The sequence below is a fragment of the Catharus ustulatus genome, chromosome 26 (assembly GCF_009819885.2).
Source record: "Catharus ustulatus isolate bCatUst1 chromosome 26, bCatUst1.pri.v2, whole genome shotgun sequence".
In the NCBI taxonomy this organism is placed as follows: Eukaryota; Metazoa; Chordata; class Aves; order Passeriformes; family Turdidae; genus Catharus; species Catharus ustulatus.
This window is the reverse complement of record NC_046246.1, coordinates 2,240,437-2,382,571: the sequence shown is the minus strand read 5'-3', so window position 1 is coordinate 2,382,571 and position 142,135 is coordinate 2,240,437. Positions and strand designations below refer to the sequence as shown.

At 50.1% G+C, this 142,135-nt stretch overlaps 2 protein-coding genes across 5 annotated transcripts; one reads left to right on the top strand and one right to left on the bottom strand.

Moving 5' to 3' along the window:
- The first annotated feature begins 45,219 nt into the window (after positions 1 to 45,219).
- Positions 45,220 to 62,611, top strand: CTPS1 (CTP synthase 1). Its single transcript, XM_033080890.1, has 19 exons — positions 45,220 to 45,259; positions 45,507 to 45,683; positions 46,000 to 46,170; positions 46,796 to 46,896; positions 48,400 to 48,516; positions 49,122 to 49,205; positions 49,459 to 49,539; positions 51,177 to 51,328; positions 52,847 to 52,979; positions 54,383 to 54,471; positions 55,270 to 55,364; positions 55,855 to 55,917; positions 56,688 to 56,731; positions 57,456 to 57,552; positions 57,776 to 57,831; positions 57,912 to 58,008; positions 58,278 to 58,422; positions 59,706 to 59,796; positions 61,040 to 62,611. Exons 2-18 carry the CDS (start codon positions 45,518 to 45,520, stop codon positions 59,788 to 59,790), a joined length of 1,776 nt encoding a protein of 591 aa, XP_032936781.1. The 5' UTR covers positions 45,220 to 45,259; positions 45,507 to 45,517; the 3' UTR covers positions 59,791 to 59,796; positions 61,040 to 62,611.
- A 1,880-nt stretch (positions 62,612 to 64,491) lies between these two features.
- On the bottom strand, positions 64,492 to 133,877 carry SCMH1 (Scm polycomb group protein homolog 1). 4 transcript variants are annotated; one of them, XM_033080565.2, is made up of 16 exons: positions 133,796 to 133,877; positions 118,202 to 118,308; positions 114,401 to 114,485; positions 111,781 to 111,849; positions 107,582 to 107,652; positions 106,129 to 106,363; positions 102,535 to 102,623; positions 101,740 to 101,983; positions 83,618 to 83,850; positions 82,934 to 83,060; positions 81,748 to 81,948; positions 80,940 to 81,125; positions 75,253 to 75,384; positions 69,419 to 69,622; positions 68,282 to 68,424; positions 64,492 to 66,423 (listed from the first exon to the last, which is right to left on the bottom strand). In XM_033080565.2, exons 3-16 carry the CDS (start codon positions 114,423 to 114,425, stop codon positions 66,298 to 66,300), a joined length of 2,085 nt encoding a protein of 694 aa, XP_032936456.1. In that variant the 5' UTR covers positions 114,426 to 114,485; positions 118,202 to 118,308; positions 133,796 to 133,877; the 3' UTR covers positions 64,492 to 66,297. The 4 variants fall into 4 exon arrangements, with proteins under 4 accessions (XP_032936456.1, XP_032936457.1, XP_032936458.1 ...); XM_033080566.2 differs by lacking the exon at positions 75,253 to 75,384; XM_033080567.2 differs by lacking the exons at positions 69,419 to 69,622; positions 75,253 to 75,384.
- Between the last annotated feature and the right edge of the window lie 8,258 nt (positions 133,878 to 142,135).

Here is a 142,135-nt window from a genome sequence, read left to right as displayed (position 1 = left end):
TCCCCACAGTCCCCCTCTCCAGGCACACTCTCGCAGCTGCAAACAGAATAGAATATCCTGAGCTGGAAGGGCCACTGAAGCCCAGCTCCTGCAAGGTGCAGGTACCTCCCTTGTGCTGTGTCCCCTGCAGCAGCCCCTCCTCAGCTCCCTTCCTCATGGTGCAGGGTTTGTAAAAAATTGACTCAGTACTGACACCTTCTGCACTCGGCTGCAGGGGCAGCTTCTCTCCTCCCTGGGCTAAGAAATTCAGAGGTACGTCCTGTTCATGAGGATGCTTTGCTCACATTCCCTTTGTCCATGGTGACTGGCACAGAATACAGAAGTTCATGGGAAGAGGGCTCCTGCCTTTTCTGCTGATGGGAACACTGGAGGTGCTGTGGTGTGTGCTGATGCTGGATGTGGTCCTTGCTGTGCTCCCAGGAGATGGAGCTGGGACCTGTGGGACTCTCCCTGTGGGACAGGGATACCCACAGCCCCCCAGTCCACAACCCTGGCAGGACAAGGGGCAAGGGCTTCAAACTGAAAGGGGGGAAATTTAGGTGACATATACAGAAGGAATTGTTCCCTGTGGGGGTTGTGGGGTCCTAGTACAGGGTTCCCAGAGAAGCTGTGGCTGCCCCTGGATCCCTGGCAGTGCCCAAGGCCAGGCTGGATGGGGCTCAGAGCAGCCTGGGACAGTGGAAGGTGTCCCTGCCCACAGTAGGGGATGGAATGGGATGGACTTTTAGGTCCCTTCCAGCCCAAATCATTCTGTGATTCTGTGGTTCCACATTTTTACAATTCATCATTCTGTGATTCACCTCCTGTAGCTTGATCTGTGCCACAGTGTGATTAATGATTAACCCTTTGAGGAGCATGTGCTGTCCCTTCGTTGCACACCACCAGCCCTTTCTTCAGCCCCAGGCTCTGCTGCCATGAGAGGCTCCTCTGCAGGTCTCAGCAGCTTTTCTGAAGTGTGACTGTCACCTCTCTGAGCACATGGCACTTCACCTCCTGGTCAATGACAAGTGCTCCTCTGCTTTTATGGCAAGGACAACCCAAAGAGACATTGCACTGCAACAGGCAGAGGAATTTTCTTATCCCTGCAGGCCCTCCTCCCACTGACTGGGAATCAGAGTGTTGGACATTCATCTTCAGTGGACAGAAACACAGCCAGGGTGACTGAGCAGTGCTGGAGATGGTCCTGCTCTGAGTGGGAGGTGGCCTGGAGGCTTCTAGAGGTCCCTTCCCATGAAGTAGAAGGAAAGAAACACTGGTGAGAAGGACCACAGTGCACAGGCCCATTTTCCATTGCTTCAGAGAAAGAGAGCATAGAACCAGAACAGAAATCCATGCAGGACAAGGAATGGACACACTCAGCACACAGATATCCCCCCCAGCTGATAGATGTGATTGATGTGCATTCACTTCCTTCAGACAGCACCTGGCACTGTGAGGGCTGGAAGGTTCAGAGCTGGAAAGGTTCTCACTCACCAGCTCAGGTGAGCAGAAATAGCTCCTGTGGCATCATTGCTGCAAGACTTTATTTTTCCCCTGTGTGTAAATGATTAATGAAGGGTATTGTGGGAGCAGATGTACAAGCAGTAACTTGGATGAGTGGCGGGCAAGGCTTGTGCACACGGTGAGTGCTGGAGTGAGGAGCTTTGTGCATGCTGTGGTTATTTTAGAATTCATAAGGCTCTGGTTAATTATTAACACCATAAGTCCTAACCTGGGGGAATATTTATAAGTGAGGATAAGTTCATAATGAATCTGTTTCAATTTTCTGTCCCTATTGCCCTCCCTCCCTGGATACCATTATAACTTTATCTTCCTAAAATCTCCCCATTATCTCACTTTCCACTACAGTAACCTATTAACATCTTTAATTTTTAAAAAGGATAATAACACAGAAGAAAATGTGAGCTTGGGGATTATTCACAGTCACTCACCTTCAGTGGCATTTCCTCACTCTTTTACCTGCTGTTTTCTTTTACTGAAACTGTACAGGAGTTTTACAGAAGCTGTGTCCCAGGAGAGGGAATCTGGATTTTGCTTTTGCCTCCCTGAAGTGACTTTGCACATTCTGGGAGAGAAGCAGAGGGGTAGGATTCATCTGAAAGACATAAAGAAAAAAAATATAAATAAAAAAAGAGCTGCCTCTGCCTCACAGCTCTGTGCAGGGCCCTGGTGCTGCCACAAGCACGGGGCAGAGCCTGATCTCACTGCTCCCCTTGGTGAGCCTGCAGATCCCAGGGATTTGGGACATTCCCACATCTCAGTGACAAACCCAGGTCTCACCTTCTTCCAATAAGGAGGGATCTTCCATGCAGCATCCTTGTCTCCTTTACTGTCCCCAGGCAGCTCTGAGGGATGGGCTGGGCTGCAGCTCCTCTGGGCAGGGCTGGAGAAGCTCTGGCTGGAACCTTGGGCTGGGATCACCCTGGTGCTTGTCCCAGCCCTGGAGCTGGCAGGGAATGCTGTGCTGGGGAGGGTCAGTGCAGGCTCTGTTTATAGGATGGGCTTCTGAGGCAGGGACAAGCAGTGTCCCCAGGGCTGGAACTTTTCCTTCCCATTGCAGTCAGCAGGGCTGGAAATCCAGTGCCAGTGAGAGAGCAGATCCCTGGGATCAGCAGGAGCCTTCCTCTGCTCCCACAGCTCCTCACCCATCACTGACCCTGGCACATCCCAGCTCCCACTGGCCCTTCCCAGCCTCAGCCCCTCCACCTCCTCCCTGGGACTCCTGTCACCCCACACTGCTCCAGGGTCCTGCTCCTCACCAAGCCCTCTCAGAGCCTGCTAGGCACAGCTGGACAGAGGGCAGGGCCTCTGTGCCCCTCCTCTTCCTCACCAGGCTCCCCCAGCCTTGCCCACACCATCCCCACTGATGGTGCTGTTGGTTTCTGCCTGTGAAGGTTGGGTCCTCTCTAAGGGCACCTTCTGCTCCTCATGTACTTACAAATCCCACTGATGCCTCCAGCTGATGCTTTTATCTGGAGCAGATGTTTTATCTGGAAGCTGTGCTCAGATTGGACTCCCAAAGCCATCAAATGAAGGTTGAGAGGGAAAAGTGAAGGGCATGGTCACAAATGGAGGGATCTGGGAGCGCTGCCAGCAGCAGAGGGGCTGGCAGGAGGGCTGGGCTCTGCCTTGCACGGTGGGCAGGGTGGGACAGATGGCTCAGGAGCTCCAGCTCCTGCTTTATCTCACTTACAAACCCCAGTGCTGCCCACCTTTCTCCCCAGAACACAGACTCAAGGGGAGGGCAGGACTGTGGGAGACCAAGGCTGGGCTGGAGGGAGGTTTGTGGGACTAAGGGCAGAAGTGGTTCACACTACACCGTGCCTGCCCTGTTTAAATCACTCTGTGATGAAAAAAAAAACAACTTTCAAGAGGTGCTGCTAACCCTGTACCCACCTGGGGACTCAGCCCTGCATTTGCTTTTTACCCATGGACTCCCTGAGCTGAGAACAGCAGCAATCTGTGTTTTACACCCGTGGTCCTGGCCAACAAGCACCTGCCTGTGCAGGAAATGGAGTCCTGCTGTCCCCAGCCTTCCCCTGAGGGCTGGGACAACACTGGAGCTCCTCAGAGCAAGTGCCACATGCACAGCCTGGCTCTGGTGACAGTGGCCACAAAGTGCCAGAGCCCCAGAGCAGCATGTGCAGGACACCTCCTATGCCAAGCACAGTCCAGCCTCTGAAGATCAGCCTAAACCAGGCTGGTTTAAGCCCTGAACATCCCTGCTGTGTTTCTCTTTGCTGTCTATTACCAGGGTACTCCCATGTGCAGAAAAAATTTCACTTCCTTTTATGAATCTTCCTAAATTCTTGTTCTCAGGGATAAGCAAGATTTAAAAGGAGATGGGAGTTTTAATGGCTTGCAGAAAACTGAAGAGCAGAATTAAGAACAAAACTTCTCAGGATGGGACCTTTAAGGTGATGCAAGATGTGCCTCCTTTGTGAACAATGTTAAAAATGTGGTGGGAAAAGCCACTTGAAAAGACACACCAAGGGTGCATCAGAGGAGATATTTTAAACCCTTCACCACTTGTTCCTCACTGCCAAGCTGGGCAGTGCCTCTGCAGGCAGGGGAATCAGCTGGGAGCTGTGCCTGGCCTTTGCTGCTGCAGCTGCATTTCCAGGCTCTGGGATGGATGGATGGACCCCATGGACCCCTGGCTTGTCCCAGCTCAGCAGGCTCCAACCTGCCTGTGTGTCTGAGAGGAACGATGGATTTGTCTTTACAAAGCTCTGGGTCTGCTGGAGCACTGAGAGATAAAAGAAACAATGGGAAGGATTCCACTATTGATGATTGGAAAAAGATACTTCCTTTACAAACTTTAGGTTTGCTAATAAATGAAATTGGATATTGGAAGATGAAAGAAGCAATGGGGAAAGCTGTGAATTCCATAAGAATTAAAAATGAAAAGGGAGGGTTGTGCATTAGAGAGGAATCTCAGGTATCATGTTTGGGAAGTCTGTGCCTCTCAAGTACCTCAGCAATGGGGACAGAGAGAGGGAAATGTGGCCAGGAAATTGGGATAAAGGAGGCTGTGTCCTCCAAAATCTGAGAGACCCCAGGGGATGCCCCATGGCCTCTCCCTTTATTCAAATAAAGCAAAAGGGACTCCTCTGTCTCCTTTTTAGACATAAACCTCTGGTGTTTGTGGATTAATTTTCCTGCCACACCTGAGCAGCCTCACCTGGAGGAAGGACAGACTGCACTGCAGGGTGTGGGGTCCTGCAGGTTCCTGTTCTGACCCAGAGAGCTGGGTGCCAACCAGGATGGGAGCTGAGGGGGGCACAGGAGCAGCTCCCTTCCCACACTTCAGCCCTGACAACATTTATATAAAAACAGAAAAAGGCCCATCTCTAGCCAGCAGGCAGAACCAGGAGCAGGCTGTCGAGATGTCTTTCCAAAGACCTTTTTTTTTGCTATGGAAAATAGGATTTAATCAGAAAAGTCTTTTCAGAAAAAGCCTCTTTCCTAGAGCTGTGCAAGAATGCTGGGGAACTTTGCACAAAGATTCTGTGCTTTAAACCTAGACAAAAAAAAATTGGCAACTTGTTAATCTTATCTTGTCTCTCACATAGTTTTTTATTTTTCCAAAACTGTCCTGTTTTTTCTCACTAGAAAAATGTGTCTCTGGGGTGTATTGAAGGCAAAAAACAAGGAGCAGGGAAAGTGAAAAGAGTAAAAAAAAAATAGCAAAAGCAGTATTTCAAATATCTGACGCTTCCTGAGGAAGTAGCACTTTCAATTTTCAAAAACCATTTTAGCTACCTGTGTCTTTAAATGAGTAAAAGACAAAGTATTTTCCTGGTTAAATAATTAAAATGTGGTGAGAGACAGTGTTTGTCTTTTAAATGTCTCAGTTCAAGCTGCTCTTCCAGTGGGAACAGAATATGATCTGAAAACAAGGAAAACCAGGAGTTTTCATAAAAAGCCCAAAACAAAGAAATCCACCTCAGGAGTGCAGCCAAAAGGGGCTCTGAAATGCTCAGAGAAATTGGGGTGAGCCCCCAAAGCCTCTGGCCACCCTGTCCTGGGCTGTCCCCAGGGAATGGGCAGGGGAACATCTCCTGTTCCCTGAGCAGGGTCTGTCTCTGCTCTGCCCCTCCTCGAGCAGGTTTTCAGTCTGAACACCCTGGAGGAGCTCGGGCTCTGCTGAGGGGCTGAAACCTTTCAGAGACATCCAGGAGCCCCCTTGGGTGGCAGCTGATCCCAGGCTGGAATCCGAAATGCTCCTTGGAGCCCCACGAGCAGCCCCGTGGGCTTTGCTGCTGCTCCTCAGGATTCCAGATCCTGCCTCAGTGACCCCCACTCCTGATGTGCTCCCAGAGCAGAGCTGGGGTCCTGTCCTGGTTTGGAGGAGAGGTGTCTGCTAAGAAAGGCAGGAGCCTCTCTTTGAAATGGAAAATGCAAACCCCCTCCCTCCAAATTATTAGAATTTTGAAATCAAGGAGCTCTCAGGCAAAGATATGGGAATTAGGAATAACAGTTCTTTACTAGGGAAATTAAAATAGAAATACAGCACTACAAAGAACAAACCCCAAACCCTGGCACAGTCAGAGTACAACCTGACACCCGTCAGTCAGGCAGGGTGTTGGCAGCAGTCCCATCCCATGGTGGCTGCATCCTCCTGCAGTGACAGATGTGGCTCAGTTGGAGCAGTGCTCCTGTACAAGGTGCAGTTTCCTCCCAAGCTCCAGTGGTGATGTGGAGCAATCCCGTTTCCCTCTGGAGTCCAGTGGAGAAAGGGCTCCCTTAGTGTCCCAAAACCTCTGTTTTTATCTTGGTAAGAAATGTTGGGCTCTTCCCCCTGGCTGGAGCAGCTCCCAATGGGATGCAGTAATTTTATCAGTCCCACAGTGGGACTCAATGGCCATGAGCAGAAAATGACTTCAGGAGGAAGGATGGGTTGTGAAAAGATAAAGAACACTGCCCCAGCTGGTTTCAATGGATGCCCATTAGCAGAATATCTCCCACAGAGATCAGGATCACTGCCCCACCCTCAACAGATGGTGATAGAACAGATACCTTTGATCACACCCCTGTATTGTAACCCCTCCTCCCCACCCCTGCTGCTCCCATGCTGACAGAAGGGCCCAGAGGAGCAGGGGGGGCAGCAGGTACAGAACATTCTGGAAGTGCCTCTTTGGGCCAGAGGAGCTGCAGAATCCCAGCCCAGGGAGGGCTGGAGATGGGGTGTGGAGAAATTGCACCTGGGATGGAAATCCTCTGCTTCTGCATTGCTGGCTCTCACATCCCTGTCACCTTTCTGGCTGGGAAGGCACTGCAGGACACACAGCTCTGGGAAGAAATCCCTTGGGTGATGCCATCAGTCCCTGCAGTTGAAGGTTCGTGTCTAGCCCATGCTGATCCATAATTCCCCATGGGATCCACAGGTGGGATGGGTCTTGCCAACATCAGCTGCCATTCTTGGGGCTGGAAATACCTTCCTGTGCTCATTGCTTGGGTGTCAGACTGGCCACAGCTTTCTGTTTCTGCTGTCAACATCTGCCCTCAACTAACTGTGGGATTAAAAAGAACAGAATTTGTCCCTTGAGTCTCAAATTGCCAAGTTTAATGTGTCCTGGGTTCTGCTTTCAGTGCTGGCTGTGGCTGAGGGAAGGCACAGGAGGGATGGATCTGGCTGACTGTGAGCTCCAAGCAATGTTATCAAATATTTGCCAAGACAATCCTTCCAGTGGCTTAAGGGTTTCATGCCTGATTTATGCCATTAGGAGGAGGAATTAGAAAGTTACCACTGTGTGGGGTGATGGTATTACAGTGGCTATGCCAGAATTTGGCCTCAGAGCAATCTTTTGTACACACTTTCTCACCAGACCAGCAGCTCTGATTCAGCTCTTCCCAGCTGCTGCTTTTAGGAAAAGAGGCCAAAATCCATGCCCTTCCCTGTCAGAATACTGCAGCACCAAAAGGCTGAGGGATAACAGTGCATCTGGAAATTAGAAGAGGGAAAGGAAGAAAAAGGAAGAAGGAAAGAGTTGGAGAGTTATCAGTACCCCAGCCTGGCTGGAGAAAAAGCAGAGAGACTCTGAGAATGCCATGAATCTGCCCTTGTCCCCTTTTCCTGGTGCTTCAGGGCTGGAATTTGAGGCACTGGTATGTTAGCACTGCAGATACTGGAATGAAAACAGGAAATGTGGAGAGGATACAGGCGCTCAGCAGGCTGGAGATAGCCCCTGCAGAGCTCTGTGAGAGAAGGAAAAGAGTCATTTGTGCAGCAAACTGCTCTTCTGAGGGGTTTCTGCCTGTGGTGTGTGTTTTGTCAGTGCAAAGCTCTGACAGCTCCCAGGGTACTGACACCCAAGGGCTGGATGTCAGATAGAGAACACAGCCATGGCTCCTGCAGCTCACAGGCAGGTGAGGAACAGGCAGAAAGCTCTTCCATGTCATCCAGACAAGGAGCTAGGAGATATTCTCCTCTTGGGGAGCAGGGAATTGATCCTGGAGCTCTTAGCACATGTCCCCAAGGCTGGGCTCTCCCATTCCCTCTGGGGATGGTGTTTCCACCACTACTGGTGCCAGTTGTGGTGGTGGTCTGGTCAAAGGTGCTCATTTGGGAAAGCAGCAGGAGAGGGAGGATGTACAGGATTACTGCAATAACCCAGACACTGTAGAAAGGACTTCATAAACTTCCCAGGTGGAATTATAACATCAGTCAGTTCTTCTCTGTATCTCCAAGAGGAAAAAGTCTCTCTTCACAGCACCAAAGACAGGATTGTGACAAACCCAGTGCAGCCCAGAGAAAATCCCCCTTGCCCACACCCAGTGCTGGTGAGGGTTGGTTTGAGCCAGGACCACACAGCCCTGCTCCCATCTGTGCTCTGGAGCTGAGGCTGTGGGTTAGAAAAGCACAAACACATGGGATGGAGACTCCTGAAGTTCCAGGTGTGCTCTGACGTGTGGAATTCAAAATGTAACTGCTGGGAGATGTCACAAGCTCTACCTTGTCCCCTGTCCCATGGAAAGGTGGGTGTAACAGCCTCAGGGGTGGCTCAGCAGCCTGGCAGGGTGACATGGATCTGATATCCCCCCCCAATTCCACCTGCAGGGGTGGCCTCTGCTTGAGGGGTTTCTGGGCTGAGGTACCTGTAGCAAGTAGAGCCACACACAGCCCTGGCAGGCTGGGCAGGGAGTGCTGAGCCACCTAAACTTCCCATTTCTGCAGAGATCTTGGGTTCAAGCAGTGAGGCAGCTGCCACTGCCCTGCCACCATGTGCAGCACAGAGCTCTGGGTGGGCTGGGGAGCTGTGCTGAACAAGGGGCAGCAATGAGACAGCTGAGCACGAGCTTGCCAAGGCTCAGCAGGAGCCAGGTGAGCTGTGCAGGTAAAAGGGTGAACCCAAGGCATTCTGTCATGAAGAGGATGTTGTTGTGTTTGTCCTGACAGCTCCATGTCATGGCCAGTCCCCTCCCAGCCTTTCTCCTTTCTCCTGTCTCACAAGAGCTGTGATGTGTTCATGTGTTCCTGTGCTGCCTCTGCTCCCACCCTGTGCACTCTGCTCCACAAACACAACAATGGCAGAGGAGGATCCTGCAAACACTGAGGCCAAGTGGCAGGAATTGAGAAACTGAGACATCTACCCAAGAGAACATGGAGAAAAGGCAAAACACGGGGATCCAGAGCCAAAACTCAAGTGGGTGTTCCAAGCATTCCTTGGATTGCTCAACCTCTGCCACAGCTTCCTCTTGCACAGAGCAGCGGGTGCTGAGGCCATTTGTTGCTTTCTCAACAAGGAAATTGTAGGGAGATAAACTCACCAGCATGCTGAGATCTCCAGGAATGCCAAGCAGTTATTGACATCTGATTCAGGGTTCATTCATCTGGGTGAAAAGAGATAATGAAGGGCTACGTGTTTGCCTTGCTTCGCGGCACTGAAGGTTTGAGTCACAAGCTGCCAGGTGGGTCAGAGGGAGCTGTCCCTGCAGATCTGTGCCATCCACAGCCAGGGACAGATGGGGAAGGAAGCCCTCGTGATGTTAATGAAGCCTTGTGATGGTTGATGAAACCAAGGCATCCCATAATTACATCTGTGGAGGTGCAATCAAAATCTGCCAGGCGAGAAGCTCTTTGTTGGATCTTCCAGAGCACACCTTGCCAGGTGTGATTACACACTTGTTTACAGACCAGGGTAACTGATTGCCAAGGCTGATGCACTGCCTGGTGCTGAGAATATCAGATCATGTCACTCCACCTCCAGATGAAGGGTTTATAGAATTACTTCTCCATAACTGGCCTATTTTCAATGACCAGTTCGTGAGAACCACTGCCCTGGTCCCAGTCTGGGGTGTGCTTCAACTGAATGTGGTGGGGCTGACCCCTGGAGAAACTTCCTGCTTGATTCACAAAAGTGAATGCTCTGTCCATAAATCTGCTTTAAAAGGAAACTCCATTTTTACTCCTGATGGAAGTTTCTTTGTCCCCACAGATGAAACCTCCAGGAACTGTGTGTGTGAAGTCATTCCTGCTGGCCCCAAAGCAACCTCAGCACAGGGAGATGTGGAGCAGCTCCTCACCTGGACTGTGCCCAGTGTTTTCATGGGCAGCATTTGGGAAGCCACATCCACAGTCCATGCTGTTATTAGTGAGTGTTTCTTGGGAAGAGCTTCCCAGTTGTGGCACACTTGGAATGGTCTGTGGTGACCTTGGCCTCATTGCTAACAAGTGTTGCAAGAACCCCTGCTCTTCATCACCTGTTTGAGACTCCTGCACTGCTGTGGTGGCTGACAAGTGACACCTCTGAGGAGCACCTGGACACAGGGAAAATCTGTTTGTTTGACCTGGCTCCAGTTTGTTGTGCTATCCTCAAAGAAATCAGCAGGCTGAATGAATGAGAGATGACTGTGCCTTAGAGAGAGTGACCATGAGGTGCTCCCTGGGATGGTGGCCAGGTCCTTCATCCCATCAGCTCACTGCTCCTTCTGAACCGCTCATGGGCTGAACCTGAGAACCCAGCTCTGACACTGGGGCTGTCTCTGATCCCAGCCCAGCTCAGCAAGGACAGCAGCACTTCTGCCTCCCTGGAAGTCTCATCAGGAAGCCTCCAGTGATGCCTGTTCTGCATGAAACAAGGGAACCATGAGAAGTCCTGGGGTGTTCACACCGTGGATTTTCCCATGCAGGAGGTGTTGGGATGTGTGGCTGGATTTCTCAGGGCACAGTCCCTATCCTGCACAGGAAGAGTCTAAGGATGTCACACCCAGCTCTTCCCTCTCCACTCCTGCTTCAGTGAGGCAGACACTGCTCTTCATGTTGCTGCTGCTGAAATCGTGGAGCTCTTCTGCCTCCTCCTGTGCTTTAGGGCTGTCTGTTTTACCCCACAAACACAATGAGGGCACTTGCTTTGTAGGATAAGCGTGCTTGGACCTGCAAATGGAAGAGGTGGGAGAGAATATGGAAAAGGAAATTTCATTTTGGATATCTTGGCAGCCTGATCTGGAGAAGCCCTTAGAAGACAGAGTGGATGTTCAGCACTGACTGGGGCCATGGCTGGAGACAAACACCACAACCCTGTGTGATCCATGTGACAAAAGCAGCCCACAAGACCCTGGGCTGATGGCTGGTTATGCAAGTGTGGTATTGCTCCCTATGACTTTTCCATTTTTTTGCAATATCATCTCCTCAAAGAGCCCTTGGGTGCTGTTTTTGAAGCACAGGTGAATAGGACATGCTGGGGGTCATTTCAGGATGTGAGACCCATCAAATGTAGGGTAATTGGTACTTGGATAAGGAAAGAATATTTTCTGGACATTTGGAGCACTGAGCTGCTGTCCTGCAGCTTTTCCCAGCCTTAGTGCTTCTAGAGTCAGCACCTTTTGATACCTGCACAAGGTTCTTCTTGAGGGTCACAACCTTTTCCTGATGCATCCCTGCACCTATCCAGCCACCATAAAGCAGCCATGGAACAATGCCATCCCCTCTGCATTTTAATTCCTGCAAAACCTGATCCCTTCCTGCAAAGGGTGGAGCACAACCAGCTGCCTCATTGACTAAACAAATGCCTGAGAGTTGCCTGGCCTTAAATCTCCCCAATCCCCAAAGTGACCCCGCAGCCAAGTGGGCCCACCCCACTCAAACACACATTTTGCAAACTATGTCCCTGTCACTGGGAACTTCTCTGTTTTCCCTTTGGCTTGGTATTTCAGTGTTTTGTTTTACTCTGTGACTCACATTGTCACACTCCTGGCTTTCCTGACTCTGCCCACACATCACCTGAGAGCCTTGGTTGAGCTTGATTTGAGTTTGTGCATGTTCCTTTTTATTTCTTCCATTATTTTCTCTCCTTTCTTTAGGACATCATTACAGTGAAGATTTTTTCTGTGATTACATAGCCTTGATAACTTTGCATATATTTGCTTAGTGTTCCTTTCTGTGGCAGTTGCAGAATTCCCTGTTTTAAGGACACATTTCAGGGACATTCAGCTCCACAGCTAATATAGTGCAGGTCTGGTTTGAGTTTTCTGCCAAACTGTTGCCAGTTTTTTCTTGTTTTGTTTTGTGATCTGCTCTCAAGTGCACTCTTGAACAGTGCACTGCCCAGGCTCCCCAGGGAATGGGCACGGCCCCGAGGCTGCCAGAGCTCCAGGGATGGACAGGGGGGATTGCTGGGGGGGCTGGGCAGGGACAGGGGCTGGGCTGGATGATCCTGGGGGTCCCTTCCAAATTAGATTCTTTAATTTGTAATTTGTCTCCAAATGAGACTCTATGATTTGTCCCTACTCATTCTGAAATCTTTCCTAGAATTACAGAGTCACCCAGGCTGGCCTCACAGATTGCATGGTGGGGTTTTGGGAAGAATTGGTAAGAATTTGCTGAAGTGTGTGTCACCCACTGATGAAGCAGATCCAGGTCAGAGCTGCTCTGGCTCTCTGGGGGGAAGGACAAGGTCTCTGCTCTGCTGAGCTCCCAGCACAGGGATGGTTGGGCTGTGAGGAGTCACTGCCTCATACATTCTGTGTTGTACAGTACAGCAAAGTGAAATACACTGATAGATGTGCAGCAGATGAGAGAACACTCAGGGAGCAGCGACTTTGTCATCAATCCTGCTGGCAGGTGGCCTGGCTGGTTCATGGGTCTGACACCTCTGGTCCAGGGTGTCTCTAAACAGGATGTTTACCATTTTACTGAATGGAGGAAGGTATTGGGATAAGTCACCTGACAGAACATATCCTCACTCCAAAAAACTGAAAAACTCCACTCACGGCATGGAGGATACACAGCTGCAGTTGTGCACCTTAATTCACAACAACAAATCACAAAACTCTTGCACAACCAGGAGATGAAACCACCATCAATAGGTGGAGGAAAGCAGTGGGTGGAAGCTGCAAATGGCACCATCAACCACATCTGTGAAGGACAACTTGCAGCATCAGCACCTCTGTAACCACCATCAGCTGCCTCGCCAATTTGCCAGGGATCACTCTGGGACAAGTGTTTCCTATTCCAGGGAAAAGGAGTAGAAACACTTCTAATTGCATCAAAATATTCTAATGAAACCAGAGTGTAAGCATCCAGGAGTTTGGGGAACCTGTGCTACATAATTAATGAGAGCCATTCATACATCATTGACAGGATGGGGGGAAACGACCTCAGGTCTTGCCAGGGGAGGTTCAGGTTGGACATCAGTAGGAATTTCTTCACTGAAATTTTCTTCTTTATTAAAGGGTGTTTAAGCATTGGGATGGCTGCCCAGGGAGGTGGTGCAGTCCCCATCCCTGGAGGTGTTAGAGGAATATCTGGACATGGCACTCTGTGCTCTGGTCTGGTTGACAAGGTGGGGATTGGTCACAGGTTGAACTTGATGATCTTGGAGGTCTTTTCCAACCTTGATGATTCAATGATTCCATTGCAACAAGAGAAAGGAAATGCATTTCTAAATGTTAAATCTGACACCAAGACTGTCCATCTCTCAATAAAGTAATTTTCAAGTGATTTACATACTTCTTGTTAAACTGGTGCTTGGAAGTCCCCTAATCTCCAGGTGAATATCCCAGGCTTTCACACTGGAAGCCATCCCAGCTGGCCAGAAGAGCCTGTGTGGCTGTGCCTCAGGGGGCAGCAGGGAAGGTGTCTCAGGGTGTTGGTTAAGGGGATCTCACCTCTCTTTACACTCAGAAATGTTTTGCACCTTTGGAAGGCACTCGAGTGAAAGTCACCTTGGCAGATGCTTTGGTGGGGGTGGATGCACAGCTTTGCTCCCTCAAGCAGGAGGGACAGAGTTCTGAAGTCAGGTTCTTTTCAGGGCACCCCAAACCCTTCCAGCAGCTGCCCCAGATGTGACACTCGGCCACCCGGGCTGACCTCCAGGCAATGCTGCACTCACAGGGACTCCCCACCTCAGGACACACGAGAAAGGACTCAGCAAAGCCAGGACAGACAATTCCTCACTCCCAGACAAGGAGAAGCTTCCAAATGCTCTGTCACAACCACTGTACAACATCCTCTGTTCTAAGGAAAACATGAACCATCCTAATTGTCTGCACTGCCTTCCAATTAAAAGGCTGTTGCTCCATCTGCCTCACTTCCTGCCCTTCCTCCTGCTCAGACCCTCAGCAGGGTCAGACCCTGACAGGCTGCTCTGTCCTGCCAGCAGGGAAAGGGTGGCTGGTTATTTACTTTGCTGATAGCTCTGCCTAATGTCACTTGGTCTGACTTAGGTCATGTGGTGAACAAAAACGGTGACTGGAGAGTGTGGGAGGATCCAAGGAACTGAGGCCCAGTTTAACTGGAATTTTATCCTTAAAATAGAAGGAGGTGGAGGAGGATATCCTCCTGCTCCATGACTTAGGGAAAATCTCCCAGGGCATCTTACTCATCGTGGGTACAGAGAGCACGATGAAGAGATAACGTGAGACAAAGTCACTGAAGACGTGCATCTCAGAAAATCATCCACCTCACAAAATCCGTGTTTCCTCACGTCTGTTCCTGAGCTCAGTTTCCCAGAGTGAGTGCAAATCCTTCCCAGTCCCTTTGGGATCCTTCACTTTACATCTGCAACACCCAGTACATCCCAGACTGGAGAGGTGAGCTGCAGCAAAGGTACAGCCCAGGTAACATGGAAAAAACCAGGAACAAGTCACTATTTCATCGGAAGTTCTTTATTTCCTAATAAAGAATATTTCTAAGAGTAATCATTCAAGCCATGAGAGCTGGCTGTTTGCTTGCTGTTCACTTCCCACAGCTGGAGGCTGTTGGACCTGGCCGGTCCTCGCTGCCCAAGCTGGCTCCGCAGGGATGCTCAGGCTGCTGAGCCGGGTAATGCTGGTGAGCACCTGGCCAAGGTCTCCTCCAGCTAATCACATCCCCCCGATTAAGGGGAGAGAGACAATTACCCTTATTTGTCTTGTCAGAGCGTGGATGTGATGTGTGGCTGATAGTAATCGGCAGCCACTTTGCCTCAGGGCTGCTCCGGGTACTAATTTACATAACCTGAAAATCCCACTAACATTCTCTTCTAATGAAGCTCCAGGTATCTTCCTCAAAGCCGCAGCAAGGCAGTATCCAGGCAACAAAGACGGCTGTCCCTCCATGAGGAAGTGCTTAGCTGAACACCTCCAAAGGCTAATTAACCCTTGGGGCAGGCTGAGCTCTCTGCTCCATCACAAGGGCTTTGCATCCCTCGCATCTCGTCGGGCTCTCCTCAAAGCTGCGCTCCGGATTCTGCTTTGCTCTTTGAGTGGGTATTTGCTGACACGTGGAAGGAGTTCACCCGAGCCTGCTTTGCTGCTCCCTGTGCTTCCAGCTCCTGAGCAGCTCCAGTGACTGAGGGAATGTGAAGGAGTTAATGCAGGATAAGGCAGAGTGTCCTGTCAGCAGGCAGGGAGCACCAACAGCCCTGCCCCTCACTCCTGCTGTCCCACTTGGCTCCCTCGGAGCTCCATGGCACAGCTGAGACACAAACCTGTGAAACAGAGGAGCACCAGACCCCACATGGTCTGACCTGGACAGCAGCTCTGTGGAGCTTGAGTTTAGGATTGGAGCCTGGAGAGGCTCCAAGAGGTCACCAAGCAATAACCAGTCAGGATGGGGGTCCCAGATTCCCAGAGAGCAGCAGGAATTGGTGTCTCTTCATTGGAAAAGCCTCCCAGAGCACATAAGAGAAGAAGCTGCTGAGCCTCAGTGATAAATAACCCAGAGGATCTGGTCTTAGCGATTTGGGCCTAGAGAGAGGAAATGTGAGCAATTAGCTCTGGAGCTGAGAATAGAACCTGCAGATCCTTGTGGCTTAAGGCCCTCCACAAAGAGATCCTCAGTGAAACCATCAGGCAGCAGCACAGGCTGGAAGAGGCAGCATGAACAGCCCAGAGGGAGACCCACACACTGAAGGGAACATTGCTCACAGACAAAGGGCCTAAACCCCAGGACAGTGATGTGCAAATGCAGTAGAGGAACAGGGAAGGAAGGAGTGGCAGCTATCAAATGGGTCCTAGAATGGCAAAAAGAATCACATCTTTATACCATAAAGTGTAGAAACTATTTAAAGGCCAGATCTCATCTTCTAGCTCTGGCTTTGAACTATTTTCCATTGTAGCTCCAAATGATCTTGATAGATGTGATAGATCTCAACATGAATAAGGAGACCACTACTCAGTCATACACTGTATTCACAGTCTCAGAGGAGTCTGCACAAGAACACAGCCACACTCAAACCCAGTAAGATTTCAGAAAACGAAAGAAATTGTCAAACAAATTGACGAACAGTGTGTGAGGTGCATCAAAGGAGGCAATTGCATCTTACACCTGCCCATGAACTTGCCCAGCTTGGGAATTTCTTTCATGATTCTCTTCTGCATGAAGGCAAGGATGGGTCACCTGAACACCCACCTGTGGTGCCAAGTCCTGCCAAGTCTTCAGAGCTGGATTTCAGTTACAGGCACATATTTAGACCTAAGATATTGAAAGTTTTTCCCTGCAATCAGATAATGCCCAGGTGAATGACAGATGGAGGCAGAGATGATGTGATGTGCAGTGATGATGTGATTAGGCTGTGCATATGTAGTGTAGAAGCCAAAAGGGCAAATAAAGCTTGAACAACTTTTCAGTCAGCATCTCTACACTTTGCCTGCTTGACTTGTTCTCAGCACAAACTTGATTTCTTAATTTGGACTCAACAGTGTAGACATAAGGTACGTAGGCCCCAAGGAAAGATTCAGCATGTGATGGTGAGAATTTGTAGAGGTGCTCTCAAGAACAATCCTGCCATGAGAGGTGTTCCTGTTACCGTGTCCCCAGATTTCTCTTGGTGAGTGCTCCTTGGAAATGCTGCCACTGAAGTGACTCCTGACTTGCAAGGTGACTTATTAAAGGCATCAGTAAACTCCTTAGAGAGCCTTGGGGGAGATCACAAGCAGCAGTTCACTTTCTCACACCTGGAAATTCCTCCAGAGCTCAGCAGACCAGCAGTTCAGCAGGACTGGATTTGATGCTGGTTTTGGGAGGGGCAGCCTGGGGGCACCTCTGCACCATGGAAGCTTGTAGCTCTCTCTTTAATTGGAGGTGAATTTAATTTCGGTAATGAGCCTGGCACATTCCAGTTCCTGATTAGATTTGCACAGTGATTAACCCAGCAGATATTCACTTGGCAAACTGCCCAGTCCATTCCAGTTGCAGTGGACTGAAACCACTTCTGCTGCTACTCTCACACTGGGAAGCAAGGTCATCTGAAGGTCATTGTGGCAAAAGAGATCTGACAGGACTCAAACCTGTGGTTTTCTAATATTCTTCTGGGAGAGGGCCTGTCCAGCTCCTCCTGTTGGATCCCACTTAGACTGATCTGCAGTGTGCAATTTCTGGTGCTCCATGGGACAGGAGCAGCTCCTTGGAGAAGGTTCCCAAAGAGATAGTTGGGTTTGCCCAAGCTCCTGGGGATGCTGAGCAACTCTCAGGAAGTGCTGCCAAGCTATTCCAGTGTCCTGAGGGTATGCAAGGAGATTCCTGTTGTTTTCTTTCCTCAAATAACTGTCCTTGCCTGAGAAGAGATGGAGCTGAGGGTACCTCCAAGGACATTCACACCCCTGGGCTGACCTGGCCTCCTGGCTTTGCAGCAGAGCTGGATGGAGAAAAGGGGTGAATTATCCAGCAAGTTCTGCATGCAAAGAATCCCATCCCCAGGACTTCCAGGAAAATGCTCTTTACCTTCACCAATTGATTCTCAGAAGAATAAACCAGAAGATACTTTAAGATGTAAAAGTCACCTATTAGCTGATCAGAGCTTCCAAGTGATTTCCACATTCTCCTAAAGAGCTCCCAGCACTGCAGGACAAGTGCTCTCTCTGTGGTCACTCTTGGACAGCAGGTCCAGCTCTGGGCAGGTGGAACCATGTCATAGAGCAAACTGAGAAGCACACACAAAACATCAAAGGGTTTCCTCTGTTGTAATTCCATTTACTGGTTATTGGGTGTTTTTGCTATGATTATTACCAGGCCAGAGTGAAAATGGCCAAACCCACTAAAGTTATTGCAAAAATCCATAGTTGGCTCAGGAGAGACACAGGGTGATGGCTCCACCCTCCCTCACACGTGGTTTATAATTCTATTATGCTGACAAAAGACATTTTTTTTCTTCTTCCATGGACTGTCTGAAAGGGAAATAAGCCAGAATCAAGAGATTAGCACGTGTGGTTCATGTTTATGATTTGGCACTGATGGGATATTATAATATAGTCCAGATGCCTGGGAAGATGTTTAATGTAAGCCAGAATGATTGACATCTCTCCATACAGGATCTGAAGGCTGTCAGATCTGAGGTTATTGAGTGCCCCACTTACTGGCAAATATATACACCAGCTAAGTAGGGCACAGATCACCAGCTCACCCTGCTGAGCTCAGGCTGCTCTCCTGGAGCTGCTTTCAGATGAGCTGTGAGGTGCTGATGGCATTAGCAGAGGATATTGGCAATTCCTAAAACCATTAACAGCCCCAAACCTACAACTTCCTGTTGTGCAAAGGAGGTTTGCTTTGGAAAGGGCACTGAGTCAAGTAAACTTCAGTGGCTCCCATGAATCTGTGGCCTTGGGCTGCAGGAGCAGCATCAGGACTTTGCCTCTCTGGCAGAGGTTTTGGCACAGCAGCCAAGCTCCTTGGGAAGGGGCACAGGTCGTGCCAGGCTGCCTCAGCTCCCCTGACCCTCAGGAGTGTCGTGTTGGGGCTTTGCTCTCATTTGGAGTGGATTGCCTGTGATTTCTGCTGCGGGGAGCTGCTGCAGGTGGCTCAGGAGGGCAGTGGAGAGGGGACAGGCACAGAGGGAGGGGAGTGCAGCACCCACTGACCCTGGAATGGCAGGAGCAAGGGGTACCAGGAGAGAACAGGGACACCTCTGCCACCCAGGAGCTTCTCCAGGTGCACCAAGACTGCTTTGGGAATATTTCTGCACCAGGAGAATGTATCACACCTGGGCATTAAAACATCTGTTAGCTTTCACTCACTTTTCTTTGCACAATAAAGGCCAGACTCTGGGAGTTACATTGCCATAGGGATGCTTTTGCCTGCATCAGCAAAGCTTTTCCAGTCCTATCTAAGCAGCTGCATAGCAGGAGCAGTGAGTCCAAAGAGCCAGGCTGGATCCTGCTCCCTTTGAATCCAACCAGATATTTTGGCAAGAGACACCAAAACAGATTGAGAGCCATGTCCTGAGGTCAAGTCAGGCATGATGAATTGACCAGGGCTTGGTGGCTTTAACAATTATTTCCAGGTTGACTTTGCCTTGCTGCAGCTCCCACTCAGTGGGTCTGGTTATGATTCTACCACTGGTTAGCAGCCCAGTAGAAAGCAATTTATAATTTATTCACCTACATTTCCTATGAGTTGTATCTCTTTAGTTTCTTTGATTTGGTTGAGCAGCTGAAGTCCCACTGTAAGTGAGCTTTCCTGGGCTTTGGATCACTCTAGAAAACTTTATCTGGACACTTTCCATTTGGAGTCAGTGCCTGATAAGGCTCCTGTGGATATCATCAGGGTCAAAAATAACTGATATTTCCCTTCTTGAAATGCCAGCATGGGGATGGTCTTTCACAGTAACCCCAGAGACCCTAGCTTCGATCTCTCCCTCAGAGCCTCTTCCTCAGCCCTCATCCAAACCACTTGCTGAAATACCTCTGGACCAGATTAGTCCTCAGGTTCTCCTCAGGTCAGGGTCTCCCATTCCTTCTCAGCTTCTAGTTACATGACCCATGCTGAACCTTCCAGGACCTCCCATCACTGCTAAGAGCTCTGCATGCTCAGGAGCTCCTGCACTGACTGGAAGGCAGCGATGGGAGCTGGATGTGGCTCTTGAGAGGAAGAGCAGCAGGATGTCAGTGATGGAATCACACTGGCCTAAGAGGTGAAACCCACTGCACCTACTGTATCTGGTAATTCTGATATCATTTTGGGGTTTTAAAGGCTCCAGAGGACTGAGGAACAGCTTCCACAGACACCTGGACAGAGTCTGCTTTGATCTGCTCTGGAAAGCCAACCTACGTGACTCAGAAAGCCACAGCAGCAGAGGGCTTGTGGGATTGTTAAATCCTGAATAAAGGCCCTTTCATGCTTCTCCTGGTCACACTGACAGAGGAAGGAAATATGTGTGGAAAGGACCTCATCTGGAAGAGGGGGAACCATCACAGCAGAATCCAGCTGATTCCCTGACACTGCATTCCAGCCCTCAGAAGGGAAGGTGAGAACATGACCATGCTGGAACTGATGCCTTAAGATTTCAGCTTTTATATTTTTTGTACTGCATTAGTGTGGAACTCTGAACTCCACACAGAGTGTTAGTTAACTCTTCACGCTGAGGTCAAACAAAACAATCCTTCAAGGCCTGAGAACCAAGGACACCCTCTGTCTCAGGCTCTGAAAAGTGTAAACAAAAGTGAATTGGGGAGGGGAGAGCAAACTGGGGGTAAATGACTTCATTACCTGAAACTATAATTGGAGAATAAACCTAATATGCAGAGAGACCAAACTTATATCTTTGGACTGTCATCCATTTTAGGTGTAGCCCCTTGGGGAGGCTTCATCTGCCCTAAATGTTCCTGAAAGCCTTTCATTAAATATATCCACTCTTATCTTTTTTTCTGGCCTCTGCTTGTAGGTAAGCCCGATTCAAGGATCAGGACTGGTCCCATGGGTTTCATCAGCACAGGGCTGTGCCACAGGGGTCAGCTGTGCTCCCATAGGGAGTGGGAGAAGCATGTCAGGAAGGTCTGGAATCAAGGCAGGCTCTTACATGGAACAAAAGCCTTGAGCAGCATCTTTGCTGTCGGTCTCCTGGGTTTGTAAGACACAGAACAGTGCCCTGTCCTTTGGATCCAACTTAATGGGCTCAGGCAGCATTAACTGGGAACAGCATCCAGGGGATAATGAACAGGTGTCAGCCCAGACTCAGGGTCTTGTGCTGAGGGAGGATTATTTTATTATAATTAATATTCTTATTTCTTATATTGTTAATTACTGGCAGAAGCTCAGTGCTTTGGGGAACCTGCAGTAATGCCTCCAGCCGTGCTCCAGATGATCCTGCAGACTTGGAGAGGCCTTGTCAGAGCTCATCAGGGTTTGCAGATGACTGGCTACTACATAGCAACCAGAGGTGAGTGGAAATATTACAGACATATTACAGGGAAATCTTCTTTCAGACTAATCCCCATGAATCATTTTGTTTGCATTCATGACCTCTTTTATATATGAGTATTTGGTAGAAAAACACTTCCTTCTAAATAAGCACTTGTGAAAAACAAACATGTCCTAATTACTCGTGCAAATATTCTTATTTGAGTGTTTATGAAAATATACTTGCCCATGTGAGCTGGTAAATCAAACTACTGTAAATATGTATTTTCTTGAGAAAACACATAAGCTAAAAAAACCTTTTGTCCAACTTCCCTAAAATTCACTTCTTCAATATGACAACACTTTTGTTGTTAGCATTCAACAATGACTGAATTTCGTATTGATAAACCACAGGGTAAATTTTGATTATGTAAGTATTTCCCTATTTAAATGATTGTGCAACTGCAAAGGGTTAACAGGGACATGCCAGGGAAAGATCATAGTATCTTTTAGCCAGAATTTGGTCTGGATTGTACAGCTGGAAACCTCTTCTGAAGAAATTCTTTTTCTTGTCCAGGCCTGTTGGCATAGCTGAAGTACACTGTACCGTGCTGATCCCAGTCAAATGGCCCTGTCTGCCCTGGAAATGAGATTTTTGCCCTGGCTTGGCTTTAACAGTTTCCTGACCCACTTCACACGAAACCTGTCCAGACCCTGCGGACTTCTTTGAATCATTTAGGCTGGAAAAGACCATTAAGTTCACCAAGTTCAACCCTGAACTTAAGACTGCTGCTCCTGGGTTACACATCTGCACAACTTTTCCATCCCTCCAGGGATGGTGGCTCCACCACTGCCCTGGGCAGCCTGTGGCACCCTTTCCATGAAGAAATTCTCATTAACATAAAATCTAAACATCCCCTGGTGCAACTTTGGTCGTTTCTTCTTATTCTGTCCCTTTTCATCTGTGAGAAGAGACCAACCCCGACCTGGGTACGACCTCTTTTTAGGGAACTGCAGAGAGAGAGAACGTTCCTCCTTCCATCTCTCTCTGTAGATGGGTGCCACATTTGGAAATCTGAAGTCAAGTGGGACCTGCACAATGAGTCAGGAGTGCTGATACATGATGGGCAGTGGTCCAGTGAGCACCTCTGCCAGCTCCCTCAGGGGCCTGGGCTGGGTCCCAGCTGTCCCCACACACCTGTGTGTGTCCAAGTGGAGCAGCAGGTCACTCACCACTTCCCATAACTTGGGTTATGGGGGATTTGTTCTGCTCCCCAGCCCTGGGTACCCTCAGAACAACTGTTCTTACATAAAGCTAGGAGAGTGAACTTCCATAGAAGACATCTTTTCCTATTCTCTTTCAGGTTTGGGTGGACCTGTAGTATTTCCTGACCTCAATAGAATCTGCTGTCATTTTTTAATCTCCTCCTCAGTGTTTTCTCATCTCTTCTTAGTACTGAGGGGTGTCCACTACACAACACTTCCTCACAAAATGAACATGTTCCCATGAAAAATGGCCATTTTTCAACTTCTGGATGAAATTTCTGACTGGAAAACAGTAAAAAATGGTCAACTAATTGTTGTTGCAGTAATTTAAAGTGTTAATGAATGTCTGTTTGATCTGTAGCCTTTACTGGAGGAACACTGGTGGATACTCTCCTCCTGCAGATGCAAATTTTCATCTAGGAATTTCATGTTTTGGACTTTGACTTCTCTGTGTAATCTGATCCATGTTAGCCAGATCTGTTTTACCTGTTTTGAAGAGCTGAGTCAATGCAGCTGAGACATCACCAGCACTGCTCTCTCCCCTCTTTTCCCCTCCCCTCTGTGGCAGATGGGGGAGGAGAATTGGAGTCAACAAATTTAAAGATCACAGGTTGAGATAAGAACAATTTACATAAACAGCAATGACATAACAAAAAGAATAGTGACAGCAACAACAGTGATGACAGAGGGTACAAGAAAAGAAATAATTCACATGAAAATACTCCCTGGATTATAAACAATACCCATGTCTCCCCCTGCATTTTCTTGCCTGGAAGGAGCCCATTCTCCTTGGCAGAGCCTCCCTGCCCCTGGCAATGAGCTGAGGTGGTACAGAATAGCCTCAGGGTCCTCCTCCCAGCTACTGCAAAAATTAATCCTGTCCTGGACAGAACCAGCCCAGTGCCAGAGGACCAAGATCCTCTGGAAGAGCTGGAAGTGTTTAATGAGTCATTGAGCATGATGAGCTTATTCAGCACGACCTCTTCTCAGGGTACACAGTTCTGCCATTTCTTTCATTGCTTCTGGCCCAGGAGAAAGATTCTGGTCCATTAACAAAGGGCCCTTTGATCCCTACAAAGACCATTAAGGGACAGTGTCAGTTTTGCCAGCAGCTTTTCAGTGCTTTGACAGGAATTTCTGCAGGTGTTGTGCAGAGACTCCCTCTGCCATAAAACAATGCAGTGGAAATAAAATCCAGTGTTTTCTTGGATAAACTCTAGTGCTGAGCAGGGCAGGAAGGAGTAACTATAAGCCAGGTATACTTCAATGTCTCTGTTCCTCTGCAAATGATGTCTGGGCAAGAATCTCCTTCTGGAGCAGTCCTGACATCTCTCTGAAGCAGAGCTGGCATTTATAAACAAGCCTTGAGCTCTTCAGACATGACAGTTTCTCTGCTTGGTGAGGAACATATCAGAAGTAAAATCTTTGCTGAAAAATCAAGGTATCTTTCAGTGACCCTTAGAAATAAGTGACAATTTCAGGGAGGGTAAGTGCTGCCTCTTCTTCCACAGGAGCAGAAGAGTGGCAATCCCTCATGAAGCACATGATTCCCTCAACTATGTATTGCCATTGGACTAAAATACAATTAAATTGTGTCAGGCTTCGATGTATTCCTGTAAATGTATCCTAATGTCAGTTTGTTACTATTTTTCAGCTAATTCATAAAACTCCAAGCTGCAGTGGGTTTGTGTCTGATTCCTATCTTGGTGTTAGTTAAATCACCCTGAGCAGGTTTGAGTTCCTAACAAGGGAGAGTAATTTCCACCCCTCGTTGAGATAAGAACAAACACAAGAAGGTCCCTGTGTAAAAAGAAAGGGGAAGGCCAGAGGTTTGAAGAGAAAATACACAAAGAAATCTAAATTGCTCCCTGCATACCAAACTCCATCATCCTCATCTTTGTTACCCCTTAAAAGAGCAAAACAACGACTGGGCAAGACTTGGTGAATATAAAACAGTGCTGTAATAGTGAAAAACTTATTTTAAAGTTTTTCAGCATCATAGTCTGGAAAAAGCTGATGGCTGTGGTCATTTGGACAGTGTTGGACAAATCTCTCAGGCACAGGGTGGGATTGTTGGGGTGTCCTGCACAGGGACAGGAGTTGGACTCCGTGATCCTGATGGTCCCGTCCAACTCAGCCTATTCTATGATTCTGTGATTTCCATGTGCTAAAGCCTGAAAAATTAAAATCTGTAAAATTAAATGTAAATCTGTAAAAATGTAAATCTGTAACAGTAAATTCTGGAAGCTTGAAGAAATTGGGAAAATAAGAAAAGTAGATGGAAAATTGGCATTACAAAATATTGGAAATCAAATGGTAACGTTTTGCAGTGCCTATGCATTGTGTGAGCTAAAGCCAATATTCATTCCCATTTTCCAATAATTACTGGATAGAGCTTCTCCAATGGCAATGTTCATATCCCCAGTTGCAAATATCACATTTTCTAAGCTGAAGACATTTTCCTGCAATTCACATCCTAAATTTTCCAAGCTTATGCTCCTTCATTGCTATCTTGAAAATAAGCAGCAAATGATGGATCACCTTTTCTTTTAACTATGCAGTAACCATTTCAAATATTTTGATATTTCTGTGGTTTGAGGAATCATTGGCTACAAGTAAAATCATAGCCTTTAAAATTAAATCATAATTTTTTCAATGGAAATATCATCAATACATTGCTGAGCACAAGGTTCTGCTGCCTCTGTCAGACACACAGACTTTTAGCTCCATAAACCTGCTGAAAATTCCTGAACTGCAGGAAGTCTTGTTGGGAGCAATGCCAGCACTTCCCCACCTCCATCTCTTCCTCCTTGGTGCCAAAACCTACATGAGGAAAACAAGCTGCAGATGCTTCTTAAGGAAACATCCAAGGTGTCTTCCTGACTGCCCTGGAGCCTTTCCAACAAAACCCAAGTGACAAATAATGTCCCCTGTGGTGGAACCTGCCTGGCTGGTGACTGACCAGGGACAGTGAAGCCACATTCCTTGGTACAGTTTGTCCTGTACTGATGGATCTGTGTGTTCATGGCATAGCTGTGCACAGGACTCAAAGTGAAAACTGGAATAGAAAGTGGAAAAAAAATTCTTAAAGGGACATCACATGAGGGGGTGAATTTCTCATTCAAGGATTTTTTACAGCCCAGGTATTTGGCACAGAATTCAAGAAAATCTTACAATAGATGGGGAAAACCAGCATTGTGATGTCCCCAGTTTCCAGCAGCACAGTTGTCACTCATTTCCCACCTTGCATGCAGGTCTGGGAAAAATGAGCAGAAGGCAAAGACATCTTTTCTTCAGTGACAGGAGTGCCTTGTCTCCAGCACCTTCACAGGGACCCCAGGGAGCTTCTTATCCTTGCCTTGAAACACATTGGCTGGCACATAACTGCACTTGGGTAAGGTGGCACCTTATGGCTTCCCTCACTCCCAAACAGATTTCACAATGAAGATGTCCTTCCTGACAATCCCCTACTGTCCCTCTGTTCCCCACTCAAAGGGACTGGCTTTTCTCTTCCTCTGTCTTGCTTTTAACTTACTGAAGCTGACATTAATTTCACTCACACCAGCTCAATACAAATACAGTTCCACCAGCTGTGAAGGTTTTGATTTAGATACACAGCAAAGCAAAGGGTATCAGGATCTGGATGTCTCCTTAATTGCTGGTTTTTTCTTACTCCATTTTTAATTGTCTCTCACTGATTAAGAAAGAACAGGAAAATCTTGTCATTCCATCTGGCCAAAATTAATCCAAACTCCAGCTCCCTCCAGTTTCCTCATTTTCAGCCAGTGCTGGAGGAATGGACCTCTGCCCATGCTCCAATAACACAGCAGCTCTGCTGTGGAGCACAGGGCAGCTGGAAATTGGAAGCACATTGGGTGCCTTTGCTGGGTGTGCATTCCCGGAGTGAACACCTTGCCTTTTCCTGGCAGCACAATGTGGCAGCAGCGGTGCCCAGACCACTGCCCTGTGCAGAACAGGGCCCAGGGAGCCTGGCACGAGGTCTGCCATGGCCAGTGTGAGCCCTGCCTTGTCTGCCTGCAGGAGTCAGTCCAAGGGGAATTTGGAGCTGAGGGAAGATGGTTTATCAGTCTTGGAGGTTCAGGTTATCCTGCACAGCACATCCTTGCCTTGGATGCAGCTGAGGAACAGCAAGCCCCCTGACCACACAGGCTCTGTGGTGATGTGAGAATACACACCAGGTCCTGAGGTGATGTGAGAATACACACCAGGCCCTGAGGTGATGTGGGAGCCCACACCAGGCTCTATGGTGATGAAGGAGCCCACACCAGGCTCTGTGGTGATGAAGGAACCCACACCAGGCCCTAGGGGGATGAAGGAGCCCACACCAGGCCCTGAGGTGATGAAGGAGCCCACACCAGGCCCTAGGGGGATGAAGGAGCCCACACCAGGCTCTATGGGGATGAAGGAGCCCACACCAGGCCCTAGGGGGATGAAGGAGCCCACACCAGCCCCTGTGGGGATGAAGGAGCCCACACCAGGCTCTGTGGTGATGAAGGAGCCCACACCAGCCCCTGTGGGGATGAAGGAGCCCACACCAGGCTCTGTGGGGATGAAGGAGCCCACACCAGCCCCTGTGGTGATGAAGGAGCCCACACCAGCCCCTGTGGGGATGAAGGAGCTCACACCAGCCCCTGGGGGAATGAAGGAGCCCACACCAGCCTCTTGGGCAGCAAAGCTCGCTCTGTAGACCCCGCACACGACACTTTGTCTCCTGTGCACCCCTGTGCCACGCCTGGCACTGACCCATGGGCACACATGGCACTGTGCTAGGGGGAGAGCCCGGTACAAGCTCAGACACGAGCCTTGCTAAGCTCAGCTCAGCCCCTCAGTTTGCTCCCTCCCCCACGAGTCTCCGAGCAGTCTCCCCGCTCTCCCCGCTCCGAGGAGCGCGTTCCTGCAGATTGCTTTGTGGTAATTAGCACATCGGTGGGGCTGGAGTGCAGAGCGGGGAAGTGGAACAGGAGGAGAAGCTAACGAGGTCAGAAGACAGCATGTGGCATCCCCGTGAGGAGAGGGAAGAGGATTCAAAACCTGCTGCAATCAAAGACGCACCTGCCTGGGATGAATCCCCGGGGCCAGGAGAGCAAAAGGAGAGGGAGAGGATTTCATTCTGCAACATACGGCAGCAAGTCTTTCTCTCCCGTTTGTTTCAGAGACTAATTAGGTCAATGTTGCCCTTGTAGATTGAGCCTGGAAACCTGAGGTCTGCCTGCACTGCAGATTGCAGGTCCTGGCAGGCAGGAAGGGATGGGCTGGACTGCAGGATGGGGACAGCTGCTTCTGAGTGTGTAGGGGGCTCTAGACCCCTTGTACTTGCTTGATTTAAGATGCTTTCTACCCCAAATAACATCCCTGCTTCCTCAGCCCCACTTGGGCGGATTCACTGAGAGGTGAAACGGATCTGGCTTCAAACCCACACTGCAGCCATTCACAAGGGTACCTAAGGCTGCTGTTCCACCTCCATGCCAGCCTGAGGAGCACACAGCCTGCTTTAGCCTCGTTCACCTGCTCCGTGTTTCTTTCATACCACAGGTATTCTGGGAAAGTTCTCAGGGATCATCTCCAGAAACCTGAATCTTGGGAGCATTTTGCTTCTATGTTTGCTCTTAGTGGTGGAATGCTGAGCTGCACAGTACAACAGTGGGTCAAGGAAGGCAGAAAAACCAGGACAGGCCAGAAAGCATCAGCATGGAAGAGAGAGCAAAAAGATCCATCACCTCTCACCGCACTGATCCCAGAAAGAAAAAGATAAAACCAAGATGTTACATATCCTGAACATGTTTCATAATTTCATTTGACAACAATATACAAATATAAACCCTAAGTCCCTGGGTATGAAGGTATGAAGCAGCTGCAGAGGGAAGAAAAGAGGAAATTCTTCCTTACAGAGGTTATCATTGCCCAGAGAAGTTGCTGACGCCCCTTCCCTGGAAGTGTCCAAGGCCAGGTTGGATGGGGCTTGGAACAACTTTGTCTAGTGGAAGGTGTCCCTGGCCATGGCAGGGAAGTGTAACAGAATGAGCTTTAAGGTCCCTTCCCACCCAAACCATTCTGTGATTCTATGACTTCACCACCCACCCCAATTAAATTCTTCCTGGCTCCTCTGGAGCACAGTGAAGAGCAGAACTGGTCCATCACTGGACACAGATTTGGTAAAACATGTTGGTTCCTAGGTCCATAATAACATCATAACAACCTGTTGGGATGGCAGCAGCTCCCAGATCTGTGCTGGTGAGGGTCAGGTTAGCCCAGGCAGCTCCCAGCAGTCACATTCAACCAGGAGGTGACAACCCCTCGGGCAAGTGCAGCACAGCCACACTTGGTGGGGGAAAAGGAACTGAATGCTGATACCAGACAGCTAAATCACCACAGGGATTGAATCCTGGTCACCTCTCTGTGCCCCTTCTGCACACACATGTGCACAGACCCCCAGCCTCTCCTCCTATCTCAGCAGGTGCTGGCAGAGCCTTGTGGCACCTGCCAGGCCCTGTGTGGCACCTGCCCTGTGCCCTTCAGCACCTCCCATGCTCCGTTTGGGCTGTGCTGTCCTTACCTCCTGTGTTACCAGCTCAGCCTCTGTGGTGTCCCAGCTGGGCACTGAGGGAGTTGGTTCCTGCAAGAAGCTCACCCCAGGCCTGCTGTCACAGTGGTGCCATGGAAATGACTTCCTGGGAAGCTGGCAGCATCCCTTTGGCTTTTCAGTCAAAGGTGCTTGCTCTGGAAGCCAGAAGCAAGTTTTCTTCCCAGCCAGCTTGGCTGGTTGGCTGTTGGTGAGAAACACAGCCCAGGTGCTGGCAAACCCTGCCGGGTCCTGCCCAGCCAGGTGACAGCTCTGTCTTTGGGCAGCTGTGCGTGTCCCCTGGTCACTACTTGTCACCATGAAGTGGTGGCAGGTGGCATCATAATGCAAGGCCTTCTCTGCCATCACTCTCCTCCAGGGCAATTTCCTGCACACTTCTGCTGCTCTCGTTCTGCCACACCACACATCACCCCAGGGCTGATGGCAACAGCAACTCTCTACTGCCAGGTAAGGGCAATGAGGGAAGGCAGGACTTCCCCATCACTGGAGAACCTTTATTCACCAGGCTCTAAATTTTAACTCCCTTTCTCTCTGGACTTTTGAATCCTGAATCCTTCCCCTCTGGCTGACAGTGGGGACTGGTGAAGGGAAGGCAGATTCCTCCCTTGCCACCTTCCTGCCCTGCCCTGACATGCAGGACAGCCCTGAGACTCAGCTCCTGCAGGAGGAGTGTCCCTGCTTGGAGCAGGATGCCTGTGGGAAAGGTTTGCTCATATGGTTCTTCAGAACAGACTTTGCTGGTGTCTCATGTTTCCAGGAGCTTTAAGAAGAAATCTTACACACTCCTGGCCCAGGCTGTGCCCTTGATCTTGTGTTCCAGGTGCCAGTCACAGCTGGGTTACTCCATCCCAGGAGGTGTCACACTCTGCAGAGCTCAGTGACTTCTGTGCCAGACTCACTCCTGCATTTAGCTGTGCCATGGCCTAGGACAGGGATGGGAGGGAAACACAAATTTCACACTCTGCAGCTGCAGGCTGGGAGCCCAGGTCTCCTCTGTACTGCTGCAGTGTGGAGTTTACTCCTCCACAACTGCTCCCTCTGCCAGGGCAGCTGAGCTGGGATTTCCAGGGATAGCTCATCTCTCCAGGTAAAGCTGGGTTTTCCAGGGATAGTTCATATCTCCAGGTAAACAGACACACATGGCAGAGGCTTACCAGAGTAGCTATTAAGATGAAGCTATCACCAAGCTCCCTGGAGCATTGCCTGGCACAGTGAGCCTGAGGGAGGGGGAGACTCCCATCCCTGGTTCAAGCTCATGTGCTCACATGGGGCCCATTTCATGTACACCCTGCTGCCCAGTCCAGGACTCAGGCTGAGATCCAAGCCTCCCATCTAACCACCTCTCCATTTCACAAGCCCTGAAACTCCTCCAGGGCACAGACTCAGGACTCCAATACAGTTGTTTCAAATCTCATCCACTCAGCCATGCTGCTTTTCTTCTGGTGATGGTTTGTTTAGCCTGTCCCTAGCAAGTGACCCATGAGGAGCCTGGCAGTGTTTATGCTACCACTGATTGGCAAATAGCCGTGTGACCTGCTGGGAAAATCCCAGTCAAGTCCTTGTCTGGCTGCTGACCCATGTAAACATAAGAATGTTGCGGCTGCAGTGATGCAGGTCTGGGGTCAGGGGATTAAGCTACAGGGAGTGAGTGCTGCTCTGCTGCTCAGTGACAGCATCTGCACAGAGGTTTCGTGCCTCACACTGACAGGCACCACCTTCCCTGCTCTGCCTAACTCAGCTCTCCCAGCCCAGAGCACCCATCTGCTTGATCTGCTCTCCTCATGGGTCTGGGAAACCAGCAAGGGGTGCAAAGGAAACAAAAAGAGGTCAGAGAAGAAGCAGAGAGAGAAAACACACACAAAGGAACAAGGGTCTCCAGATGCCAGGTGTGGGACCTCACTGCTTTTCATAGATGCCACTTTGAAAGCAATCCAAAGGGAAGAGGGCATTTCCCAGTGCCTGTCCTGCAGCAGCTCCAGTCACTGGATCAAAGGTGAGCATGGTGGGGTCACTGGGGCAGAGAGACAATGCAAAAGCAGCACAAGCTGGTGTGATGGACTCTGTGTGGCAATCCTGCCCTCCCTGCACAGCTGAGGCCACAAATACTGACTCCACTCAGGGTTTCTGCTCAAGTCTCTTGAACACTTACTTCCAACAAGTTTTCAGCCATGCCTCTGGCTGTGCCTTCCGTCCTTTGCATGCTTGGAAGCAATTATTCCAGCCAAGTGGCATTTGTGGTTATTCACAGAGCCCAGGCAAAAACTGGAGCTGCACATGTGAACTGACAGCTCTCAGAGGGGATGCTGCACCAGGGACACAAAAAGAAACAGCATCTGCTCCTCCTGTGCCTGCTCCAGTTATTCCACATGAGAGGCACAGGGGGAAGGAGAGCAGTTCCTCTGATGTTTGCCAGCAGAAGGGTGAACGGGGCACATGAAGGGCCAGGGTGACCCAAATTCCACAGATACAGACCAGGAGGAAAGGGACAGCAGGTAAAGGCCTGGGCCATGCCTGGACTGATGGCAAGGGTACACTCTTCAGGATCCATTGGATCTTTGTTGGATCCAGTGAGGCTGTGGTGTCCCTGCTGGGCTCCATCCCTTTGTCCAGAGGTGATGGTGTCTGGTGGCACACCCAGAGACAGTTTGGTAACACTGAACTTCCACCTACCCAAGAGACACAGCATGGTTTATGCTCATCTGTATTTCTGCAGTTACATCAAATGGGAGAAAGGAACACAAAACATGGCCTTATCAGCTGAAACTCATGTTTGCTTCAGAAATTTCCTCACTTGCACATGATGGTACCAGGAATTGCAGGGGGAGCCAGCTGCTGTGACACAGCTGCTCCTGGCATGGTGCCACGGACAAAGAGGATGGATTACTGGGACCTGGGTGACATTAATAAAAGATAGTTGTCCTGAAAGGGTTTTGTCTCTATCTCCAGGCTCCATACAAAGAGAACTCTCCCTTCCCAGGCAGTGTGTAACCACTTGTGTCCTTACCAGGGCTGGGAACAGCACACACTGTCCTGTGCCACACACACATTGTGCTGTCCTGGGTGCTTTGCCTTCTCACTTGAACTCCCAACCCCTCCCCACATCCAGGGGATAATTAATAACACATGTTTTCCTTCATTGTAAACTGATAACCCACCAGTGTCTCTTACAGTGGAAACCATCCTTCATCTGCCCCAAGGGCTTATCTGATACCTGCTGCTCACCTTGGCTCAGCACAGGACCTGCCAGCAGGACTGCTCAAGGAGATGGTTTCCTGGTTTTTGCTGATCTGGGTCACTCATAAATTTAAATTCGAGTTAAAAGCTGTCAGCTGTTTTGCCTGATAAATACATACACATGGGATTTGCCTCAGTTCAAGAGAAAGTAGCAATTTCTTTGACTAAAACTTGCTTAGAAAAACTGTGGCTTACAGAAATTAGTTTTGCAACACTCCCAGCTTGGAGACCTGCTTTCTGCCCTGCTATCTCGTGGCTTTGTTATTCACCTCAGCACTCCGGAGTTAATTGCAGAGCTCACACTTTCTCTTGGCTCGTTCGCTTCCTGCTGTTTCATGATTCATTACTTGTAAATGAGTCCCTGCGGTTCGCACAAAGCTGATTCCCAGCCTCACAAAACCCTCAGATCTGTCCTTAGGCTGAGCTTTCAGTGTTCACTCCTGTGCCTGCTACTGGGGAAACTGTCACCGAGCTACAGGTACTAGGTGCCATTTGAAGAATAGTTTAATCTTCTTGAAAAAAAGAGCTTTTTTTTTTTTTTTTTTTTGAGGTCCCAAAGTTTCTGTTGACTTCGGGGCAGTGAAGTGAGCTCCCTGCTGGGCAACAGCTCCAGGGCAGAGCCTTGAGCCAGCTCCAGACAGGGAGATAGGAGTCAGAAATAAAGAGTGCAAATTGCACTTCACTGATTCCTGTATCAGGCCACTCGTGTCCAGTGTGGATCCTGGACCACAACTGTTCCCCCTAAACTCCACCAGTGCCCAGGGACAGCTGGATCCTGTCTCTGGGAAGAGGAATTTAAGCATCACCTCTGAACTAGAGCAGTGATTGCTGTCACCTGGGGTGGACAAACAATAACCACAGCAGAAAAATGGATTTTATTGCAGATTGCAACAAACCCCCTAAATTTCAGAGTGTTTCTCCTGGAACAGATGAAGCACCTGCTCCAGTGCACAAGGGGAGTTCTGTGACCCAGGGCAGCAGAGCAGACTGGGATGGGCAGGCCACTTAGAACTGGCTTTTTCTGACCAGTCACCACATATACAGCAGGGCAGGCACAGCCTCTTCCCTGTGCCCCAAACTGAATTCCTGTCTTGGAGACCCCTGTGGGTGTGGCAGGTCCCTGAACAGTGCAGCTCCTGCTCTCCAGGGCTCACTCAGTCCCTTGATCCAGGCCAGGACCTGACTCCCCTCTTGCTGTTCCCTGACAGCTCTCTTGCTACAGCAAGGGCTGCAGTCAGGGAGAGCCCTTCCATTTGTCACATGGCTGGTGCACTCTTCCCCTCAGAACACCAGAGTTTAAATTTCTAGAGAATCACAGAATCACCAACTGGTTTGGGTTGGAAGGGATCTTAAAGCTCATCTCATTCCAACCCCATGGGCAGGGACACCTCCCACTGTCCCAGGCTGCTCCAAGCCCCATCCAGACCCTCATCCAGCCTGGCCTTGGACACTTCCAGGGATCCAGGGGCAGCCACAGCTGTTCTGGGCAACCTGTGCCAGGGCCCCACAGAGAAGAATTTCTCTCCAATACCCCTCTGTAACTGTGAGGCCATTCCCCCATGTCCTGTCACTCCATGCCCATGTCCAAAGCTCCTCTCTGAAGAATGAGGCAGTCATAGTGAGGAGCACACAGTTTTTAACACTTCTGAGAGATGATGTACAAGACACAAAGCAGGACTCCTTGGATTATCTTCCCAGGCCCATCTCAGACTTCACAGAGGTGAAGTTTGAGGCACAAATGAGAAAATCACTTTGTGAAAGGTTCTCACAAGTAAATATACTCCACAAAGAGCATAAGCATGAGACAAGTCCAGCACTGGGAGGGCACCAGCCAGGCCAGCCAGGAACTGGGATATGAACACAGGATGGTACCTGCCCAAGGAAGATGAGAACTGAGCCATGGAAGCATTCAGGAAACAACCAAGTCCTTCCAGAAGAGTGGTTTCCATTTCAGGGCAGGTATTCAGCAGGGATTTTGGGTATCTACAGCCCTCAGGACAGCCCTCAGGGGTGGTGTTAGCTCACCCATCACTCCCAGCCTGGAGTCACTCAGCACATGTAGTCACTCACATGTTCCAGCCTCAGGACCTACATGTTTGCTAAAACTTAACTACTTTGACTGTTCTCTGAGTCCAGGCAGAGGCTCTGAGCTGCACAGCATGAGGGCTGTAAGTGCTGGTTGGGAGGAGAACACCCATCCTGCCAGGATTCCACCAGCCTCCCCTGTGTACCACCAGGGCTGCCTGCCATGGATGTGACTGCAGGGATAGCAACGGGACCACAGGCTCCTCTGACACCTCCTGGAAATAAAAGCAGGAGGAATTTGTGTTTTCAACACACAACAGTGTGAGGTGGGAGTGACCTTTCCCAGCTGATGGGTTAGGATTGCTCCCAACTAATCAGCAATGAGTGGAGATTAAGGATCGGTGGGAAGCTTCCAATGCAACCTGACAGGCATTTGGGGCATTTTCCCTCCTCCTGGGGGGACATTTTTAAACAACTGCCTAACAGAGGGGTATGCACAGCTTTGGTAGTGAGAACCATGGAATGGATCATTGAATCCCTTCTACACTGGGTGGGTGATGCAGCCCTTTGTGCCCACAGCCATGTCCTGTTCCTGGACAAGCTGTTCCCCCCTCTGGAATGAGTCCCAGGGAACAGGCTGGCATGGCAGGAATCTTCATCTCTGGACCCCTTCTCCTTTGTAGTCAGACAATGACAATGATTTCATTTTTGTTTCACTTTCTTCCTTGTCACCAACATTTCTTTTGTGCCTTTCTTTCTTTACAAATGTTAATTTCTGTCTTTGTCTCAGCTGTAGCTGTTTAAGTGCATTGTCTTTTGCCAACTGAAATGAAATCCTCCTCGATAGACAGATCTGAGAAAATTAAGATCATGCTGCAATTTGGAAGAAGCACAGCTGCAGCAGCTGCTCAGCTGAAGAGAAAGAGGCACAAGAACAACAGGAGTGAAAATCACCTTGGACCCAGAAGAGCTTTGGGGCCATACTCTGCCTGTGTTCATCCTTTATGATTTGAAGCCAGTTAAAATGCCTAGGGACAGAGTTGGGTAGGGATTTATATTCCTGCTGAATTTGCATCAGCTGGGGCAAGAAGAGGAGTGGGAACACTGGGCCTGTCTATGCCAAGGTAGGTCATGGAGCAGGTCCTCTTGGAGTCCTTATCCAGATGTGTGCAGGATGGGGAAGTGACCACAAAGAGCTAAAACAGGTTTACTGAGGGCAAATTGGGGCTTACAAAAAGGCTGGAGAGAGATTTTGGACAAGAGCCTGGAGGGACAGGACAAGGGGAAGTGGGAAGCCCAACAGAGGGCAGGGTTAGATGGGATATTGGGAAGGAATTGTTCCCTGTGTGAGTTGTGAGGCCCTGGCACAGGGTGCCCAGAGCAGCTGTGGCTGCCCCTGGATCCCTGGCAGTGTCCAAGACCAGGCTGGAGGGGCTCAGAGCAGCCTGGGATGGTGGAAGGTGTCCATGGAATGAGAGAAGCTTTAAGGTCCATTTCAACCCAAGCTGCTCTGTGATTCTGTGACTCTATGAAAACACAGAGCTGTCTCCTTGTCCCATGACTTTCCCATTGCCTTATTCCCATTCACACCAACTTGAATAAGACCAGAATGGGTCCCAAAGGGTTAGAGATAATCACCTCAAGTTTTTGGTTTAAAATGTTGTAGTTCAGGAACTCAAATTTAACGGAAGTGCTGTTATTACCTTCCAGCTGCATTGTATCTTACATCTCCAATGTGCACAAACGAACTGAACAGAGGTGGAAATCTCTCTGGGTATTGTAAGATTTTGAGAACAAAAGCTGAACATCTTCCTAGATCACCAAGACAAATGCCAGAATCAGAGCTAATGAACAGCACAACCAGCTGCAGCTGCAGAACCAGGACATGAAGGAAAAAAGACTTTTCAGCACTTCTGCTTCCAAAGTGAACTTTCTTACTTGAGCTGAGCAAAACAGCACTCAAAGAAAGGCTGGCAAAAAGGATACTGATCCCTCAAGTTTGCAGCAGGCACCACTCCAGGGATTTTGGAGAAGGTTAATGGTATTTAGTTATTCACAGGACTGAGTCCAAACGAACTGGAAAGCTCCAACTCTGGGAAGCTGACTGATAATGTTGTGGTAACCAGCAGAATGCCTCAATTAATTCCTCAATTAAATCCTCAATCAACTTATCAGATGCAGGCCTGGCTGAGCTGGACAAGGCAGTTGATGCCTCAGCAGAATCCTTTGCCAGGCTGGAAGGAATGTGGAAATCATTCAGGATTAAAATTCCTCTGCCCCATCCAGTTACCCCTGTGCAAGCACAGCAGGACCACAGCCCCAGGGCGATGGCAGGGACAAAAGCTTCCCTGATCTGCCCTCATGGCACATCCCCTCCTCACTGCTGGACTCTTGAGGACATGCTCAGCCTCATGCTAGAGAGATCAAGAGGGAGAGAACAAATAGAAGTGGCAAATGCTGAGTTACTGCCAGGGCTCCCAGGGCTGTTCACTGCTCCCTCTCTCCTGAAACACAGCCATGGATGGCATCCCTTTACACCTGCAAACAAGCCAGGTGTGCTGGTGCAGAGCTTCCCTCCCTTCCTGAGCTCCTGACTGAAAGAACCAAATCCTGTTCCCCCCACACTCAGCTCTGTCACAGCTGTGACTTGCACTGTCCCTGCCTGCTGTGGGAGTCCAGCACGCAGGGACTGCCTCTCTCTTCACACCTTCAGCCCCTTTGAGCTCTTCGTGCTTTTGTGCCTTTCACAATCTTGGCCTCTTTTCAGCAAGGATTTGGGTTTACAACCTGCTCACACCTCTCAAGGTCCCGTCTTTGTGTGCAGGAATGTTCAAAAAAAGCTGGAAGCTTTAGTTTGGCTGCAGCACAGCAGGAGAGAGCACTCAACTCTTTTGACTTAAGGGTTTCTTCTGTACTTGAGGGTTTCCTCTGTAATGACTCACTTTGTGCAAAGAAATGTTATAAATTGAGGCAGGAATTTGTAGCACAAATGTGAGTACTTCTTTATTGTCAGTTAAGCAAAAACAGCATAAAAAAATTAGCTGTGAAGTGGCCTCTAAGTGAAAAACTCATCACATCTCCATCAGCCAGGAGAAGTAGAGTCCAAATGGGTTTGTATCAAGAATACAAATGGTTTTATTTCAGGAGTTTTGATTGAATTAGATAGAAGTTCAAATTATCCTGCAATTGAATTAACTGAATGTCACTGTATTTCTCACACATTTCATAAAAATTTTAAAGAGCACTTACAGCAGGGTTTGGTGTATTAGGGCTGCATGAACAATGAGTGATTTGTCCTTTTCCATGAGCTGCCTTTTGAGACATCTCACACTGGCTGTGTGACACTCACTCCCAACCAACAAAACATGTATGCACTCAGAAAAGGATTGAAATCCCTCAAGGTTTTGTCCCTTCAAAATTAGAAACTGAATGATATGGCAGGAGGAAGAGGCCACCTGCAGAATCACAGAGTGTAGGAGTCCAAGAAAATCAGTGGAAGGGAGTAAAAGACCTTTTGGATTTATGAATCTCAGTGCCCATCCCTGCACTGTGGAGCTGTTGTGTCCCTTTGGGGGGGACACAGGGATGTCACTGGTGGTGACAGGCTGCTTTCAGGGGATGTGCTGCTCACTCATACCATGTGTTGTGCTACACCTGCAGTGCACAGGTGTAAAACACATCCAGATGTTTCACTCAGGGTTTTATGTGTTTGATCTGGTGGCTGAAAACCCATCCAGCTCCTGAAACAAGCTCCCCAGTTCTGCTGATACCCTGCTCCTGTTACCTGCTGCAGCCAGAGCTGCTTGTAAGAGGCAAAGCCTTTTTTTTGGATTTCTTTGACTGTGCACACTGACAAAACACCCCCCTGGATGCTGGCCCATGGTGTGCCCGTGGAGCTGCCACCCCTCCTGTGGCACAGCACACCTGCACATGGCTGGGGCAGAGCAGGAGCTCAGCTGCCCCAAGAGCTTTCCTTGCCAGCTTAGCTTCACCTCTGTAGGAGCCCATCCAGGAGCTCCCCAGGGCATTCCTCCTCTCTCAGGGCTTTGTGTCAACCTGCATTTCCTTCATCCTCTCTCTGGAGCCTTTGTGTCTTTCCTCCTCTCACCCAGCTTGCCAGGAAGAGACTCACAGGAGTGACACTGTGGTACCTTGTCTTTCTCAGCCAGCAATGCTGGCCTTGAAACTCTTCTGCCTGCATGTTTGCTCCATACTTCTCCAACCCTCTGCCCATGCTGCTTTCCTCACACCAGTTCCTCTGTTTGCTCAGCACTTTGCCAATGGAGCTCCTTCTGCTGTGCTAAGCTCTGCTCTGCTGCTCTGAGGCCAAGGCCAGCTCCCAGGGCTCCCACATGTCACTGTGCTGGTGGCACACTCTCACATATGCTCTGCTCCCAAAATGGAAGGATTCCATCTTTTTGCAGGAATAAAAAACCCTGAGGGAAGGGGACACTTGGGTGAGAGTCTGTGTCAGCTGTTCTGAGCACAAGAGTGATCTGTCAGGTTTGTGCTGTGCAGTGAAACATGGAGATCTGTTCTCACCCCTCAACTCTGCCACAAATCCTATGGGACCTCCAGCAAAACACTGAGTGCCTTCATCCCTGCATCACAGAATTACAGAAACATGGAAGAGTTTGGATAGAAAGGGGCCTTAAAGCTCATCCTGCTCCACCCTCCACCATGAGCAGGGACATCTTTCACTACCCCAAGTTGCTCCAAGCCCCATCCAGCCTGGCCTTGGATGCTTCCAGAGATGGAGTAGCCACAGCTTCTCTGGGCAGCCTGTGTCAGCACCTCCCCACCCTCACAGAGAAGAACTTATTCCTGATATCTCATCTAATCCTTCCCTCTGTCAGTTTAAAACCCTTTTCCTGTCACTACCTGCCTGTATAAAAAGTCCTCCTCCCTTGTTTTTCAAAGAGGCATCTGAAAACTTATGGGAGAATCTAACATTTTCCCAGAGCTTCCTGGCTGATCCTAATCCCTAAAATCTATTGCACCCTGGTACCTGTTTGCAGCTCCAAACCTTCCTATGCAGTACTGGGAAAAAGCAGCTCCCTTATGCCTTGATTAGAGCTGAGTCCCACACTGAGGTGAGACTGGGAAGGGAAGACTTCCCAGGGAAGACTCAGATGTTCTCTGGTTATGCAGAAATCACCTTTGCTACCAGGCAAATGTTGAGGTGAAAGCAGAGTTCAATCATTACAATGCAAATATTGTCAGTACAGGTCTAAAGACAGGAAAATGAAGCATTTCAGCAGAGCTTTAAACTAACTCCAGTTGGGCTGTTTTGTGTGGTGAGCTGATGGGATACTCACAGTTCTGGCAGAGAAACAGTATTTTAAAAAAATTCCAGTCTTTGACACATCCACAAAAGCGTCCTGGACTAGGGGCAGGTATCATTTCACATCCCCAAAGCTCCTCTGGGATTCTGGTGCTCCCTTATAGTGGTTTGTTGTGACACAGTGGTCTCCTATGGATGGTCCCACCTGATTTTCTAGCTGTGGTGGGCTCTGTGTGTGATAACCTGCACTTGACCAGGTGGTTCACAGTCCCTGTGTGGGGAGAGGGCTCAGATCTGTCCTGGACTTTGTCAAACAGTACCTGAAAATGTCCCTCTTGGATCAAGGTTGAGATGTGCTGAGAGCCATAAAAATGCTGGGGGAACAGTGACCCTGGTGTGTATTTTAATTCAAGGAAAAATGTTACAGAGAATCACGTTTACTCTTTTCCCTGCCTTTCCTGTTGAGGATATGAACTCTGGAAGAGATGAGAGCCCTCCCTGTGTGTCTGTGCAGTGCTTCACCTCCTGCCCTGGGCCTGGCACCCCTGGCTGGTGTTAAAGTAAACCTTGGCCATACTTTGTTTATGTATTGTACGTGGCAAATAGTGAGGCCAAAACCTGTTCTGCCTCTTGGCACCTCAGTGCTTTGCTGAGTGTTCCTGCCCTGCAGAGCTCTTCAGGTTTGCTGAACCTGACCCTCCCTGGGTCAGTGCATTATTTTTCTAAACACTTAGACCCTTTCTTTGCCTGGCAGTGACATTCTTGCCCCCATGCAGATCTCACCACAGCAATTCTGCCCATTTACCAAATGCCCAGGAAACCTGTCCTGCACTCTGTCACAACAGCAAAACTTGTGTTTGTTTGTAGAACCTAAAGGCACACCCTGGCATCCCAGGCTGCAGTCATCTCAACAAAAGCTTCTGCAGATCTCTCACCTTGTCCTTTCAGCTCTCTGGACCAAGCCTTTTCTTGAACACTTGGTTCATTACCACAGCCATGACTGAAGAGCAGCTCAGTGAGATAATTTTATGATGGCTCCTTGTTGCTGATAGAAAGAAAGGGAACAATTAGTCACCTTGGCCAATAAGAACAGAAGGTGTTACTTGACAGCAGATAAAAGATAAGACTTGAAAATACAAACACAACAGTCAGTGAATGAAGATTTGGAAATCCCACAGACGGTCAAGCTCACAGCATCAAAGAGGCAGGTGAAGATGGACCTATGGAAATATGACAGGCTAAAAACATTAAAGGCAGATGATTGAATGGAAAAGCCAAGCAGCATGCTTCCTGTGGGTAGCAGGTCTTAGCAGGTCTCTTTTCTCTGCACCATTCTTTTTCTTGGATGATTCACTACAGTCCTTGGCACAGCGTTCCCTGGTCTCTGCTAGAGGCACCTCACAGGCTGGAGGGCTCACAGACCTGTCACAGCACTGCAAATTGTTAGAAACCTAAATCTCATGGTTCATGTACAAGGGCCAGGCAGCTCTCCTGGGAGCAGAGGTAATTAAATTTTGCTCAGTCGTGCAGGTAGAGAAGCAGTGCTGGATAATCCTGCCTCTTGTCCTTGCATGTCTTCATAACACACTCTGTGGCAGCTGGCTTGGCCTCTCCAGAATGCCTGAGCTGGAAATGCACTCCCACAGAGCACTGGAGGAGCTCAGGGCACTCCTTAGGCTTCAGATGGTCTGTGTGGTTTCTCTCCTCAGAAAAAAAGTCAGAATCACAGGATGGTTTGGGTTGGAAGGAACGTTAAAGTCATCTCGTTCCAACCCTTCTGGGCAGGGACACTTCCCCCTAGACCAGCTTATCTCCTGGCAAAGCTGCCACCAGCACAGTCCCCTCAGAGAAGGAAACTTCACTTGTTAAAGGAAAACATCTCATTCTGTTTCTGCAGCTTCTCCACTCATCAAATCTGCAGGAGTATTTCTGCAGCCATGAAGGGCTGAAGCCTGCACCCTCACCAAGCTGGCCAAAGAGCAGCACCCATCACCCTGCAGCAGCAGCTGGCTCTGGCAGATCTGCCTTTGCTGTGTGCAGGACATGCAGCTCTCACTGAAATGAGGGAACCAGGGCAGTGCAATCTCAGCCCCCTACTCTGGACAGTGTCATGAGTGGAGCTAAAGCCTCAGCTCCCAGTGACTCCAGGTACAGAGGACACAGTCCCACAAGTCACCAGCAGAGTCTACCATGAAAACAGAGAGCTCTGATGCCCAGCTCATTGTAGATAACAAAAGATTGTCCCCAAAAGGCCAGATTCCTTATTCCATCTTACACAGGAGAAACTGAGGCACAGAACTGTGACATGACCTCTCAGGGCTGAGGACTGAGAGCTGGTCTCAGTTCAGCACTCGGCCCAAGGCCAGCACTGGCTCCATCACACAGACCTGAGAGCTTTAATCCCCACCACACACATCTTCTGCACCTGCAGAACCTTTTCTCTCCACACCCCCTCTTTGCTGGTGTCACCCTCTTTGGTGACATGCTGTCCCATTGTTATTCACAGTCCTCCAGCCAACACATTCCCTTCCTAGCATGGAAGAGCTCTGCAGCACACCAGTGGGTTCACTCCTTGCCTCCTAAGAAAAAGGCAGCTCTTCCCCATGGAGAAAAAGAAGCCTGAAGGTGAAAAGCCCCTGCCTGAAGAATCACGACCTGTGGAAGGAACACAATTCTACAGTCCCGGTGGGTTTGGGATGGCATTGCAGAGACTGATCAGAGGGTGCTGCCAAATGCCCCCTAACACACAAGGCACGAGGAGTCCTCCAGGATCTGCTCCTGAGAGCAGCTCTGAGGTCCCCTCGGGTGTCACCACAGCCTGATCACGTCCCTTTGTTACGGCACAAACTCTTTCACTGGTCCATTCCACCATCTAGTGGAGATCTCGGAGAGGACGCAGTGCAGCATGCTGACAAGCCATGTCATGAAGTGGCAGGGTTACTCATTTTTGAACACTTCCAGGGACAGTGTCTCCACCACTGCCCTAGGCATCCTGTGCCAATGCCTGACCACCCTTTCAGTGAAGAAATTTCCCCTAATATCCAACCTGAGCCTCCTCTGGTACAACTTGAGGCCATTTCCCCTTGTTCTGTCACTCGTCCCCTCAGCTGCTCCTCATCAGATTTGTGCTCCAGAGCAGGGTACATGAAGTAACAGCCCTAGTTCCTACAGTATTTTGTATTTTACTCAAGATCTGCCCAGATCCTTTGGTTGCTCAGGGTAACAGATGTGTTACTTTGCACTTGAGATGAAAACTTGATCGAGTTCCGAGCACAAGTGTAGACTTGGAAAAGGATTTGAACATTTTCCACAAACCCTGATTAATCCTGAGAATGGAGACCTCAAGGAGCCACACAGAAGCTCCTCACAGGGAGCATCCTGCTGCATGGCACTGGGACTGGACAGTGCTTGACAGCTGCCAGTGACTCCACATCACTCCTGGGAAGTTTATATTGATCACAAGGTGAAACCCAGTGATCAGCACACAGTGGGAACAAGCACAGAACAGTTCTCAGTGTGTTCCAAGGCCTGGCTCACACTGGATTCTGGCTTTGAGCCATGTGCTGATAGAAGTTGGTTAGGAAAACCTAAAAATGGGAATTTCTACAGTCATCTCTAGAGAAGGAAGTTCAGCATCCTACCTCAGATAGTACACAACTGCATTACTAAGAGAGAACTTGCACCCCAAACCAGCCTTTAGAAAATATTTGGATCACAGCAGGAACTATTTCATCCCTACTTCAGCAGTCACAGAGTAAGAACTGAGGCTGAATCTGGAGTAGGGCAGATGACAATCACCTTCATGCCTTGATTTTTAGCTGTCTGCAACATTCTGTACTTAAAAATCAGCCAAGATGCTTTTCACAGGCACTCAGAGGCAGAAATGCCCAGGGCTCTTTGGCAGCACATGAGATGCTCTACCTGGAGGTGTTGAAGGCCAGGTTGGACAGGGCTTGGAGCAACATGGGACAGTGGAAGGTGTCCCTGCCCATGGCAGGGGGTGGAACAAGAGGATCTTTGAGGTCCCTTCCCACCCAAACCATCCTGGGAAGCTGTGAATGTCCTGACTGGAAAAACCACATGTTTATATCATACAGATTATATAATTTATTATTATCACTGTAATTAATATTATATACATGTAACCACAATAAGCTTTTTCCTGCACAAATAGGCCCCTAAACTACAAGGAAGTTCAAGTGAGTGTTTGAGGATTCCAGTCTATTCATTCCTTGCATAATCCCAGTAACACATTAACATTCCCCAGAGCTATGCCAGTCCTCCCAGCAATGTTTTCCAGTTAATTTGTTTTGCTGTGAATCAAGTCCTGTTAAATAAACAGAGCAGATCCATTTCATCTCTTTTCATATTTCTGAAAGGGAAGTATTTGGTCTGTATTTAACTGAGAGCTGAGAACAAGGCACTGTGAGGGAAAAATTTACTGAGGGCAAAATTAAGGGTGAAACACATGCACCCATACACACCTTCACCACTTCTGCAAAAAGCTGATGTAATTTTGCATAACTTGAGACATTTGTGATCTGACTTTTCTGGGTCACTGTTATTCCACACCATTTAATATTCACAATAGCTCCCACTGAGTGCAGTTCTCTCCTGAGAACCACGGGATGTCCAACCCCTGAGGCCTTTAATGAGGAACTGAGAAAAGGATTTGTGTGTCCTGAAGTTAGTGCTCACATCGAGGTTACACACATCTTCACAACAATGGACTTCCCTTCAGCTACAACACACGTGTCTTGTGCCCTACTCATGAAATGGGAAAAGCTGGGATGTCTAAAGGCAGTCCTGGGAGAGCTCAGCCTCTCTGTGCTTTATCAGCATGTGCCACCAGGCAGTGACAGCGACAGTGACAGCACAGCCCTTCCATGAGAAGGGCTTTTCTGCAGAAAAAGGGCTGGAAATGTTGCTGGGGTTTTTTTCCCACTTAGGAGCTACTTGTAGGACAGCAGAAAGTAAGAAGGGTGCTTTGTAGAGGAACAAATGAGCAGGGCCAGGTAATTCTGAAAGCAGCTGGTTCCCCAGGAGGGCAGTGCACCCCGAGCACTCTGGGCAGGTCACACTGCAGAGCCAGGGCACAGCCCCAGCACAGGGAAGGCAGAGAGACACTGTGCCCACAGAGCTGCCAACACCAGGGGACCGTGTCCATGGGGAGATGTGCTGGCAGGACACACGGACACTGGAACAGAATCCACCTCAGGAACAGCTCAGAGAGCTGGAAAGGGGCTCAGCCTGGAGAAAAGGAGGCTCAGGGGGGCCCTTGTGGCTCTGCACAACTCCCTGCCAGGAGGGGACAGCCGGGGGGGTCGGGCTGTGCTCCAGGAACAGGGACAGGAGCAGAGGGAACGGCCTCAGGCTGGGCAGGGCAGGCTCAGTTTGAATATTCTTTTTTCAGTCCAGCTCTGGATTAGACTGCTCAAGGATTCCCACCTCTGGAAGCGTTCAGAAAAGGTGTGGATGTGGCACATGGGGACATGATGAGGAAGTGTTAGGTCACGGCTTGGACTAGATGACCATAGGGATCTTTCCCAAACGCCCGCGCCCCTCGTGAAGCACTGAGGGGCCGTGAGGGGGCCGGGAAGGGGCGGGGCAGGGGGCGGGACTTTCTCACCTCCGGTCATGGCCCCGCCCCCAGGCTCTGGGCCCGCCCCCGGCCCGCCCCGCGCAGGCGCAGAGGCGCAGCTGGGCCTCATGCGGCTGCCAGCCGAGCCGGCCGGGAGCGGCGCCGCGTGCGCTCCGCACCTCCCGCCCGCTCCCCCCGCGCGCGCGCTGTCCGCGCGCCCGGCGGCCACAGGTGAGAGCGGCGGGCGGGACCATCCGGGCAGCGCCGGGGGGGGGGCGGGCGGGCGGCAGAGCGGGACCACGCGGACACCGCGGGCCTGGCGGGGCCGCACGGGCGGCGCGCGCGGGAGGCTCCGGTGGTGGCGGGAATTTCTGGCGGGAGCGGCGGGCAGGGCAGCGGCCCTCAGCGGCGGGCGGGGAACGGCCCGGGGGTCGCTGTCAGCGATGGCTGAGCCGGTGCCGGTGTGTGTCGCGTCCAGGCGCGGGGCAGATGAAGTACATCCTGGTCACGGGCGGGGTGATCTCGGGCATCGGCAAGGGGATCATCGCCAGCAGCATCGGCACCATCCTCAAGTCATGCGGGCTGCATGTCACCTCCATCAAGATCGACCCCTACATCAACATCGACGCCGGCACCTTCTCCCCGTACGAGCACGGTGAGTGCCCGCTCGCTGGGTCTGTCCTGGCTTGCCTGTCCTGGCTTGCCGTGAATCATCTCCTTTGTCCGAGCCTTTGTGCCTGGTGCTGCCTGCGGGAGCCGCAGGCCGGGGCTGCCAGCACTGCGGGCTCTGCTGCGGCTGCCGTGTCCCAGCCCCAGATCTGCTCTTGCTGCTGCCCCGGGGTTTTCTCTCTCGGTTATAGAAGGTTTTAGTTCTGTTCGCTATTCCTAAACTGTGGCAATCAGGGAGGAAGTTTCCTTATTTTGAATTCTTCCACATGCCTGACACGTGTGCTCGTGCCTGTTGTGTGCAGGGGAGGTGTTTGTGCTGGATGATGGAGGGGAGGTGGACCTGGACCTCGGGAACTACGAGCGCTTCCTCGATATCCGACTCACCAAAGACAACAACCTGACCACGGGCAAGATCTACCAGTATGTCATTAACAAGGAGAGGAAGGGAGATTATCTTGGCAAAACGGTCCAAGGTGATGCAAAGCTTCTTTCCTGCTGTTCAGAAATGCATTCTCTGTTTCACTCCTGGCTGGATGCTTTCGCCTTTCATCTTCACTTGAGGCTCTGCCCCATCCTGCTTGTGTTTGGACTGTGCAGGACTTGGGTCCAGCTGTCTAATGTACCCAGTGATAAATGTGAACAGACTTCAGACCAATACACTTTGGGGTTGTTTGTTAGCTGGTTAAAATGGTTAATACTTTTCTTAACTCATGTCATTAGAAAACCCAAAGGATTTGTGAGTGTCACATCAGTCCCTTCCCTTTTTAACCACTCTCCACAGCTGGTTGACAATAGGACTTTTACAGATGGTTAAAACCAGAGTAACCTTCTCTGCTTAGAGCAAAGAACAGTTTGTGCTTGAATCTTTCAGCTTAAAGGAAATGTTGTTTACACGTGTTTAAATTAAGGCAGGGTTCCATTTCCTGCCAAGGCCTTGAAGATCACAGCCAAGAACAACCATTTCAAAAATGCATAGTTCTTTAATGACACAAATTCCTGCTCAAGCCCTATGGGAAGCACTGGCTGGTGATTTTCAGTAATTTGCTCTGTAATGAGTTAAGTGTGGGGGGCTTTAACCCTTGCCTGTCTTTTTTCCAGTTGTTCCCCACATCACAGATGCCATACAGGAATGGGTCATGAGGCAGGCACGGATTCCTGTGGATGAAGATGGCATTGAGCCCCAAGTTTGTGTGATTGAGGTTTGTAACTTTTAAAAAGTAGGTAGTTTTGTTTCTTGTATACAGTAAGGTGACATAGATGCATATTTTACATATTTCTTTACAGAGAAGTTCAATTTTGCATGTTAGTGAATGGGTTAAAAATTCCCCTTGTTAGCTTTGCTTACTCTAATTTTTTGAATTGCAGCCTGCAGCTGTCTCATGAGGGTCAGCCCCACAATACCACAGGGAATCTGGAGCTGTGTCAGGGGGAGGGAGATTTAGGCTGGAGACAGGGAAAGGCTCCCCAGAGAATGGGCACAGCCCTGAGGCTGCCAGAGCTCCAGAGGGGATTGTTTGGGGTCTGGGCAGGGTGTGGGGTTGGACTCAGTGGGTCCCTTCTAGCTCAGGATATTCTATGAATTAACCTACAGAATGAATTTTTTAGCTCTTGTAACTTAGCATGCCAGTCTGAGTTAATTGAGCTGTGCTCTCTTCCTTGGTGGGTGGAGGGAGGGGAGGTAAATCCCCCTCTGGAAGCAGTTATCTTTGTCCCCAAAGTGACCAGTTCAGGCTCAGGCATGTGGCAGGGAATGGCACAAGTTAGTGGTGGCAGTGTTCAGTGTGGTCATGGAATGCTGTGCTGCCAAGAGGAGATGGAGCAGGGAGAAGGCTCTGACACTGCTGAGCTGGCTGCTGGATGTGCTAATGCAGGACAGGGAGCTTGTCACGCAGCCCAGGTCATGGTGACTTGGACTCTGCCTGCAGCTTAGGTGCCAATTTCTGTGCCAGGATCACAAGCCCAGATCTGAAGTACCAAGGAGGCACTGACAGGGCTGGGAGGCTCCAAGTGTGCTCTTGGATCTGTTCCTGTATGTGTTCAGTCTGTACAGTTCCTAACACTTAACAGACATTTTGCTTTTCAGTGCCACCTAATGTTCATAAATCACAATTTTCACATCTAAGTCTTTTCTGTGGAGAGAAAATAGAGGTCAAGCTGATATCTCTGGAGAGATGTTTTTCTTGTGGCTTTTTGATTTGTGAGGAAATGATGAAGGTAGAGTAGTACCTAGAGTAGATTGGAGGCTATGAAAGTAGTGCATGCAGCTGGTAAATCCTGCTGCTTTGAGTGGAATGGAATCACAGAATATCCTGAGCTGAAGGGACCCCCAGGATGATCCAGCCCAGCCCCCCCAGCAAATCCCCCCTGTCCATCCCTGGAGCTCTGGCAGCCTCGGGGCCGTGCCCATTCCCTGGGGAGCCTGGGCAGTGCCAGCACCCTCTGGGGGAGGGAAGAACCTTTCCCTGATCTCCAGCCTGAGCCTGCCCTGGCCCAGCTCCAGCCCTTCCCTGTCCCAGGGAGCAGAGATGGGAGCTGCCCCTGGGGACAAAGCTGTGTTGGTGTTGGTGTTGATGCTCCTTTGGGCAGTCAGGGATGTGCTGGGGAGCTGTTTGTGTGTTGTTATCTATATTTTCATGTCTGTAGTGCACACCTTGCCCAGGTGTTCTGGCAGTAGCTTTGATTCCCCCTGTGTGTGTTGGCAGCTCGGGGGCACCGTGGGTGACATCGAGAGCATGCCGTTCATCGAGGCCTTCCGCCAGTTCCAGTTCAAAGCCAAGAGAGAGAATTTCTGTAACATTCATGTCAGTCTGGTTCCCCAGGTAAGGACCCAAACATATTGGTGGTCAGAGGCTTCCTCAGTCCAACATTTCCTAAATAGGTGTTTCTGAAATGCTGTGTCTCTGAGTGATGTTACTTTTGTATTTCTGTGTATATAGAAACTTCTGGCAGAAATGCAGAGATTATATGCTTATGTATTTAAAAAGTTTTACAAGAACTGAACAGGAACTTTTCAAAGGATAATAAAGGCTTGGGAGTTGCAGAAATGCAGCACAAGCATTCCTTGTGTCAGACTGAACTGGATTTAACAGAGCAAATTGATAATTATGGAGTTCAGATCAGTCTTTGTTCTTTTCTCCCTTTTTCCCCTTCTGTCCAGGCCAGATAAAAATTAGAAATACAAAACATGAGGTATTTGGACATTATGCTCTCTGTCCCTCTCCTTCCTGCACTCCAGTGGGCAGATTGGAACTTGAGTTCCTGCTGTTGCTTTGGTGCTGGGGATTAAAATGGGCTACACGAGGTTTATGTGAATTGTCCAAAAACTGGGTCAAAGTTTTTACAACATGTCTGAGAGTCCTGATGAACCTGCTGAATCATTGCTACTTAGCACAGTCTGATACACCAACTGCTCTTCTCTGACCAGCCAAGCTCCACAGGGGAGCAGAAGACCAAACCCACCCAGAACAGTGTTCGTGAGCTCAGAGGTCTGGGGCTCTCACCAGATCTGGTAAGGTTTGTGTTGCATGGCTTTGAGTGGGAAAATCTGGCACGTTGGAACAGCAGTCTTGTCAAAGTAATGCTTCAGTTGGGAGCTCTTATATAGTGGTGATGTGATAAATAAGGAAAAGAAATGGAGTTGTGGGGGTTTTTTTTCTCAAATCACAGAGACTGCACAAAGAGCACTCATTTTAGAGGTTTATTTTATGAATGCCTGAGTATTTCTGTTTTGTCTCACAACCCTGATGTTGCTGCTCTGTTAGATTGTTTGCAGGTGCTCCACTCCCCTGGATACCTCAGTAAAAGAAAAGATTTCCATGTTCTGTCATGTTGAACCAGAGCAGGTAAGGATTGCTGTCTGTGCTTCCTTGCAGTAAATGTTTGTCAGACTCTGAGGGGAGTTTTGCTCAGTGCAGCAGTTCCAGCTCTGTTTTTGTAGCTGCATAATTCATTTGCTGCTTTGTCTTACCTTCCTTCCTGACACATGGATCTGCTGCTAAACCAAATCTTTTTGTGCCAGCACCCAGATTTTCTTGTAAGGTGATTGGTATAAGCTTAGAGAATTCTATGGAATCCAAGGTGATTTCTGAATCGCTATTTTGACTTTAATTGTACTTCCACATTCCTTCTGTGAACATAGAAGAATGAGATTTTCCAGTATTTAGAGGTGGTAGGATTGCCCAAAATTAGTTTTAAAGGATATATCACTGGACTTCATACACTGCTCTTTTTACAGGATTATTCTTCTGCCCAGTAATTCTTGAGGAGAGATTTCACAGAGAGGTTGAAATGATGTTTGGGAGAAGCATTACTTCATTTGAGGGCTGTGATGTGCACAAATTCCATGTTTGCACGATTCTTTCTATCCTGAGACTCTTAACACACTGTACTGTGGACCTTGAAAAATAGTCAAAAGTATTCAGGCTGAGTATTAGTACTCCAGTCCAGCTGGAGCTCAAAAAATGTTGTCTTTGTGTGAAAAACTGAGTATAACTTCCCAATCCCAAGTTCTGACAAGTCATTTTTATTAATCTGCTCTACAACAAGACCAAGCTTGAGTCCTGCAGTTTCAAGCACTGCACTGCTGGCAATAATGTTGATGTGTCATCAGTAAAACATCTACCTCTTGTTGGCCAGGAATTCAGAAGAAGCTGGCTCTAGTCCCTTTCCAGGAAGTTTAATGCAGTTCTGTGTAGCTGTTGCTCTGACTGCTGTTGCACTTGGGTTAAGAAGTAAACAGCACTGAGGCTAAAAGAGGAAAATGTGCAGCCAAGGAGGTTTGGCTGCTGCAATGTTGAATTCTGCTTTCTTTTGAGTCAGTAGAAATGAGGATTTTAAAAAGTTTTGCCAGTGTGTTTTGGATCCTTAAAGTGCAGGTTCATTATTAATGGACAGGTGACAGTTTCCTGAGCCATCTTTGCCCATTTCAGTGAACTGGAGCTGTTGATGTAGATTTTCCTCATTAACCTAAGAATTCTTTGCTCATAACTGTAATCCAAATTCGATGAGGGGCACCTTGTGAAGTGTTGCTGTGTTGTGGTCCCAGATTTCCCTGGGCTGCAATCACTCTGGGAGCCCTGGTTAGGAAGGACAGTGGTGAGAAGGGGGAAGTTGTGCCTGTGGCAGTTTGGCTGTAGCTTCACTTGGGATTCTGTATCACAAGAATCTCTGGAGTGTTCTTTGAACTTCTCTGTGTGCTGCTGACATAAAATGCTGGGCAGCTGACTGTGCTGCTGCTGGGTTACTGGTACAGCCCTTCCCAAGGGGCTCCAGGGAGCAGTGATGCCTTGCAAGTGCTGCAGAATGGCTTTTTCAGGCATAAGGAAACCAGTATTGAGCTATTCAACATATTACTTGCCTGGAAGTTTAGATAGTCATATGGTTTTCTGCTAGAGACAGGAGCACCCTGAATATCTGAATAAAAATGATTGTATGGGCACTGGATGCCTGTGTTTTCATGTCACCCTTGTTTTATGAACAGGTCATTTGTGTTCATGATGTCTCCTCCATCTACCGGGTTCCTCTGCTGTTGGAGGAGCAGGGAGTTGTGGATTACTTCAGGCACAGGCTGGACCTTCCCATCGAGAGGCAGCCCAGGAGGATGCTCCTGAAGTGGAAGGAGATGGCTGACAGGTGAGCTGCACTGCTGGGCACACTGCAGCACCCCTCAGGACTGGAATCTGTTCTTGGTTGTGTGAGATGAGTTTTATTTCCTGTTCCTCAAGTGTTCTTGCATGCTCACATTGTTTTTTCCCTTTTGCTCAGAGCCCCATCCAAACTTTGAATGTTTCCAAGGTGGGGCATCCACAGCTGCTGTAGATGGTGCCTCACCACTCACTGTACAAAATTTCATCCTTATATCTAACCTAAATCTCTCCTCTTTTAGACTAAACCATCACCACTTGTCCTGGCACAACAGACCCTACTAAAAAGTCTGTCTCCATGTTTCTCATGAATCCTCTTAATGGAAGGCTCCCATAAATTCTCCCTGGAGCTTTTTCTTCAGGCTGAATCACTCCAATTCCCTCAGCCTTTTTCCATAAAATCCTGTGAGATAAACTCAGTGAGATCCTTATCTTCTGTTGGAAGTGTGCTGTCTGAGTCAAACCCAGCTTGAAGTAATGAAAAGCTGGACAACTCTGCTCTCTCTTTTTATAAAAAAAAAACCTCTCAGTAACATTACAAAGTGTTGAAATCCCTTTGTAGCTATTTGGAGATGTCAGGAGTGTCAATAAAGAATAGATTTGAGTATGTTTTCAGGTGAGTGAGACAAGTGTTTGGTACCTGTTCTGAGACTCCTTGCACACTGGGGTTTTTTCTTGTGAGGAGTACACTCAATGTTCATGGGGAAATACTGAATAGAGCCTTCAGAAAGGGCTTGAATGCCAACTGAAGCCTCAAATATGTTTGTTCTTATAAGAAATTAATTTTCAAGATCTAGATGCTTTCCTTTATTTCTGTGCCTGACATAAGCCAGCCCTGTCATTAACATTTCCTTTTGATGGGGAAAACCCTTGGTCACCGGCTGGGCTGGAGGTATTTAGGAGCTCTGAGAGAAACTTGAACCAAGCTCTTGGCTGTGGCCAGGAATGTTGTGTGAATCCTGTGCTGCCAGGTGCCAGGGATTGAGAGTGTAGGAGCACAGCCTCAGGGCTCCAGAAATGCTTTCTGTGTTTGTAGCTGCTGCTCTGAACTCAGCAGCAGCATGGGCAGATGCCATGCAGTACAAACAAACACCAAGCTGTGCTTTGATCCTCTCCTAGGAGTTCACTGCAGCCTTTGAATCTAATACAGCTTCCTGGAAAGGCAGCTTGGATCTGCTCAAAATGGCTTTTCATCATCAGGAGAGATGAGTTAATTTATATGTGGCTTTCTGCAACTGTTTTCCTCATTATTTTGGTTTTGATCTCACTTTGATGTTTTTAAATTATAATTATTATAATAGGTCACTCTTCAGAGATGTCAGCTCTGTTGGACAGACTTAGGAAAGAGCTGTTTGTTCCTTGAAGGGCTGAGCAGAAAGGAAGTGAATCCCATCCCTGTCATGCTCTGGTGTGGTAACCTGTGTGCTCTGGTGTGGTAACCTGTGTGCTCTGGTGTAGTAACCTGTGTGCTCTGGTGTAGTAACCTGTGTGTTCTGGTGTTCTGCAGGTACGACCGTCTGCTTGAGACATGTTCCATTGCCCTTGTGGGCAAATACACCAAGTTTTCTGACTCCTATGCATCTGTCATCAAAGCCCTGGAGCACTCTGCCCTGGCCATCAACCACAAACTTGACATTAAGGTAGGGATGGGTCTGTGTGAGGAAAAAAACTCCCCCTGTCCTACTTCCACCTGTATCTGCTCATCCTAATTCAAATTTTCACAAACCCATAGACAGAGAGGGAGAAGTGATTGAGCCAGTTAACATCCAAATTGTCCTTGCATCAAAGCAGCTGTTTTCATTCTAACAGCATTAAAATAGCTGTTATCAGGCCAGCTCCAGAGCCAAGCCTCTCCTCCTGTGAGCTGTATGAGGTGTCTGGAGTGGATGGAAGCTCCTCAGTGCTCAGTGTTGTGTGCTCAGCTGTGACAGTGGTAGATGGATTAGAGGAGGCACTCTCTTCTTTAATTTCTCTGCCACTTGTTGTAAGTGATTCTTTTTGGGGGTTGTTGCTGTTAGCAACAGGTTTTTATGATGCTCCTGCCTCAGGCTTTATTAAGGTTTTCATGCTGCTTTGGCTGATGCTTTTAGGGGTCTTGGTCATGGCTGGATGCTCTGAAGAGGTGAAATATGAATTTCTGTTGCCAGAAATTTTATTTTCATTTCAAGAGACTTCTAAATGCCCTGCAGTTTCATGATGTCAGTGAGTCATGGAAATAGGTGATTGCTTTTTAACAGTACTGCTCTAGGTCTGGGTTTCCTTTCAATTTCCAAAATCAGTAGAGGTGAAAATAAGCAAACCAAGTAAGATTGGTAAAGTGCAAACCCCACACGTGCATCTGTGGGTATTCCCTGGCAGAGCTGTGTCTGAGTGGCTCAGAAGTGAAGTGAGCTCTGTGAGCCTTGTGCTAAAGAACTGATTGGTAGTTTTGCAACTTCCAAAAAACAAAGAAGAACAAGATGGTTCTTTTAAAGGGTTAGCAGCCTGCCAGAATGTCCAGAATATCCAGAGGTACTGGAATACTGGAGATGAGAAAATGGAAAAATTGTAGGGTATTTTTCCATTGTCATAACACCTTTTAATTACAGCACCCTGTGTTTCACCACTCCCTATTTCTTCTTCAATGCCTCTTGAAGATGATGTTTATTTGGTGAGAGAGGGATGTTTTTTTTTTCCTCTCTCTGTGGTGGTTTGTGTCTGCACAGCCCCATGTTCCCACCTTGCTGTGCTGCATTATCACCCCACATTTAGCATTACAGGCTGGGGCTCAGGGACTGGTGTGAGACACAGCAGAGCTGCAGAGAGGGGAGGACAGAGAAATCATGGATGGGTTCTGTTTGTGCACCCAGAGTAGGGTGGTGAGGAAAGGAGTTTTGTTGGCTAACAGATGGGATGTCAGCCCAGAACAAACTCAGTATCTATTAGGAAACAAATCCAGAGCTGTCCAGGAGGAATAGGCTATCTTAATTTAATGATAATTCAGGAGGTCCTGTACACTCTTGTGGCAATGTCTCATCATGCTTTGTTTTGGATTTCTTCCCAGTACATTGACTCTGCTGACTTGGAGCCAGAGACTCTGCAGGAGGAGCCTGTGAGGTACCATGAGGCCTGGCAGAAGCTCTGTGCTGCTGAGTAAGTTCTGCTGTGGCCTTTCCTTGGAGAGTGCCTGATAAGGGCCTCAGTGCAGACTGTGTTCAGCATACTCTGATAAGGCCCCAAACACCTCTCAGGGGCGTTTAGGATAAAATGTTAAATGGAGAATTGTTAAATGAGTGAGGGAGGTGGTGGAATGATCCTGCTGGTGAGGATATGCACAGCTGCATGATCAGGTGCAAACAGTGAGAGGAAATCAGGAGGAAGGAGAGGTTCTGGTAAAGGCTGTTAAAGCCAGAGGGAGAATGGAATGTACCATTTGGGGTAACAACTTCTTCAGAAATTAGGTTTGAGAGGGGGGAAAGCATTGATACACAGAGGAGTGCCAAGAGTTAGCACAAGTGGGGGCTGTTCCAGCTCAGGGTGGCAGGATTTGAGTGAGATCAGAAGAAAGAACCTCCTGCAGAGTTTGGTGTTAGATCAACCTGACCCTGCAGCCAGAGGCTTCCCAAGCATGGTCCTGGCTGGGTGATGTTTGCAAACACCTTTGGTGCATGGTGAGTCCCACAGCATGAACCATTTCAGTGTGGTAACCTGCACATGCTTGGGATCTCTCTTTGAGAAAGTAAAATTGGCATCTATAAAATATTTCCCTGTAAATTCCACTTTATGTGAAGCCATGTGGAAACTGCTGCAGCCATGCCTTGCCACTTGGCTACTTCAGAGCCCTTTTCAGGGGAGAGGATTTGCAAGCCCAGGATTTTCTGGGGGGAGCTGATATGTGGGTGTGTGGCTTGGGGCAGCGATGCTGAATGGAATCTTTTCATCCTCATGCAGTGGAATTCTGGTTCCTGGTGGATTTGGTGTTCGAGGGACAGAAGGCAAAATTCAAGCTATTTCCTGGGCAAGAAAACAGAAAAAACCCTTCTTAGGTGAGACACATGTTCCATCCATAAGAAGAAATAAAGCAAAGGAAAGGAGGTTGAACAACAGCAGCTGGTCTGCAGCAGGAGCTCCCCTGATTTTCACTGGTGCTTAAGATGACACAGTGATCTGTGCTCAGCTGAGCTGGGAATGCAGCTTCAGAGTTGGCTGGGATGTGCTGACAAGGAGTTTGTCAGGAAGGGAATGGCAGTCTGGAGATGTTTCAAGTCAGGCTGTGGTGATCTTGGCACCAAGAAATGCATGTCTGCATTTCAGTGAAGTGTCTGTGGTGAGAGACTGAACTGGTGTGTGAGCAGAGGGGATGGGAAAGGGAGGGAAGTAAAGCTTGTCAGGACTACAGACTGCTGAATCCCAAAGATCTGCCTCAGCCAGGTTTTCCTCTGACTCAGGATACTCTATGGAGGTGTGTGTGCTTTGCACCATGGGCTCAGAGGTCCTTGTCCTGACCTGATGCAGGTCCTGCCTTTCCTTCCACAGGAGTCTGCTTGGGAATGCAGTTGGCAGTGGTGGAGTTTGCTCGCAGTGTCCTTGGTTGGAAAGGTAATGGCACAAAACCCTTCCTGCTTTTGGTCATTCTTGGGTGGCTTGAGTAATACCTGTGATATTTTTAGATACTTGTGATTTTAAGTTTTTCATATGTAGGTTTAATTTTTTTTCCTAGACCTGTAAAAATTTTGCTAATTCAAAATAAAAAGAGCAATTTCCTTACCCTATTTAAATAAAAATGAGTGGAGTAAGTCATGCTTATAATGACAGAAAACTTCCTATTGCTTAATGTGAGGTTCAGCTGCTGAATGAAACACCTTGGTGTGTGCTGGGCATCCCAAATTCCCAGTGCAGCCAGTGGGAATGAAGCCCAAATTCCCAGTTCAGGCAGGCAGCAGCTCCTGCAGTGAGTGGAGTCACCTTCTGAACCCCACTGCTTGAATTGAGCAGGTCCCTGTTAACAAATGGAGTTCTCAGCCTGACTCTTGATTCTCTCCAGTAGTGAGGGTTGGGAAAAAGGAGTTTTCTCACTTTGCTCCTTTCCCCATCCCTACCTTTATTTCTGTATTTGAAGCTGTTGAACGTGTGTTTTTCCTGAATGAGGGTGGGTTATCCTAAGACTGCAGCCTTTGAAATGGATACCAGACAGTGCTGAGAGCCCAGTTCCCTCTGCCTGGGCAGTGCTGAGAGAGCCCAGTTCCCTCTGCCTGGGCTGTTCTGTGCCTGAGGTGGGGCTCAGTACAGTTGGGCATGAGGAGCTGTACCTGGGGCAGGTCCTGTAGGTGATGTTGTGGTGTTTCTCATTGCTGAATGTTACTTTGCAGATGCAAACTCAACAGAGTTTGACCCCAGAACTTCTCATCCAGTGGTGAGTTTTGGTGATTTACTTGTGATATCCTTATTAGACTTTGCTGCATGTCCCTGGGCATGATTGCCAGGAGAAGCTGTGGCTGCCCCTGGATCCCTGGCAGTGTCCAAGGCCAGGCTGGACATTGGGGCTGGGAGCACCTGGGACAGTGGGAGGTGTCCCTGCCATGGCAGGGGTGGCACCGGATGGGCTTTAATGTCCCTTCCAACCCAAACTGTTGTATGATAGCTACAGATAGACCTGAACTCCTGGGAACATTTATGGAAGGCTGTGTGTCACTGCTCCAGGGTCCACCATAATGATTGGTTTCTGCTGTAATTTAAAATGCTACTCAAAATGAGGAAGTTATCAAAAAACAGCTTATGAGGTTATTTATCCAAGAGTAAGCAATTCTGATTTGGGGGTTTTGTTACCATTAATTTGCTTTGTTTGTTTAACATGCAGTTCAGTAAACAGCACAGTATTGGTGTGTGCAATCTGTGTAAACTCTGAGGCCATTTCCTGTGTGAAAGTTTCCTGAATATCCCCAAAACTCCCATATGTACTGTGCAGCCTGTACTGAACAACTTGGCCAGCTAACTTAGTTCTGTTGGTCTGCCTTGGGCTGGTTTCCTTGGTTTTTTTGCATGAATGTTGGTGGGATTTTTTTCCTTTAATGTGTCAGAGTCTGCCTGTTATTGTTATTCCTCCGTGATTCTCACCTCCCTCTGAATTCTTTCCATAGGTCATAGACATGCCAGAACATAATCCTGGGCAAATGGGTGGGACAATGAGGCTTGGCAAGAGAAGGACACTCTTCCAAACCAAGAATTCAATCATGAGTAAGGCCCTTCTTCCCTCTTCTGGAAATGTTTGCTGGGAATGGCTTGTGTGTATGGTGGGATGGGGAAGTGAGAGCTGGGGATGTTGAATGGGAGTTCACAGACTGTTCTGGTGGGGAGTGGGGATCAGGGAATTTGATCCCCTCCGGAAGTGGTGGGTTCTGAACAAAATGAATCTGTTAAAAGCTGTGATCACTGCTCTAAGGAACATCTTCTGCTGCAGGGAAGCTGTATGGAGATCATGATTTCTTGGAAGAGAGACACAGACACAGATTTGAGGTAAAAATGCTCATGTAGGTATTGAGCTTTCCTGTGTAATCCAGACACAAGAGATCATGGCTTGTTTTCTGGTTTTCTAGGTCAATCCAGAACTGAAAAAGTGTTTTGAAGAGCAAGGTCTGAAGTTTGTGGGGCAGGATGAGGAGGGAGAGCGGATGGAAGTGGTTGAGCTGGAAGGTGAGTCCTGAAGCAGTTGGTTTGTGGGTGTGGGATGGACAAGGGAAAGTGTTTGAGGGCAATGGAGCAGGTTTTCATGTGGGACCCGTTCACACTGTCTTGGAATGATTCCATCCATAAAATGATGGTAAAAATAAAATCCCATGTCCCTCTCAAAAAGCATGGAAATGATACTTCCCATCACTGGGGGTTCAGCATAATCAGGATTTCACCTGCAGCTCAGCCATAGACTTGAGACTTGACATGAATGTTTTGTTTGTTCCTCTCAGATCATCCTTTCTTCGTTGGTGTCCAGTACCACCCCGAGTTCCTCTCCAGACCCATCAAGCCATCACCCCCATACTTTGGGCTGCTCCTGGCATCTGCAGGGAGACTTACCCACTACCTACAGAAGGGCTGCAGGCTCTCCCCCAGGTGGGTTTAAGGCAGACCCCAGTCAGAGCTGTCACAGGACTGTGCTGCTTCCTGCAGGATAACCCAGAGCATCCTCTTGGCACAGAGTTCCTGGCCATAACTTGGTATTGCACCACCCCTTCTTTCCACTCTTCTTCTAAAAGCTCACATCTGGTGTATAAGCCACAGAGCTGACTGCAGAGAGGCCCTGGCTTCAGGGAGAGGAGATCTGCAGCCTTGTGCTGTTAGTCAGGGGCTTTGGGGAAACTGAGAGTGGGCCTGCTCTTTTATCTGACTGGAGCCTTGGGCTTTTCCCCAGCAATCCTCAGACAAGTCCCACATACAGGTTGGGCCATAAGGAGTTTGTTCCTGTTGTTGGTCCGAAGAACAGGCCCTGGTGATTGCAGCCTCATACTCTCTGTTACTCTCTGTTACTCTCTGTTACTCTCTGTTACTCTCTGTTACTCTCTGTTACTCTCTGTTACTCTCTCATACTCTCTGTTACTCTCTGTTACTCTCTGTTACTCTCTGTTACTCTCTGTTACTCTCTGTTACTCTCTGTTACTCTCTGTTACTCTCTGTTACTCTCTGTTACTCTCTGTTACTCTCTCATACTCTCTCATACTCTCTCATACTCTCTCATACTCTCTCATACTCTCTCATACTCTCTCATACTCTCTCATACTCTCTCATACTCTCTCATACTCTCTCATACCTTCAGCTTTCTTTGGTTCGGTTTGCAAAGCAAGTGGTGTTTTGGGAGGATTTAATGGTGCAGTTACTTGGTGCTGCTGTTCCTTAGTGCCTGTAACTCTGTTTGGCACTCAGGACTGTGCAACAAATAACAGCTGGTGCTGACCTGTTCTCCTCCTCACAGAGAACATTGCTGAGTGCTGACTGGCACTAAACAACAAACCTGACCAAATGCAGAGGAGAACTGGCAGTGCCAGTCAAACCCAGGCAAATGCAATGCCAAAAGGAAAGTGTTGGCTTTGTGGGCTGAGCTGCAGTGCAGCTGCACCACAGGATTCCTGTGTTGGTGTTGGCATCACAGTGGTCAGGTGTGCTCCAGAAGATTTTCATGTGTGAGGGACTCTCATTTCAATGCCTCCCAAGGTTGAGGGATATTTTAATTCTCTGCTTTTGCACATTTGTGTTCGAAATGGCTCCTTGCAGTAGAGGAGCCAAAGTTTTCCCTCTGCTGCAGCATCCCACATTAATTATCAGTCCTTAAAGCACTTGTGCTTAATTATCAAACCTTAAAGTACTTGTGCTCCCTAACCCCAAATCTTTTACTCCTGCAGGGACACCTACAGTGACCGGAGTGGCAGCAGCTCCCCTGACCTGGAGATAACAGAGCTGAAATTCCCTTCAGCAAATCATGACTGATTCCTGGTAAGGTTTAATGATCTCAACTTCTTCCTTTTGGAAAAAATTTCTTGGCCAGTCTTTGCTCCTGGCCACTGACTTGCACGTGATTTGGTGGAAATCTGGCACACCATGGGATGTGCTGGTGCTCACATGTGTTCCAGCTGTGCTGGGGATGGGTGTCCCCTTAGCAAAGTGACACACAATAAAATACAAATACAGAGGAATTTGGGGTTACATTCAGATAAAAGCACCAGTGGAGAACACACTCCTGACAATGGGGGCAGAGCTGCACAAGGGGTTCCTGGGTTTGAGAAATGCAATATTTTGCAGTCCCTCACCATTGTAAAAGAACATTTTGGTATCCATTGTGTCCATCTCCTGGGACAGCAGTTCCTCAGACCTAGGGCTCAAGCTCTGGTCTGTAAGGGTTGCAGGTGTTACAGGGATGTGAAAACTGGATGTACACAGTCCAGACAAGGAGAAAAAACCTGGCACTCAGTCTGCACCAGCAAAACAGGCAGACTTTAAATTTGCATTCTCTGTCTGTGCAGTAGGTGATCATGGGTGTGACACCTGCGCCTGCTCTGGCTGGTTTGGGGGTTTTGCAGGAGTTGAGCAGCATCTGCACACACCTCTGGGGTGACAGCAGGGCTGCACTGCTGAGTGCAGGGCACTGAAGAGGTGCAGCCCTTCCCTCTTCCCTGCAGGTGGGAAAGCAGGGTCAGCCCCAGTCTGTCAGAGGAGTGCTCCCCATCCCTGGGTGCAGGATTGGGACCAGATGTGATTGCTGGTTGTTCCACAGCTGGATCCACACCAAGAGTTGAAGAATTCTCCCTGTACATTTTTATCCTAAAGATACACTGAGCCTTGGTCTCACTGACAGTATCCCATGTGTCCCTAATGTGGCAGGTCTGGTGGCTTGGAGGCTGTGGGGACAGTGGCAGCATCCCTGGGACTTGTGTCAGCCCAGCCCTCTTGGGGCTGCAGCACAATGAAAATGTTGCTTTGGTGCTGCCATGGGCAGGGCAGGGGTTCAAGTCCTGGCAGAGCAGTGCTCACTCCCTGTGCTCTGGAAGGAGCCTGTGTCCAGGGGAGCAGTTCAGTGCCTTTGCTGGTGTCACAGTGCCCCTGGAAAGCTGAGACACTCTTGAGCTGGCCACAGGGCTCCTGCCAGGGCCCACGTGTCAGACTCTGCCTCCAGGGCTATGCAGAGCCCGTGGCTTTTCCCTGTCAGTAATTCCTGCTCCTTTTCTCTCTCCCTCTCCAGGTGTGTCCTTGCTGCAGAGAGGAGTCTCCATTGGGTTTTCCAGGTGTTCTTACAGCAGTAGCTTCAACACCCTCAGCTTTGGGCTTTCCTAACTTAAGGGTTTATAATTTCATTCTGAGGTCCTGTCCCGTATTTCCTCAGCTCTTCTGTCCTTCCTTTATTTTCTGTATAGATCTTGGTTATTTGTGGAGGAGAGTTGACAGGGACCCCTCCAGACTTCCTTCAGTTCCTTCAGTTGCACCTTCCAGTACCTTGGAGGTCAAAGCAAACTGGGCTGTGGGATTTGCTGTGTTGGGGGAATCCCATGGCACACATCCTTCCCAGTGCAGGGAGTGCTTGGCATCAGGGTGCCTTGGACACTGACAGTGCAGTTGCTTTCTCCAGTCTTTTTGCTTTCTCCTCAGTCTTTACTTACTGGTGAAACTATGGATGGCACGAGATTTTGTGCTGGTTTATTGGCTGGGCTGGGCTGTGCTGCTGAGAGGGCTGTGGGCAGCTTCATGCAGCCTTTTTGGTTGGGTTTTGGTTTTTGGTTTTTTTCAGGGAAAGGGGGAAGGGAATTTTTGGTTTATTTTTTTCAGTAGCATTTACAAACCTGTGGCAGTGGTGCTCTTGGTGCATTCATTGTCACTTATGAATTTGTAACCAGGAAGATCCTCCTGGAATAGTGTTACTCTGGGACATCCTCAGCTCTGGCTGAGGTGTCACTGCAGGGATGTGATTAACTGGGATCAGGTGAGGGGGCAGGAGAACAGAGCTGCCAGGGAAGCCCTGAGCAGAGGGGTCCATGTGAGCCCTCCTGGGGCTGGGGAAGTTCTGACCCCTTGCATCAAGGGGACAGAGTGGATCACTGAGCCACTTCCACTGCTGCCTTGAACTGTGTCCCTGCCCTGGGATACAGCAGCTCCTGGTGCTTTTTAATGGATTTGAAGTGGAGCCTTTTGTTGCCTTTTTGTCCACGTTGGAGCTGTGTGTCCTGTGCTCCTGCAGTTCCCAAGGGCTGTTCCTGAGGGAGGGGCTCACCCTCCCCTCGGTGTTACCTGTGCTGGGGGTGTTGCTGTCCCGGGCCTGAACTGCCTTGGTTCCTGCCTGCTGCTGCCTTGGAACACCCTGTGTGGCCTTTGGTGATTAAAGGGAAAGGAAGGAAGGAAGGAAAAGTGTCTGTTTGATGTCACCCACTCAGACTTCAGCAGCTCTGTGGAGTTTGGGGAGGGCTGCATGGTCAGACCTGGCTGAGCCATGGACCCAAACGCTGTCCTGTCCCTCCTCAGTGATCACCTCCCCAGCTCCCCTTGCTTTAGTCCTCAGTTGTTTTAAATATTCCCTGTAAAGCTGCTGTGAGCCTGGAGCGCTCTGAGCATTTCTTGTGTGCCAATTCCAGCTGTAGTGCAGGAATTACTGGGTTGCAGTGCTCTGCTATTGCCCAGTCCTGCCTGGCCTGGCCACTCCTGGGGCAGGGTGAGAGCCTCCCTCAGCTGCAGCACAACTGTGTTTTTTTTCTCCTGAAATGTTTGTTCTGGCCGAAACCATGCAACTGATTCAGTCATTAAAAGCTCATTTGTAACAAACTGAGTGAGGAGCCCTGAGCTTGTTCCTGCTGGCTTGGAGGGAGGGAAGGAAGGAAAGGACTGAAGCACAAAACTGCCCAGTCTTGAATTAATCCCCTTTTAGCTAGCAAAATCTTGTGAGCTGTATTCACAGTGGGTTTAGATGTGGAGCTCCAAAGTCTGAAGTTCTGGAACTGCCTTCCAGCAGTGGAGAAACCTGGGGAAGCTGGGCTGAGCCTGCCAGGCTTTGCAGGGCACAAAACTGTTTCCAGTGGCTCTGACCTGCCCCAAGTGTGTTTGTCCCACCTTCCTCCTCCACAGCTGGGAGTTTCTTGCTGGTGCAGGCCATGGAGCACCAGGCCCAGGGTCAGAGCTGTGTCCCTGGGCCATGGTTGATGTGGCTGTCACTGCCACCACTCTGCTGCCCCCAGAGCAGCCTCAGCCCTGGCTCTGGGTTCAGTAACAGCTCCCCTGGGACAAGTTCTGGGAGCACCCTGTGGTTCCTGTCCCCACTCCCTGTGAGGAGGGAGAAGTGCTGTCCCCTTTGACCCCTCAGCACTGGGACTGGGCTGTCCCACTGTGCCCTGCTGGGCCCTGGCTGTTCCAAATTTCAGGATCCTCATGGGAGAGCGGGGGCAGGACCAGGACTGAGCACCCCCACGTGCCCAGCCTAGGCAGGACTGGGCTGTTCCACTGTCCAGCCCCTGGGTTTGTTGGTCCCACAGCAGCCCTGAGCCCTCTGGGGCTGGGGCACTGCACCCCAGTGGGATGGGGAGCTCCCCCCTCAGCTGCTGCACTGGGACAGCAACAGAAATGAGCAGTTAAAGAGGAGGCAGTGAAATTTTACAAATAAATTGGACATCCCTGGGCCTTGTCAAGGTGGGTTGGGAGTTTGGTGTCTTTAGGGCCTCACCCAAGCACTGCTGAGCCCCAACAGCACAGTCCCAGCCCAGAACATGGATGGATCCAGCAGTGCAGCCAGGGGCTGTGGGCACAGACACATCTGCATCCCTGAGGGGATGGTGCTGAGCCTGGCAGCGTCCCTGTGCTGTGACAAGTGGCTCCAGGGCTGAGACACCTGGCCAGGAGCTGGGGACAGCCGAGCTGGGGCTGGAAGGAGACACCTGGGAGCTTCTGCCCCCTCACCTGCTGGACCCCAAAGCCTTTCCAGCTCCCCACTCTGTGCCCTCCCTGGGGCTGGCTGCCCTCACTGCCTTCTTAACCAGCCCCTGCAGGATGTCACCTGCTGCTCCAGGGTGTTCAAGCTGGGACACAAACCCACGGCTCAGAGTACGGGGGGTGAGACCCCTCATCTCTCACTCCATCCCTCATCCCCCTCGTCATGGAGGAACAGCCCTGCTGAGCCCCAGGGCTGGGACCTGGCCGGGCCTGCTCAGCCTCACCCGTCCCGTGCCCGTTTGGGATGGAGCAGCCCCAGGCAGCCCTCAGGGGCTCGTGTGGGTCTGTGCTCATGGCGCTGGTGTACTGGGGAGCAGTGTGAGGGGCTCGGGCCTCCAAGGGCTCTGAGGGGTGCAGACAGCGATGGCTTCGGGGGCTCAGTGGGGACTGCCCTGCCCCGACATCCCCCTCACGCTCCCGACTGGAACAAGGAATTGCAGAAGCTCTGTCAGCACCAGGAGCACACGAAGGCCGGGGGCTGTCAGCCTGGGGGTGCCTCAGGGGCTGGGGGACACGGAGGACACGATGGGCCTCACCCATCACCCCCGGCTCATTCTGTCCCCTCACCCTTCGCTTCCCTCAGCCCCACCCCGGCCCTGCTCTCCCTGCCCGCTCGGAGGAGCGGCCGGGGATCAGTCCCGGGGCAGCACCCACTGCCCGTCCCTGCTCTCCCCCCACAGGCAGGGCTCAGCCCGGCGCTGCCATCAGTGCACGAACAGCGGGGACGAACTTGGTATCCTTTTATTTATAAACAAATCAAGTAAAATAAGTGCAGAGGAAAGCGCTGGCCGAGCCCGCCGGGGCCTGGCTGCAGCGGGGCTGGCTCACAGCGAGGGGTCCCGGCCGTGCTGTCAGCGAGGGGCTCCGGGAGCAGCCGGAGCCCCCAGCCCCGGGCCGGCAGCGCAGGCTGCGCCCTAGGACAAAAAGCCATTTTGCCTTTTTATTACTTTGGGGTTTGGGTTCTTTTTTTCTGTTTTTTTTTGTGTTTTTTGTGGGTTTTTTTTTTTTGCAACTTTGCCCCTTAGGGGTAAACCTGACTCAGTGCAAGAGCCTGGAGGGTTGGTCACCACAGGGCCCGTCCTGCTGCCGGCCAGGCCCTCGAGGCTGCAGGGGAGGGGGTGAGCTGCGGCTCCGGATGCACAGGCGGAGCTGAGGACAGCAGAAGGAAGTGCTTGGAGTGGAGATTCTGTCCCAGCCCTTTGGTCACTGCAGAGGAAGCGTGTGTGTGTGTGTGTGTATGTGTGCTGAGGGGTGTGTGTGGGCATACACTGGGGACAGCCCGTGCTGGCCCTGTCAGCCCTGTCCCGTCAGTCCTGTCCCATCAGCCCTGTCCTGTCAGCCCTGTCCTGTCAGCCCTGTCCCAGCTCAGGCCAGGCTGGTGCCAGTGATGCTCCGGGTTCTGGGCAGCCCCGAGCTGGCAGCTGCTGTGCAGGGGACACTGTGGCGGCACAGCTGGCGGCTCCACTCCGACATTCCTCGTGCAGCTGCAGAAATGTGTCTGAGACCATGGGAACCACTCAAGTGTCATCAGAAATAAATACATGAAACTGCTTGGGACCAGCAGGTGCCTCGGGAAGGGCAGTGCCCGCACAGGAAGAGCAATGCCAGGACAGGTCACCACCCCGGCATGCCCTGGCCACACCCAAACCCCTCTCGCACACACTTAGCTGGGACAGACTGAAACTCTAGAGGAGCAGGAGTGCCCCTGGGAAGACAAACCTTAGCAGCTCTGGTTAAAAATCACCAAGAGTTGCCAGTTCAACACAGGTAGAAAAATCATCTCATCGTTTGAAACAAACAACTCCTTAGTAAAAAAAAAAAATTTCCAAAATAAAAAAAAATTAAAAAAAGAAGGCGAGAAGGATCAGCCAAGTCCTGCAGCATCCAGGCAGCCTCCAACAGCAGCCCAGGCCCACCTGTGCCAGGGGCACGCCGGGCCCAGCCCTGCTCCTCAGCTCTCCCAGCTCGCCCCACGGTCTCCCCAGTTTGGAATAAACATGAAACCCTCCAGCCCTGGCCTGGTGTGCCCAGCTGGAGCCAGGTCAGGAGCTGGGGGCAGGCAGAGCCGGCTGGACGGGCTCCCCCAGCGTGGAAGACAGGGTTGGGTGGTCAATGCTCTGAGCTCGCTGTGGTGCCACAGGGCTGAGGGCGGCCTGGGGACACCGAGCCCCGTGAGGCTGGGCAGGCTCAGTGCCCAGGGGCTGCCCCGAGCAGGTGTGACAAACACCCAGTCCCCACGGGCACTGCTCCATCCCAGGGAAGCAGCACCGTGAGCTCACGGAGAAGTGCTGGCCGGGGCAGCTTCCAACGCGCACAGCTCGAGTCTGGTGCAAAGCCCAGCTGTGCCGGGTTCCTCCTGAGCGCTGTGGGGGCCTGGCCGGGCTGGGTGGGCCCCGAGGGCCCGGCCGTGCGCGGGAGTGTCCGGCTGCGGCTGCGGCGGAGGGGAGTGTGCATGCGAACCTGTCGGCAGGTGAGCGCGGGTGGGGACGGCTGGGAGCGGAGCTTCCAGGATCCATCCTGCCAGGAGTCCTCTCAGAACTTGCCTTGCTTTAGCTTGTCGATGTGGTAAGTGAGCTTCAAGGCCGGCCCCAGCTTCAGCCCCATGTACTTCATCATCATGTCACTCCGCAGCAAGAGCAGGGCTTTCCCGTCGATCTCCTGCAAGGATGAACGGCAGTGCTGCTGATGGCACCCGAGCCAGGCCAGGCTCAAAATGCAACAGCAGGGCTGGCTGTGAGAGCCCTGCTCAACAGCATCCCAGTATGGACATCCCAGCAGGGACACCCCAGTATGGGGATCCCAGTATGGAGAGCACAGGCAGCCCTACACCCACCCTGCTGCAGCCCTGGACCAATATGCATGATGGGAATTCCTGGGTGATCAACATCCAGGAGCCATCTCCAGAGGGCCAGCACATCCTGAAGGGAGGTGGGGAGGAGGGGAAAGGGAGGTTTCACTGACAGGGGGATGACAGAGGCAGTGGCAATGCAGGGGAGCAGTTGCTCACTCTAGGGCATTGTCATTCCAGCACAGAAGAAATTTGGCAGAGGATGTGTCAGTGGTGACATCCCCACTGTGACACACACAGCCCTGAAGTCATGGCTGACGACGGAGGTGAGGGAACAGATCCCAAAACCCAAAGAGCCTGTGCTCTGTGACTGGTAAAATTTCTTCCCTGAAAGGATGGTTAGGCACCTACATGGGCTGAAATCACCATCCCTGAAGTGCTCAAAAAACATGTGGATGTGGCACTTAGGAAAATGGTTTAGTGGTGGCCTTGGCAGTGCTGGGGGAATGTTGGACTGTATGACCTCAGAGGGCTTTTCCAACCTGAATGATTCTGTGGTTCTATTTCTGGAGCTTCACAGCACAGTCCCAGCCACTGGCAGAGACTGGTGGAGCTCCTCATCCCCACTGGGGCTGATTCCAACAGAACAGCCTTCAAAGCATCTAATGTTTTACAGAGAGCCAGATGTGTCCCTCCAGAGACTAAGGAGGGGATGGATAATGAAGCTTAGAATAACCAGAAAACAGCTTTGTACTTGGCATTTGCAAGTGGAAGTCTCCCAGTCCCTTGCAGCACTCCTGTCCATGACCCAGTCTGGGCTGGGTCCAGAGCTTTGCACTGGACAGTGTTCCATGAAGATAATGTTAATTGGCTTGTAAGTGAAAAATAAAAGTCACAACTTTGAACATCAGAAAATTCTCTCCTATGTCAATGCTCAGTTGCTTTCAGGTTGGTGAGATCTCCAGGGATCTCCAGTACCAGGTTTGATCTGTTTTTCCCTTCCACACAGACAAAACCAAGTTTCTCCTCAGGATTGACAATCCAGGGCACTTCCGTCCCTTGGCAGCTTTTGCATAATTAAGCAAACATTTCTGAAATGTTTCTAAAATAGAACAAATTAAAAAATGAAGTGTTAGGTCAGCCCAGCTCAGAGCAGGACAGAGCACTGGGTGTTTGCTCCCACTGCTCTTCCTGAGCAGCACCAGAACATGGATGTTATCACAAGGCACAGGGAACACAGCTCCTGCAGGGCTCAGCTGCCAAACCTCCCTTGTAGCTGTAATGGTACAAACTCCACGCTGTGTCTGTAGCTGTTTTACACTTACAGATGTGCACAAGGACCAGAGCCTTAGGAGACTCCCTGTTACAGGAGATGAGCAGCAACATATGTGTGGGATTTCACAGCTCTGTGAATCCCACTTGGAATGTGTTTCTTGCCAGGAGAAATTTGCCATGAGGTGAGTATTAGACTCCAGAAGGAGTTTGTGTTTTCAGCACTGGGTTTCACTGCAGAGGCTCTGTGTGCACCCAGGCTGCCTCGAGGGGTTCTGTTAAGGATTCAAGCCTGGATAGGGCACGAGCAGGATTTATGAGGATCTTTTTATTAAGCACAAAACTCCATCTGGTGTGAAGGGCTACTGTGTTCTGACTCTCCTGGATTCTGCTTGTGTGATTTGCCCCCTCCCAGATGAAACACACACCCATCAGTACATGAAGCATGGCACTCACATGTTTTCTGAAGAGGTCAGCATGGGGGCCCAGCTGTGGGTCTGACTCACGGATGAACTGCATCACCTCCTCCACCGTCCAGGACGAGGGGTCCCGGCTGCTGAGCCGCGAGGAGTCCTGGGAGCTGAGGTACCTGTCCGAGCCTGGGGATGCCAGACACAGCTGTTATGGGGGTCCCTGGCACTGCCCCACAGCCATCCCCCCTCAATCCACCACTCAGCTCCTGTCCCACAGCAGGGCAGAGACACAGCAAGGGGCACGTGCCAGGAATGCCCCAGATTCCTGTGCTGCAGGTCAGGCACTCATGCCTTATTCCCTCTCTTTAGGCCTGACCTTTCAGGGCAGCCTTCTATACTGAGCCTTTGTCCCCTTTCTCAAGCCTCACAAAGCCCTTGTGTGTCCCCATCTCCCACTCCTCCTTGTCCATGGGCTGACACCTGAGCAGAACCCCCACCTGCTATTCCCATGTCTCTCCCCCTGCATGGCTCCTCCTCCCCTTCCAACACCTGTAGCACATTCAACACAGCAAAGCTGGTTTATGTTTTCAGTGGCTGCATCTTCTGATGGACTGAACCCACAGGTGAGCTCCCACTGTCCAAAAGCACAGCTTGAGCTGGCACAGGTCCTGCTCCCAGTGTGCACAGCCTCTTGTATCAGCTCTGCCTGAAAATATGAGGAGGAGGCACCAGCAACCTGAGTTTTTCAGAGGCATTTACTGATACCATGCATCTAAAATGACACAATTTGCAACCCCACATGCTGCAATGAGCAGTTCAGCTCTCCTGCCCCTCTTCCTCCATTCAGACAAGTGCCACTTGTGCATCTGCCCATCCTCCCAGCCCCACCAGGCAACTTCCAACTCCCCAGCCATTCCCAATCCATCCTTGCAGACTCAGACACCCATTTATCTCTTGGACACAGTTCAGCTCCTGCCTGTTCCTTTCTCCCCACTGACCAACCAAAGGAGAAATGTCACCTGTTCACACTGCCACCTGCCAGTGCCATCACGCCTAAGAGGCTTGGTTGGCTGTGCAGAGCCCAGCCTCTGGTACTTGCTGAAGCTAGAAAGGTGTGACTGCAGTTAGAATAGCCCTTTACAGCCCAGTGTGCAGCTGCAGGGCTGTTCTGAGCTCTTACCCCCAGAGCTAAGCCTGCGCAGGGCAGAGGAGCTGCCCTGGCTCAGGCTAGAGGGCTGGTGCAGGTGCCTGTATCCTGGCAGGCGATAGTCTCTGGAGCTCCTGCTGTGGCTGGATGAATTGACAGAGTTCAAGGCAGAGTCCATGGGGTCCAGGCGAGGCTCTAAGGGCCCTGGGAGGCCATCTCCCAGGACAAAGGTTTCACCTGGAATGCACCAAGCTGCAGTTAGTGCACCCGAACGCCACAGCCCCACGCTCCCATGTGGGGCAGAGCCACAGCAGCACTCACTGGGTCCAACCCCTGGCTGGTCTCTCCCCAGCACAGGCATCAAACCAGGCACTGCTGGAGCCCTGGTACTCACCAGCTGCCAATTTGCCACTGGTGTCACCAATCTGCCAGTGCCAGTCCAACAGTGCAGTGACAATGGTCCCAGACTGGAGCAGCAGCTCCTCTGTTCAGCTACTCTTTGTGCCACCACCAGCTGTGGCCCAGCCCTGTGGCCTGACTGCCATGGGCCCCTCTGTGGCCAAGGGGCACCGTGGGGTAGGGCAGGGCTGTCCCATCTGGATGCCAATGGACACAGGACTTGTTGTAACCTGTACCCAAGATGCTTTAAGAAGGGTATGTCCCTGTAACCCCTGTAACTCCTGTAAAACCTATGGACTGACCTTCTGCAATCTTATTAGCAAGAAGCCAAAGTTTCTCCTCCCCTTTTCTGGACCCTAAAAAAGACCCCAAACTTTATCACTCATCCCAGGCTTGCCTTGCTACAGAATTGCCAGTGAGCAGGGAAGCCTTGGAAAGTAGAGACAAGGACTCAGACAGTCCTGAACAGGAAGAGAGGGGATGGTCCCCGAGGGGTCACACTCTGCACATCCTCAGCACCAGCGTGCATGAACAGCCCTGGTGTTTGGCACTGGGGTGTCAGACACACATGCAGGGCAGGAGGGAGCTCTGCTATCAGGGCCAGCAGTGCTCCCACACTGTGCCAGTCCTCTGGCCACAAAAGCAACACGCTGCTGATGAGCTGCTCATCCCTCCTGGCCTCCTGCTGGGCCCTTTTCCAGCCTAACATCAGAGGCCAACTCCCTGTACTGGAACATGCACAGGAGGGCTGGGCTGAGGGCTCCCCCCAGGCAGGGTATTACAGCAATAGTGGCTTCCTCACTTCTCCAGAAATGCACTGAATTTGCAGCTGTCTGTGGCACTGTTGGGATGGAGGGGCTGGGGAGACTGTCCAGGGTGACAGATCTGCCTCTGCTGTTACACTGTGACAGCTCCACTGCAGGGCCACCTCTGTAGGTTCTGCTACAGCACAGCTGAGTCTCAGCCCAGGTGGTCCTTGTGCCTCATGAGTCACCCTAAACATCCTCAAATGTGTTTTTTATTATGAACCACCTGCCAGGGAGGAAGCAGCTCCACAGCAAGGGGCATTGCCTGTGCACTCCAGACCTGCCCTGCACGTGGCTGGGAGCTGCAGCTCCTCCAGCAGCATCTGCAGGGACCCAGAGGGCAGCTCACAGCCCTGAGCTGCTGCCACTCCAACACCACAGCAGGTGACAGGGCTGAAGAAGCCTGAGCACTGGTCAGGCCCTGGGTTTCTTCCCTGGCACTTCCCAGACTGCAGGACCAGCAGGTGAGAAGCCAGCAGAGCACTGCTGTGCTGAATTGGGATAATGGTGAGGGTGCAGCATGTGAGACCCAGAAGCTGCTGTTAGGTTTTCCCAAATTCCCTGCTGAGCTGATGCTGCCATGCTCCAGTGAAGGGAAGTGCAGCTTTCCAGAGCCTGAAGTGGTTCCCAAGTGCTGCAGACATTGGGTGCCATTGACTGGGGCAGCCTCTCCTGGCTACACCTTATTTGCTCTGGTTTCTGTGAACTGTGCACTATTGTGAGAGCTGGGATGTTCTGGTCTCGTGTCCTGCTGCCTGTGATTGAGCAGAGATCCAGAGGCCAGTTCAGCTGGTCCAGCTCTCACCTTCCAGGGCTCCACACTGAAGGATATGAAATGGGAACACCCTTGTCTGGCTGCTGGCTGCTGTGTGGGGTTAGCACTGGGTAATTGCTGTTCCCACACCAGAGCTTTGCCATTCTGCACTTGAGGCACTGCTGCCTTTCTTTGCTTTTAGGTCTCTGGGATGTGCCCAGAAACAGCAGCACAACCTTAAAGTCTCACCTACAAACTGCTGGTGTGAAGACTGTTACCCCTGGTGACCTGTCCTGTGCTGGCCCCCTTGTCCCTTGCTTCCTGCATGGACAGCTGTGCTCTCACCTGCTCTGGATCCATAAAAAATGGTTTGCTGACTCATGGCTATTCCTCAATAACTTCAAACCCCTCCTGCACTCCCATCATTGCATTTCAGCCCCAGACTGGACACAAACCTGAGCTGGCTGTCCTGGCCTGGGCTGGGTGGAGCTCCCCTGTCCAGCCAGACCCACCTCTGTCACTCACACCAATGGGTTTCCACTGGAGCTGCTTCCAAGCAACTACATTTGGTCTCCTGTTCAACAGGACAGTTCTGTTTAAACCCCAGAACACTTCCCATTAAACATCTGGGGAAGGGTGCTGACTGTCAGGGAAGGACAGAGGCAGGAGAGGGGTCAGTGGGCACAGCCCAGCCCTCTGAGCTGGCACAGGACAGTGGCTGTGGGCATGGGAACAGGTCCAAGCTGTGCATTTCAGCCCTCCAAGGAAACCCAAGGAGGTGACAGAGAGCTCCAGCCTGCCAGGACACTGGGACACTCCCCAAGATGAGCTGGGTCACACAAACACACGTGTCTGAGTGCTCCCAAAATCCCCAGAGCTCTCACAGTGGGGACTGGCATCAGCAGAAGGAATTTCAGACCCAGTCTAGGAGAGCACATGCACAGGTTCCTGTTGGTGCAAGGCTGAGGATCCAAAACTCAACCTCAGGAATGACTTCACTCAAAAATTCACACAGTGTCACGACAGGAATGTGTTGTGATGCTTTCTGCAAACATGTGAGCCTGCTCTCACACACTCGAGGGCCATGGATGAAGCCCTGGGGGCACAATGTTTTTTTGCCCAGGAGGTAAAACTGAAGGCACACAGTGATGGCCAGGTTCCCTATCCCTGCACATGTCAGTGCCTGGTTGGGCTGTAACACTGCAGCAGGGCTGAGGGCTTTGTGGCAGGGTCAGGGCAAGAGGCATTGTGGGTTTTACACAGGGAACTGCTCAATGAATGATACCTCCAGGGAAGGGAGAGGAGATGAGGCAAGAGGGGAATGATCACTGCCCCTGGGAATCATCTGTAGACAAGATGCTCCTGCAAGTGGCAGGGCACAACTGCACTCAGGCAAGATCCAGGATCCTTCACCCTTGCTAACCAGCAGGAGGAGGTGGCTGATCCTTAGGCACATTTCCTTACACAAACTGTTGGATTTAACTAAAGGCTGGCAGTTGGCACATTACAGGGAAACATGCCACAATTAGTGGCGGAGAGGCAGGGAGCAGATAATTAAAGTTTAATTAAACAAACAGTGCTATAGACTCAACAGTGTCATTTTACTGCTAAAACACAGGAGTTTGGCCACAAGCACAAATGTGATTTGCACTACTCCTGAACACCCACTGCTTCCAGCAAGTGATGGGCTGTGAAGGCAGGTCCCCACTGTGCTGGAACTGCAGTGTTTCAGCAAAAAGCCACACGAACACCACTGGATGCAAGAGGAAAAACAATGTAAGATGTGAGATCCCCTCCTCATGTCTCTGCTTCTTGCCAAATGCAGGGTGAATGGAGATGTCCCACTGCTGCTCACAGCCTTCCAAATGGCAAACTGGGATGTGTTCAGGAGCTGCTGTCTGAGACAGAGTTCATTCCCATGAGAAGATGTATCTTGCTCAAGTAATACTCAATATCTGAGTATTTCAGGTGCATATTCTTAAAATGCATCCTCTGAAATGCAAATATTCCTGCCTGAACCTCAATTTTATGGTGGAGGATGATGTGTTCATTACAGCTTTTAGGTGTAGGACAAGAATGAATTTCTAGATGGAATTTGAGACTGCACCTCCTTGCTCCCTGTTTGGATGAAGAACAGAACCAGACCAAGCTGCTGCAGGAAGGACCAACCCCCTCACATGCAGACACACTTCCTGCCCACTTGTCTGTGATTTTCTGCAAGAGCCTGGAGAATTCTGGCATCCAGATGGCACAACCCCTTGGAAGGCCAAGGGATAACTGAATAGACTTTAAAGCAGACTAAGAATCAATCTTGTAGAAACCTAATGAAGGCTCCTCCTTGGAATTATCCATCATGGAAGCCTTTTCTCTCCACTGACAGTACAGAGTGTGCAATATTCACTACCCCACCAAGGCACCTGAACCTTTGGAGCAATCCAGTGCTTCAAGAGCAGGCTGAACACTGCATGTCCCACCTGCTGGGGGAGGAGGAGGGGCTGGGCTGTGTTACCCAAATGCTTCAGAGGGGAATCAAGGAGACCAGCATCCATTTGGAGGTGAGAAACACAAGGGGCCTCTGGGAACAGTTTCTGACTTGTCAATGTGGAATAGATGAGGCACTGCCACACACCACCTATGTGTTCTCTTCGATTCTGTGACAAATCTGCAGTTGTAATCACTGCACATAATGAGGCCACTAGAAACTGTCCATCAGAGAATCAGGATGGTTTGGGTTGGGAGGGACCTTAAAGCCCATCCAGTCCCACCCCCTGCCATGGGCAGTGACACCTTCCATTAAGTCAGGCTGCTCCAAGCCCCATCCAGCTGGCCTTGGACACTTCCAGAGATGGGGCAGCCACAGCTGCTCTGGGCAAGTTCAGACCAGCTGTGCTTAGAGACAGGGCCAGGGATTCTGCAGAGCACAGACACAGTGGTGGATACAGACCAAAATCAGCCACAGTGGTGCCAGGCTGGGCACTCACACCTGGGATCAGCAACCTCAGCAAAACCAGGGAAATGGGAATTCTAAACAGCAACAGAGCATGAAGCCACTGAACTGTGAGCCACCCAGGAGTCTTCAGCAATTTTTCAGGGATTTCAGTCACAAAGAATTGCCACTAACACCTTGACAGATTTCACCATCCATTAATTAAAAGCCTCAGTAAGATTAAATCTCCATTCTGCATTATGAAGGGTGTGAACAAAAGTGGAGGTTGTATTTATTGAAGATTACTCAGTTCAGGGAGTCCTCCAGCTACCCAGACCTTCTGGAAATCTCCCACATGTGCATGCAAGGCACACCTGTGGATCCCACACCAAAGAGGACACTCCTGCAGCTGCTGTTGGGTATCCCAAGAGACTCTGGGAAGGAGCAGGATGAGAATGGTGTGGCTGAGCTGGTGGAGCCAGTGACACCCCCTGGCTGTTTTAGGGGGGCCTGTGAGGAACAAGATGAGATCCTGGGAAAGGGCAGCAAGTTGCTGGCTGTACAGCTGCACATCAGCATCTGTACAACAGGCTGCAGCAAACCCTCAGGGAACAATCTGGGGGCAGATGGACTGAGGCAGCTGGGCAGACTGAGCACTGTTAATCCCATGCACAGTGTGGGAACCTAAACCAGATTATACAGTGTGAGATGATGAGTGGCAGGGTTAGAAGGAATTCCCACTGCATTCCACATGCCTGACACATCTGTGTGGGGAACCTGTGTCACCACACAGCAGCTCATCCACTCCCCTCTGGAATACCAAGCACAACCCATGCCAGGGACAAGCAAAGCAGCTCCCTGAAGCCACAGCTCGGTTTGGCAAGGCAGATGTGGCCCTGCTGCAGCCAGGACAGGGTGCTGGGGACAGCCAGGACAGGGTGCTGGGGACAGCCAGCTTTGGGAAGAGACACGCTGTGCTCACCTTCCAAAGGGTGACGGTCATTCTTTGGTAACTTGGGGGAGAGAGGAGCAGTGTATGGAGGGGAATCTTGGGAATAGCGCTTTGTACCCCGGCCTGGTCCCTGCAGAGAGCCGTCTAACGAACTGCTTCTGTCTAGGAAAAGAGAACAAGCCCTCTTTAGGAGTGCACATGCAGGGAAATGCAGAATTGACAAGAGTCCCCTGAGCCCTGCCTGGGCACCCACCACCTGTTCAAGCTGCAGTCCAGCACATCTGCTCTCAACAGAGCAGGGTTTGCAGGTTTTATCAGATAAAAAGGGTGGTGAAAAAGCTAACAAAGAATCTTAGCCATGGTTTGCCATATTTCACCCAAATATCACCTCTAATTGACTTAATTTCTTTTCTCCTCACTCTACGTCTTGGCTCATCCCACAGAATTCCTGCTCATCCCACACAATTCCTGCTCACCCCACACAATTCCTGCTCATCCCACTGTCACCTTTCAGATGCACATAACCCTTGGACAACTTGGATGATCAGCAACCCCTCTGTGCATACACAGTGCTGGACTAAACCCTACTGCAATTTGCAATCTCCCCCATCCCTGGAGTCCAGGTGCTGTCACTGCTGCTCCTCTCCAAACACATCCCAAGGATGGGACTCTCCACACCCTGCACAGCAGACAGGACACTGGGATGGGCTGGGACATCTCTGCACACACAGCATCAGTGGTGGATGGACAAGGAATGGAAGCACTGACACTGATGGGGACAGCAGCCAGGGAAGTGACACAGGGGTGGCAGACCCTGTCCCAGCTGGGGTGACCCTGCCCACACAGCAGCTCCCAGCTGGGCCCTTGCAGCCACCCTGAGCAGAGGTGATAGGAGAGCTCACAGCACTCCTGGCTGTGGTCACAGAGCCCAGAGCAGCCCTGAGAGCTGGCACAGGGCAGGATCAGGTGCAGCAGGGGCAGGGGTATGGCAGGAGTGACACCAAGGGAGATGCACAATGCCCAACAAACAGAGGTACAGGTGGGGGGAAACACCAGATGGGCACAGCTGAGTCCATCAGGGAGAAACACAAAGGTAGAGAAGGTACCTGCTCAATCAATATCCTTCAGGGAAATGAAAGAGCTGCTTGCACTGAGCCAAAAATCACAGTGACACTGCCAGAAGAACAAATGCCATCCTCAGGATGAGTCCCTGTAAGAAATACTCACTGTCCAGAGAGGGGAACACATGCTCTGGATAGCCCTGGGTCAATCTGCATGACCTCCTTCACCCAACTGCCACAGAACCACAACACAAAGTGATCTACAAAGGTTTCATCAGCTTTTGGTTTGGGTTATTTTTTTAAAGTGGTTGACACTACAAGTAATGTAAACACAGCAGGTCAGAAATAACTTCATTATAGAAGTTAATCCTAGGAATCAGAAGTGAGGTTGGTGAAAATTAATGAGAGGATAAACCAAAAATAAAATAGACAAGTTTTAAGAAAATAAAGAAATGGAGTCACAGACAGAGCTGTATTCAGATCATCAGGAATAAAAAGAAAATGCCTTCAGTTCAAAAATGACATAAACCTCATGAATGTATCATCAAAGAGGAAATAATCTGAGAGGGAAGGACCCCAAATCCCAGTGGGTAAATGCTCACTTTGAGAAGGATGCTGAGAACAAGCAGATGATTTACTTGGATAAAAAGGCCCTGCTCAGCATGGAGCAGTGCACCTCAGAGGATGGGGAGTGCAGGGATGAAGGGAGGTTTTTAACTCATTCTGTGTTTTGAGGCAGTGCAAAGGTAAAGATGGGCCTGTATTTTAGCCAGAGAAGGAACAAGCACAGGGGAACAGAGCGAGGGACACTGTGCAGAAAGGACTGAGAGAAGAGAAGAAGGGCTGTGCTTGCCTCTGAATGCCAGGGCAGCTGGGAGGGAAATTTCACCTCCCCTGGGGGCAAGAGCAGCTCCCCTGCCCTGCCTGGATGGTGCTGTGGGACAGTGGCAGTGACTCCCCTCAACTTGTCAGGCTGCTCAGGGCTTCTCATTTAGGACAGTGCACCTTGCACTGACTGCACTGGCCCCTCCTCCCTGGCTGCAGAGCACACCTACACACCTGGCTCAGGTGTGACATCCACCTGCACTCAGTGCATTTGTAAGATGAAATATGGTAGATTCAGACTGGATATATGGAATAAAAGTCTTCCCTGAGGGTGGGGTGGCCCTGGCACAGCCCAGAGAAGCTGTGGCTGTCCCTGGATCCCTGGAAGTGTCCAAGGGCAGGTTGGACAAGGCTTGGAGTCACTTGGGATAGTGGAAGGTGTCCCTGCCCATGGCAGGGGGTGGAATGGGATGAGCTTTAAGGTCCCTTCCCACCCAAACCACTCTGGGGTTTACTTCCCCTGAGTAGTGGGGGCAAGGTTCTAAGGATTAAATAAACAGGACAGGAACCAAAATACGCACCACTGACTAAGTCAGACAACTGAATATCCTCAAAGTGGAGACTTGAGGGTGCAGAGGAGGCTGAGAATGACAGTGCACCTAAAACTCTGGGTCTGCTGCAGGAAATTCTAACAGAGCTCAGCACTGCATTACTGAAATGTGGTGCCAATTTCTGAAATAAAGGTGTAAAAAAAGATGTTTACAATAAAATGCCAATGTCCAACCTCAGCAGCACCACAAGGCTTGTGGCAGGCTCTGAAGGAATACACATGGCACATTCTATGGTAGGTGTTCATCAGAGGAGGCTGACCCAATGGCCTCCCTGTGATGGGGAAATCCTGACCTATCACATGAGGGAAGAGAAATCAGCCTCACACACCTGGAATTCAGCAAGATGTTACATATAGAGAGCCACCAGCTGAGACAGAATATGAATTACCAGGAGCCTTGTTCTGTGCACAAAAGTCTGATTTGAGAAGTAAAGCTGTTGGCAGCACACTGAGAAGGAACATGAGGGAGCAACTGCCAGGGAATCTGCCTGAGGATCACCCTTGAGCCCATTTAATAACTGCAATAACTCTGGCAGAAATTTCAGAGATTTACCAATGAAATCTGCTGATGTCTGCCCATGTCAGGTGGGAAGGATATACATAGAACCAAGAACCAGCAAGGAGGAAAATCCAGCAGCTAAATCCAGATGTGCACCTGAAGCACTGTCCCATGAGCTGGTGACCTGCAGGTGACAACAGTGGATGAGAAGAATGGCATATGTGACCAGGACAGGCTGATCATCACCTGTCACAAGGACACAGGGACTAAAAGTGACTGCAGAGACATTTCCTGTGACCATGGTGCTGCCAGTGCTGTGGCATCAGGTCCCCATGAGCTCCTCCCCAGAGTGCTGGGTGGCACTCTGGCTACCACATGAAGTTTAAGTCAAACCAATACTGAGGTGAGCAAAAAGCAGCCAAAAGATGAACTCCTCTGAGGGCTACAACTGCTCTGCAACTACTTCCAGAAGAAAGAGAACCAAGTTAAGCCAAAAGCCAGTATTATGATCAGGAGACACAGACACCAAGTTGCCCAAGAATAAATTAGGGTTGGAAATTATAACATAGCTTCTAAAATCTCAGCACAAAACCCTGGAGTAGTCTCCAGTGGAAAAGCAAAACCCACAAGTGCAGAGTGAATCCAAGAAACACCATGTGCTGTGGTGCTGTGACAGCAGGAGCCAGGGCTCCATGGTCCAGGTCTCTCCAGTCCTGTTTTCAGACGGCTCCAGGTCACACCACACTCATGGTGCTGTGAGCAGCAGTCAGCTGCCCAGGTCCCTGCAATGGGCTGTTCCTGAGGTACAGCTCAGTCTGCTTCTCTTATTTCCATTTCCTCAGTAAGGCAGAATGGCAGGACATGGGTGCTGCAGACCTTCCCTCTGCCCCAAGCACACACAGTTCTCCAAGGCACCCACAGGGCTGCTCCTGCAAAGTTTGTTCTGGGAACTCAGACCAGCTCCCAGTCCTAACCAGTGGCTGTTTACTGCAAGAATCAGCCCCATACAACACATTCCTATACTGGAGAGGAAACAAGGCAAGACATGTAGAGCTGAAGGTGAGACCACAGCAGCCTTGACATCTGGTGTGATCTGAGGATGTACAACTCCACCCTCATTCCTCCATGACCAGCCCAGACTTCCCACAATCACCAGCACTGTTTGCCTGCCCTCACCAAGTGACTGAGAAAGGTGTTACATGAGCAGATGCCCAACAAGCTCAGACATCAGGATGAACTGCAGGACTAGGTGCTGTCACACCTCTGACTGTGGTTAATTTTTCTTTAAGTGCTGCAAACACACTGAGCAGGAGTTCAGGATGGGCAGGTCTCAGCATCATGTCAGATCTGCTTCTCTGCCTGAGTTTCCCTGAATCCTGATTTATACTTTTCCATTCTGCCCAGCAGCCCAACGCTTGGCACAGCCACCACTGATCTCTCATGGAGACTGGAAACTCTGTGTGAGCTCATCCATGCCCAGAGCTGAGTGCTTTCCCTCCCATTCAGGTTTCGCTCTTTCTCATGACAGGGTACCTCCACACTGAAACATGGGGATTTCTTCTATTTGAGGGTTCCTCAGGGAAAAAGTCTCCAGATCCAGTAACCAGTCATACTGCTCCTGTCCTTGGATATCCTACAGCTCCTCTGCTCCTGGCCCTGCTGGCTCCAGCCAGGAGGAAGCAGAGGATGGGAAGATCCTCTTGCTCTCTAGGCTCTGCCTAAGGTGCTTTGTGAAGTGCAGTGAATGGAAGCACTGTGGCATTTGGCTGCTGCTCCTACCCCTCATGCTTAGCAACTTCTCTTTCAACAGTTCTTCCTAAGTGCCCATCCTTTTAGATTCATACAACTTTTGCTTTTCTTGCCAGAACCGTAATTGTGCAAAGAATTAACTTTGGAAAGACCTCAAACAACACAACAACTGTTTGCTGACCAGAGGGAGAAGAAAACAAGACAGGAGAGGAGATCAGCACTTGTCAACCACCTAAGAGGATGCAGCCAGCTTTGATCCTCTCCACAATGGACATTCCTGGAGCAGGAGCTCCTCCAGAACCCCCAGACAGCCTGTGGGGCAGCCATCACCCCAGGCTGCTGCCACTGCCAGTGCTGTGGGGAAATTACCGGCCTTGTTTTCCACAGCTTCTACTTCAGAGCAGTTTTGCAGACTGACAATCTGCACTGTGGCATGAACTGTCTTGCTGGGGTGAGCTGCTTCAATGCCATGCCAAAGAAAACAAAACCACCTCTGCCTTGGACTGCTGCATGAGCATCATCCCTGAGCTGGCCACGCTGTCACTGAGGGCTGCATGCCCTGGCTGCTGCCAGCAGATCCACGGCTGGTGTGGAAACCACCCTGCTTTAATTAATTTCTAATTACAGTTTATCTGCTGCATGTTATCACTCTCCCTTCTCATGCAGTCTTTCACCTGAATTCCTAGCTGTATGAAGTCACCATAATCAGATTACAGAAGGACTGGGGGACAAGGAGAGGAGGGAAGACAAGGAGACAGCACGGATGAGCGGAAACCTACAGCGGAGATGGAAACCAAACTGACAGGCAGAAAATGCAACTGGAATCCTACACAAGAGCCCTGAGGGCATGTGCAGACACTGGGTGTGATGTAATGAACCCTGTGAGAGGGCTCTGGAACAGGCCTTCGGAGATACAGATAAAATCTGGACATGGAGCACCTGGGTCCCTAAGTGCCGCCCCCCCAGCTCCTACCTGGTAGATACCTGTCGTGGTCGTACTCGTGTGAGCGCTGCATGTGGCTGTTCTGAGTGAAAGGCTGGTTCCCAAAGAGGTTGTCACTGCGCAGATTGTGGCACAGCTTCTCCAGGAAGCGGAGGACGTAGGTGATACTGTTTACTGCTGGCAGGTTCAGAGTGTGCTGTTCCCGATCAAACACAGCTGGAGACAGAAACAAACAGAGCCCAACACGTGAACCCCCCGCCAAGGCGGGAGGCTACGCCCAGGGCAGCACAGCCAGCTCCTGCATCTCAGCATCGCCGGGCTCTCCAGAGCCAACCAAGCCACTGCCTTCCACTGGCGGGCAGGCCAGGACCAGCCTGCTGCACCCAGCACAGGGCCGGGGCACAGCACCCGCAGCTGCGTCCAAGGGAACCGAAAGGATTCCAGGAGGGGCCTGCGCTCGCTGATCCAGCTACACACGGCTTAAAGGAGAATTAAAACCCGGCTATTTGTTGTCTTTCCGTGAGGAGCTGTGGAATCCCCCCAGCTGTGGCTCTTCCCAGGGCTGGGGCAGGGCTGGGCCGGTCGGTGGGGCAGGATTGCTGCCCGGGCTGATGCCAGCACTGCCTGCTCCAGCAGCTGTGCCCGCAGGCCAGGGGAGCTGCTCCGCTCTGAGCCAGCTGCCAGCTGTTGCTTCACTGACACAGATGTGTGGCAAGAAAGAGAAGACAGAACTCTTCTGTCTGCCCTGGCCTGCAGTGAGCTTCAGGACAGACATCTTCCAACGAGAGAATTCTTGAACAACCTCTCTGGAGGCAAAGTGCTGCGGGCCCGTTCTCACCTGAGATGACCTCTCCCCCGTGGCCTTGTTTTAAGAAGGAGAAGACTGTTTTCTGATGATAAGCACAATCAATGCAGGCCTGTACTGCTTGCTGCAGGACAACAGAAGCTCGAGCTGGTCCAAAATGGTCTGGCAGCTGCTGAACTTTCTTCTTGTCTAGGTGGGGCCCAGTGCTGCCGTTCTTGTTCAAGTAAATGCAAACTGCCAAGATGAGAAACGTGTTTGCCATTAACCCACTCAAGAAAGCAAGAAACAGATGCCTAAAATCCAACCTGAGAGATGCTGAGATTTTAAGACTGTCCAATCACTCACAAAGTGGAATCCACCACGACTGCCTGACTGCATCCTCACAGTGGAATCACCTCCAAAATCTTCCTGCCTCATGCTCACCTTCCAAACTGCTGCTGTTTCTCCCATGCTCTCCCCTGCAGTCAGGCTGTAAAGTGATTTCCATGACAGCCAGGTAAGGTGGCTGTGATGTTCAGAGGGGAAGAAGGAATGCAGCCCCACTTTCTATGGGTTCCCACAGCGTTTCCTTTTTAGGGAAACTGGCTTCTTTAGGTTCCTCTGAAAACTGGCCAATTACATTCTGGGGAAACAGAGGGCTCAGCCCATAACCAGTGCTTGACTCAACATGTCAAAAGCAGCTTTGCATTAGACTTTCCTGGCCAGATTCATCCTCAGCTGTAGCAGTGCATATACTCTTCACTGCTGCTTCTCCTCCTCCCCTATTCCCTCCTGTCCCTGTGTGCCTTGATATCCTGGCTGGAGCTGGGCAGATCACAGTCCTTCAGCACCTCCTCTGCCCCTTGTGCAGTTCCAGCAGCTGAGCCTTGCATGGTGTGGGAGAGATCAAGCTCAGGGCTCACAAGGGGTGCTGCACACCTGACTGTCCCCAGGCACAATGTACCTGGAGAGCTGTGGAGTCACCAGCATGCAGGGGAAAGGGGTCCTTGCACTCAACAGTGGACTTGCAATCTTCCTACTTCATTATTTCCAACAGAAAGATAAATGAACAGCTGCTCTGGACTCATGTGCCTCTCTCAGGCCAACCTTTCTGCACTGGTAAGGATTGCAGATTTACAGGCTTAGGAAGAAATGGGACTCTCTCAGGGTGCTGCTGTCTGCCTGCTGCAGTTCCTAACTGTGCAACCCTGTCAAGAACGTGGTCCAAGACCCTCCTTACCTGTGGGAGCCTGCATGGCAGAGCTGGGGATTGTAGCAGCGTCCTGGGGCACAGTGCTTGTGTCTGGCTCTGGGGTACTGGTTGTTGGAGAGGTGGGTGCTGGGTTCAGCAATGTCCTAGGTTTCCTCTGCAGAAAAAGAGGAGATATTTCTCCTTTTACCACTGCTCTCCTTTACCACCCATGATCACTACACTCTCTCCTCTGCATCCAACAGACAAGGCACTGTGGAACATGACACATTTCTGATGGTGATGACGGGGTGCCTCAAGAACCTAGTAATCAATATGTGTGTATTTTACAAACCACAACCCTGAAAAAGAACAAGTCTGGGATCTGCCACCTCTGTTTGACTCAGACTAGCCACACACAAAGGATGGGAAAGCTTATTCTACCCTTTGGCCATCCTGTCATGCTCCCAGCACCTGCCACGCTACTCCACAGCCAGTGCACTTCCAAAGACACGGATTCTCGATGGAAATGATCTTTAGGACACAGACATTCTCTACAGCTCCAGGGCTGGGCTCTGAGGATACTCCCAGCCCACACACCCCTCTGATCTCCTACTTGCTGCAGTCACACAGCCAGAGGCTGAGACAAAGGTGCACAAACACACGCATGCACCAACCCATGGCAGGACCTGCAGCACCTGCTGTTCACCCGCCTGCATCAGCATCAGCTTTTACCTTACTGCCAGGCTTGGGGCCTCTCTTTCTGGGGAATTTCAAAGGCTCCACTGACTTGGAGGGTGTAGGCATGGGGTGGTGGATTAGCGCTTTGGTCGTTCGACCACGCTTCTTCCCTGTTTTGCGACGCCTTTGCCCTTGGTGCTGCCCCAAACCAGGCTTTGTGCTACTGTGCATGCTAGGTTTCTCCGAGTTTACTTCGGAGGCAGGTAAAGGGCTCTTTGGAATCACAACTGAAATAAAAAGAGAAAAAGCAAATGTAATTAAATCAGGTGAGAATCAAGACAAGAGCAGCCTCCATCTTTATACAGTGTCACATGGAAAAAGCTGGAGCACTCCCAGACCCCTGGGCGAGGGGACTGCTCTCCATGCCAGAGTAAAAACCAAACACACGGATCCCTGGCTCAGCACTCGAGCTGGGGGACACTGGGGCTTAACCTGAACTCCAGAAGGATCGTGCTTGCAGCCATACCTTCCTTCCTGAACATAACTGGCACCTACAGCTCTTCCTTCTGCGAGTGGTGACCTGCCAGTGGCCATGGAAAGGCTCTGAGAGCATTCCTAGGCAGGGATCAGTCAAGACCTGTCTGACAGCCACACAGCCAGTGCTGCAAACACTGGAAATCCCCTCTCTCAAGGCTGATGTCAAATCTGTTCTGTCCCTAAATTTCCAGCAAACTGCAGTGGAAGGGACCAGCTCCATCCTCGCTGCCTGCAAGGCTTACAGCTCCTGGCCCTGAGCAACAGCTCATCTCAGCTGGGCCAGCTGCCCTGCTCCTCTCACACTACCAGAGACAGGTCTGTTCCTTCTTCTCTTCTCACTCTTTCCATCACAAAACCAGGTTTCTGCTATACTTGCCCACAAATCCCCTAAATTTGGTCATCTTTCCCAAGCCTGCTAAAGGCCAGAGATATGTTGGTTCAGCCTAGCAGAACAGTATTTCCTTCTGTTTCAAATTTCTGCTAAAAAGAAACAAACCAAATCCTGCTGCATTTTGGAAACTGCAGAGTGATCTTTAGGATGTCTTGTTTCTCACATTTGGAAACCTCAAGGTGGATTCAACATAGGGGCAAGGAATTAGGAAAAAACACAAGCAAAGACTTTTGAAATCAGGGTCTTTGTAATTAAGGAAAAAAGTCTTAGCCAGGGAAACAGAGTGCAATAAAAGATAGCACAACTGTGGGCATATGCAGAGATTTTTAAGGTTTCTGTAATGAGGATTTTAGGAGCAGTTATTGTGAGCAAGGATTCATTCTCTGGAATAATGAAGTTGTGGTTGCCCCTGGAAGTGTCCACGGTCAGGTTGGATGGGGCTTGGAGCAGCCTGGGATGGTGGAAAGTGTCCCTGGCCATGGCAGGGGGTTGGAATGAGATGAGAGTTTTAAGGTCCCTTCCAACCCAAATTACACAGTGCATCCAGGATCCAACCCCATTCTGCTTGTCATATGGGCATGTTTAGTTTTAATTTTATTTCCTTGCTTTTGTGCATTAGCATTCTCTATCAGAAGCTGTCATCAGGATCTATCTGACTTCCTGAATAAAGACACAGGGAATGTGGCAGAAACAGGGTTTTACTACTCTTTGTCTGAGCTATTCATGTTAAAAGCAAGACTACTTTGCTGTTAAGAAAATGAATGTGATAGCTCAGGTGCTTCTTACAGCTGAGGGTACTCCAGGAGTGTCACCTGCTCCAGGTGACAGCTGACACTGAGCTGCAGGGAGGAATGGCACAGCTAAGGCAGGTGCTGATCATGGAATCGTGGGGCCTCTGGTTTCAGTGTGCAATGACTGATCTCAGCAGAGGAATGTTTGTATTAAACCATTTGCTAGAATCCCACAAGTTGACAGAACAAGGATAAACAAAGGTACAATGGAACAGGGTGCCCAGTGAAGCTGTGGCTGGCCTGGATCCCTGGCAGTGCCCAAGGCCAGGCTGGACAGGGCTGGGAGCACCTGGGACAGTGGGAGGTGTCCCTGCCATGGGAGGGGTGGAATGGGATGGGATTTAAGGTCCCTTCCAGCCTACAACAATCCATGATTCCATAATTCCAAAACTGTTTCAAAGAAACTGTTAAATATCAAAGGGATGTGGAAACCAGGGCAGGGTGAGATCTGCACAATGCTCAGTGTCTAAACCAAGCTGTGCCACAATGAGGTTTCTTTAACATGGAGGAAAAATTGAGAATTCTACAGACAAGCTGTGAGGCAAACCTGTGTTCTCAGTTTTAGTAGTAACAAATGAAATGGTGCTTTTGGGAAGTTGGCATGCAGTAGCAGAGCAGCTGGACTGCACCCTTTGCTCCCAGGCTGAGACCACATCACTGGCAACTCAGTGCCAGGAAAAAGGAGATTGCTGTCAGATGAGTCCTGGGGTGCAAGCTTTCATTGTATAATTTGATGTTAAAAAGTGATTTCATCTTTTGGTGAAATAAATACAAGAAAAATTTGTTGCCCACTTGAGCTGTAAATGCAGTACATGTAAAAGTAATTTGCCAGGCTTGAAGAATTGGTTCAGGGATTTGGGCAATAAAAGCCCATAACTGGGTGCATGCAGATCCCATGATGGGACACCTCTGTCATTCAAGCACCCAGAGGAGTTCCCACTGTGCCTGTGCCCCTGGCAGCACATCCCTGGTCCCTGCCATGGCTCCTGCAGGGATGGAGGAGCTGCCACAGCAAGGGAGGCTGTTCACTGAAACAGCTAAATTACATCTGAATGTGCAGCCAGCTCAGACTGTGACCTAGATTGGTGCTGTGTGCCCAGCAGTAGTGCTGAGCACAGCCCTGAGCACAGCCCTGGCCAGGCACTGATGTTTTCCCTGGGGCTGATTCCATCAGACTGATGCAATGCACAGACATTTTTCTGACCTGAAGTGATTTAATGAAATGAGGTCTTATCCTCCCACAATCCAGAGGATTTGCCTGGATTTTTGCTGGATTTGAACCAGGATCTGAGCAAACACCAGCCTGTGCTAATACATTTTTATACATTTCTCTTGCCCTAGCAGATGCACTGAGCTGTGTGAGGAGGAGACACCAAGAGGTCCAGAGCAGAGTCCTCCCACCAGCTGTACCTGCACACCAATGGTGCAGCCCCCAAAACACAGGATTACAGCTGGGCCACACTGCCTCATCCCCAAGCACCACCTCCAGTGACTGGATGCTTCCTAAAGGAGCCTGCAGTTTCTTTTCAGGTGCCTGTTACTTTCCTGTAGGATTTCAGCCCCTGCCATCATGCAGAAACATGGGATTGCTATGCAGGGATCAGTGCCCAGCACCCAGCCCTGCCTGCACCCACCCCAGCACCCACAGAGCTCCAGAGGTGGAAACAGCTGTGCCCAGCAAGCAGGATTATCTCACAGCTCCAAGCACTGCCCAAATCTCCTTTAACTGACAAAAGCTTAAATTTACTGCATCTTATTCTTACTATTATTACATCTTAATTATTAAGGATCTAAAGCTATCAGTGTCTAAAGATGCTGAAGGGTCAGGAGGGGCCACAGGAGGAGCAGCTGAGGGCACTCGGTGTGTGCAGCTGGAGCAGAGCACCCTGAGGGCAGAGCTCAGGGATCTGCAGCTCCTCCCGAGGGGCAGCTCCCATCTCTGCTCCCTGGGACAGGGACAGGGACAGGGAAGGGCTGGAGCTGGGCCAGGGCAGGCTCAGGCTGGAGATCAGGGAAAGGTTCTTCCCTCCCCCAGAGGGTGCTGGCACTGCCCAGGCTCCCCAGGGAATGGGCACGGCCCCGAGGCTGCCAGAGCTCCAGGGATGGACAGGGGGGATTGCTGGGGGGTCTGGGCAGGGACAGGGGCTGGGCTGGATCATCCTGGGGATCCCTTCCAACTCAGGATATTCTGTGATTCTGTGATTCAGCTGGTGGCAGTGCCAGCCCAACAGTGAGCAGCTGCCAGAGACATCCTCACTTCTTCTTCCTTGTACAGGCCACTGAGAGGAGCCACATTTTCAGAAAATCAAGTGGGGCTTCTCTTACCTAAAAAAATCAACAATTCCTGAGTGAAGCAGCATCTCTCTGTGCCACAGCTTTGTTGCTCACCTGAGCTCTGAGTAATCCCCAAAGCTGGCCTTGCTTTGCAGGAGTTGGGCCATGCAACCCTGAGATCCCTTCTGACCTGAATTATTCACTGATCTGAACTCATGGTTATTTCAGCTCATTAATGGGACAGAAAACTAACCATTGGAAATTTTCTGCTTGTTCTGAGTCACACAGGCATCCAGGATAATGGCAGACATGGAGGAGGAGGAGGCTGGCTCCTTGCTGGGCTGGCTGGCATCAGACACACTTGGCACAGTGAGAAACATCACCCTGAAGATGCAGCTCAAACACAGCTAAACTCAGAGCCAAGGAGAAGCTGGGTGTTATTCAAACTGAAGGATTAGTTTAAACAAGAGTTTTGAGTTCTCTGCAGAAACAAAGATACTTGACAGAGAATTCCTGATTTCTGGCTCTACTTCCTAATGCCAAAATATTCCCTGTGAGCTGACACATGGCACCTGCAGCTGCCCACCACACTGTGGCTGAAACTCCTGCTTGCTTACAGGAGACTGCACAGTTGCCATCCACACTCAGGGTTAGTCAGTGCTAGGAAGCAGCATTTGTCACCCATCAGCTTATCTGAGACTTGTCACAGTTTGAAGAAGACAAATTTATGTCCTTGGGACAAGAATTACAAAGTCAAAACATGTAGAAAAATACAGAACAGAAAAGGTGAAGTTGCAGAAAGGTTTCCTGCCTTTCTCTCCTATTTACAAGGTTCATTTACCAAGAGCTGCAGGAGCACAAATCCCAAATTCCCACTTGCTGTGCCAAGGGCTGTGTAGTCTCAGCTGCAGCCACAGTTCATGTGCTTCTGCCTGGAGATCTCTGGAATGGCCCTTGCAGTGTCCTGAAGTGCAGGGGGAGATTTCTGAGCACATCACTCATGCCCACTCCAGAGCCCCTCTGGTCCTGCAGAACTCCCCTCCAGGGGTCCTTTGGTGCTCACTGCCCCTTGTCCCATCTTCAGCACTTCCTGGGCAGAAGCAGCACTCAAAGAAGTAGGTTAAAGAGATCCATTTAAGATAAGCAAATTGGCCAGAGAGGAGAATCTTGTTGAGATCTGGCTGAATCCTTCCCTGCATGAGGCATTTCAGTCGTAGACATCCTGAAGGTCAGAGCTGGGCAGGAACCAGAGCTCATTGCCTGTCCCAGAGCAAAATATGAAAGCTTCAGAGCCCTGTGATTCTTCCCAAAGCAGAGACCATCATCACTGGCCACCATGAGCACAGCTGGGACAGAAATACAGGCCCTGGGAAGGCTCCAGACTTGGACTGTGCTGAGCTCTCAGCAGACAGGGCAGACACAACACAGGACAAAGGGCTGGAGCATGGCTGGAGACATGGGCTCCTTGCAAAGACAGGGACTAAGAACAAGACTCAAAATCCTGGAATTCAAAGGTTAGAAGACCATTATTCTGATAATTCAGTATGTCCTGCAGGGATTTGTGCTCTCCAGCCTGAAACACCTGCTTGAGCTGAGGCTGAGAGCAGAGATATCCAACACAGTGCAGGGATCCAAGCACTGCAGGATTTGGTGTGTTCAACCTGTTGTCATGATGAGCTCTCTCTTCTCCAAAAGATACACTTTTTTTTTTTTACACAAGATTTGTCTGGTTGCAGGTTTTGACACCTGAAATAAGGTTATTTTACCCATTAATCCCCTGGGTGGTGGTTACACAGTAGCACACCAAGAAACCCAAACCCACAGTCCCCAAAACTCTCCATCCCACTCATGCTCACCATGGGGGTGCATTACAATGTCTTCTTTGGGCAGGACATCCACAGGCACAGGAAAAGCTGTTACTTCAAATTAAAGCAAAGCCTTGTGCATTTATTGAACCTGAGACAGGCTCTGAACATTCATCATCAGTGTCCCATTTCTAAAGGCTTAGAAATCTGTGTGGTTTGAGCAGCACTTTTCCTAATTGTTGGCATACACTTGGATGAGCTCTGTCACTGCAGATGCCACTGTACATCCCCCTGGCACAAGCTGAGCCATTTTTTATGGTTATTTTATTTGTTTTTTCAGTTGTTTTATTTATCAATAAAACAACTGGGTAAAAAAGAGTCTCAAGAGTCACAGTGATAGCAGCGACTGCTGTTTGCTATTTGCAGAAGTGTCACATTTTCAGTCTCACAGCAGCGTTTCTGTGTGAGAATAAACCACACTGGCACTTACAGCCAGTGCTCTCTGAAGCAGCTCAGATCCTGCAAACCTTGGCAGGTGCTCCCAGCACCTTGTACCAGGTCTCAGAGGTGTGGGGCAGCACATGACAGCCTGAGCTTCAGTGACTTGCAGAAACCAAACTGCAAAGCAGCCCAAGTGTCCCAGCTCTGACTGTAACCACACACAGGGATGTGGAAAAGAGCTGAAGACTGCAGTTGGTGCTACTGGAACTCAAGACAAAAGCCTGGACCAAAAAAAGACAAATTCTGGACCAACAGGGTCTGCTTACACAATTCAACACCAGAAGTGAGGACCCAAGAGACCTCTCCATAAGGGCATCTCAGTCTGCCCTAAGCACTCAGACTTTGGCTGAACCCAAGTAGATAATTCTACCCAACCACAAGGTGCATCTGTTAAAACATTTTCCAAAAAAACCAGAGGCTTTACTCAGTAATACAACCCACAAGAGCAATCTGAGTGACTTGGGCAGTGTCAGTCCAGCTACTGCAACAGAAACCTGGAGAGGGTCTGGACTGGCCAGAGACCACATGGAAGGATGTGACACAGACTCATCTACCTCCAAGATCCTCACCAAGGGCTTTTACATCATCTCCAGAGCCTTGGGATAATAAAAGGTTTCTAAAAGGATAAATCAAGGATTACAAGAGGTAGGGGCAAAGAATCATCCTTGCAGAGGATGTGGGGAATACAAGGATGTGCACTGGGATCCACACTGCTCATCCATGAGGGATTGAGAGGTGACAAAGTCTAATGAGGTGACAAAGTCTAATGAGCCCCCTTCCAGGGCAGGCAGGACTGTGGCAGCCCATGAGCAGACTGAGTTTCAGGGAGAGAACAAAGCAGTGACCATCCCAACAGACCCCAGCAGTCAGTGAATGTGGGGAAACCCAGCCCTGCACCATGGAAACCCTTCAGCTACACCATGCTGGGCTGAGCTGTCTTGTGCTCCTTCAGGACAGAGAGCTCAGGCTGCAGCACTCACTGCACAAGAGCAGCAGCTCAACACATAGCAGTGGCCAGGAAGAGCCAGAGAGAAAGGTTCCACTTTGGGAAAGTGAGAGACCACAACACTTGATGTCACCAACTAACAAAAATCCTACATTTACTGGTTCAAATCAAGTAAAAAGCCCCCAGGCCTGCAGCTGATGCCTGGATTCTCATTTCTGCAGAATTCCAGACTTTCTGGGGACATTTCATCCAGGACCCCCAGACTGCCCTCACTGGTCCCATCAAAACCCATCAGACACACTGAGTATTTTGAGAGTTCCTTCACGCTGCCTGGCTCTTCTGCACACAACATCCAACATCTTTTAATGGTTTTCATCAGTTTCAGAGGCAGTATCTCTTAGTGTTATTTAGTAATTTTTGAGTTTTAGAGTCCAAACATCAGTGTGCAGATATTCCTCAATGATGGGAAGTGCTCTGAGATGCAGCACAGCAAGTGTCAGGATGTGCCCCACAACAGATATATCCCCCAAACTGCTCTGGGGTCAGCACCACCTCTGTACAAACACAGAGAAGTGACTGGCCTGGGATCAGACATGCAGTGACAGCCTGTGCAGAGCAAGGATGCCCAAACTGCTGTCCTCAGCAAAAGTCAGGTTCAGTTTTGTGCTGAGCACACAGATTTCTTTAGTCCCAAACCCAGGTTTTCATTTCTCTTCCACAAAGGAAAGAACTTAACTGCTCTGTACCCACTGAGTAGCACTAGCAAATGAATGGGGAAACTGAGTCACACATCTTTCCTATAAAACCCTGCAAAGTTTGTCACATGGACAGGGAAAATGGCCTCCCAGAAAGTGTTCCACCACTGGAGCTGCCAAGCAAGTTCTCCCTCAAGAGCAGCTCAAAGCTCCTCATGTCTCAGCACGTTTGCTGTGGAACATCTGCACAACCAGCCACAAACCTCTCAGGCTGGCAATGAATGTTTGAAGTCTGGAGGAGCAGCAGCACATTCCTGCTTCTTCAGCCCCTCTTTTCCCTACCATGGCCCATTCCAGCCCCCAGAAGGCAAAGCAAAGGAGCAGAAGGATCATGCTGGGAACAGACCAGGCCACAGGCATTTACAGCAGAATGGCAGTTCTGGACAGCAGGGCTGGCTCAAAGGATTCAGTGTGCACATGAGGATTCCACAGGCAGCCCTCAGCAGAACTACAGCCCAGACTGCAGCAAGGCTGCTATTTATTCTCCACAGAGCATCCTCATCACCCTCAGAGCAACACTCACCTGTAGGAGCCAGCATGCAGCAACCTTAGCAGCCCAGTTACAGAGCTGGAGGCCTCAGCTCACACTCTTCTGTGCATTGTTTTACTTCTCCAGTGCTCAGATACTTAACTCTGGGTCCAGTTCTCAAGGTCAGCCAGATGTTCCTTGGCACAGGGGCCACCAGCAGCTCCAGCCTGTCTGGAGCAGGGCTCCTCCTCCCACACAACAAGGAGCAGCACTGAGCCTCCTGCAGCATATGGTACAAATGCAGAGGGCAAGGAAATGCCAGGTTTGTCTACAATCACCCTCTTCTCATCCCAAATCAGCAGATTTGCTCCTGTTCCCATCCCACCACTTCTTATTCCAAATAAACTGGCTGCAACACAAGCTGGGTTCTTGCTTGCTGTAATCGCCCTATCACAGCCTGATCGTCTGCACTTCACTGCACAAACAAAGCTGTTGGAGCAGTGTGTTGTTTTAATCAGCTTTGAAGCAGCTTTGGAATTAAAACAGAGATTCTGAACTACAGAGAGGAGATGAGAACTGAGTTGGTCAGCTGTAGCCTGGGAAACATTAGCAGAGTTGAAACTCAAACTTCTGACTGAGGGGATGCTCCAGAGGGTGAGAGGAGAGAGAGGGGCTCCAAGAGCAATGGCAGTGCTCAAACCAGAAGAAAACCAAGCAGAAATCTGAACTTCAAGCCTGATTTGATTACCTCAAAGCCAGGCTTTGTCTCCTGCATGGCAGTGCCCATGGGCACACAGTTGAGTACCCAGCAGCAACAGAGGAGCCCACCTGTGACCCCTGGAGCTGTTTGGCAGAGGGACCATGAGCAGAACTGGCACCTTTGGTCCTGACACAGACATAAATCAACTGATTTCACTCCTCAGGAAAACCATCACTGCAGCTCATCCAGGCCCAGAGCTTCCAGAGAAGCCACAGCAGAGCTGTCCCTGCAGGGCACTGCCAAAAGCACCAGTGGTGTCCTCGAGAAGACCCCAGAGCCAAATCTGAGTGAGCACCCAGCCCACAGCCTGGGCACCCTGCCCAAGCCCACCTGAGCCACACCTGCAACAGGACAGAGCTTTGGTTTCTTCACAGAACTGCAGCCCCTGGGAAGTTTGCATGGCTCTGCTGCCATTCTACTCAGCTGTCTGAAGGACACTCAGTGAAAGCATGTGCCATGAGAGACAGCACAGCCACACTGACTGATCACATCTGCCCCTTCTGGGAGGTAACTGCCTGGGGGTTTCCAAAAACCCCACACTGAGAATGGCTCCTGCCCTACTCAGGTTATTCAGGGTAGTTCCTGGGGTTTCTGCTCTTTTTTTAGCTTTGGCTTCTGGGTTAAATATTAGTGGAACACCTTCAACTCCTCAGTGCTCAAAGAATGAGGAGAGTGCTAGGTGGGTGTGGTTTGTTCCCATTTCTGTTATTTTTTTAAAGTTCAGAAGTTATAAAAATACCAAAGATCAAGAGAAGAACAATGACAAGGTGCAAAAGGTCTGATCTCCACAACAAGTGGGGCTGTGTGTTCAGGATGAAGCTCCTGGATTCCATGAAAATGCACACTCAGTAACTTAGGCCTGTTCCCCAAAGCCAGGGCCAGAGCTGGGCTCAAAAGCATTTACATCCCCTCTCCAAAAAATAAGGGGGAAACAAAAAAATGAAGACACTCCCCAGCAGGTCACGAAAAGATGATGTGATGTTCTTGTTTCCATAGAGTCACTGTCAAAAATCCCACCAACATGGGGCTGTTTCTCCCACATACACCTACCTTGCTCTGATCACCCCACCCATTAACCACCACATCCACATCACTGCCCCTGGATCCCTGGCAGTGCCCAAGGCCAGGCTGGACAGGGCTTGGAGCAGCCTGGGACAGTGGAAGGTGTCCCTGCCCATGATGGGGTGGGACCAGGCTTTAATCCCTTCCAGCCTGAAGGGATTTGGGATTCACTGTGTGCAGCCTTTACAGACCTGAGAGGAGACTGGTTGATCATTCTGGCTCCTCCAGCACTTGCCCACATCAGAAGCAGGACCCCTACAAGGGACCAAGCTCCTGCCAGCAAGGTTGGAACAAAAGGTATGGAGCATGAAATCCTGGAAGTGAAGGTTTGTAAAACTGTGTGTTTAAACCCTTCCATCCTGATGGGAAATTCTGCTCCCCCTGAGGTTGTCCTACACAAAGTGTCACCCTGGTCATACTTTAAGCTGACTTCACTCTGCTTCCAAACCTCACAGCAGAGGATGGCTGGGCAGAGCCACCAGCCCTGCCTGCAATCAACAGCTAAGGACATGCTGAGTCAGGCACTTTAAGACCCCACAAACAACCCTGAGGTTGTCCAATTCCATCCTGAAAGCTCTCAGACTTGCAGCCTGCACAGGAAGAGCCCTGCACCATGTCCCAGAGAACAGAAGTGCTGTTGCAGGTCAGAGATCCTGCAGAAACAAAGTGATGATCCCAGTGCTGTTCAGCCACAGAGAGGGAAGATCAACAGCAGAATCCTGCTGAAACCTCCTGCCAAGACTCAGTAACACCCTGAGATACTGAAACTCTGTTTTGGGCCAGGAAGCACAGTGGAAAAGGGAAGGAAATATCCTGAGCAAAACCCAGATTCTCTGGGATATTAAATATTTCAAAATAAAACATGAGGAGAAGTGAAGCTGAGAAGGAAGGTCTAGACACTGAGAGTAGGGACACACTGGAGACCAGAGGAAACTGCAACTGCTCCTCTTCTCAGAGGCTCCTGCCAGCCTCAAGACATCACTCAGGTCTCTGACATGCCATGGTTCCACTGAGCCACAGGCACTGTCAGCACACCCAGCCTCCTGCAGTGCTGGGCTCCCTCATCCAAGCTCCCAAACCCCACATATATTCCAGGACATACCCAGGCTGAGCCAGGGTCACTGCTAAGAGCCTTGGCTCTGTGCTCCAAACAGCTCAAGAGACTTTTCTTGGGATCTTCCAACAGCAGTCTCAGAGGCAGCACCACCCAGGTTCCAGGGCTGCTTGTGTGTTACACTCATGGATAAAATCAGAACTCCTCTGGGTACCCCTCTTCCCCCTGCTGTTGGTGCATAAGCTCCACCTGTGCAGTCCCCAAACCAGCCATGCCAGTGCAAAGCAATGTCATCCAGTCAAATGTGTGAGCTCCAAATCCCAGCTCAGTCCTGGACAGACAGTAATTAATATTTTCCCATCTCCTCCAAGCAGGAATGCACAGGAGCTCACCTGAGTGTTACCCTGCCAACTACTCCTGATGAGGCTCCTCTTCCCACCACTATGTTCTCACCCTGAAGGAAGAGAAACCAGGCAATATCCAAAACAAAATAATAAAATACACATTACCTTTGCCCATGGGGAGGAAACCTAGCAGCTGATCATCATCTTCCTTTGAAGAGATGAAGAAGATAAAACAACAAATCACATGGCAGCAATGGTGGTGAGAAACAAAGAGCTTCAGGAACTTTCTGTGCAGGGTCAGCATCTTGTAACCCCCTGGAGTCCCTGCAGCACTGCAGGCAGCTCTGCTCCAGGGTAACACAGAGCTGTGAGCCCAGGGTGGATGGAGCTCCCCTTCAGCCTATCCCCACAGTAACTATCCACAACTATTCACATTTGCTTGCTCTGCAAGCAGAGGAAGGAGCAGTGGAGCCCATGCAGAGGGAGCAGTGTCTGAGAGCCTGCAGAGAGCTGTGCAGGCACTGCCCAGTGTCCCCAGTGCTCTCACCCAGCTCCCAGCACTGCCCATTGTCCCCAGTGCCCTCACCCAGCTCCCAGCACTGCCCAGTGTCCCCAGTGCTCTCACCCAGCTCCCAGCACTGCCCAGTGTCCCCAATGCCCTCACCCAGCTCCCAGCACTGCCCAGTGTCCCCAGTGCTCTCACCCAGCTCCCAGCACTGCCCAGTGTCCCCAGTGCCCTCACCCAGCACTGCCCAGTGTCCCCAGTGCCCTCACCCAGCACTGAGCAGTGTCCCCAGTGCCCTCACCCAGCTCCCAGTACTGCCCAGTGTCCCCAGTGCCCTCACCCAGCACTGAGCAGTGTCCCCAGTGCCCTCACCCAGCACTGCCCAGTGTCCCCAGTGCCCTCACCCAGCACTGAGCAGTGTCCCCAGCGCTCTCACCCAGCTCCCAGTACTGCCCAGTGTCCCCAGTGCCCTCACCCAGCACTGAGCAGTGTCCCCAGCGCCCTCACCCAGCACTGCCCAGTGTCCCCAGTGCCCTCACCCAGCACTGGGCAGTGTCCCCAGTGCCCTCACCCAGTACTGCCCAGTGTCCCCAGTGCCCTCACCCAGCAGCCCTAGCACAGTGGCAGAGGATGAGCTCTGTGGTAGCTCTGCCCTGCCTGGCTGGGCTTGGGGCTCTCTGCCAGCTGGGCTGGTGCCAAGGCAGCAATTCCAGTCCTCCAAATTCCAGAGCTGGAGCAGCTTCCAGCTCTGCTCACCCAACCTTAACACTTTCACTGCTGCCCCTCTCCCACAGCATGGAGTCACCCCTCTCTCTGCCACAGAGCATCCAGAAGGATGGAACAGGGAGTAAAAAACCCATCAGGAGCTCCAGAGTATCAGCACCAGCCAGGGCACAGCCCAAATGGAGGAAAAGCACAGGGACCTTCTGAGATACAGACATTTATTTGTGTCCCTGGGCAGATGTGTCCCTGTTTTCTCACATTCAAGGTGACAATATTTCCCTGCCCTCCAGCAGTAACACATGAAACATGGCAGCAGACTTCAGGGACACTGTTACAGAGAAACAGGTGTGTGTATGTGGGCAAGCTCCTTTCACAGGTATGGATTCAATCCAGATTTCTCAGGATGGAGAAAATGAGCTGCTTTTCAAGAGGTTAGGAAGACTGTCACTGCCACAGCACCTCCCAGCAGCAGCACTGCTGACACTGTGCACAGCCACTGGCACTCAGCTGTAGGAGGGTCCTGTAAAGGTCTCACACTTTTTGAACCAAATCCCAGGTAAAGTTCTTGATACTATGGCACAAACCCCAGAAGAATGCCTGCATTTCTCCAAAACTTAAAGCTGGTGTTTAAGTAAGAGCCCTTTCTTGTGCAAAGACACAGATTCTGTGGAAATTCTCAGATGCCTGAGTCTACAATCACATGCCCAGGCAGAAATCCCCATCCCTCCTGCCCATGTGCCTTTACCTGGCATGGACAGACCCCTCAGCCATCCCCTCCTCAGGTGAAGAGCTCAGAGCATGCAGCCTCCATGCAGAGGTTCCTGAGAAGACCCTGCTTCAGTTGCTCCTCCCCCAGGGGCTCACAGTTCTCCATCCCACAAACCACTTCAGAAAGGAAAACAACTTCCCATGGATCCTCTTCCAACGTGAGCTTCCTTGACTTCAAAGAACTGAACTTTCCTCTAGTCTGTCATTGGCTGTAAACTCCCAAAGTTCCCATGAATTACAGAGGCAGACACATCTCCTCTGTACAAAACCATGCCTTGGCTGAGGGGGATTTCCCTCATCACACCTCCCTGCTGAGGGCAGGTGGCACTGGAAACTACAATTATTAACCAGCCTCTTACCTGTTCTTTTTTCTCATCGATTTTTATCACAGTTATTTCCCTCTTTGTTTCCCTGAAGCTCACAGCAGCACTTCCATGTCCGTGTGCATCTCCCTCTCTTTCTCCCCAGCCATGATTTAAGATAACTAAACAACCATCCTTATTCTTTAGGTCAATCCTAAATATTGATTTTCTGCACTGCTTATAATGGGGAGGGACTCTCCAAAGCAGCTTCCCAAAATTCATTCTCCACTTATGTCAGTGACCTGTCCTAAGAGCCCACAGACAGCCCAAAGAGCAGGAGACTAGAAAAAATAAAATGCATGCAAAAGTTTTTTTCAAAGCAATGGGTTTGGTTGGGCTGGAGTTCACTTTCTATGCTGGATGGCTGGGCCCAGAGAGTGGTGGTGAACAGTGCTGCATCCAGCTGGGGATCTGTCACCAGAGGTGTCCCCCAGGGCTCTGTGCTGGGGCCAGTCCTGTTCAATATTGTTATTGATGATATGGATGAGGGTACTGAGGGCTTCATTAGTAAATCTGCAGATGACACTAAGTTGGGTGTGTGTGTTGATCTGTTGGAAGGGAGGAGGGCTCTGCAGAGAGACCTGGAACAGTTGGATGGATGGGCAGAGCCCAATGAGATGAGGTTTAATAAGTCCAACTGCTGAGTTCTGAATTTTGGCCACAATAACCCCCTGGAATGTTAAAGGCTGGGGATGGTGTGGCTGGACAGTGCCCAGGCAGAAAGGGACCTGGGGGTACTGGACATGAGCCAGCAGTGTGCCCTGGTGGCCAAGAAGGCCAATGGCTCATGCCTGGATCAGGAATGGTGTGGCCAGCTGGAGCAGAGAGGTCATTGTGCCCCTGGACTCAGCACTGGTGAGGCCACAGCTTGAGTGCTGTGTCCAGTTCTGTCCCCTCAGTTTAGGGAGGACGTTGAGACATTTGAGCACATCCAGAGGAGGCAACGAGGCTGGGGAGGGGCTTGGAACACAAACCCTGTGAGGGTCTGGAACACAAACCCTGTGAGGGGTGTGGAACACAAACCCTGTGAGGGTCTGGAGCACAAACCCTGTGAGGGTCTGGAACACAAACCCTGTGAGGGTCTGGAGCACAAACCCTGTGAGGGTCTGGAACACAAACCCTGTGAGGGGTCTGGAACACAAACCCTGTGAGGGGTCTGGAACACAAACCCTGTGAGGAGTCTGGAACACAAACCCTGGGAGGGGTCTGGAACACAAACCCTGTGAGGAAGGGCTGAGGGAGCTGGGCTTGTTCAGCCTGGAGAAAAGGAGACTCAGGGGTGACCTCATCAATCTCTGCAGCTCCCTGAAAGGTGCCTGTGCTCAGCTGGGGTTGGTCTCTGTCAGGCAGCACTGACAGAACCAGAGGACACAGCCTCAAGCTGTGCCAGGGAGATACAGGTCGGATATTAGGAAAAAGTTTTCATGGAAAAGTGATAAAATACTGGAATGGTCTGCCCAGGGAGGTGGTGGAGTCATCATCCCTGGATGTGTTTAAGAAAAGACTGGATGTGGCACTGGGTGCTGTGGTTTAGTTGAGGTGTTAGGGCAGGGGTTGGACTTGATGATCTTGGAGGTCTCTTCCAACCCAGTGATTCTGTGAGATGCCCAGGAGCCACAGACATCTGGCCACTGACCACAGAGGTCTCCCAGGAGGCTGCTGCACAGCCAGCAATGGAATTACCAAGCAGGCATACCAGGCTGCTCCTCCTTGCTGTCTGACCTCCCTTTCCTTCTTTAACACACACATGCCCTAATGGAAACTCCCCAGCCTGGCTGGTTGGGCCCCAGGTCCACCAGCTCCCTGCCCAGCCACTCCAGCTAAGCAAACACTGCTGGGAGATGGAGAAGGACCAAGCCTGAGAGAAGCCCTGCACTCCTCCACCTCTGCTGGCAGCCAGCAGCAGAGACAGATTAGAGCTAAATGGAGTTAGCAGCATTAAATAAACATGCCTGCCCTCTTTGAAGTTCTGCTTCCCTTGAACATGAGCTCATTCCACAAGGCTTCTTTTTGCTCAGCCCCAGGAAACCACGGGGTTATTCATTCTCAATGGAGTTAACTCTTCACAGGATTCTCCAACTTCCCCAGAGTTAGCTCTTCACAAGATTCCCCAAATTCCACAAGGGCCTCACATGGTCAGTCCAGTACATGAGCACACATCAGTATTACCACAGCAGCACTTGACTGCCTGCATATCTTTGCTGCTCTCTTTAAGAGGAATTCCCACCAGGAAAGGGAAACTGCCTGACTCCATCACATGGTCCTGCAGGCTCCAGGCTGGCACATGGAGAAGGTTTATTGGAGTTCAAGGAAAGGGTGATTCCTCTGTGGTGATGCATCCTCCAACCCTGCCAAGAGCAGCACTCTCAGGTCTGGGAGGACAGTGCTCAACCCTTCACCACAGCAGGGCTGAGGAGTGAGGAAACACAAGAGGAATTTCATTGGAGAAAGTTACCAGTACTCTGTTCTTTTGGTTTAATCACACAAAGTGGAAGTCAGAAATTCTGTAGAAAAGGGAGCAGACAGTCACAGAGGGAGAAGTAAAACCACAAAGACAAGGCTGATCTCAGCTCCCTGGCATTTTTGTGTGGCTCATGCAACCCCTGCTCTTTTCCAGGACCTGAAAAAAAAGGACAAAGAGAGCAGAAATCTGCCTGGGAGTGAGGCCTGCCTCTACCTGTGAGTGGGGAGATGTGACTTTTAGGGGTCACTGTATTTGTACATGAGCAGGAAGTGCAGACTCACTGCACATGGAGTCAATGGGAAAGGGAAAAGACATCACAGCCACCTGCCAAGGGGGAAGCACAAGCTTCCCAGGATGGCACAATGGGGTGCTGGATAACTGACTGGGCTCTGCTCACTCACAGCTTCAGCTTCTGGCAGGAGGAGCTGGGTAGGAACAGAGCTGCCTGTGCTGGGGCTGTGGGTCAGACAGAGGTTCTGAGAAGGATTGCTTCCATCACACCCCTGAAACCTTCCACTCCCAGGGTTACTGCTAGGAAAGCTCCCACCAAACACAAACATGGCTTGAGCCACTTGTACAGTACCTGAGAGACAGCCTGGAGATACCTGGTGAGAGCCCCTGACTCCAGGGCAGCACTGGAGGAGTCAGGCACTGGTCCAGAGGGCCCCAGTGCTCTGCAGAGCCTGCAGGGCAGCAGTAGGAGGGACACAAACAACCAGCAAGAGAAGGAGAGGCTGGCAACATCAAGGCAAAATGTAGAAATCCAAGATAAAGAGGAATTATCTTCAGCCAAGTGGAGCCCCCAGCTTGGCTTGCACACAAGTCATGTGAGGCCACCTCAGCAATCCACTGAGACCAGCCCTGAGCACAGACCTGGCCCATGCCAGGGACACAGGGCAGCACCAGCCTGACAGGGCAGCATGAGCTGACCCAGCATTTCCAAGAGGAACAGTCTTGTCAGAGAAATGCCTTTCCTAAGCAATCCTTCAGCTCTGGCAGAGAGGCTGTTCTCCTGCCCCTCATTTCACTGACAAGCACGTGCATGTTCCCAGCCAGCAAATGCCACAGGGACATGCTTGGGGACAATGACAGCCCCCCCTGGGCCCAAACACAACTGTGATGTAAGAAAGTCTGACAAGTGTCTGAGAATCAAACCAGCCACTGCTCAGGCCTTTGCAAGGCAGCAAGTTCCCCAGCACTGCTCCTAGCCAACAACCAGAGCCCCAGCAACAAGGCAGGTATGACCTGCTCCACACCTGCTTTACATTCACAGTGTAAGGCACACCAAGAAAACTGTCCAAAGTGCAAAGAGGCGCAGTCCTGCTGCTTCACAGCTCCCGAGAAAAACTGCCGAGGAAAATGGGGTTCAAAGGCGCAGGAAAAACTTCAAGGAAATTCCTGGAGAGGAGCAGAGCTCAGCAATGTTGTACAGCACCATCCCTCCCCAGAACCATCATCCTGCCCATCTTTATGGACAGCTGCTCCTCAGCACCTCGGTGCCAGGCTGTGCTATAGGTCTGATCACCTGTACCTTCACCACACATGAAGCAGCACAAAAACCAGACAGGGCATCCAAGTGTCCTTGCTGCCAGTCTCTGCCTGCTTTGCTGCTCTTTGAGAGCTGAGTGGAGGAGAAAGACAGCTAAGCAACAACGTGGGCCTTACCTTTTGTACCAGGGGGCTGCAGATTATCTCCAGTCAGCGAACACCAGCCTACAGGAAAGATGTCCCGGGAATCATATCGGCACCAGTAATCGAAGGCACCTCTCCAGCCATCAAATGTTATCAGGACCTCAGAACCTCTCACCTCCCCAATGGTGGCCGGGCAGATGAAGTGAGGGTTCTTCCTGTCCACTGCCTCCAGCTTCATACCTGTCTTGAAGAAGTTTTGGGAAGGAGATGGCGGTTCCTACAAGAAGAAGTGGAATAAATGCTGAAAGGGGATATGGCAGTGGCTCCCCACACCAGGGCTGTGCCCTCACCTCCACAAACAGCAGAAGGGAGTTAGGGGGCTGGATTTGAATCCCAGCAGGTGTGCACACACTGGCTGGGCTACACAGCCACTGCCCCTTAATCAAGAGGCAACAAAGTCCACTACTGGCTGCTCTGCCCTCAGCTGGCTGCTGGACTGAGCCCAGGGAGCAGGGCACTTCAGAGCAGTGCTGATGTTCCCACTTGCATTCCCCACTTTGAGCAGCACCTGCAGCTCCAGTGAAAACCCAGCTCCTGCCTCAAGCCCAGGCACTGAAGCCCAAGGCACTTCCTTGGCAGACCTCGGCTACATCTTGACACTGCCATGACACAGCTGGAGGGGACACAGGTGTGTCCTAGAGCAGCCCCGAGGCAGAGCTGTGCAATGTCACCTCCTAAGGGACCAGCACACCTCTCATGAGACACCAGCTCTGAGTTTGGTGCTCTGCAGTGAAGGGGCCTGAAGGATGTGCACAAACAGTGAAATACCTTGTGAAAAATCCGGACAGGAGCCATCTCTGCTCCATTCAGAGTCTTCAGGAGGAACATGGGCCAGGAGGAGGCATTCAGCCGGAACCCTGAGGGCAGGGAAGCAGAATTGGAGACTTTTAGACTGTGGGGGTTGATGGATCTGGCAGCACATGCCTACTCTGATGGGAACTCACACAGCTGTGATCCCATACCACCCTCCTCCCATGCTGGAGTCAGGTGGGACTTTATCCAGATATCCTTAATGCAAAGCATTTGTGTTATTGAAAAGAAACATCTGGAAACAGCTGTCTGACTGCAATAGTCACTTATCATAACAATCCCATTGACCATCCAGGCAGAGCATTTGGTGCAGCATCAGTGCTGCCAGCTCCAGTGATCCTGCTGCAGGGGAGACATGAATCAGCAAGTGCACATTCAAGCTATGAATTTCTTCCTCAACAGGGAATCACAGCTTCTGGGTGGCCTCCTCCACCTCTAGTGTGAGCTGCAGGCAAGCTAATCTGAAGAAATAGAGGCTCTGACTTGGCTGGGAAACGGATGTAACCATTATAGGGAAGGATGTCAGGTTTTGGCTCCACACCTGCTGTGAAAAGAGTGGAGAAATAACAAGAGAGGGCTTATGGGAAGAAAAAAAGCAATTTCACATGCTCTGAAGAATGTGGCATTGACTGTGACCATACAACCAAGAGAAGGTTCTGAACAGAACATCCTCTCTGCTAAACGTGCATCTTCCTGCACAGGCAATTTCAGCTGCTCAGCTGTGTTTGGTCTGTGTTTGAGGGGTTTTGAAAGCAATCCTGACACTGGACCTGAACCAAGAACATGGCAAAACTTTGCCAAGGTTGCAGTGCTCAGCACAGGTCACAGGCCTGAGCTCTGTCAGATCAGCTTGGAAACCAACCCAAGTAGCCACAACCACAGGGGAAACATTTTACATGAATCACAGAATATCCTGGGCTGGAAGGGACCCCAAGGATGATCCAGCCCAGCCCCTGTCCCTGCCCAGACCCCCCAGCAATCCCCCCTGTCCATCCCTGGAGCTCTGGCAGCCTCGGGGCCGTGCCCATTCCCTGGGGAGCCTGGGCAGTGCCAGCACCCTCTGGGGGAGGGAAGAACCTTTCCCTGATCTCCAGCCTGAGCCTGCCCTGGCCCAGCTCCAGCTGTTGCCTGGGTCCTGTCACTGGAATTATCTGTGTAAAGACAGAGCAGCAGCAGATGTGTGCACATGGAAAATACTACAGGAAACAGAAAATCCTTGCTGGGTTTTCTAGGCCCTTGAACTCTGCAGGCAGGAAGGACAACTGCAGCACCAGCTCAGTTACCTGTCTTCATGCTGGGTGCAAAACCAATCAGTTCCACTCCCCTGCCATGGGCAGGGACACCTTCCACCATCCCAGGCTGCTCCAAACCCCATCCAAGCTGCCTTGAACACTCCCAGGGATGGGGCAGCCACAACTTCTCTGGGCACTCCGTGCAGGGCCTCATCACCCTCACAGGGAAGACTTTTTTTCTTAATACATCACCTAACCGTGCCCTGTTCTCTGGTACAGAGTTAAGCAGGTGACACAGACCAGAGCCGGGCACTCCCGGACCTGTCCTTGAGCCCCGGCACAGCCAGGGCTGTTCCACCTGCGCTTCGTGCCCTCTGCTGGCCACACCTGGGCACGGCACAGCAGGACCCAGGCACCGCACAGGACAGGCCTTTGGAAGAGACGGGCAGCAGAATCACTGAATGCTTTGGGTTGGAACAGACCTTAAAGCTCATCTCATCCCACCCCCTGCCATGGGCAGGGACATCTTCCACTATTCCAGGTTGTTCCAATCCCTGTCCAGCCTGGTTTTGAAAATACTATTTGGGGATATGCTAATTGAGAGAGAGATTTATGAAGACACTAAAGCTGTTGGGCAGCAGAATGCAAAAGCAGGTTAATTTTGGAGGAATGAATCAGCAAATCAGATTGTCCCCAGGGAATGAGCTAGCATCAAAGAAAAAGGCAAGTGTGTTTAACAGAACACTGGAAGAAGTGCCAGACTGTCCAGGCCATTTATAATGTTGTAGCCAAGCAAAATTACAGTAAATTCACGAATACAAGCCGCACTGACTATAAGCCGCATCTCTGGGTGTTGGCAAATATTTCGGTTTTTGTCCATAGATAAGCCGCACCCGAATATAAGCCGCTCTGTCGTTCACAGCGAGGACCCGCGTGCAATTAGTAACAGAACCGCGGGAGGGCGGGGTTTACTGGCTGAGCTAAGGCTGTGCAGGCTCGGCCCGCTAGGGGCCGCTGACGGGGCCAGGTGGCCCAGCCCGGTGCTGCCGCTCGGGGCCGGCCGCCGCTGCCACTGGGCTCGGTCACCCCGGGTCGGCGCTGCCCTGCGGTGGCAGGCAGGGACGGAGCTTCCCCTGCTCCTACGGCAGCGGCGGCGGGCGGGGACGGAGCTTTCCCGCGCCCGTGGCGCCGGCGGCGGGCAGGGACGGAGTTTCCCCGCTCCTGCCGCGGCGACGGCGGGCGGGGACAAAGCACCCCGTCGGCTCCCCGAGCCGCGGCAATGGCTGCGCGGGGCTCCTGTCGGCTCCCCGGGCCACAGCAATGGCGGCGCGCGCTTCCCCCCCCCCGCCCTGGGCCGCAGCAATGGCGGCGCCGGCTTCCCCCCCCCTCCCCGGGCCGCGGTAGGGGCGGCCCGGGTCCCCCCTCTCCTCCCCGGGCCGCGGTAGGGGCGGCCCGGGTCCCCCCTCTCCTCCCCGGGCCGCGGTAGGGGCGGCCCGGGTCCCCCCTCTCCTCCCCGGGCCGCGGTAGGGGCGGCCCGGGTCCCCCCTCTCCTCCCCGAGCTGCAGCAATGGCGGCGCCGGGCCCCCCCCCCGTCTCTCCCCTGGGCTGTGGCAGAGGAGGAAAGAGAGCTCTCCCGCCTCTCTCCCCGCCCCCCGTTCTGCCTACACGGAGCCAGGCTCCACCCGCGGTGCAACAAAGTAGCGATTTGTAACAATCGCAAAATGCCGACTTTGCAGCTGCTCGGCTCAGCACTCTGGCAGGCACTTCTGAGGTTGTATTAGCCGCTCCTGATTATTAGCCGCATTTCCGGTTTAGGAGCAAAATCTTAGTCAAATTGGTGCGGCTTGTATTCGTGAAATTACTGTAAATAAGTAAGTATGAACTATTGCAAGTGTCCCTTCACACGAGACAGGACTTTAGTCACTGTGATCCTTTTCAGACATGTTCAGGTAACCTGGCATTAAATGCTAGATTCACAGGGTAGGTTGGATTGGAAGGGACCTTAAAGATCAACCAGTTTCACCCCTCTGCCATGGGACACCTTCCACTACCCCAGGTTATTCCAAGCCCCGTCCAACCAGGCCTTGAACACTTCCAGGGATGGGGCAGCCACAGCTTCTCTGGGCAACAATCCAGAGCTTGAGCTACAACCAGGGCAAGCAGCTCACTTAGCACTCTAAAGGATCTCCCTGTCCATGTACCTACATGGAAATCCAGACCTGGTATGGTTCATATCCTGGAGTAGGCAGGTGCAGGTAAAAACCCCCAAGATTTCCCCACCATCAATCTGACCCTCACTGGACAGTGAACTCCAGCTCACCCAGAGGAGGCTGCAGCATCCCTCCATTCTTCTCACAGTTGCCAATGGGCTGGATCTCAGCAGAGTCCACCAGCCTCCAGAAGTCGTTCTTGTTGTCGCTGCCGTCGAGGCGCAGGCGCAGGCGGGCGCCCGTCAGCCCCACCACGGTGGCGATGCAGGTGGACGTGGTGTTCCGGGGGTCCTGGGCCTCCAGCTTCATACTGATCTTGAACTCGTTTGCAGGTGGAGTGTAGGACTGAAAACAGAGCAACAGGGGCCAGTCAGAGCCAGGATTGCCAACAGGTCCTCAGGCACAAAGCTTCAGCACCAGGAGCACCCAAATGGAGTTTGCTGAAGGCTCACAGCCCCTCCAGGCACAGCACAGAACAGGCACCACAGAGCACTCAGCAAGCCCTGGCAGGTCTGTAACAGACCCTCATTGTTCCATCCTTCATCATCTAGGCAATTAAAGCCTGCTCTCTTGGAATCACAGAATCATTAATCTCTAAGATCATTGACTCCAGCTGTTTCCACAGTACTGCCAAGCCCACCATTACCCACTACCCCCAAGTCCCACAACTACTTTTTTTTTTAAACACTTCCAGGGATGGGAACTCCACCAGAGCCCTGGACAGGTATTTCCTTGGCCTGATCACCCTTTCAGCGAAGGAATTTTCCTGATACACAACCTGACCCTCCCCTGGCACAAGGTGAAGCTGTTGCACTTATCCTGTCCCTTGTTCCCTGGGAGCAGAGCCTGACCCCCACCAGGCTCCATCCTCCTGTGAGAGTCAGAAGGGCCCTCCAGAGCCTCCTTTTCTCCAGGCTGAGCCCCTTTCCCAGCTCTCTCAGCCACTCCTGGGGCACCAGCCCCTTCCCCAGCTTTGTTCCTATCTCTGGACATGCTCCAGTCCCTTTGTGAGGGACCCAAAACTGATCCCACACCTGAGGCACAGCCCCAGCAGTGCCCAGGATAGGGGATTAACCCTCTCCTGGTAAGACTCACCCAGCCAAACCCAGACCCACACAGACACTCGTGTTCCCCTCTGCCCAGACCCAGGTATTTCACACTGATTCACCTCTGCACCCCTGTACTCACCACAACCATCTCTGGGCTCAATACCTGCTGTCCAGGGGCTGCTATTCTGTCACAACAACTGGGTGAATTCTGCTGAAAATCTCCTGACTGAGCAGGACCCACCAAAAGCTGGATCCCAGCCTACTAAGGACACTTTCTCCCAGGGCCCACAGAATAACAGCATGCTCATGTTCCCAACATGTACATCTGAGAGTAAAATCTTCTGTGCTACTCTAAATGCATCTTTTAAATCTTTAATCCAGCACTTGGATTTCTGTTAATTCTCCAATATCCTTAAGTACCTCCCTTGCCAAACCAGGGGTCTATCCCAGGCACAGAACTCTGGGGACCCCAATGGACCACAGCCCTTGGCCTTTCTTGTTTTCACCCTCTTACCTGCTTGAAACAATGGGCAGGAGCTGGGATGGCACATGTCTCTTTTAGGTACTTCTCCCAGGTGAAGTGACCTGGGAAGTAGAAACAAAAGGATTTGAATAGGAACAGATGAGCAAAATTCTCAGCAAAAGAACTGGCCAGACTCCTAAGCCAGCAGTTCTGCACTTCTCACAGAGGAGGTGCTCACAGGCAGCATGTTTTCACCAAGAACCTCTGATGATTGTGAGCACAGAAGATTTACAACTGCAGCTGACAGGCAGAACAAAGCACAGTGCTGCCTTCGGCATCCTCCTGCCTCAGAGCTGCCCAGAAGGGGCTGCACAGTCAGGATAACAACCTACAACTTAATGGAAAACACCCAGCACAGATGGGAGTCTGTGGGGGCTTCCAGACAACTGTCCTTTAAAATCCATTCATTAAACACATCACTCAGTCTGGGACTGCAAACAGTCACAGTGGGCTACGAGCAGCACAGCCTGGGAATTGGAACAAGATTGTCTTTAAGGTCATTTCCAACCCAAGCCACTCTGTGATCCCATGATTTGAAATAATGGATTTAGAACAGGAACCTGCTTTGTGGTAACTGGATGGTTCCCCTGGTCCAGCACACACACAGCCCACCCCATGGGCCAGGGATCAGCTCAACCCCAGCAGTAAGTGGACAGGTCAGCAATTAACTTCCTCAAGTTCCATGAAGCCCACAGGATGGGCAGGATGGGAGCAGGGATGCTCCAAACAGGGATTTACTGAGCTCAACACCTCACACCTGACACACCAAGCCCCTTCCACCCAGTGCTGCTGCCAGGGGAAGCACATTTCATCCTTGCCTGCATCTTCCTCATGTACAGCAGCAAGGGTAAAAGCAATATGCCACCCAGGGAAACGTGGTATTAAATGAGGAATTAAAAGCTCCTGTGATCTGAGCAAATCATGACTTTTGCCATTTAACTGAGCAGCTGGGAGAGGAACCTTCCAGCATGACATTGGCTTGCATTCATCCAAACAGCTCCCGGGAGACCACTGTGTTCAAGGCATTTCAAGAGCATTGGTGGCAGCACAATTAAAGTCAGCCACTGCTTCCCTGAGTCACGGCAAGTTCTTAATCAGTCTATTTTCAAAACAAAAGCTACATTAAGAACCATTTTAGCTACTGCAGCACAACCACACCTCTGAAAATTGAGGCAGAAAGGTCAGCACACGTTGCTTCAGTGCTGCCTCGTGCACAGAGGAGCCTTCATAATTTACAAGCTTCAAGTAAATAGAAGGAATGCTGCTTTCTCACCACCTCCCATGCAGATGACTAGTACACTGTTAAAAATGGGGAAAGTGAACAGAAAAAATACAGTTTCATTGCCACACTGGCTGATTATCGCTGTTTCCAGACTGACAGCACTCTCCATGCCCCAGAGTACTCAGCTCCATCCACTGGAAAAAATTTCCTTTCAGCCAGTCTCACACTGGGTGAATGAAGAAACTCAGCGAGTTACTGCAATGATGCTCTCACAAAACCAAAACTCTTTTGCTTTAATTGAAGATACAATTCCATACTTGGTTCTGTCAATGAAACTCTTTGTATGAATTATGTGGAGTAAACAGCCAGACAAAGCAAAGCTGGGCACTCCTGGCCTGGAAATGCCTTACGAATCCCACCCGTGATGATGTGGGCTCATCTCATAGCAGGGTGGCCCTTCAGAGGCTGCTGTCCCTGGAACAGAGGATGCCCAGGTGACAGCACTGGGTGAGCAGTGCCAGTCTTATCCCAGGCCCTGAGGCAACTTGAACAGGATCAGCTGGGCTTGACAATTTTACTTAAAAAACCAAAAAAACCTCCCCTCAGTTAGTTTCACTATTAAAAGTTGTCATGGTTTTAATCTTCCCACTTTTCACTCCCTCCACACCAAGCCAGGCCTTCCTCACCCCACAGAGATCCATGCTGCACAACCCCAGTGGGAGCAGAGAATTTCTGAGACAGCTGCAGGCCTCTAAAAATAGCGTTGGACATGGAACTTATTTGAGATTAATTCTAAAGCCTGCTGGGATTCAACCACCATATGAAGACACAGACAGCACTAGAACTGCAGTTTCTCTAGGACCTGAGGGAACAGCATGAAGCTGTGCCAGGGCAGGCTCAGGCTGGAGATCAGGGAAAGGTTCTTCCCTCCCCCAGAGGGTGCTGGCACTGCCCAGGCTCCCCAGGGAATGGGCACGGCCCCGAGGCTGCCAGAGCTCCAGGGATGGACAGGGGGCATTGCTGGGGGGTCTGGGCAGGTTTTGGGCTGGACTGGATGATCCTAAGGGGTCCTTCCAGCTCAGGATAGTCTGTGATTCTATGATTCCTACGACTAATAAAAAAATAATAATAAAAAAAAAAAGCAGGAGCAGCAGAAAGAGTTCTAAGAAAAAACAAAGCTGATACAGCAGTGTTCAGCCTTCCCTCCCTCCCTCCCTCTCTCTGGTTCAGTACCAGCCATCCCCTCACACACAGATGGCAGGGCAAGCACAGGTAGAACCTGCACTTCTTTTTCAGGGTTACCCTCAAACCAAGGTAAAAGCTGCAGACTGCAGCTGGAAGCTGCCACCACAGCCTTAGCACGAGAGGAAATCCTGCACTTCAGGCCCTTGTCCTAAGTGCCTCTCTGCCTCTCTCCAGCACACTGGATCTTCTTCACAGGAAGAAATGAGAGAAAGACACTTAAATGAGAAACACCCTGCTTTTACAACTACATCTGTGAGGCAAACAAAAGGCAAGGGCTGGGAAGCCGTGTGACTCCTGTGACTTGGCTGTGGAAATGCCACTGGGGTGACTGTCTGTCACTTGTGCTTGCTTGGGAAAGCTCCTTGTCCTGTGCTCATGCCAAAGGCAGATATTACTTCCAGGCAGAGAGTCAGATTTGGGCTCTGATGTCTTAACCTTCAAAAATATTTACTCCAAACAAAACACCCCACACATCCAAGGGGTCAAACTGCAGTAGTTGTGAACAATGCAGCTCTGCACCCTCATGTTTTGATTCTCTTCATGTTGCATTTAACAGTGATCCTTTGCCCAGAATTTAAATGAAGATGGAGTTTCTGTTTATGTCTTCAACTGAAGTCTGGTTTGGGCTCCATTAGCATTTTTGGCTCCCGAGGGGTCATCAATCCAACTGAAACAATACATGTGTGTTTCAGGTCACATCTGTGAAGGAGAACGTGCCCTACCCAGATCAAGGCATCCTATTAAAGTCTGCAGCCCATATGTGTGGCTGCTAAGGAGCACCAAGGCAGCACATGAAAGCAGCACAGTCTGAGCCAGCTCAGTATGAAAATGAGCAGAGCATCGTCTGTGCAGCTCCAAGGTGACAGTGGCTGTCCCTGATGTCTGAGCAGGGCCTCCCCAGGGGTCAGCTCTCCCACAGGCACAGCTCCTGCCCCATCCCAGGTACTTTGCTCAGCCATCAATCCAGTGCTCCATTGGTAACAGCTACAGTCAGTAACAGGAGCCCCACTGCTCACCGTCCTCAGTAAAATGTGATAATGTGTGAGTCAAAACTAACAGCTCTGAAACACACACTGCTCTGACCCAAGGCAGCTTTGACCCAAAGTCCTTCCAGCCTGGATTACAGGCTGCTCCATGCCAGAAAGATGCTGCAATTTTACCTCCTCACTGTGCAGAATCACAGAATGGTTTAAGATGAAAGGGACCTCAAAGTCCATTCCTTTCCAACAGCTGCATGGGCAGGGACACCTTCCACTGGTGTCTCCACAGGCTGCTCCAAACCCTGTCCTGGCCTTGCACACTTCCAGGGATCTGGAGCAGCCACAGCTTCTCTGGGCACCCTGTGCCAGAGCCTCCCCACCCTAACAAGGAAAAATTTCTTCTCAATATCCCATCTCTCCCTGCTCTCTGACTGTGACACCATTCCCACTGTCCTGTCACTTCAGACTCTTGTCCAAAGTCCCTCTCCAGCTCTCCTGGAGCCCCTTGAGGCACTGGAAGGGGCTCTATGTCTCCTCAGAGCTTTCTCTTCTCCAGGCCCAAACCCTCCAAGGATGTGCCCAAGTTTTGGGCAGTGATGAACCACTCAGAGTTTCTTGCAGTGACTGCCAATCCTCACTGCTTCACCATGCACTTGGCAAAAAAAAAAAACAACTTTCAGAAATCACAAAAGGGAGAAGGGAGGGCAAAAAAAAAGCAGGGAGGGAGAAGGGAGCTCTCTTACCTTGGTACTGGGAGGGAGACTCTGACGGGCGGCTGTACTTGTGCTTTTTACCATCTTTCCAGTCTATGGCTGAGATAAGAAACAGAGCATTTGTGTCAGGGAAAGGAGCCAGACAGTGCACCCTTCTACCCTGTCTGTTTTACAGGCACTTCAGAGAGCAGTGACCTCCCTATCATGACCCACTGACATGGATGATTTGTCTCTATCTCTGGGGTTTGCTCCCTTCCTCCCCACAGCTCATGAAGGTACCTGACAGGAGTTTCCTCCATCTGCACCTCAATCCCTGCTCAGTTCTCACCAGCCACTGCTCTCCTTCAGTAACAAGCAATAACAAAGAACAGCAAACTGCTAGAGCTCCATCATTTTAGCTATGAGAAGGGTTGAGAGCAACAAACATAACAGCCACTAAAAATGGCTCGTGTGAATCTTTGGTGCAGAATGGCTCCTGGTGTATCAACTGCAGATTGTTCCACACAAACAGCCTCAACCCTTTGTGGTGACAGGGAGAGGACTTCTCTGAAATGCTGCAAAAGGGCCCTCTCCACACACAACACCAGGTTTCCTTGTGCCCCTTGCAGCTCTGAAGGGAGTACAGCAAAGCAGCACCAGCTCTACAGAGCAGCTAATCTGAGCTGTCTTTGTTCATGACAGCTTTGGGCCTCAGAGCTCCAAAAACAGTAAAATTCTCAAGTCAGCTCTGGAAAGTGATAGAGCAAGAAGTGGGGAATGCTCATCCTGGCCTCCAGCAGCCTCCAGCCCAAAGGAGGGATGAGGAATCCCTGTGCCATGGCTCCTCTGCATGACCTGCTGCTGCCAGGCTGGGCACCCTGCGAGTGCTGCTGCACTCCAGCTCTCTTTATTTCACAGACCATTTTTAGGGCTGTTGTAGTGCCCCATGAAATGTGCCTTGCCCCCATGAAAAGCAGTTCCTTGTGAAAGGAAGTTTTTAAATCTGACAAGTAGCTGGAAGAGGCAGGCTAAGAGCTGCTTCTGAAGTGGCCTGGGGTGTCTTAACATGTCTGGAATTGCTTTGGGACAATTATTTTTACAATCTTCTTTTCTTGACATGTTCTTTTCAGCACAATGGACAGGACAGCCTGTAGCTTTTATTGCTCTGGAAAGTGATAGAGCAAGAAGTGGGGGATGCCCACCCTGCCTCCAGCCCAACAGAGGGATGCCAGATCAGCATCCCTTACATGAACACAAGGGACATATGGAGTGTGGCCACAGTGTCACTAGACATGGGCCAGACAAAGAGCCTCCTTGGAGAGACATAAATGAATGAAAAGGATTGAAGGACACCCTTGCTAATAAATGCATTACCACGAGGCACAGTATTGTGCCATCTCCCTAAGAAAGCAAGAATAAAGGACATAAAGTATTTAAGTCAGAAGCAAAAGAGCCCCCTGAGTGGGAAAGGCTCCCCTCAGTGCTGCAGGACAGCTCCAACACTCAAAGGAGCTTCTCACCACACTCTGCAGGTGAAGGTACATTTTGTTCTTAACCTTTAACATGCAAAAATCCTCATTAAGCACGATATAAAAGCAGCAGAGAGGGAGAAAGAAACAAGAATTTCTGCAGACAAATAAAGAAACAGTGAAAGTTCAATGCATTATTAAAAGAGCAGGTAAGTAGGACAAACCCACACGTGCACAGTGCAGGTGTTGCCTCTGCAACCTACGGCCTGGCATCCCAAGCACAGGTCACAGAGGCAGGCTGGGCTGGCTGCAGGAGCACAGAGAACAAGCTGGGAGAGGCTGAATCCAGGCAGCCTGGGCCTCGGCCACGCTGCTGACTAATCAAGCAGCCTCCTTTATTGCCAAGCCCTCCAGCTGCCTCCCAGCAGGGTCTCCCCATTCCCTCCTTTCCTTCATTTATTTTCACATCATTAAAGGACAAGCAGTGTTAGGAAGAGGATAATGCTGCTGTAAGATGAACCATGACAGAAGCAAAGGAGACATTTAAAAAAAATAAAGGGAGGAGAGAAATCGAGCATAGAAATCTCCTGCAATAAACCTTGGGAGTGTGGAGCAGATGTGAACAAAGAGCTGTGGAGGATGCTCCATCCTCTCACTTCTCCCTTCCCCCCTCCTCTGGAGCGCATGTGATGAGATCACTCCAGTCAAACGCACATGCATGGCACAGCACTAAAGGAAATCAATATTTTTGTTAAGCACAAGAGGCCAGAGTAGCTCAGCTGCAGGCAGCCTGCTCTGCTTCACCCTTGTTGGGGATGCAGGACCCAGGAAGCACGTGCTGAGTGAGGGGCTCGGTGGCACGGGAGCCTCCTGCCAGATTTCCTCTCCACAAGGTAAGCTGGTCTCTGCTTTCACACCTCATTAGAGGGGGAGGCCTTGCCAGCACAGGCACTTTGCCTCATGCTGGGAGCTCTGCCAGATGGTGCCCTGGCTTCTGCAGGGCACCCTCACTGCTGACACTGCAGGGAATCCCCAAAAAGGACTCCCCTCTTCCTGTCACAGGGGGGATGGATGAACTGCTCTCTGCACACTGAAACAGAAACACACAATTGTGCTTTGGGCTTCCAAGCACATCCCTTCAGCTCCCACCCCACTGGCAGCTCACTGCAGGGCCCTTGGCTGTGCCAAGCATCACTGCTCACCTTTCTGAGGGCCTGGTTTCCGCATTCTACCACCTGCTGCTGTCTTTATCCTGGGAATGGGTTGCTCTTACAGAACTGAAGATGTCTAGGACAAAAGAAATAACGATGAGAAAATTCCCCGTTCTGGAGCACACCATCATCTGCACCATTAACTCATCACACAGTGCTCTGTCACCTGTGTGGCACAGAACACACACACAACTCCTGAAACAACAAGACTTTCTCCAAATTGTGGACAACATCAAACTCATGGCAGCAGGAGCAGTGTAAAGGAGCACAAGCCTATCTCTGTGCTAACCCTACAGCAGGTCCAGACCCTGTGTGTGAAAAGAGGGGCTGCTCCCACTCACCAACAAAGGGAGGCAGAGCTGGAATTTATGAAAGAAAACACATGGAAACATAACACTAACTCTGGCAAAGCAGCACAGCAATCCAGCTTGCCACTTAACAATTGAAATTGCTCACAGCAGTTCTGGGGAATAAGGATGAGAAATTGGACAATGACCCAGGAAATACTTTTGCTGTTAGTACTGCCATGAGTGTCCAAGTTGTGCAGCATTTTTTTTTCTGGTTGGAGGAAAACTGGCTGGACTGTGCCCAACAAGCAAAGGCATTTGCATTCTTGTTATTATTTAAGAAATATTCCTGAAAAATCAGAGCTCTTGAGAGATGTGTGCTGGACATGTACAGGGACCCAGCTCTCCAGCACAGCCACTCTCACAGGGCAGGGCCTGCCACACCCACAAGGCCTTGCCAAAAAACATCCAAATGAATGGCTGAGCCACAAACAGGCTCTTGGGAAAGCCAGGAATAGCATGTTTTGACACTCCACTAAGTAATGAAAGATTAATTGTATCAATATAATTCCATTTTGTTCACAGTGGGACAGTCAGGAGGAGGAGGAGGAAGCTGTCTCAGGATGAAGCACTGAGTAGCTGCTTAAAGGGTTATTTACAGATCCAACTTGGCAAGAATTTGGGATTTTGAAAACCAGGCTTTTTCTAAATGTAAGAGAAGTAGAGTTTGATTCTCCATAACAGCTCTACAAACTACAGCCCCTTTACATGCAACACTGAGCAACACTCTGAGAAGAAAAATACTGAAGGAATATTAAATACTAAAGGAAAAAAAAATTCTGTTTTTTTAAAAATCCAAATCAAAAGGTGCACAGTAGTCACTTATTGCCTCTCTCCTAAATAGCATGTGTGTCTGCACACACTTGTGAAAGGAGTAAGGTTGGTTTCCCTTTCAATAGCAGAAGGTAACCTACATGTGAAAGGTTATTTACAGCTTTTAAAGCTTCTTTTCATAATTTTCTTCAGCCATTTTTATTAAAGACTAGCAGTCATGGCAGGAAAAACCCAAGCTGAAAGATGTTTATATATAAAGGCACCAGACAAGCATTTGCCATCTCTGGCTCTGCCCCTCTGCTGCCTGTGGGACTTGCTCAAGTACCCACACACATAAATCTCATGTTTGGCACAGGGGTTCCTGTGCTCCTCTGAGGGCTTCTGAAAAGCTGCTCCAGCCTGAGCACCTCAGGGTCCTGCTGGGCAGGGATGTGGGACCCCTTCCCTTCAGAATTATTGGGAGAAAAAAAATTGTGAGTGTGTTTGAGCTGCTCAGACAGGGCTTGTGAAAGGTTATGGCACAATGGCAATAACCCTCATGAGGCTCAGGGGAACCTCCTGACCCTCCACAGCTCCCTGACAGGAAGGTGCACACAGGGGGGGGTTGGTCTCTCCTCTGAAGGAACAAGGGACAGTTCAAGAGGAAACGGCCTCAAGGTGTGACAGGGGAAGTTCAGGTTGGACATCAGGAAGAATCTCTTCACAGAAAGGGCTGTCAAACATGGCAATGGGTTGTTAGGGAGGTGCTGGTGAACTGAAGAAATGACTGGATGTGGCACTAATGCTCTGGTGTAGTGGTGCTGTTCTGTCCTGATGATCCTGGAGATACTTTCCAATCTTAATGATTTTATAATTCTGTGATACTGATAAAGCACAGAGCTGACTGCTGGTGTTCCTCAGCCAACACTGCAGCAGGTTCTCAGCAAGATCTCATGTCATGGAAGAGAATCACATGTTGTAAATGTCCAGTTTAAATAAAGAAATAAACAAATGGTGACTCTTCCCCAAAGGTGGAGACTTAAGCTGCATGGGGAGTCTCACTTTGCTGAGAGCCACATGAGTGCCAGCTCAAGGACACTGCACTCCAAAATCTGCTCCCAAGAAACTGTCCAAATGCAGCAGCCCCAGCCTGATTCCTGCCAGTCTTCATTAATTTGTGACACAGCTCTGTACCACCCAGATCCCCATACATCTCATGTCAGAGGACAGCAACACGTGGGTTAATCCTGCAAAATCATAACTGGAAGGAAAAAAAGCAAAATAATTTGTGTGCTCAGAGTCATGCAATGCCTAGAGAAGAGGTAGAGCCAAACTCTGTGATGCACAGCTTCAGCCTGCTTGCCCCAGGGGCAGCTGGACCTACACAGCCAGATGGGAGCCACCAGCCTTGCTGCATGCCAGGGACAGGGACCAGTTCCCACCCTGGGATGCAGGGATGCTCTTCTTCAGCCATGGAGACACATACTGTGCACCCCAGCCCTCCTCAAACTGGTACAACCACAACTGGGAGGGATCCACAAGGATCATCAAATCCAAGTCCTGTCACAGACACTCCAACAGTCCCACCCTGGGGGTGTCTGAGAGCATTGTCCAAATGCTCCTGGAGTTCTGGCATGCTTAGGGTCATGACCATTTATTTCCTGGGGAAAGAACCTTTTCCTTTTATCCAGCCTGACCCTCCCCTGAGCTCCAGCCATTCCCTTGAGTCCTGTCTCTGGTCACAGGGAGCTCAGATAGGAGCTGCCCTGGGCTTTACTAACACAGGGCTTGGGAACTGATGATTTCCACTGACTGTCATTTATAGCTGCCCAGAGGAGCTGTAAAATCTCCACCCTTGGAGACACTCCAAACATCACCAGCTCCCTCCCCTGCCAGCCTGATCTAACCTTGTAGCTGACTCTGACTTCAAAGCCAGCCCATTTCTGCATGCAGCATTGGACCAGACAACCTCCAAAAGCTCCTTCCAACCTGAAACACCCAGGGACTTTATCTCACTGACAACAGACTGGATGGCAAGAGGAATCACTCTATAGGTTTTGACAAGGCTGAAATGCCCCAGTGAGACTTCAGTGTAGAGAGAAAGTCAAAGGCAGAACAGACAAGCTCACAGGCAGTGCAGGACAGGAGCACCATGGCTCCAATGGACGTGGCCTTTACTCCATTCAGGGACTGAAGATTGAAAAAATGTGGAAGTAATAAATAGCAGAAGCTAGTCTGGTATCCAAGGGACAAAACAGGGCTATGCAGAGACAGATCTTCCAGAATCACCTCAGGCACAAACATGCCCCTGATGAGACCTGTTGGCTGGATCCATGGCACAAAGAACACAATCTTACTGTTGCATCAAATAAAGCCTTTGAGATTTCCACAGCTGCAATGTTCCATCTCCAGAGCCTGACACTAGCACAGAGCTGCCCATCAGAGTTAAAACTCCCTTTGTTTTTAAAAGCTGAGTTTCTTTTGCTTGTGGAGATCAAGATAATCTCCCAAGGATGAACAACAGCATTACAGAGTGTTGGTTTCCAGAATTTATAACCTGAAAGGACAGATCAATGTGCAAATTCATTCCAGCAGGATGTTACCTTAAAAATGTAAAAAAAGACCAACTGCTTTGCTGCCTTTAGTAGCAAATGAAGTGCTTCTCCCAGAGTTTCAAACAACTTTCACTCACCAAGATATCAAAAGTGCCAAGGGCTCCACTGAACTGTCATGGGCTCTAGTTCCCCATCACTCCTACAAGACAGCAGAGTCAGTACAAACACTGCGACATAGCAAAACCTGAAAGCAGAGACAAAATGAAAAAGTTTGCATTTAATTGCAGAAAGGATACATTACCAGCTGCATTATTCATGTTCATATTTAATTCATTTAAAACATCCAAATTTAAATTTAAAGACAGCTGTAACAAACATTCCCACTTGCACTCGCAAAGCAGCACAAAACTTGACACAATTTAAGTTGAGCTTGCAGTGAGTACACGGGACTGCGGCTGTTAAACACCTTTGATATGAGTAAGATCACATCAACTGAGCTGATAGAAACTAGTTCAGCTTTTGTAAAATGAAACTATCACACAAAGGAGGATTGAAAAGACCAGACCTGATTAGTAATGAAAAGGAGAGAGACCACAGGAGAGGCATATAAAATAATGAGTAGCATGAAGAGAGAGAACTGGGGACTCCAAATTATCCCTTCCCAGTGCAGCAGAGCAAACCTACAAAAGTAAAAACCTCCCAAGTATCCAGCAGGGAGAAGGAACAGTTCATTGGGAGCTAACAGACATGCAAGTTCCTTACGGAGGAAGTTATCAAAAGCAGTAAATGAGTAACCTTACAAATGACACAGACATTGAAAAGCAAACCAGTATTTGTAAGGATATCAAAGTATGAGACCCGTGGGCCATCAGCAGCCAGGCCTCAAGCAGGAGCTGAGTGAAGGCTGGGTGCTCAGCCAAACCCTGCCCACATCCCTGCCACAGCTGCTGTGCTGTGGCAAGGAAAAGCCAAGCCCTTGCCCTCCTGCCAGGCTGCTGCCACGCTCATGGCCAGGGGCAGGACATGGTTTGTTCACTCTGGTGAGCCCTGTGCTGGCTTACACTGAGATTCACACCTCTGATGCATTTTGTTTTTTCTCAGGCAGCAGAGAGGCAGCCAGGGCTGGAAGAGCAAGCCAGGGCATCCCCCAGCTCCAAGCGCTGCTCTCTCCAGCACCACACAGCCTGCAGCACAAACACTGCAGAAATGCATCTTAATCTCATTAAGTTCTCCCCCCACTGCTCTTGCCAACAGGCTCTTCCAAAAGCTCATCCCTAAGGGTAGATGGATTCAATTTACCTGTGCCAGATTGGGAAGGAACTGCAGGGTTAGAGGGGAGCCTGCTCTGCAATATTCTTCCACAAAATGTGGCAACTGCCACAATATCAGTAAAACAGAAATGAGAAAATGTGGATGAAAGATGCTGTCCCATCTTTCCAGACCTCATGAGATGCATGTAATCCCTTTATCTCCAAAGCCTCCACTCCTTTGGAGTGCATAATTATAAAAAAGAGTTAGAGCTGAGGCGCTCAATGTCTCTTCTAGGCACTTCTTTATTCCACTCAAGGCACCAGTCATGTCTGAATTATTTCCTGGGGTTGTTTGGACTTCCTATTATACAAGGATGATTACAGTGAACCTTGGGATGGAATCCAAGTCAGATCTCAGCACTACCACGTTTGATTGAAAGGGAACCTGAAGGTTTGTTGATGGTGTGCCAAGCTTCAAACCTCGCTGGACAATGCCACTGCCAGCAGGCCAGAGGCTTTCAGAGAGAAGAGGAACAAAACCACCAACAGTGAAGCTGGAAAAATGTTTTATTAGATCAGATAGATACTCCACAGATTAGGATTGGGGGAGAAAAAAGGAAACTCTGCATATTGACAGAGGACTGTGAGAATGACGCTTCTTGGAAATCCCATGGGGCTGCCACAAGAAAATCCTGACAGTTTCTCATGATGCAAAGTGCCTCCAGTCATTGATTTGTTCCCCACAAAAGCACAGGTCTGGAGCACCATGACCACTGCAACCACTAAAAATCCCTTCCATGCAACCTCTGCTTCAGTTGAGGTTTTCTTCAGTCTCATTTCCATCAAACACCATCAATGTTCCCAGCAGTAAAGAGCTGTCCTTTACAAACTCCCTCAGCAATTTGCCTGCCATGGGTGATGGCAGTGCTGCCATTCCAGCCTCCCTGCAATGTCTCAGCTCCATTCTGGAAGCCCCTGGGACCATGTGTTACACAGGCACACCCTGTGGCATCCCAACCCAACCAGAAAACCAGGCACATGATGAGCAGATCATGTGAATTACAGAATATCCTGAGTTGGGAGGGATCCATAAGGATCACCAATTCCAACTCCTGACCCTACACAAGACACTCCAACAATCCCACCCTGTCCCTGAGAGCATTTTCCAGCTGTTCCTCGAGCTCTGGCAGCCTTGGAACCATGACCATTCCCTGGAAGCCTGTTCAGTGCCCCACCACCCTCTAAGGGACGAACCTTTTCCCAGCTCAGCCTGCTTCCTCATTTAACACTGTTTTTACCACTTTTAATTTCCATGAAATTTTTTGTTTCCATGAAACAAAAGCACTTTCAGCCTACCTGAGAAATCAGAGGACTGTCAGTGCATGATCTGACACCTCTTACTGCTTTTAGTTTTCACACCAGACTTGGTTCCTCAGATTTCTGCCTGACCTGTGGACAGCAGAGCTTTTACTGGTCTAAACCATAATTGCTGCTCTCAAGGTATGCATGATGAGCCAGCTGACTGCCCCCTTTCCTGGGCAGAAGCCAAAGACCAGCTCCTAGGACTGAGCACCAGCCTTCTCAGAGCCAGCCATGCAGGCAAGGAGTCCTAAACCAAAAATCCAAATGAATGCTTACATGGAAGATAAAGGAAACTCTCAGGAGTGAGCAGCTTCCAACTTTGAAAAGGTGAGTCAGAATTTATCTTAATCAATGATTTTAGTTCCTTCCACCTCCCTGTTACCATCCTCCTGGGCAAGACTGGAGTTTTATTTCTCCTTGTCTGTGCAAAGTCACATTTTTGGCAGCTCTGAACAAAGGCTGATGAAGACACAGCACCTCTGGAAGCATCTCCCCTCATCAGGTCTAGAGAGTCCTGGCATTCTTACCAGGGAATATTTCTAATTAACACTGTTCAATGAATGCTGGTACTTCCAGCTGCAGCACTGATCCCCTTGTGTGATCTGAAATATCTGATGGCTGCAAACCATTACTCCTCTTTCTACCCAAGGATTTTCTGTCATTTCCAACATCTCTCGTTCTCTGGAATTAATTTTATCTTTCTACCATGTAAGAAGTGGACTGATGAACTCCAGACTTCATGACAGGCTCCTCACAAACACATTCTTGTGTTACACACTGAGGTGTCTCAGAGATGTGATCACAAGTAACACACTTCCTCAGCCCCTGAGCCAAGCCTCAAGGGAGTACATATTTTAAAAGACAAAAACATGTGGAAAACTTGGATAGACCATGTTTCTACAATGAAAATATCGATTTTATGACTTCCTTTTGAACACCTTCAGGTCGGTGGGGAGAGGAGATAAGTCAGCCTCCCAGGAAATGGCAGCTGGACCACCAGACACTGCTGAGTCAAGCTCAAGAGATCACCCTCAGGGTGAGTACAAAAGCCAGGGACCAGAGAGAGGAACCAGCACTGTGAGCAAAGCTACAACAGTTACCACTGCTCATGATGGCGGAAGAAATTAAATAAAAACCTTGCAGGATTTCAATAAAAATTTCCTTCTCTATTAAAAAAAAAACCCCAACAAAAAAACTCCTCAAAAGCCAAAAAACAAACAAAAAAACCCACCAACAAAACCAGTATGGGCCTTGGATCAAACCAAAACCATCCTGACATGTATCACTGTGAGCAGACTTTGCTCTCCACAAAGACTGAAGAGGCTGCAATAAAGACAACATGTTTGGCACACTCCAGGAACAGGATACCCAGGCTGAGAGAAATGGAGAGATGAAAGGGCTTAAAATAAAAGCCAAATAAGATAAACTGACTTGGGTCTGCTAAAGGAAGCCCCTTAACAGGACAAATTTTCTCAGAACAGACATTTACTGATGAGCTGGGAGTTCCAGTTCTGTGGCTGCCATTTCTGCAGTGAGTGGGGTGAGCACTCCAAACCTGCAAATCCTCCTTGGAAAGATGGGGCTGGACTGCTGTAAGAAGCCCACACACTGCTGAAAATCAGAGCTGCTTTTAAGACTGGTATTGATTAGTTTCCCACAGTCAGAGAGAAAGAAAACTGTAAAACCTGTAAAGCATTCCCATGCAGGGTAACATGGAGTCATGGAATGGTTTGGGTACCTCAAATATCCTCTTGTTCCAGCCTCCTTGACATTCACAGCACACAGAGGATCCTGTGCTGCCCCTGCCCAGACAGGACCATGTCCAAGGCTGGGAGCCAAGGCCTGAGCTGCCTCCCATTGCCACGGACAGTGAGTGCCCACCATGATGTGGTGCAGACTTCAGCTAATCATCCAGATCCCCTGTGGTAACAGCTGGGGTTAAGGAAGCTGCACTGTGCTCCAGATTTATTTCAGCAAATCCTTCATGGCTGGTGCTGTTGAAGTCACTTTGAGGTTCTGCCTTTGAGGTGAGCAGTGTGAAAGATGCCAGCAGCACCACTGCTCTCCATAACTGCTCTGAAGGAGTTTGGGGAAAAGCTGCAGATCTCTGTTTCTGACCTGTACCACCACTGTACCTGAGGGAGCTCTCCCAAATGCACTGTAACAAAATTCAACATTTTGGGCAGGTAAGGTGCCCATTTCATACAGAAAAGCAAAGGACTGATGGACTTCAGTGCCATATGGGAAGAACATGCCAAAGCAAGGAACTGGATCTGTGTGCCCAAGGCTGCTGTTTCTAGCACTGAACCATCTGTGCTACAGCTATTTTGTGCCAGCAGGACTCCCATAGCTAAAAGTTAAAGCCTCCTGACTTTAGAAGAGGAATGGCCTGGCTTATAGACTGGCACAGCAGTGTACCCAATCCACTGAGGACACCTGGAAGTAGAGAGGATTTATCACACATGGGGCTCTGTAGCCTGATCCCAGGCAGCACACCCTGGTGTCTGGGAATCAGGCCACAGGCCAGGTCTGCACATACCTGAGTTCCCTTTCATGCAATCCCAGAACACAGGGAGGTGCAGGATAGAATGCACTCCACACTCCTGTGCTGGGTCATGCCCTGGGGACGAGCTGGAGGGTGAATCTCGAGGACAGGGTTGATGCAGAGCACCCTGAGGGTACACCAGCCTTGCAGGCACAGTGGGAAGCCCAAAGCCATGCAGGCAGTAAAGAAAGTTTTGCAGCAATGTGGCTATTTCAGCCTGCACTGAGCCACATGCCAAAGCTAAGAGCTATTACTGAAAGCAGATGGCTTACAGGAGACCTTGAAATGGGATTCTGCCCAAGGCACTTACAAAGTCACCCCTCAGAAAAGCACACAATAGGATGCTTCAAAGTCTTTAAATAAGAATTTAAACAGGAGCACATTAAAAACCAGTGCATGGTTTCCATATCAGCCCCAGACAGGCCAGTACAGCCCCCCTTGCAGAGCCAGCCATGGCTGCTTTCCCAGACAGCAGTCACACGGTGATGGATGTGGCCCCAGAATGGGCTCCAGTGTGGAAACTCTTCACGGGTCTCTGGTTGACATCCTTTAGATATATGCATATATAAAATGTTTAATCAACCTTACATTTAATTAAAAAATAAACTCTTTATGGGATGTAAGATATGGGAGGACAATGTATTCCTCTGTCCCTATGGAAGGAGAAGCAGGAGGCAATCCAGAAGGAAAGGACTGGCTTCTAGTTGTGTCTCTATTGGAAATGTCATGACAGACAGTGCAGGGATGCTGCAAGCAGGATGTGAGAATTCCTCAAAGAAAATTTTGCATTAACTATTTCTAGTAATGTAAGTTTGATAAAGTTTCAGCAGAACATCCTCAGGAGACCACAAGCAGGGAAAGGCAGCTTGAGGGGGAATAAAAAACCAAAGGGATGGTAATTAGGGGACACAACAGAAATGTAAATGAGGAAAACCTTGCAAAGAGAGAGGAAGGAGACAACCCAATCCTTTAAAGAACCCTGTATCTCACAGGCACAGGGGAGGAGGGTGATCCTCAGGGAGACACACAGGGCAAGGGTTTCCACTGAAATAGCAGGGAGGGAGATGAGAACTCAGGGAGCAGAGGAGAACAAACCAGCCCTGAAGAAAAGGTGAGGGACAAAATCACCACTCTCTAATGAGCTAAATACTGAGACATGGGGGATGATGATGGTTACATACACCTATAATTGCATTTTCCTTCTGCTTTCCTTCTGTAAATAACCCTAACAATTAAATGGAACACTTAGCAATATCCCTTGGGAAAATACACTGGATGAAAACTCATCCTGATCCTCACATGGCATCAAAGAAATCACTGAACATGTTACTGGAGTGCCTAAAGTGCTCTCTCTCCTCATCCAGCACAAAGGAGTGACCTTCCATGGAGTTAAGGATGTCTTACCTTCCTGAGGTCCAGCACCAGCACAGACATGTCCCTGCTGACAAAGGGGAGGAGGGAGGGGGGCACCACTCCACTCACACTCAAGGCTGAACCCTTCACAGATCCATATACAAATCCCTGTCCCTGACTCAACATCCATACAGCCAACTATCCCAAACCTTCCAAATGCAACTCTCTGCCCTCCTGAACCTGCTCTCTCAGAGAAGGCGAGGTAAAACGATCCCTTTAATGTGTGTGTGTGTGTGTGTGTATATATAAAAATTAAAATCTACCCTTAGACTGACAAAACTCAGGGTCTCCCTGGCAGGAAGCACAGCCAGACTCCCCTCCAACACTTCCAGCAGCTGATTCTTCTTATGCAAACAAAGGACAGATGAGAAATAGTTCCTACTGATCTACCCCATCTGCTAAAGAAATAAGAAAGATAAAATCTCCAAACCCTCAGGGTATGGAGCAGAGCCACAAAACCTGGATTTACCCCTGTTAGAGCGGAAGAGGAGTCAGTCTCTGCTGCTTGGAGCACTGAGACAGAGATAATCCAGCCCTGATAGAGGGAAAGAAGGATGTCTGGGAGGGAGAAGGGACAGGCTGTGCCATTCCTCCTGGTGCCTGCCCTGCTCCAGCCCAATCAAGGCAAAGGGCTGCCCAGAGAGGAGCTCCCACAAACTCACTGTAGCCCAAGGGAATGGTGTGCCAGGGCAGGAAATAAGCAGCTTGTTTTATTTTCTCGTTTATGTAGAGAGATATTAATTCATCTATTTCTTAGGAAAAATAAAGGAAATTGCTGCAGTGCAACATGTCAAGAGAAAGCAGAAGAGCCAGGCTCACTGAGGATGGGTATTAATTACTGCTTGCTATTTTTAACCTGTGTGTAACTCTGGTCTTGTCTGTGACTTAAGAAAATAAATCCCAGGATTCAAAACCATGTATCTACTCAAATAGGAGAAATATCCTCTACTGGGTACTGGATACAGAAAAAGTACAACATACCCATCAAAATTACACTCAATTTTAATAGCAAAAGAAACAACAATCTAGACATAGACAGAAATATTAGCTCAGGAGAATTACTCCCAGAGACGAAAAATCACTAGCTGGTTCCTGCAGGAAACCCTGAACAGACTGCTGTTAATTATATAAAGAAAAAGTTATTAGGCTGCTCAATGATTCCTGAAGGGCCAAGAGTTTAGACAACCAAAAAATATTCTGTGAGGCCCTTCACTGTTTTCTGCACAACACACGGTAGACGCCAATAAAAAAAACCCAAACCATGACCACAAGCAACCAAAAGTCCATCCTGCAGCTCTGCAAGTATGTTCAGTGTCTGCCAAGGAGCTAATGAAAACAAGGCTCTCTCACAGACTGTATCTGCTCCACATTCAAGTACCTGCTGGACATTTTGTACAGCTTATAAAGCCATGAAATATCACAGGGCATTTACAGATTTTCCAGCTGACAACAATATGAAATAACTGAGCAGCCCCAGAACACACTGAGTCCTCTGGTGAGGCACAAGGTAACTGATACTACCACACACACACACAACTGGAGACTGTGCCAGCAGTGTGCAAGATGAGACCAAAGCTCATGGTGATGGAAAAGGAGCCAAGATTCAAAAGCCATCCCTCAACCCCACCAGAATGCTGGAACAACAGTGGCAACGCCCACATCTACAGTGCAGGGCTTGGATAATGCCCAAGGGAAACAAATTCCTCCTGCCCTCTCCAGGCACAATTCACCATGGAGTGAGCTGCTGCCTCCTGCCATGCTGCAGGAGACGTGGCATTTCCAGCCATGCAAGCCTCTCCAGTGTGGGGCTGCGGAGCTCAGCCAGCTGCCACAGCTCACTCCACTTGTGCTAAGAGTTAAGGGCTCCAGGTGAGCAGCAAGGTGTGCAACTGATACCTGCTGCCAATCAGTGGCCAGTATTCTCTGGATAATGTTAACTGTACAAAACAAGTGGTACAGCAGGTATTCAGCTACAGAAAAAAAAAAAAAAAAGACATTTTACTGAGTAATCTGCATACAAGGACAGAAATACTAATAGCACCAAAACCTGAAAGATCTAAACTTCTATCAGCCAGGGCATTCCATGGGAACCATGGATTATACACTGAGTAAAGCAGGAACATTCCATGGGAACCATGGATTATACACTGACTGAAGCAGGAACATTACATGGGAACCATGGATTATACACTGACTGAAATAGGAACATTCCATGGGAACCATGGATTATACACTGACTGAAGCAGGAACATTCCATGGGAACCATGGATTATACACTGACTGAAGCAGGAACATTACATGGGAACCATGGATTACACACTGACTGAAGCAGGAACATTCCATGGGAACCATGGATTATACACTGACTGAAGCAGGAACATTCCATGGGAACCATGGATTATACACTGACTGAAGCAGGAACATTACATGGGAACCACGGACTGTACACTGTTACTGAACTAGGAACATTCCTGACACAGATGTAAACTAACAACAATCACAACACTTGGTGGCTGATGGCCCTTCAGCACATCAGCAGGTCACAGTAACCCACTTGCAGCTGATACTCCAATGGAGATCACTCCTGAAAATATTTTTCAATGATGCTGTACTACCTCAAGAGTTACTTTCTGTAAGAGTCTGGCTAATAATTTAGGACACCAGCTGATGATGAGAATGTCTCCTGGTCATTTTGAAGGCAGGCACAAAAGCTTTGAGCTGAAATTGTAAAACTGCAATCAGTGCTGCTGAGCCCAAAGGCAGCACCACACAGCTCCACGACTCCTGGGCCAGGGCTGCCTCACACTGACCTGCTGCAGCAAAAACCAGGGAGTTTGGCACCTGCCACGTACTTCTCACCAGCCCCACAGTCTGGAGAGCTGGTGTGTGCACACAGAATCACTAAATGGCCTGGGTTGGACGGACCTTAAATCTCACCTGGTTCCACCCCCTGCCATGGGCAGGGACATCTTTCACCATTCCAGGTTGCTCCAAGCCGTGTCTAACGTGGCCCTGAACACTTTCAGGGATGGGGCAGCCACAGCTGCTCTGGGCAACAAAACATGTTTTGAAATAATGTAACCTTTAATGTCACCTTGTTGATTTTTATAAAATGTCTCTCTCACTAACAAAAAACTCTTTAAATGTTTAAGATATACATTTTGCTACAGAAGTACAGGACAATTTGGGAATTCATGATCCACAATTCTAATAAAACCCATGTCACCCTATTTTCAGTGACAGTAGCACAGATCAAGAACTTTCAGTCAAGGCCAAAACAACAGGGGAAAATGGGACTGGGACTGCCCAGCTGCCACACACGTGTCATTAAATCCACAGCACTGCCCAAGAGCCAGCAAATGCTCTCTGAGCACAGAAGGGAAAGGTAGAAAGGAAGATCAAACCCTGCACAATGATTACATTTACAGAATTTTTCTTCTCTTTGGTGGCTTGCCAGAAGAGAGGGTGATATGTCAAAATGATGGGGTTAAAGTACAGCAATACCAGCCTGAAATCAAGCAAAGCTTCTTAATCTCAGAATAGTCAGGCACTGGAGTGGATTACAGAGGAAAGCAGGAATCAACATCACTGGAAATCTTAGAACACCTTAGAGAAACCTCTAGGAAACAAAATGTATGGGTGGTTCTTCAAGGTCACTTCTAGAAACACTGAAACCACAAGACTTTCTCCATAGGTACCTCTCTGTTCACACAGCCACTGCACAATTTTAATGGACTGCAGCATCTAAGATGTGCTGTAACAAGACAAAAAAAAAATAAAAATAAAAGCAACCACAGCGAGCATACAGAGAGCAGCAGTCTCTGGGCTGTGTGAACAGCCTCTCGACTTATTTTTAGAAAGCAGAATTGGTACAACTTCCTCCTTGGTCCACATCAGACTCCATCAGCTCTTCTGCCTGCTCTTTATGCCTTCACTTAACTAACAAGTACAGAGCAGAAATTTCTCCTACCTTATGTGCTGCAGCTGGGCAGGAAAGGCAAAAGTGGGGAGCGAGGGGCCCTGCAGCAGTGACTGCAGGGGGAGAGCACTGCTGGGAGATGCCCAGCACACTGCAGAGCTCCCACAGCGTGTTCAGCCTGAGCTCAGGTAGCCACCCTCACCCTGAGCTGTCACCTCTGCAGAGCAGCTGGTTTCAGGGACATTCAGCTACACTGTGGGAACATTTTGTGCCACCCAGAGCCAGAGCCAAGCTTGGATTCCTGCCCCAAAGTGTTTCTCTCGTCTGTGTCCCCAGGTGTGTGCAGCCCAGCCCTGCTCCCTGGCCTGGCCTGGCCTCCCTGCAGCTGCAGGGACATGAGCAGGGCAGGCAGGCCCTGGCAGGGGCCCAGGGAGGCTCCCACAGCCAGGAGGGAGCAAGGGAGAACAGGGAACACAGGCTGCCCTCGTGCTCACCTCAGACACAGCTGGACGTGCATCCCACTGCTGAGGGCTCAGCGTGGGGGGAGGAGGCAGGGGCTGCTCCGAACGGGAAGGGAGGGAGGCCCAGGAAGGGACACCCTGCAGCAGTGGCACAGGGAGGGCAGAGGGGATGAGAGCTGTTCACGTGCTGGCTGCAGGTGTTCCAGCCCTGGGAAACAACCAATGGGACTGTGGCTCACTCAGTGGAGCACAGATGAGCTTCACCCTGCTCAGCCTCTGCCAACACTGAACTCAAACATTGTAAGTATCCTCCAGATCCCCTCAGGCATTTTTCCTGGCAAGATTTTTTCCTGGAGTCAAACATCAGCAGCACTTTGAGGAATCAGAAGGCTGCACCTACTTCCCTCCAACCCCAAGCAAGCTGCAGCAGATGTCACTCCAAATATGGGTGAACCAAACTTGTTCCCTTGCCAGGATGTCCAGGAGCAAGGACCCAGAGCAGTGTCCAGTGAAACCTGGAAGGGCCAGGAGAGGGGAGGAATTGCATGAAACTCAGTGGGCAAACACTGAGCTTCACAAATTTCCACTGGCATCTACTCCTACAGTTTCCGTTGCTGAAAACAAACCTGAGCCACGGGGAGGTTTCTGGGCTGTTCCCACTGTGGCAGTCTGGAAAATGTACAAGCTAATTGGAGCTGGGTAACTCTGAGCACATCGGCAGGGAGGAGGCAACTCCAGCAGGAGTTCAGTTTCTGATTGGTGATAACACTATTCAATTTATAATACACACAGAAAAAACTTCTGAACAAGAAATGCAGAGCGGCAGAAGCACAGGCTAGGGAAAAACAGCCCTGAGCTCCCACGTCAGCTCCTCTGTGCTGGCAATGACCTCACCAACCCTGCTGTTTCCTTATCTCCAGTGATGTGTCACCAACCAGGCCTGGAGCTGCAGGGGTCACCTCCCTCTGGTGATCAAGTCAGCTCTCAGGAAGCCAAGTGCTTTAGGCTCCTCTGGAGCAGCTCAGACATCACCTGTCCATCTGGCCTGCTGGACGAGGCTGCCACGCAAACAGCACAGGCAGCAAAACAGATGTTCATCTTTTCCTCCAGTTCTCAGCCAAATTCTTGATTTTTTGCTCAGGATGAGTCTGCATAAAAGTGTGAGATTCAGCCCAGTTAAGAGCAGAGGCACAGACACAAACTCTTCTTCAATCCCTGCTAAAGAGGCAGAAGCATTTGGTAGGTGACTGAGTGAACCCTGCAGACTGCAATCTGTGTATCAGTGTCTAACTCTGCTAGAGGTGCTGTATATAAAAAACCTCAGTAAAAGAGCTAAGTATTACTCTGGTTTTTAAGGGAATTGCATGAAGACAGAGAACTCGGGGAATTAAGTAATTTCAGCACCAGCCAGACTGCAGTGATGTCCCTGTACTGATCTCTCTTTCTGCTCACAGTTGCAAGCACCTCTGAAATGTCCTGCTAAGGGACACTGCCACCCAGGACAGAGCACAGCTTTGCAAAGAGGAGGAGGTGCTGATCTCCAGTGCTCAGGTGCCCGACCAGATACCACCAGTTCAGGTCACTGGATTTGTTCACTCTAAGCCCAGTGAGACCTGGTGATACACAGGGAAGTTTTCTTGTGCTTCCTGCTGCTCTCAGACTTGTACTGTCACGTTAAACACAGTGCAAATGTTTTAAAACAGCTTCCATTGGTAGATATTTAAGCTGGGTAGGAAGGGAACTTATACAACTGTATTAAATGGAGAAAATGCATTTCCTTTAGGATTAGGTTGTGTTATCCTGCAAATAAAGTGGGATGAAACATTCATGTCCCAGCTTGGAGTGCAGGTGCTACACCAGGATGTAGTGCTGGGGTGAAGGACAGGTCAGAGTAATTCTGCTACACTAAGAATTCAATTGTGGAGATGATTTTTACCTTGGCATGTCTCTGAATTCCTTATATGCAGGAGATTAACTACCTCACAAGAGAAGCTGGCAGCCAGAGCTGCTGCTCTGTCCTCCATGCATCTTCCCTAAACTTTCAGGGACTCCTACTAGTCAGGAAACTTCTCAAACACAAATGGATGCATAAACAACTCAAAATCTTTTTGTCTCATTGCAAAAACTGAATTTTAGAAGCAAGCAAGGAAAAGGAGAAAAGACAGAGTGCTAGATGAAAACATTACAGCTCAGACATGAGCCCCAAACATGCCAAGGTTTAACTCAGCACAGTTCCTAGCTCACATTGCTAGCACACTACTCCAGATTTGCAAACAGGAGCTCACTGAGCACGCCAAGTCCTCTGTCACAAACACACAGTTAAAAGCACAAATACACAAACATGTGATCTGCATTCCTTGTCACATAACAGTGCTGAGACATACCCAAAACAGGGTCATTTGGGCCCAGCTTCTTACAACTGCTCTGCAGAAGCCCCACTGACACAGTCCTGTCCTGACTGACCATGGTGCTTTAGGTGAGGTATGAACAGCAGCAGAACCCAAGTCAGAGACAGAGGCCAGCTAGGCTGACTGCCCACGTGAGAAGACTGGAGAAACTCCTCTTGCTCAGCTTAGGGAGAGGGAAAAAAAAATCTTCAAATACATCTAACTGAGCTGCAGACATGTAGAAGCAGAGTGATGTGGGGAGTAGGGTGCTCTCCATGAGCTCTGGACATCAGAAGAAGAATAGCTTTAAAGCACAAGACAAAGATTTAGATTAAACACCCAAAAAATCTCTCCAATGATGAGGCCTAAGTGTTGGCATACATCAACTGCACAGGATGTGGAATTGCCAGCACAAAGAGCCTTAAAAGAATTATTACTCAGGAAGGGTTTAGAAGTCTACCTGACCTTACCCAGGGTTGGGAAACAACCAGGACATCTCTGGAGGTCCCTGATGTCTGAGATTATGAAACAAAGCTTCAGACATTCCTTTAAATTAGACATAGGGCAGGGACACAGCTCCCAGAGCATTCCTGTCTGGACTGAAGCACAGCTACTTGAAGAATAAGATCATCATTTAATACCCTAACAGCATCTTTTACTTGTAGACACCATATTGTCCTGTAAAACTCATCAGGTTTCCACAGAAGTGCCTCAAGAAAAGTAGGTTATCAAGACGCAGAATTGTCACTTGCAAAGATGTAAATACCAAACCAGGAGCACCAAGACTCAGCATATGTCTCACAAATAGAACACAAACTTTTAATTAAATAAGTATTTTTAATAGCACAGAAATACCCATATTTCCCTCGTGCCCATTGTAAGGCACTCTCTGATTTCCATCTGCATTTTCATACCATCTACTGGGCAGATCCTGAACTACCCACCAGCCCGTGCAGGGCTGTACACCACAGCAGCCTGTCCCAAGCTGAGACCCCCACGAGCCAAGTTTTGTTCCCCATATTAACACCAAGTCACACACCAGTGCCTGAGATGAAGCACAAGGAATGAAACCACCATCCCATACTGCAAATATTCCCAGCAAACACATATGGACAGCACAGCCTGGCCAGCAGAAGGTGAGAGTAAGAGGAGAGGGAGGCGAGAGGAGGCCCAGCCCGCAGCCGGCGCTCAGGCGTTGAACCGAGGTGGAAGAACATTTTCCCCAAATATTACTGGCTGCGAACTGCAGCGACCACATGGCTGTTCCCAGCCACTCAGTGCACGCTGTTTATTATAAACAACAACAGTAAACAGAAACTCAGCCAAAAAAATGAAAGCCGGGGACCCCAGAGCTGGGTCTCCACATCCCGATGCTCCCCATGGAAATAATTAATTTCACGTTCAGCTGCTGAACCTAAACCATCCGAGGCCCCAGGGAGCCAAGCTGCTCAGTGCATCCCAAACTCAGGCCGCCTGTTCGGATTTGCCAGCTCTACCTTCAGTCATCCAGACTCCAAAGTGCTGCCACAGTTTTACACGGGAGCTTCAAAGAGCTCGCGGATTAAACCTGCGCGGCAGGAGCCAGCCGTCACCGGGGTTATTTTTAAACATCTCACTGTGCACGAAACGCTCAAATCTTGTCTCGCTCCCAGCTCTATCCCAGCACGCAGCTCGGGGCGGCTGCGAAGGAGGCGCAGCTTGCTTTTCCCCAGGCAGGGTGGTAATGGGATTTGTCCGGCTGCTCCTCGGCGTCACCCCCGGTACCTCCTGCAGCAGGATCTGGGGGGGGACGGGCTCAGAGCACCAAGGAACAGCTCCACACACACACACAGGGGTGACAGGAGGGGGTCACCGAGCCCTGAAGGGCTCGTGGGGGAGGAAGGGCACAAACCCCCCCGGGCACAGCCCGCAGCCGTGGCCACCTCCTGCAAACCCCCGGCAGCTCAGCCCCGCTCTCCCTCTCCGGCCAGGAGCGCCCGGCTGACACCGAGCGGCGCCGGGGAAGGGGGCGGCTCCGGCCGGCCCAAGAACCGCTCCGAGGGCTCGGGGCGAGGCGGCACCGCGGCTGCCCGAGGCCCTGCCCGGGGACACCCGGCACAACAACAAAGCCCTGCAAGAGGCTTCCCCGGGAGGCACAGCCCGGCCGGGCAGCTGCGGGGCCGGGGAGCCCCCGGGGCGCTGCCCGGACCCGGGAGGGCCGGTCCCGGACGGGCACCAGCAGGTGCGGGCGGTGACAGCCGCCCCCGGCCCGGGAACCGCGCTGAGGCGGCGGCCGGGCCGCGCTGACAGGAGGGATGAGACCCAGGCCGGGCTGCGGGCCCGAGCCCCGCCGCGCCTCCCCGCGCCGGGCCGGACCGAGCCCATCCGCGCCGCCCGCCCCGGGCCGCCCCTCACCTGCGCGGCCGCCGAGCGCTGGCGCTGCTCAGTCCCTCGCCGCCGCCGCCGCCGCCATGTTCGCGCTGCGCAGGGAGGCGGGGAGGGAACGGGAGGGAACGGGAGGGAGCGAAGGGGGAGCAGCGGGGGATCGGGGAGGAGGGACCGGCGGCCCGGCCCGGCTCGGCGCCGCGCCGCCCCCGCCGCCGGGACGGCTCCGCCGAGCGCCGGGGCTTCGGCAGCTGAGCGGCCGAGGGTCGGACAGGCTCGGCACTGTTGGGCTCGGTTCGGTTTGTCTCGTCTCGGCACGGCTCCTTTCCGGCTCGGGCAAGGCTCGGCTCCGCTCGGTCTAGGCCAGCCTCGTCTCGGCTCCGCTCGGCTCCGCTCGGCTCGGCCCTCACAAACTCCCCCAGCGTGGCTGCGCCCCGCGGGCCGCCCCGGCCATGCCCTCCTCACGTAGGGACAGAGGGACAGAGCCCCCTCCCCTCCCGCACTCTGGGGCAGGCCCGCAGTGTCCTCAGGCACAGGGCAGACTCGCACCCATCATTTGGGGACAGCCCTCCCAGTGCCATGTCAGGGCCGGGGGCTGACCCCGCTGTGAGCCCCAGCCTGGGGACAGACTCCCCTGTACCATCCCAGCACCCCTGGCACAGGACAGACCTGCTCCACCCGTGAGCCTTGGGATAGAGCTCCCATGCTCAGCCAGGACACATGGGCACAGGGCAGACCCCTACCATGATCTCCACACCGGGGAGTGGGTGCCTCAGTGCCCAGCCAGGACCCTGGGCATAGGGCATAGGGCATGGCCCCACTGTGACCTGCTGGACCCCCTGTTCCCCATAGAGACCCTCGGGTCCTGCAGAGTGATGCCAATCCCCATGGGACAGCCAGGACTGGGGTGCACTCCCTGCAGCACAGCCGAATATTCCCTTTCGGGAATATCCCAGATATTCCCTTTCCTCCCAGCCTGGGCAGGACCTCTCCCTGCAGTGCCATCCAGAGACAGCACAGATGTATTGATGTATTTGGGGACTCAGTGTGGAAGAGGAAAAGATGATCTAGTTCACCTCTCTGCCATTGGCAGGGGCACTTTCCACTGTCCCAGGTTTCTTCAAGCCCTGTCCAACCTGGCCTTGAACACTCCCAGGGATGTGGTAGTGCCTCTCTGGGCAACCTGTGTCAGGGCCTCACCACCTCACCACCTAGTTTTTTCCTAAATATGTTTTCCTATATGTTTTCTACATACCTTTGGAGTAACCCAGACGTGTGACAAGGGAGAAAGCACCTGAACAATTTCCAAAGTACCTGTCATGACAGCTAATGTAGGAGCCTCCCCCTGAATGATTTCTTGCTCTGGAGATTTGATTGGTTTAGGTCGAAAGAAGATCAGAAGGAAACACCCCTGGTGTGGACAGGGCTCGGTGGAGTCTGGAAAGGTGGTTCCTGGAAAGCTCTGCAATATGTGTGGCTTCCTGCAGTGAGTGGCTTTGTTATCTGTGACAGAGAGAAGGCCAAGCCAGGATCCATCTGCTCACTGCCCACTGCCAAACCTGATGCTAGCCAGGGAGGCACAGGGTGGGCAAGGGTGGGACCTTCCCACCACCACCCAGCCTTTCAGGAAGGGCTGGAACCACCTCAGCCCATTCCTCTGTTCCTCCCTTTTCCTCTGGGGAAGTGAGTGGCCTCACTCTGATGGGCTGAAGGCTGCCGTGTTCCCAAGGGATTGGAACTGGACTGAAGGCCAGAGACACCCTGTAGGTGCTCATGCTGTCATAGTTCAGATGCTGGGCTTGGTTCAGCAGGTGCAAGGCTGAAAGTCCTGCCTAAGGCCAAAGGAGCTTCTGCCTGATCAGCAGGTAACTTCTGGCGTCCAGCAATTTGTCCACAGCTCTTTGACCCCCTTCTCAAGGGGAGAAAAAAGGGATCAGTACTCTCAGAACTGTATTTGCCTGTCTCTCACTGCAAAAAAAAAAAAATTCTAAATAAAGACATATACTTCATCAAACAAGGGGAGAATTTCTAACACTGGGGGAGAAAACTCTTTGAAACTGTTCCAGAGCTGCTGTTTGGATCTTTCTCATGTCTTCTTCTGAATGGTGACACTGGCCACTGCTAAGGGTCAGCACTGGCCTGGAAAACCTCTTGTTCTGAAATACTCACATTGAGGGATGGACAGTTTGAAATGCTGGTGAAGGCTTCTCTTTTAAGATGTGGAGTACTTGGTTGAGGTAGGACATGAAAGTATGTTTGCTTCAGCCTTGCACCTGACCAGCTTCTCTCTAAGTTGATAAGTATTGCCAACACTTCTCATGGGTGTTAGCAACTCTGGTATGCCCTCATATCCACAGTAATCACAATTTCATGAATGAAATAAATGGGCAAGAGCTAAGAGCTGCTAGATAGAGACAGGAGTGAAATTTCTCTATTGGCTTTAATTTGGAATGAGCAGTGAGATTTTCATATGACATCCATATGAGCACCACAGGAATTCAGTTTGATTAATACTACAATGGAAAGGAGCCGCAGAAATGGTTTGCCCTTTATTCTGAAGTGTTGCCAGAAAAGCTGAGCACATTTGCAGCCTGGTTTGGACCAGTTCCCAGAGATGAAGGGGTGGGAGGGAATCCTCAAAGGGGCACTGGTGCCCTGATGCACGGGGTGCTGGACACACTGGAGCAGGAGGAGAAGGTGGAATGGAATATAAGGCAATGTGACTGGGAAGAAAACCTCCTGCTGTCTTCCCTTCTCCCCTCCCTCTTCCCCCCTCATTAATGCCTTGCAGCAATCCAGCATCAAATGCCCTCCTAGACTGTTCCCACTATTTGTAGTGTTCCCATTAATAAACTTTGCTTTCTGCCACAAATTGATCCTCAGTCTGGCATGGATAAAAATACAGAGCATGTTCTGCTTGAAATAAAAAGCCTAATGTCCCCCGGTCCATGACCTTTTATCCTGAATCTGATACTTCATAAAAAGGTGAATAAGAGGGCACAGGGATGGATGTAGAGGAGGAAGATCTAAAGGAACATGTGCACCCAGTATTCCTGCTTCTCTCGTAGATATGTTCTTTGACCTGACATCTTTCTTGGAGAGGGGAGGTGGGAATCCTCTCCCCATGCCTCAGAAAGGCAGAGGAAAAGGTTATTTACAGAGTTTAAAGTCCCAACAATCAGCAGATCACTTTGCAGGCCCTGCCATAAGTTTCCTTTCCCAAAGCAATCTCATATTGAGACCAGCTGTTGCATTTACCAGGGTCTGTCTGTCCTAAAGAGTCCATTTTCGTTCTGAAGACTTCATATCCTGGAAAATCACCTTTGTGAATACCAGAATGCTCTCTTGGTAGTGGGAAATCTCCTGGCCTCATGTCTCAGACATTTGCAGGCAGCTCTGCCTTTTCCAATGGTACAGTGACCCTCTGAAAAAGGCTGCGTGCTGCACACCCCTGTGAGCCCCCAAAATCCTCGTGAGGCAAAAGAACACATTTTCTCACCATAACACATATTTATGTCTCCTGTTTCTCATGGCTCTTCACAATTATTTCTGTCTTTTCCAGGTGTATGACAAGCCTGAATCCAAAGTGCCAGGGTGTCACTGTGCCATGTCCAGGGCTTGCACCTGTCCTGGTTGAATGTACCCATTCCTGTCAGTATATACACCCAAATTTAAACTTCTGTCACAGAGTCCCTCCTTGCAGTTCAGGTCTGCTTTGCTCTCCCTAAATTTCTGCTCAGACTTGCTGCTTCCTTGGTCCCACACCACCTTTGCTGCTTGTGTACAGATTTATAATCCTTCTGTTATTCTAATATGAAATTATTATCTAATTATTATTTAATGTCAATATACAACCCATAATTATCCGATTTCAGGCTGTCACAATAGCTCAGTCCTAACTTGGCAGTTTTCTGGCATTTTCAAAGCCTGCTATGCACTTCCATCAACACTTTAAGGATGATTGTGTTTGGGTTATCTGGGCGTAGGTGTAAAATATCAGTTTATTTTTAGGTATGTTGTTTAAATTCCTTGGCTAATAGCAGTCTTGCAAGTCTTTCCTCAGCTTTATGAGAAGAGATCTGGTTTCTCTGCAAAAGCAGAATTTAGGAAGTTATTGAACACTTGATTTGTTGCCGCTGTTAATAAATTTCCTGTGTCTATTAATGGACTCATATGGGTTTGAATTCCCTTTGTTCCCAGTGCCTTCTAAACATTTCCTACTGGTGCTCTTTGATCCCGCCAGCCACGAATCCTTCCCCTAATAGCTCGTTTCTTCTGTTCGTACCCTTCACAAATTACTGCACGTCTTAATCCGAGCCGACCTCTCCTCCTCCCGCAGGGATTCACGGCTCCAGAGCCCTCTTTGATCCCCATTTCGGAACGAGACGCCGTTCCCGGGACATGACAGGCTGCTGTGATGGGTCATTAGCACGGGAGCTGCTGCTGGGCTCCCAGCCAGCAGCCCTGGGCGGTGGGGAAGGGGCAGGGACACAGGGGACAAGCGGCAGGGACACAGGGGACAAGCAGCAGGGACATGGCAGAGCTGGGCACTCACTGCTCCCTGTCCAGTGGCCGTGCTCAGAGAGAGGAAAGAACCTTCCCGAGGGATGTGAGTGTAAATAACCACCCCAAATCCTGTCCCCTGACACCCAGCAAGGCTGAAAATTTTCATCAGTTTTTGACCTTTCCGCTCCCACCCAAACTTTGAAACCATTTGAGAAGTTTAATTTAATTTAATTTAATTTAATTGAGGAGTTCTCATGTTCAATCACCCTCATGCACTTTCTCCTTCTTTCCTTTTTGCTGTTTTCCCCAACACAGCACCTGCTCAGCTTCTCAAATTACTGTAAAAAATTTCAAGCAGGAAATTTTTCAGAATCGTAATAAACTATCAGACAGAGGAAACAGCTCAAGGTATTGATTTAATTTGAGTCATCTTTTCTCAAACCTCCCATTGAATTTCTGGCATTGCTTAGATTCAGGGTCATCTTGGACTCACTGATCAATATAAAATGTTATTATTTATGTGTCTTGCTATTTGTTTGCCCTTACTGCTTTTTGACACATACATATCAATTTGGAATCATCAATTTGCTATTTCTTCCCCTCCTTTTCCACTGAAATAGGATGGATTCCAGCTGTTGCTCTCCTTGCAATGATGTGACCATTCTGAGTATCTGAAAACAAAATTTCACCAGGAAGTCTCCATCTCTATTCAATTTTTTCTGACTAAATTTTTCTCCCTGAAAAATACAGTCAATAGATTGCAGCTCCTTCATCAACTGCTGGCTGGGCTCACTCTCCAGCAGGTGTGACACCTTTCTAGTCCCCTCAGAGCAGAATATCCCTTTAGAATTAAAAATAATTATTTTAGCTTATTGAAGGAATACATAATCAACAAACCAGGATGTAGAGTCCACCTGTGACTGAAGGTTGTACGCGTCTTTCTGGGAAGATTTTCTTTGTGACAGGACAAGGAGGAATGAGTTCCCACTGCCAGGCAGGGATGGATGGGATGTTGGGAAGGAATTGTTCCCTGGGAGGGTGGTGGGGCCCTGGCTTAGGGTGCCCAGAGAAGCTGTGGCTGTCTCTGGAGTCCCTGGCAGTGTCCAAGGCCAGGCTGGACAGGACTTGGAGCAGCCTGGGATAGTGGAAGGTGTCCCTACCATGGCAGGGCATGGAGTGAAATGGTGTTTAAGGTTTCTTCAAAGTGATTCTGTGGAATACTGCTACAGCTCAGCTGGTTTTCCTTGGAAAATCTGTCATGTTGCACTAAGGAGGGTGCAAGCCCAATGACATCCAATATTTTCAGGTTGGCACTGTGGAAAGTCTAAACCCAGGATACACAAAGGTACCAGCTGGGAAGCTGAGTTGTGAACCAAGAGATTTAGCAAGCCTTGAAAACTTGGAAAATCCCAAGGGTCTGGGGATTTACAAAATAGTCATGGTTTGAGATGGTTTGAGATGGTTTGAGATGGTTTGAGAAAGGAAGCCATGAACCCAGATCAGATAGTAGGAGGGATAATTGAGTTCCTGCAGCTACACAATGGCAAAATTAATGGCTTTTGGTATGGAAAGTAGCTCTGGCTGGACAGACTTGTGAGCTTTGCTGTGAGAGACTGGGGCTGGTGAGAACATCCACGCTGGTCCAGGCCTAAATGTCAAATGTCAGCTGTGCCCAGCATTGTGACAGACCCTCTGACCAACACCAGCATGCTGAGATACAGGAGAGCTGCTGCTCCTACTGGGACTAGAAATTAGAAATTAGAAGCTGTGAAATAATTTTAGTAAATATGGTAACAATCATAAAATCTACAATAAGGTTTGCAGGTGAAAAAAATTCTGACCAGGGCAGGTTATGGCTGCCAAACCCTCAGGACCATTAAATAGCCCCAGTCCAGCCACTGCATTTGCAGAACCATCCACAAATCCACCCATGAGAGCCTGGAAAATGCATACTCCAAGATGAGAGACTCCATCTCACAAAGCATCATTCAGGGCAGCTTCAGAGTCATTCTGTGTATCTGCCTGACACTGGGTTTATAAAAAGGGGAATAGCAAAGAGTCAGGAGTGACCTAGATCATTCACACTGCGTTGGAAAAGCTATTCCAGGAACAACACAGCAGCTCTGCTGTCAGCCTCTGACAGGGCCTGCAGAAGCACAAAGAGGGCTGCAAGAAAAGCTACAAAAGTCTTCTGGGGGCTAGAAAACCTCCTTGACTTGAGGTCAAGGAGCTCTTCATGCTTGGCACAGGAAGCTGAAGGATCTTTGCCATGGCATGTGCCCTGCCCGTGTGGAAGCAGCTGCAAGGTGCAGTGAGATGGAGAGGCTGGGAACGAAAATGGGAGTGATGCAGAGAGGGGAGAGGTGTCAGTGCCAGGGCTGGGCTGGCCAGGAAAGCTGAGCACCTCACTCTGGGGCTCTACCCCTTCACATTGATCCCAGCTGAAAAAAGGAATTCCTGCCCAGAGCAGGGATTGCATTTAAATAGCACATACAGGGCTTCTGTTTGGATCTGCAGAAACACTTGTCCTGCCTTTCTGGGTTCTCCTTTCTCCAAATTGTTTCAGGCCTGCTCCACCTGGAGGTGGAGTTTGGTGGACCATGCTTTCACCTGTGGGCCTGAATTGTCTATTATGTTTTTTATTGGAGCATGAACCTTGGGAGGAGCCTGCTGACAGAGACCTGAGGGTTTCCATCTCACTCAAAGCAAGTGGTTTTCCATGTTTTCCTGGGGGGATCATGGTGGATCCCACCCCTTCCAGTGGCCCTGCTGGTCCCTTTCTTCTGGCAGCTGTTTTACAGGATTGAAATATTCAGCTTCACTAGAGTCTTTGGGCTCAGCAGAGAGTGTTTGGGTGAGACTTGTGACACAGAGAAGTTGCAGTAAGTGGTCTCTAACAGTTATTTTTGGCTTTAATTTCTGCAGTCTTTCTGTGGTCTTTTTGCAAAAATAGCCATACAGCAAATTAATGTCTTCCAAATAGAATGGAATAATTTCCTATTTGCATGTGATGAGCCTCTCCCAGGCTCCAGAGACATGAGCCATTTTCCTTTGCTCTGGGGGGGCTGTAAATCCTGTTCCCAGTGATGGTGGGAAAGCAGAGCCAGCCCTTGGCCATTCCTATGGGGCTGGAAGTGCCTGAATTCCACTGCAGCTCCTTGCTCCTGGTGCCACAGGGATGCTCCCACCAAGCTTGCCCTCTCCCTGAATCAACAGCTGGCAACCATTTCTACCTTGCCTTTGCCTTTTCCTCGTCACCACTTGCAGCAGATCCTTGACTGCGTGCTCAGCTCGAAGCCAGTTGGAAAATCATTTTGGTGAATTAATTTGTGAGTTGTTCATTAGGATTATTCATGGGTGGCTGGGCTCTGTGGGACACAGTTCCCATACATGCAGGCTTGGGGGGGCCATGGGCAGATCCTGGGCTTGGAGCATTTTCCAGGGCATCCTGTGTTTTCCTGCAGATGTGTCCCTGGGTTATTCACTGCTCATCAATACAGACAAAACCACAGAGCCTGTGTTGGAGAAAGGGGGAGGTTCCTGTGCAATCCTGCTGGGAAATGGCTCCCAGGGCTATTTCAGGACATGAACTCTGGGATCAGGCTGCTCAGGATGGAAATGGAGCTGTTTGCTTTCACAAGTGCTTTTCCTAAGTAATGTCTTCACTCTCCTCGGGATGCTGCCAGCATGCTGAGGAGACTTACATGAGGAGATTTTTAATTTCCAGGGCTTTGCCTCTGCCCAAACCATGGAGCAGAGGGTCCCACCCTGTCTGCAGTGGGCTGTGCTGTGCAGGGATTTTGAAGGAAAGTGGGGTTGTCCTATTCCCTACACTTTGGCTTTTGGCACTGCCAAGGTTGCTAC

Bases quoted from the DNA above. Each gene is read 5' to 3' on its own strand.
- CTPS1 (XM_033080890.1), top strand. From the start codon at position 45,518: ATGAAGTACATCCTGGTCACGGGCGGGGTGATCTCGGGCATCGGCAAG. The intron at 46,897-48,399 runs GTTTGTAACTTT...GTGTGTTGGCAG, and splicing joins CCCAAGTTTGTGTGATTGAG to CTCGGGGGCACCGTGGGTGA. The intron at 55,918-56,687 runs GTAATGGCACAA...GTTACTTTGCAG, and splicing joins CAGTGTCCTTGGTTGGAAAG to ATGCAAACTCAACAGAGTTT.
- SCMH1 (XM_033080565.2), bottom strand. From the start codon at position 114,425: ATGCGGAAACCAGGCCCTCAGAAAG. The intron at 83,851-101,739 runs GTAAGGCCCACG...TTTTTATTTCAG, and splicing joins GCAGCCCCCTGGTACAAAAG to TTGTGATTCCAAAGAGCCCT. The intron at 66,424-68,281 runs GTGAGTGCCATG...TCATCCTTGCAG, and splicing joins CTGACCTCTTCAGAAAACAT to GAGATCGACGGGAAAGCCCT.